The 144,179-nt window shown below is 43.8% G+C and overlaps 2 protein-coding genes across 2 annotated transcripts; both read right to left on the reverse strand.

The window, feature by feature from the left end:
- Positions 1-26,786: 26,786 nt before the first annotated feature.
- Positions 26,787-59,903, reverse strand: LOC126427997 (keratinocyte proline-rich protein-like). Its single transcript, XM_050089881.1, has 2 exons — positions 59,808-59,903; positions 26,787-27,440 (listed from the first exon to the last, which is right to left on the reverse strand). Exons 1-2 carry the CDS (start codon positions 59,901-59,903, stop codon positions 26,787-26,789), a joined length of 750 nt encoding a protein of 249 aa, XP_049945838.1.
- Positions 59,062-114,075, reverse strand: LOC126427998 (basic phospholipase A2 2; the record flags this gene model as incomplete). The annotated part of the gene is given in 4 exon segments (XM_050089882.1): positions 59,062-60,199; positions 103,357-103,463; positions 113,520-113,839; positions 114,025-114,075. Coding segments are annotated over 4 exon segments (633 nt in total), but the record flags the coding sequence as incomplete, so codon positions are not given.
- Between the last annotated feature and the right edge of the window lie 30,104 nt (positions 114,076-144,179).

A 144,179-nucleotide genomic window follows, 5' to 3' on the forward strand; every position in this document is an offset into this window, starting at 1 on the left:
CTTTAACACGTCCATGGTAAATTTTGTGTTGGCATGGAGACTGTTCAGGTATTATAGGAAGTCACCGATCTGTTCCTCACCATGGCTCCACACAACAAAGATACTGTTATATCATCAACATGTTTGTACCACACCTAGGTTTACAAGGTGCTATGTCCATTGGCTGTGGTTCGAAAAGTTCCCTGAAGACGCGAGATGCAACACATGGACAGCTTGCTGAAGAGAAATGGTTACTCCACCAGTTACATAAGAACTGTCGGAGAATGAAACACTCGGCGAAGGATGCATCCGAAAAAGAACATTTCCAGTGTGACGGACAGAATCGGCCAAATATTGCGCAAACATGGCATAAAGACTATTTACAAACGGACAAAGAAGAGCAATGAATGTCTGAGACCGGCTAATGAAAAAAGGGAGCTATTCGCAATGTAGAGAACATACTGCATACCATGTATATGTGAAAAAGTCCATGTTGAAATGACTGGACGATCGATCAACACCAGGATCGCCGAACGTAGATAGTGTTGTAGGTTGGGGTAGGTGGAGAAATCGGCCGTAGCGGGGCATGCGCTGTGTAAGACCTACCACGGAATAAAATTACAATGAAATGAATACCCCTAGCTGCATACAGGCATTGAATTAAGTCAACGGGGACAGGTGAAGATGTGTGCCCCGATCGGGACTCGAACTCGGGATCTCCCTCTTCCTGGCAGACGCTCTATCCATCTGAGCCACCGAGGACACAGAGGATAGTGCGACTGCAGGGTCTTATCTCTGGCACGCCTCCCGTGAGACCCACATTCGCAACTTGTCTCGCACTACATTCGTAGTGCCCCTTCCCATCATACTCATTACTCGCGGCCTTACTGCCGATTCCCGTAAGAGTTCGGGCACTGTTTGTGCATCCGCACAGAAGAAGATCGTCAAGTGGCCAGTGAGCCTTAACTATCTATATATATGAAGATGGTATCTGTTCTTTCAGATACGTCCGAAAGAACAGATACCATCTTCATATTTACACGCAATAATATTCGACGATACGGAAATTGCTGCTGTAGAGAAGAGCTATCACATCGGCTTGTTCAGAAGAGCTGTAGAAACACACAAACATGACAAGAATTTCAACAAGAAAGGAGAAAGCCCCCCCCGTATTTCCGCGCTGCAGTGAACGGCTGTTGCAGGTAGAAAAGGGAGAACCGCAGTGGTAATGACTACGGTAAAGCCCTTGGACATTGGCGCTCCAGGTACGTATAATCTGCGGTCGCGAGCTCGACTCCAGTCCATCACCAATAACGGAGTGTGAAGCTTTGACAATACCAACCACTCGTGCTAGTGAAACGCCAGAAAAATCATCAAACACATGTCGGCCGAAGAAACCGAGACAGAAGCCGACAGGCAGTTTGTCGAAAAGTCGCCATGAAAGCCTTAACAATTATGTAATAATGTAACGAATAGATTATTACATTGACTTGATTAGAGTTTCTCGAATCCAACACTTTTATACACTCCTGGAAATGGAAAAAAGAACACATTGACACCGGTGTGTCAGACCCACCATACTTGCTCCGGACACTGCGAGAGGGCTGTACAAGCAATGATCACACGCACGGCACAGCGGACACACCAGGAACCGCGGTGTTGGCCGTCGAATGGCGCTAGCTGCGCAGCATTTGTGCACCGCCGCCGTCAGTGTCAGCCAGTTTGCCGTGGCATACGGAGCTCCATCGCAGTCTTTAACACTGGTAGCATGCCGCGACAGCGTGGACGTGAACCGTATGTGCAGTTGACGGACTTTGAGCGAGGGCGTATAGTGGGCATGCGGGAGGCCGGGTGGACGTACCGCCGAATTGCTCAACACGTGGGGCGTGAGGTCTCCACAGTACATCGATGTTGTCGCCAGTGGTCGGCGGAAGGTGCACGTGCCCGTCGACCTGGGACCGGACCGCAGCGACGCACGGATGCACGCCAAGACCGTAGGATCCTACGCAGTGCCGTAGCGGACCGCACCTCCACTTCCCAGCAAATTAGGGACACTGTTGCTCCTGGGGTGTCGGCGAGGACCATTCGCAACCGTCTCCATGAAGCTGGGCTACGGTCCCGCACACCGTTAGGCCGTCTTCCGCTCACGCCTCAACATCGTGCAGCCCGCCTCCAGTGGTGTCGCGACAGGCGTGAATGGAGGGACGAATGGAGACGTGTCGTCTTCAGCGATGAAAGTCGCTTCTGCCTTGGTGCCAATGATGGTCGTATGCGTGTTTGGCGCCGTGCAGGTGAGCGCCACCATCAGGACTGCATACGACCGAGGCACACAGGGCCAACACCCGGCATCATGGTGTGGGGAGCGATCTCCTACACTGGCCGTACACCACTGGTGATCGTCGAGGGGACACTGAATAGTGCACGGTACATCCAAACCGTCATCGAACCCATCGTTCTACCATTCCTAGACCGGCAAGGGAACTTGCTGTTCCAACAGGACAATGCACGTCCGCATGTATCCCGTGCCACCCAACGTGCTCTAGAAGGTGTAAGTCAACTACCCTGGCCAGCAAGATCTCCGGATCTGTCCCCCATTGAGCATGTTTGGGTCTGGATGAAGCGTCGTCTCACGCGGTCTGCACGTCCAGCACGAACGCTGGTCCAACTGAGGCGCCAGGTGGAAATGGCATGGCAAGCCGTTCCACAGGACTACATCCAGCATCTCTACGATCGTCTCCATGGGAGAATAGCAGCCTGCATTGCTGCGAAAGGTGGATACACACTGTACTAGTGCCGACATTGTGCATGCTCGGTTGCCTGTGTCTATGTGCCTGTGGTTCTGTCAGTGTGATCATGTGATGTATCTGACCCCAGGAATGTGTCAATAAAGTTTCCCCTTCCTGGGACAATGAATTCACGGTGTTCTTATTTCAATTTCCAGGAGTGTATTTTGTTCGAACATTTGTTCCTAGGCCGGCTTACATGACCACGTTGTTCCTTGGAACAGTTTTTCTGTATCTGGAAAAAAACATTAATTTTCCAGTGTAATTTTAAAAAAAAGGCTGGAGCACTCATGAAGAGAATGCTGTCATTTCAAAATATAATAAGAAAATATTGTAAACTTCTATAAGTGGAAGTCTGAAAGTGTACCAGGTAACAATACTCTCCCTAAAGTACAACAGCTGGCCCCAGTACAGAGAATAATTACATGAATTATCTTTGACAAGGACAGAAGCTGAAGCAATGAATTGAAATTTGTGCTGTGGGCGGGACTTGAACCTGGGTCTCCAGCATGCTGCGGAGATGTGCTACCATTACCACACCAGAGCTGTGTGGAATACCTTAGTCCAATGCTCTGCCTGACACAACCTTCAATTCACACCTTCAGCACATTTTACTCTTCTTAAATCGCCAGCACTAATGGAATGTCACCTCAGCTTTGTACACAATGAGGAAATCCCTGCCTCTTCCTCAGGCGCAGGTGATCTTTCGATCTGATGCACTTACATTTTTCTTGGGACATATGAGACTCAAGTCTAAGTCTGATAAAGTTAGCAGCTGAAGTAAAGAATTAAAATCATTATCGAAGATAAAGTTGAGACTCACGTGTCATGTGTCATCAGATCAATAGAGCATCTACTTCTGATGATCAGGCAGGATTTCTCTCATGTACAAAGCTGGTGAGCTATTCCAGTGGTGGAGAGCCTCGACAATACTGGCGATTTTAAGAGGGGTAAAACAGGATGAAGGAGCGAATTGGAGTTTGGGTCAGGGAGGGCATTGGACGGCAATAGCCCACGCAGCAGTGGTAGTCACAGTGCTACAGTAATTTAGTGATTAGCACATCTTCCTCGTATGCAGGAGACCTGGGTTTAAGTCCTGGCTGTGGCACGAATTTTAATTCATTGCTTCAGCTTCTGTCCTTATCGAAGGTAAAGTTGAGATTCATATGTCTTCAGAAAAATATAATTCCATCAGATCAATCACACGATTGTCAATATGAAACGATTGTATTAAAAGAACTAGTGTGGAGTAAACTTTAAAATTTAATTGATCTTTGTGTAATATATCTACATATCGATGCATGTTTTCAATATTTGAGGATTTTTCAGAACATTTGCACGTGATATTGACACAGAACTGAAGAGATGATGCTGCCGTATAAAGGTGTGCCTGCTACAAGAAAAGTAACGATATCTCTATGGAAATAATTAATGACATTCGGACAGATTTATGGAAATGGACTGAAACTGCATCTGTTGTTTCTCGAAGGCTGCTGTAAATTGTCTCCGCCCGTACCGACGCTCCTTGTGATATTTGTTTCGCTCCTCTGCACCATTTTCCTTACTGCCAGCTGCATCAGGTGCAGAAGACTGTGGGTGGCTCCACTGTGGAAGTCAGAAAAGGACCCGGGGCGCCCAGGTCGCTTCCACACTGCAAAATGATTTCATTACTCACTCCGGTTTTCAGACTACTTACTGTGAGAATAAATACTCTAACATTAACAAAACATTGCTTGACCACAGGGGCTGAACAAAATAATATGAACATCTGTGTAATAGCACTCAAAGAACTGCTTTGGTGTATTTCCAAACTTTTGTGTTGAAGTGTTGCAACTATAGTTCTCCATTCGTGTGCTGGACAAACTGGGAAAGATTCTACATCCCCTCAATTACGTGGAATGTCTTTGTCTCCAGGAAAAGTGAATGTTAAAATCGTCCTGTATTCAACGTCGTTCAGATTCAGGCCTGCTAATGTGCATCTATCACGACATAACAATTCCCTTACATCTCGACACACTCCATGTCTTTTCCATTGGTAATTTCAATAGCCAACCAGGCCATGAAATCATTTCTGAAATCTACCCATCCTATCAATTTTAGCCTACCATAGAAAATTAAAGCTGCCATAACTCCAAAGACTGGAGCAAACACCACAATACTTTACAAGGTAAGCCTCAGATGGAGGTAATATGCCGTTGCGTTCCTCAGACCAAGCCAGAAGTAGGGGGACCTATAATTCAATGGACTCTTAGCCACGCACAACTCGGCATTTTTCTCAATATCAAGCATTAGCAGAGATGGAAGGGGTGATAAGGGACAAATAAAAATCACAGGACTCACCTAGGATTGAACAAAAAACTATTGGGTCAGAATGTGATGATGATGATGATGATGATGATGGTTCGTTTGTGGGGCGCTCAACTGCGCAGTTATCAGCTCCAGTACAAAGTCCCAGTCTTTACACAGTCCAATCTCACTACATCCACGAATGGTGATGAAATGATGAGGACAACACAAACACACAGTCCTTGGGCAGAGAAAATCCCCAACCCGGCTGGGAATCGAACCGAGGACCCTGTGATCTAGGGTCAGTAATGCGAGCCACTAGACCACGACCTGCAGACTATTTGATCAGAAGTCCGGTACCTTGCCACTGAGCCACCACAAAGGGTTTCTCCCAGTGTAAGTCCAAGCCCATTTGCCTTCCACCACCTACAGCTCATCTCTTGACCCTTGCCGATACCTGATGTTCTTTCTTTCACATACACGATCTGATCAATTCATATGGAATGTGTCCATTCACAGCATTTTTGACAGCTTTAAATCTGCTGCGGTCTGTGTCAATGAGATGTCTGAATGTCTGTGGAGGAATAGCAGCACATTCTTCCTCAAAAGTCGACACCAGTGAAGGCGGTGATGCTGGACCTTGGTGTCTGGAGTGAAACCGACGTTCTACCTCATCCCAAAGGTGTTCTATTGGGTGAAGGTCTTGACTCTGGGCAGGCCAGTTCTTTTCCAGAACACTACTGCCCACAAACTATTGCCTCACAGATGCTATTGAATCCTGTAAAATGTGTTCATATCCTTTCACACTTAGCGACTGCAGTAAGGGGACCAAACATTAACCACACAAAACACACCTATACTTCACTTTTGGCAATGCTCATGATGGCATGTGACGTCCCGCAGGCATTCGCCAAACCCAAATCCTTCCATCGGATTGCCACAGGGTACAGCGTAATTCATTACTCCAAATCACTCGTTTCCAGTCATCCACTGTCAAGTAAAAATGAAAACGAGCATTTGGAATCATTGGCCAGGAGGCCCCTTGCGGAGCGGGTCCGGCCGACTTGGTGGAGATCTTATTACATTCGATGCCACATTGGGCGACCTGCGCGGATGATGGGGATGAAATAATGATGAAGACAACACCCAGTCCCTGAGCGGAGAAAATCTCCGACCCAGCCGGGAATCGAACGCGGACTGCAGGACGGCAATCCGTCACACTGACCACTCAGTTATCGGGACGGACTACTGTCCAGTGGACACGCTCTTTATACCATCTCAAGATATGCTTAGCATTCACTACAGAAACGTATGACTTTTGTGGAACTACTCGGCCACTGAAAAACCCCTACGCGCAATCATTGTGCAAGGTGGACTTTTGCAATTCGCGAGTGGTTTCTTTCGCTGATTTCGTGCGATTTTTACAGCCACTCTGCACAATGCTCGATGGTCCCGGTCCGTCTGTGCGTGAGGTTGGCCTAGTGTTGGTTTAGTTGTGATGTTTCACTCGTGTTTCCGTTTCAGTCACATCACCAACTGTCGACTTGACCAGCTTTAGAAGGGCTGATGTGTTCCTGATGGATTTCCAACTCAGGTTATATCCAATCCAATGACTAGCCTGCATTGAAAGTCACTGAGCTCTCCTAACCGATCCGTCCGCAACTTGTGGTCTGGTGGATTGCGTTGTTACCTCTGGATCCCGGGATACTAGGTTCGATTCCAGGCTGGGTTGGGGATTTTCTCTGCCTGGGGACTGGGTGTTTGTGTTGTCTACATCTACATCTACATGGTTACTCTCCAATTCACACCTAAGTGCCTGGCAGAGGATTCATTGAACATTTTTATATTACTTCTCTACCATTCCACTCTCGAATGGCGCGTGGGAAAAAGGAACACCTAAATCTTTCCGATCGAGCTCTGATTTCTGTTATTTTATTATGATGATCATTTCCCCCTACGTAGGTTGGTGTCAACAAAATATTTCCGCATTCGGAAGAGAAAGTTGGTGATTGAAATTTGGTAAATAGACCTCGCCGCAAAGAAAACCCCCTTTGTTTCAGTGACTGCCACCCCAACTCGCGTATCATATCAGTAACACTCTCACCCCTATTGCGCGATAACACGAAACAACCTGCCCTTCTTTGCACTTTTTCGATGTCCTCCGTTAATACTACCTGGTAGGGATCCCACACCTCGCAGCAATATTCGAGCAGAGGGCGGACAAGTGAGGGTTTGTCGCAACTTGTAAGTGTTCTTCCAACAAAACGCAGTCTTTGTTTCACCCCCCACACAATATTATCTATGTGGTCATTCCAATTTAAGTTGGTCGTAATTGTAATTCGTAGGTATTTGGTCGAATTGACAGCCCTTAGAATTGTGCGATTTGTCGCATACCCAAAATTTATCGTATTTCTTTTAGTACCCACTTGGATGAACTCGCACTTTTCTTTGTTTCGTGCCAATTGTCACTTTTCGCACCATACAGAAATACTCTCTAGATCATTTTGTAATTGGAATTGATCGTCTGATGATTTTACTAGACGGTAAATTACAGCACCATCTGCAAACAATCTAAGGGGGCTGCTCAGATTATCGCCTAAATCATTTATGTAAATCAGGAACAAGAGAGGGCCTATGACACTACCTCGCGTAACGTAACGCCAGATATCACTTCTGTTCTACTCGATGATTTACCGTCTATCACTACGAACTGTGACCTCTCTGAGAGGAAATCACGAATCCAGTCACACAACTGAGACGATACTCCATATGCACGCAGTTTGATTAATAGTCGCTTGTGAGGAACGGTATCAAAAGTCTTCTGGAAACCCAGGAATATGGAATCGATCTGAGATCCCTTGTCGACAGCACTCATTACATCATGGGAATAAAGAGCTAGCTGTGATGCACAAGAACGATATTTTCTGAATCCGTGTTGGTTATGTATCAATAAATCATTTTATTCAAGGTGATTCATAATGTTCGAGTACAGTATATGCTCCAAAATCCTACTGCAAATTGAGGTCAGTGATATGGGTCCGTAATTCAATGGGTTACTCCTATTTCCTTTCTTGAATATTGATGTGAGCTGTGCTACTTTCCAGTCTTTAGGAACAGACGTTTCGTCAAGTGAGCAGTTGTATATGATAGCTAAAAAAGACGCTATTGTGTCTGCATACTCTTAAAGGAACCTCATTGGTATACCATCTGGACCGGAAGACTTGCCTTTCTTAAGTGATTTGAGTTGTTTCGTAACACCTAAGATATCTACTTTTATGTCACTCATGCTAACAGCTGTTCTGGTTTCGAATTCTGGAATATTTACTTCATCTTCTTTCGTGAAGGAATTACGGAAAACTGCAATTAGTTACTCATCATCATTATCATCATCTTTTCATCATCATTCATGGAAAGTGGCGAGATTGGTGTTCAGATTGGGGCTTGGTACGGGCGCTGATGAACGTGCAGTTGAGTGTCCCACAAACAGAACATCATCATCATCTGACTGATCCATTCTACTGTTTGTCTAATGACAACACAATCCGACTCGCCTCATTTTATATGGTGGTTCCGAGTTCAACATCACATAGAGACGTCTGGATATTTTTGATCAGACAGTGTAACTTCCATTCCAATCCCAACTGTATCCAAATCCCTTGCTTAAAATGATACAAGGAGCCTATAGCAGCATCGCACTTGTTGTTATTGTTGCGGTCTTCAGTCCTGAGACTGGTTTGATGCAGCTCTCCATGCTACCCTATCCTGTGCAAGCTTCTTCATCTCCCAGTACGTACTGCAGCCTACATCCTTCTGAATCTGCTTAGTGTATTCATCTCTTGGTCTCCCTCTACGATTTTTACCCTCCACGCTGCCCTCAGATACTAAATTGATGATCCCTCGATGCCTTAGAACATGTCCTACCAACCGATCCCTTCTTCTAGTCAAGTTGTGCCACAAACTCCTCTTCTCCCCAATCCTATTCAATACCTCGTCATTAGTTATGTGATCTACCCATCTAAGCTTCAGCATTCTTCTGTAGCACCACATTTCGAAAGCTTCTATTCTCTTCTTGTCCAAACTATTTATCATCCATGTTTCACTTCCATACATGGGCTACACTCCATACAAATACTTTCAGAAACGACTTCCTGACACTTAAATCTATGCTCGATGTTAACAAATTTCTCTTCTTCAGAAACGCTTTCCTTGCCATTGCCAGTCTACATTTTATATCCTCTCTACTTCGACCATCATTAGTTATTTTTCTCCCCAAATAGCAAAACTCCTTTACTACTTTAAGTGTTTCATTTCCTAATCTAATTTCCTCACCATCACCCGATTTAATTCGACTACATTCCATTATCCTCGTTTTGTTTTTGTTGATGTTCATCTTATATTCTCCTTTCAAGACACTGTCCATTCCGTTCAACTGCTCTTCCAAGTCCTTTGCTGTCTCTGGCAGAATTACATTGTCATCGGCGAACCTCAAAGTTTTTACTTCTTCTCCATGGATTTTAATACCTACTCCGAATTTTTCTTTTATTTCCTTTACTGCTTGCTCAATATACAGATTGAACAACATCGGGGAAAGGCTACAACCGTGTCTCACTCCCTTCCCAACCACTGCTTCCCTTTCATACCCCTCGACTCTTATAACTGCCATCTGGTTTCTGTACAAATTGTAAATAGCCTTTCACTCCCTATACTTTACCCTTGCCACCTTCAGAATTTGAAAGAGAGTATTCCAGTCAAAATTATCTTACAGGATTCAAAATCAAACACATCATAAATCTTTCATGAAGCTTCCGGCACTGTTTTTACTGTTATCAACCTTTTTTAAAGGTGTTTTGCCGAATAGACGAGTGGAGGCAAAAGAGTGGCTGAAGGTTGAAGCTGTCTATTAATGACAGAGGGGCACCGATGCGGATGATAATAATGATGTATTCAGGGCGTTCAGTATATCGCTCACCAGCGTCCTTCCTGGATATCAACGAACACATTTCGCGATTTCAACAATGCTTTCCTCACAAGTAAAATTGCTCCGACAATTCCTCGGGAACGCCCAGTTACCAAATTTATGGCTCTGTCGACGCAAATATGTGGTTTTTATGTAGTGAAACTTCCTCCTCTATAGTTGTATGGTCAGTATGGTTGACTACTATTAGGATAACCTGCATTCAGTTCTCGGTACAGCCAGGGAATTGTTTTGCTCTTCTGATGACTTTATTAGTCGATAAACGACAGCGTCATCCGCAAACAACCGAAGACGCCTGCTGGTTCCACCCAGCGTAGAGATGCCAACTGAGGGACTACTTGAGTGAGAAGTAGCGGCTCCAAGGTCTACAAAGCCGATACCGGCCGTGAGGGCCGTGTGCTGGCCCAGTGCATATGGAAGAGGAGAATATGCAAATGATAGTGACAGTGGCTGTTGGGAAAGAACAGAACATGCCTTCACAAAAGAAGACGAAGTAAATATTCCAGAATTCGGACCGAGAACAGCTGCCAACATGAGTAACGTAGAAGTAAATATCCTCGGAGTAGTGAAGCAACTTAAATCACTTAATAAAAGCAAGACTTCTGCTCCAGACAGTATACGAATTAGGTTCCTTTCGGAGTATCCTGATGCATTAGCTCCATACTTAACAATCATATACAACCGTTCGCTCGACGAAAGATCCGTGCCCAAAGTCCGGAAAGTTGCACAGGTCACACCAATATTCAAGAAAGGTAGTAGGAGTAATCCACTAAATTACAGGCCCATATCGTTAACGTCAATATACAGCAGGATTTTACAACATATATTGTGTTCGAACATAATGAATTACCTCCAAGAAAACGGTCTATTGACACCCAGTCAACATGGGTTTAGAAAACATCGTTCTTGTGAAGCACAACTAGCTCTTAATTCATATGAAGTGTTGAGTGCTATTGACAAGGGATTTCAGATCGATTCCGTATTTCTGGATTTCCGGAAGGCTTTTGACACAATACCACACAAGCGGCTGGTAGTGAAATTGCGTGCTTATATAATATCGTCTTAGTTATGTGACTGGATCTGTGATTTCCTGTCAGAGAGGTCACAGTACCTAGTAATTGACGGAAAGTCATCGAGTAAAACAGAAGTGATTTCTGGCGTTCCCCAAATTAGTGTTATAAGCCCTTTGCTGTTCCCTATCTGTATAAACGATTTGGGAGACAATCTGAGCAGCCGTTTTCGGTTGTTTGCAGATGACGCTGTCGTTTATCGACTAATAAAGTCATCAGAAGACCAAAACAAACTGCAAAACGATTTAGAAAAGATATCTGAATGGTGTGAAAATTGGCAGTGACCCTAAATAACGAAAAATGTGAGGTCATCCATATGAGTGCTTAAAGCAACTCGCTAAACTTCGGTTACACGATAAATCAGTCTAGTCTAAAAGTCGTAAATTCGAGTAAATACCTAGGTATTACAATTACGAACAACTTAAATTGGAAGGAACACATAGAAAATGTTATGGGGACGGCTAACCCAAGACTGCGTTTTATTGACAGGACACTTAGAAAATGTAACAGACCTACTAAGGAGACTGCCTACACTACGCTTGTCCGTCTTCTTTTACAATACTGCTGCGCGGTGTGGGATCCTTACCAGATAGGACTGACGGAGTACATCGAAAAAGTTCAAAGAAAGGCAGCACGTTTTGTATTATCGCGAAATGTGGGAGAGAGTGTCACAGAAATGATACAGAATTTGGCATGGACATCATTAAAAGAAAGGCGTTTTTCGATGCGACGGAATCTTCTCACGAAATTCCAATCACCAACTTTCTCCTCCGAATGCGAAAATATTTTATTGACACCGACGATAGGGACAAACGATCACCACGATAAAATAAGGGAAATCGGAGCTCGTACGGAAAGATATAGGTGTTCATTCCTTCCGCGCGCTATACGAGATTGGAATAATATAGAATTGTGAAGGTGGTTCGATGAAGCCTCTGCCAGGCCCTTAAATGCGATTTGCAGAGGATCCACGTAGATGTAGATGCAGAATATAAATAGAGAACTCTGCCGACAAGGGGCAGAGAAAAGTTGTGGAGAAGGGTGACTGACGGGAGGGAACTGCACAAAATGTGGAAGAGATGGCTATTGTTGTAGAAGATGGACCATTAGCTGTCTTTTGTAGTTTGGAAAGAATTTACGTTCTCTAATGTTTTGAGGAAAATTGTTCAAAAGTCAGGTTCCAGATACAGAAAATGATGTAGAAAACATGGCAATGCTATGTGCCACCATAGAATGAATTTTATTTTCTTGAGAACGAGTATTACTCCTACAGATAGTAGAGTAAGAGTTGAAGTCAAATAAGAGGGAGTGCAATGATAGGGAAAACATATAGTATGGTAGTCTCAATGCTTACTGGATGTAGCCATGACAATTGTTCATAAGCTGGTGTGATATGATTCAAGAAGCATACATCACAAAAGTGTTGTACACAAGCATTCATCGCCATCGTGTGAGCTTTCATTCTAAAGTCTCTGGAGATAGGCATCACCACAGTCAAGTACAGGGAATGTTAGTGTCTCTACAAGCTTCTTTTCGTCAGCTAAAAAGGAAATACTTTTTTATATTTCTGTAGTGCGTGAAATGACACTGACACTTTCATACAGACTTCAGTTGTGTGTTCAATCCAATCTAAATCAAGGTCCAGAATTATCCTCCAGTTCTTTACAGAAACATATTAGATATTGGCAACAAACAGACCTGATCTTTTTGAGGAAGTTAATCTAGATAATCTAGAAGAAGGTATTAGCGACCATAATGTCGTTGTGGCTTCTATGTCAGTGGAAGCTGAAAAAAAAAGCAAAGAACCAGCGTAGAGTTTTCTTGTTTGGGGAAGCAAATAAAAGTGTCATTAATGAAATATCTCCATAGTCAGCTCCAAGCATTCACTGCGGGACACAAAGATGTTGAACATGTTTCGTCGGAATTTAAAGCTATTGTCCACCACGTGCTAGAGAGATATGTGCCTAGCAAAACGGAAAGGATCCACCTTGGTTCAACAAACATATTAGGAAGTTGCTGAGAAAGCAGATAATTTTGCACAGTCGTTTTAAACGTAGTCACTGTCCCGCTGACAAATAGAAATTATGCGAAATGAAACCAGCTGTGAAAGTTCAATGAGAGATTCTTTTAACGAATTTGAAAGCAATATTTTATCTGCAGATTCTAAAAATAACCCCCAAAAATTATGGTCGTACGTAAACTCTATGAACGCTACAAATAATTCAATACCTTCTCTTGCTGACAGTACGGGAAGGCCGAAAATCTAAAGCTAGCTTTCAAAAACTCGTTTACAGTAGAGGACTGCAGCACCATTCCCCTTTCAATTATCGAACAAACACAAGGATGGCTGACATAGTGTTTAGTGTATCTGGGTTCGTAAAACAGCTAAGATCCTTAGACACCAGAAAGGCGTTTTTATGTTCACTATGTTACAAATATAGCACCATTCTTATCCATCATCTATCAGAGATCACTGAAACAGCGGAAAGTTCCACGGGACTGGAAGAAGGCCCAGGTCATAGCAATCTATAAAAAGGGTAGAAAATCGGATGCACATAATTACCGGCCAATTTTACTGACATCGATCTGTTGTAGAATCAGGGAACATATTTTGTGTTCAGACATAATGACCTTTTTAGATTCTGAGAAACTCACCTGCAGAAACCAGCACGGTTTTAGGAAACACCGGTCATGTGAGACACAGCTGACCCTCTTTGTGCACGATATGCAACAGGCTCTAGATACCGGTTCCCAAGTTGATGCCATATTCCTCGACTTTCGAAAAGCGTTCGACTCAGTTCCGCACTGTCGCTTGCTCCAAAAAGAGCGCGCCTACGGTCTATCCGATGACATATGCGGTTCGATAGAAAGTTTCCTTATAGACAGAGAGCAGTATGTCGTCCTGAATGGGGAGACTTCAACAGAAACAAGCATAACTTCAGGTGTGCCCCAGGGAAGCGTAATAGGTCCTCTGTTTTTTACTATTTACATAAACGACCTGGTTGATGGTATTGACAGCGGAATTAGACTGTTTGCCGATGATGCTGTAGTCTACAGGAAAGTAGTATCACACGAAAGTTATGAACAAATCAATGAGGATTTGCAGAAAATAAATGCGTGGTGTGATGACTGGCAGTTATCTCTCAATATTAGTAAGTGTAGCCTACTGCGTATAACAAGGCGAAAATCCCCATTAATGTACGAGTACAAAAATAAATGCCCAGTCTTTGGAAGCGATAACATATGTCAAGTATCTGGGTGTGACTATTAGAAATGATCTCAAATGGAACGATGAGATTACACAAGTGACAGGTAAGGCGAACTCTAGATTGCGGTTTATTGGTAGAATCCTGAAGCGATGCAGTCCTTCAACAAAGGAAATTGCTTACAATACTTTAGTTCGTCCAGCCTTAGAGTATTGTTCGTCTGTATGGGATCCTTACCAGTTAGGTCTGATTCAAGAGACTGAGAAGGTCCAAAAAAGAGCGGCAAGATTGGTGACTGGTACATTTAGCCATCGCGAGAGCGTTACAAATCTCATAGAAAGTTTGACGCGGGACACACTTACAGATAGACGAAGCGCTAAACGGGAGGGGCTGCTCACTAAATTCCAAAATCCGATCTTCGCCGAGGATGTAGAGCATATATTTTTACCACCAACTTTCATACCGCGCAATGATCAACATTCAAAGACAAGGAAGATTATAGCTCGAACTGAGGCGTTCAGACAGTCGTTTTTCCCTCGCGCGATCCGCGAGTGGAACAGAGGTGGGGAAATAGTGCCCTCCGCCATACACCACTTGGTGGCTAGCGGAGTATATATGTAGATGTAAATGTATAAATCAGTAATTTTGGACTGTAATTAACGCTATGTTTTTCTTACTTGCATGTTTTTTGTGCAATCTGTGACTTTTGTAGGTACAATTAGTGTTAAATATTTCTCATGTCTGTATTATTTTGATCAACCCTTAAAGTTTCTAGTTACAATTAATGATAAATTATTGTCATCTTCATAATATTCTTTTCAATATCTAATGATTCTAGGTACAGTTAACACTAAATTATTCTCAAGCTACTCCTCATGTTTCTAGCTACAATTAGTGCCAAATTATTTGCAGTTTCATATTATTTTGTTCAACGCCCAAAATTTCTTGCCAAAATTAATGTTAATTAATGTTTTATTTCCTCTAATCCTTCTTGTCTCTAAATACAAGTAATACTTATTTTTTCTCACGTGGTTTAATTTTGTTCAATCTATGATACATTCAATAACAATCAGCTATACATTATTATCACCTTTAAATAATTTTTGGCAGATCTTAAAGTTTCTAGCTATTGTCAATTATTCTCAAATTAATATTCATATTAATTTGTCAGTTGCTATGTTTTCTAGCTAATATTAGAGCTAAATTATTCTCAGAGAGAGTGTTTTTACTCCTCATTCTCAAAAGTGGTTATAGAACAAATTCTTGTAACTGCTCACTTATGAGACGCACACGAGTGTGCCACATTAATCATGTTATGCATTCCATCGTTGCTGATTCATAAATAATTCTTATATTTGGCTTCTAAGCTTTCAGTCTGTCCTACCTTTACTAGTTTACATGTTTGGTTCTCGATACACACCAGCATACGTGCTATCAGTGCAGGTCATATAACAATACGGAGGATGCTGCAGAAATAAAACCTATATGTAATCCAACCTCAGGAAATGTAGCCTCTGGGACAACCGCATTTCACTTCCTATATGGAATTTGTGAAATGGTGCATCATCAAAATGCCAATGTATCTGACTTATGTCCACATGCATTATTCACAGATGAGGCTTAGTTGAAACATGACAGTTATATATTAGTTAGATTTGTGACTATGAGAATTTACTTGTGTTCCCATATGGAATTTGTGAATTGGTACATCATCAAAATGCCAATGTATCTGACTTATGTCCACATGCATTATTCACAACTGAGGCTTAGTTGAAACATGACAGTTATATACACTCCTGGAAATGGAAAAAAGAACACATTGACACCAGTGTGTCAGACCCACCATACTTGCTCCGGACACTGCGAGAGTGCTGTACAAGCAATGATCACACGCACAGCACAGCGGACACACCAGGAACCGCGGTGTTGGCCGTCGAATGGCGCTAGCTGCGCAGCATTTGTGCACCGCCGCCGTCAGTGTCAGCCAGTTTGCCGTGGCATACGGAGCTCCATCGCAGTCTTTAACACTGGTAGCATGCCGCGACAGCGTGGACGTGAACCGTATGTGCAGTTGACGGACTTTGAGCGAGGGCGTATAGTGGGCATGCGGGAGGCCGGGTGGACGTACCGCCGAATTGCTCAACACGTGGGGCGTGAGGTCTCCACAGTACATCGATGTTGTCGCCAGTGGTCGGCGGAAGGTGCACGTGCCCGTCGACCTGGGACCGGACCGCAGCGACGCACGGATGCACGCCAAGACCGTAGGATCCTACGCAGTGCCGTAGGGGACCGCACCGCCACTTCCCAGCAAATTAGGGACACTGTTGCTCCTGGGGTATCGGCGAGGACCATTCGCAACCGTCTCCATGAAGCTGGGCTACGGTCCCGCACACCGTTAGGCCGTCTTCCGCTCACGCCCCAACATCGTGCAGCCCGCCTCCAGTGGTGTCGCGACAGGCGTGAATGGAGGGACGAATGGAGACGTGTCGTCTTCAGCGATGAGAGTCGCTTCTGCCTTGGTGCCAATGATGGTCGTATGCGTGTTTGGCGCCGTGCAGGTGAGCGCCACAATCAGGACTGCATACGACCGAGGCACACAGGGCCAACACCCGGCATCATGGTGTGGGGAGCGATCTCCTACACTGGCCGTACACCACTGGTGATCGTCGAGAGGACAACGAATAGTGCACGGTACATCCAAACCGTCATCGAACCCATCGTTCTACCATTCCTAGACCGGCAAGGGAACTTGCTGTTCCAACAGGACAATGCACGTCCGCATGTATCCCGTCCCACCCAAAGTGCTCTAGAAGGTGTAAGTCAACTACCCTGGCCAGCAAGATCTCCGGATCTGTCCCCCATTGAGCATGTTTGGGACTGGATGAAGCGTCGTCTCACGCGGTCTGCACGTCCAGCACGAACGCTGGTCCAACTGAGGCGCCAGGTGGAAATGGCATGGCAAGCCGTTCCACAGGACTACATCCAGCATCTCTACGATCGTCTCCATGGGAGAATAGCAGCCTGCATTGCTGCGAAAGGTGGATATACACTGTACTAGTGCCGACATTGTGCATGCTCTGTTGCCTGTGTCTATGTGCCTGTGGTTCTGTCAGTGTGATCATGTGATGTATCTGACCCCAGGAATGTGTCAATAAAGTTTCCCCTTCCTGGGACAATGAATTCACGGTGTTCTTAGTTCAATTTCCAGGAGTGTATTAGTTAGATCTGGGACTATGAGAACTTACTTGCGACTGCCGTTAATCTTATGATCAAAGGTTTCCATTTAATGTTAGAGCTACTATGGATGATATTTCTGTTCTAAGATGCTCCTACCACCACACTCAGCTCGAGTAGCTTACCATCGATTTCCACTAACGACACTTACGAAACTATTGGGCATAATATATCTTACTGTGTATAGTAGTCTTTGATTCCAGTGCTATGAATCTGCAGCACCCTTCCATTTTGTGTCTGAATTAGCTATAAATTTCACAACATCGAACATGATCACATGATGCCAACAAAGGTGGGCAGTCATTGCTGTGAAAGCACAAGCTGTGTAACAAGATTCAGGGTAGAGTTGGAACACATCTCTTAAATTTATTTCAGCATGTCATTAATGAACTGTGATAGGTCCAAATTTGTCGTTAGTCATTTTCAGAACCTCAAAATCGACTCGTACACATTCCTCATCCATGATGTGTGGAAAATAATGTTCCATGTACGTTAGCAGCTGTTGCTTAAAATTTGACAGTGACGATGCAAAACATTTTAGGGTTAGCCTCCAAAATATACACCTCCCCTGATACATCAAATATTTATAAACGTTCCAAAATTTTAATTTGAGCTTTGTATATCCAGTATTCTAGCTGTATCTAGGTTAAACACTACAATTTTCCTAACTATTTCCTGATTTAGTTACAGTTATTTATCTCCAATACAAACTGTCAAGCAATCTACACAAGCACCAAAGCCAGTCTTCACTCAAGAGGAAATGGAAGGATGTTCTTTTATCGCTGGTGTATATGAGAACTGATCTTCCTATCTCATGAAATGTTCACCCCTTTGTTCAATCTACAGCATTTCTCTCGTCTTTTCTTCCCCTCCATCCACTCTACTCTTTCATTTATTTCTTGTTCAGCCTCCTGTTTCCATTCCTACTTTCTTATCTTCCTTTCTGCTGACTTGTTCCTTTTCATTCTTTCTTTTCATGCAATTATGTCCTCAGTTAGCTTAAGCCCAACTGTGGATAGTGATAGTGCACTGTAACTGTTAAGTGATGTGAATGTTATCTCATACAAATTGAACCATCACTGTTATATTTTACATTAGCTGTATCCCATGCATCCAATGGAGATGTGCCTCTAGGATGTGGAGAGAAGTCAACGATCAACATTTTATTTAAGTGCAATGTAATAAGTTACACTATGAAACTATATTATATTACTGTGATAATATTGATTGTAAAATAAGCTAAAATACTAATTTTAGAAACGCCTTTGAAGTTCAATGGAGTAGAAGGAATTGCTCAAAGAAAGGTCACAATCCACCACATTAGTCATAAAGCATTTAGTATATTCTGCTAGGATACTGAACAGTTGTGCACACATGTATAAGACTCATTTCTGTACTATTTAGTGTTAAGCCTTAGAAGCGTTTAACATGATCATTGTTACTCATAGCATTGTTACTATTTTCGTTATTAACATTATTGTTATATTAAATAGAAGTAAAATGACAGTTCATTATCAGTTTTCAGCCAAAGTCTATTTATAATAAAACAGTTAGAAGAAGGATGTATTACTAGTTTTAAGATAGTCTCCATAAACTCTAATTTTCGCATGCAAAATGAATCTAATGTTGTACAAGTTTCAGAAGATCTCTTTCAGCCAAATGACGCCCTTTTCACAAATTAGATTGCGTCAGTGGAACGGTATCAGTTACCAACGTTATCTTATCCTAGAAAATAGTTGCTTGAAAATACGAAGATTTCTTGGAAGCTAACAATTTAGCAAAATGTTGCTGTAGTAATCAACAGTTGTTGATGGTTATCAGACAAAGCAGAACAGAGCAACATCTCATCCTACTCAAGATATGCAATACGTTAGTTTTGCAACACTGCTATTTTTTTTAAAAAAATCTGTTAACAGAATCGCAGTGTAATGGGTATCATGGGGAGGAAGCTTGTAATATATATGTAAGTGACACATTTTAGGAACAGAAGAAAAGTTACAGTAGTTTAACTATGGCAATCATATTATACAACTCCAAGGTAGAGACTGATAGTTCAAGATCTGGTTTCACTTTATGGGGTGAGTCAAAAAGTGTTTTACAACTTTGGAATGATATGAAAATTTATTGAGTTAACTTACAGAATCGTTAGAAGAGTCATTTTGTAGCAAACAACCTTAAGTCTCAAATAAAAGTATCAAGTATCGTTTTGATTCAATGTAACTACCATTTGTAATGTGGCAAACGTCTCACCAGTAATCAGTTTCTTCCCACAGTCCTTGCAGCAATCAGGACGCAGCTTGTGCAATGACAGCGTAGATTTTACAGGTCGGCTAAATTGTTCGGTGGGGGAGGAACATACACACAGTCTTTAATGAAACCCCAGAGAAGGAAATCCAGTGGCGTCAAGTCTGGGGATTGAGGTGGCCATGCAATTACCCCTTCACCGCCAATCAGTCGACCTGGAAAGCGATTATCTACCGTCTTGTTAGAAGTAAACCATCCCATTTTGATCATCTTCATCTTCATTGATCTGTGGAATTAAAAAGTTTTCAAGCATATTCAGATACACAATACCAGTGACAGTTTTCTTCATGAACAAGAAAGGGCCGAACACTTTATATTTGCTGAGGGCACAAAACGCATTAAATCTGGGGCTTTCAGAGACTTGTTCCAAAGTTGCATGGGGGATTTTCGCTGCCTCATATTCTGCAGTTGTTGGTGTTCATCGTGCCACTGATACGAAATGTTGACTCATCGCTGAAGATTGTTGTGTTCACGAATGTCTCGTCGTCCTCTAGCTGATGCAACATTTCTGCACAGAATTTTCCACAAGCAACCTGGTCTGCATCATCAGTGTCCCTGTGGCGTCGTGAATCTGTATGGTTTCAAGTGTAAACGACTACGCAGCACTCGTCAAACAGTGTTTTGTGGAATGCCAGTATCGCGAGACACACGTCGCGTTGATTTTTGTTAACTGTGGGCAGAGCTCTCCCTAACCTATTCGACGTAATCATTAGTATGCAGGCAGTCTGGTTTATTTATCATATCGCAGTGAACAACCCGTCTCAACAAAGTTCTTATGCCAGGAGCAAATTGTAGGCCAGCTTGGAGGTTCTTTAGGGAATTCGGTGCGAATTTTACGCCGAACAACCTTTGCAGAGTTCATTTCATCAAACCAAGACACACGCTCCGCACCAGTGAAGTAGCCGTTTTAATTGTTACCTACGCTGACGCTCCTGGTGGCGGAATGGTGTACTGATGCACTATGTCACTCAAATATGAGGTTGTTTGTAAAAAATGACACATCTACCGAGTCTGTAAGTTATCTCAATAAATTTGTGTCTCATTCAAAAGGTGTAAAGTCCTTCTTGACTCATCCTATACAATAACGATGACAGGATAACAACAAACTTGGCTGGTGGCTTCAAAGGCTGAATGCCCATGAAGACTATAGTAAATATCAGTGTTAAAATAACGTGTGGAACTTCGTTAATAATAAAACTGTTGGACAATGGAAGTTGCAGCTGTAATCAGAAAATTATCTTTCCGTGTAAACACAGACAGATGACATCAATTACTAGCTACATTATGAGATACCCTAAGCCCTCTAGATGATTAAGTGCAAGAAAACATTTGTACCCATCTCAATTAGTTCATAGTTGGGAGTTCTATTGATAAGCTGAACGACTTTATCGAAATGATGTGGACCAAGTCGGTTTACAGGATATGTATGCATGAATAGTTTCAGCGGATGGCTACAAGCATGACACTTTCGAGTTCTACATGGCCCACTGGCCAAAGTTTAATATTAATGAGCATATCTTTCAGTCCAAATCATACAAATACACTTAACACAATAGTTCTTTACAGGCTACCAGTTTTTCAATAACAATTTGTCTATGTAGTAGAGGGAGCTCTTCAGAAGAAATGATTCTAGGCAAAATTTAGAAGTTGCTTTACCACCTGTCACACATTTCATTGGGCAAATGATCAAAAATTTTGATGAAGCATATTGAACTCCCTTTTGAACCACTAAAAGCATTAATAATGAGTCAAAAGGAAACTGATTCTTCTAGTTCTGTAGGTATCCTACTATAATAGGAGATATGTTAAGACATCAGAAAATAATTTCCATGGTACTAGAGGAAGCTGAGAAGGTAAAAACTGTAAAAGAAGACAGATATTGGAATACGAGGGTCACTCCAAAAGAAGCGCACACTTTTTTTTAAAAAAAAATCCACCTTTTATTCTACGTGTTTGAAAGTTTTACAGTGTGTAGATACATTCTTTAGCAACAATATTTTCATTTCTCCACGTAATTTCCATCCCTCTCAACTGCTTTACGCCATCTTCGGATCAGCGCCTGTATACCCGCATGGTAAAATTCTGGACCAACCGATTGGAGCCTGTTTCGCAGCGTGCACAAGGGAGTCATCATCTTCAAACCTTGTTAGACGAAGATAATCTTTCAGTTTCTAAAGAGAAGATAGTCACATGGAGCCAGGTCAGGACTGTAAGGTGGATGTTTCAGTGTTGTCTATCCGAGTTTTGTGATCGCTTCCACGGTTTTTTGACTGACATGTGGCCGTGCATTGTCGTGCAACAGCAAAACATCCTGCTTTTGCCGATATGGTCGAACACGACTCAGTCGAGCTTGAAGTTTCTTCAGTGTCGTCACATATGAATCAGAATCTATGATGGTTCCACTTGGCACAATGTCCACTTTTCCAGCAGAAGGTGTGGTTTTGAATTTTTTTTCTTGGGTGAATTTGCGTGATGCCACTGCATTGATTGCCTCTTCGTCTCTGGTGAAAAATGATGGAGCCATGTTTTATCATCTGTCACAATTCTTCCAAGAAATTCATGTCCACCATTCTCGTACTGTTCCAAAGGTTCGGTGCATACCATTTTTCTTGTTTCTTTGTGAGCCACTGTCAACATCCTGGGAACACATCTGGCACAAATCTTTTTTAACGCCAACACTTTCAGTATTTTGCAAACACTTCCTTCCCCTATCCCAACGTAGCGTGACAATTCGTTCACTGTGATGCGTCTGTCAGCAGTCACCAATTCGTTAACTCTCTGCACATTGTCTGGAGTGTGTACAGTACGAGGCCTGCCGCTGCAAGGACAATCCTCAATATTGCCGTGCCCGCTTTCATCACGTAACCTGCTTGCCCACTGACTAACTGTACTGCGATCGACAGCAGCATCTCCATACACCTTTTTCAGCCTCTTGTGGATGTTTCCCACTGTTTCGTTTTCACAGCACAGGAATTCTATGACAGCACGTTGCTTCTGATCAACGTTAAGTATAGCAGCCATCTTGAAGACATGCTGTGACGGCGCCACTCACGGGAACAGGTCGAACTAAGTTTGAAAACAAGCGGGAAGGATGTATCTACACACTGTAAAACTTTCACACATGCAGAATGAAAACTGTATTTTTATAAAAGTAGTGTGCATTTCTTTTGGAGTGACCCTCGTATATCCAGAAAATAATTGAAGATGTAGGTTGCAGTTGCATCTCTAATATGATGATCCAATATATATATATATATATATATATATATATATATATATGTGCATCACTATTCTTCTCAAATTGTGGTGTGCTATTTATGAGGAATTTAATTGGTGAATATATACCAGGTGGTCCATTGATCGTGACCGGGCCAAATATCTCACGAAATAAGCGTCAAACGAAAAAACTGCAAAGAACGAAACTTGTCTAGCTTGAAGGGGGAAACCAGATGGCGCTATGGTATTTACAGGTAATCACGCTGTAACAGCATGCGTTCTCAGAAATGATAATTTCACAAAGGTACATGTATCACACTGGAACAGCCGAAATAAAATGCTCAAACGTACCTACGTTCTGTATTTTAATTTAAAAAACCTACCTGTTACCTACTGTTCGTCTAAAATTGTGAGCCGTATGTTTGTGACTATTACAGCGCCATCTACCACAAAGCGAAAAAAGTGGTCCAACTAAAACATTCATATTTCTTTACGTACTACACGAATATGTGATAAAAAATGGAGGTTCCTATTTAAAAAAAACCGCAGTTGATATCCATTTGACCTATGGCAGCGCCATCTAGTGGGCCAACCATAGCGCCATCTGGTTTCCCCCTTCAAGCTAGAAGAGTTTCGTTGTTTGTATTTTTTTTGTTTGATGCTTATTTCGTGAGATATTTGGCCTGGTCACTATCGATGGACCACCCTGTATACTGTTAAGATTAAGATAAATTGTACAAGTCCTTGAATTGGTACTGGTACCTATAAGATGACAGCAATTGAATATTATGTATTATTCTTACTTGTTGCTTTTATAATTCAGTATTTTATTTCTAACTGGTAAGTTTCTCCAAAACATTATTTTGTAAGAAATTATTGATATAACCAAACAAGTTAGGAGTTAATTATTATATTTCTGAGGCTAGCAATTATATGAAGAACAAGAGTAACTGAACTTAATTGTTTGAGAAGCTCAGTAAGATGTTAAAAGAGATGATCACCTAAAATCGCCTATTGAATCGAATACTGTTACTGGCGTATTGTGGTAAAGTTTTCTTCAAAGTCAATAACGAATTAAACACATTTAAGTAGGGACAGGCCGTGCAGAACTACCACATTCTTTTAAATATGTGAGGTGAATAAGCTGACTTGTTGATAATCGTTGAATGTATGGCACCTGAGGCAGCACAAATGTGGACCAATGATTCCATCCCATTTTGCACTACATATGTTGGCTCTCGAGTTCCATATCAAAAACACGTTTGACAAGATGCAAAAACGATGTGATATGCACCAACAGCCACTGTCAAAAGTCAATAAACTTCTCAAACAGTGAAAATAGACAGGGAAGACAAATGATGATGGACATTAAAAATTTTAAAATAAGAGAAGAACAGAAAAAGAAACAGAATAATGAAGTTTGGGCGAATGTAAAAAAATGTGTAGAGAAAACGGCTAGTTGTCAAACCTCATACATATCATACTACCCTTCATTTGAGTATTTAATATGGTCGCATTTTATGCAAAGTTATATTGTTGCTGCATGTTTCAAATTCCCTCTCTGCTGGCAGAAATTGGAAGCTAAGGAAAAAAAAAAAATCAAGTTTTCATCTGCAAATTATTGATCTGAATCATGTTTTTTGTCATCTTTCTGCAAGGTAACACTGTATGAGACTTTTCTTAGAACCTAAAAAAGAGTAAAGCAACAATCACATACTTGGATGATGGATGGGTGGAGAGGGTTGTATGGGCGCACGACGGCAAGGCCTTCAGCGCCCGCCCGGTAACATACTGAGACGGGTGTCAAGGAAATACTCAGAACAGTAAGATGAAACAGAACGTAAAGCACAAGTAACAAGATTGTTAAGGCTTTCGTGGCCACTTGTTGACAGACTGCCTATTGGCTTCCGTCTCGGTTTCTTCGGCCGACGTTCATCTAAAGATTTTTCTGACGTTTCGCCAGCACGAGTGGCTGGCATTGTCAAAGCTTCACCCTCCATCGCTGGTGGTGAACTGGAGGCGAGCTCGCGGCCGCAGACTATATGTACCTGGCGCGCCAACGTCCGAGGGCTTCTCCGCGGTCATTTCTGGTGCGGTTCTCCTCTTGCGAACGACGGTCGCAGGTGGCAAGAGGAGAACCGCACCGGAAGTGACCGCGGAGAAGCCCTCGGACGTTGGCGCGCCAGGTACATACAGTCTGCGGCCGCGAGCTCGGCTCCAGTTCACCACCGGCGATGGAGGGTGAAGCTTTGACAATGCCAGCCACTCGTGCTGGCGAAACGTCAGAAAAATCTTTAGATGAACGTCGGCCGAAGAACCCGAGACAGAAGCCAATAGGCAGTTTGTCAACAGGTAACAAGGTTGGAAAAATATGTGCCTACCCACACCGAAACTTGGGACGAAGCATGTCGTAGCAGTAAAACATGGACAACACGAGAAGAAAGTGGTAGAGGGAGCTAAAAGAATATAGCAGATGGAAGTGGCCGGCTGACCGCAAGGAAAAAAGGGAGGAGCCAGCCACTTTGCAATACACTAAAACCTCCAGCCTAGGCCAGAGTCCAGACACATCACAAAACTTTAAAACCCTAGACACACACGTCTCATCATTAGCTAAAACGCAAGGCAGATCCCCATCAACTTGTGCTTATGCCCTTGCATCACGGTATAAAATGCAGTCTGTTAAAATGTGGCGGACAGAGATGTGCACACCACAAGCATCACAAAAGGGGGGATCCTCCCGCCGTAGTAGAGAGTGAGGGTCACTTCCTCCCGCCTGAGCAACCGGCAGGAGGAACGCCATGGCCGAGTTGTTGACTTCACCAACCCCAGCTTATTGGTCGTCACCTCCAGTCATTCTCCCTCCCACAACTCCATGCACTTCTTGTGGAGTGCAGAAAAGACACCCTGCAAGGGAATAGGACACTGGACCACATCGTGCTCTCTGCAGGCCTTCTTGGCAGCCCAATCGGCCTGTTCATTGTCCCATATTCCTACATGACCAGGCACCCAGCAGAAGGACACCTCCTTACCCCGCCGTCGGAGCAAGTACAGTTGGCCATATATCAGCTGGACCATCTCCTCAGGTGGGTACAGATTCTGCAATAATTGTAAGGCACTAAGAGAATCGGAGCGGAGGAGAAATCGATTGCCCTGAACACGATTCATCAGCTCCAGTGCCTTCAGGATAGCGTGGAGCTCCGCTACGAAAACGGTATATTCATCAGGGAGGCGAATCCGGTTAACCTGATCAGGGAACACTACAGAACAGCCAAGGAAATTCTCTTGTTTGGAGCCATCAGTGTAAACGACGGTAATGCACATCTAAAATGTTAAAAAACTGAGGTTGGAATGTAAAATCTGGTGTACTATTTTTCTTAAAATTAGTCAAATCTAAAATAAGTCTGGGTCTCTGGAGGAGCCAAGATGGAAATCTGCTCCAATCGCGACGGAAAACATGAAGATCAACCATATCCATCGCAGTAAGTAACCTATAACTCTTACAGCAGAACTAGTAGCTGGTATTTGTAGCTGTATCTGAATGTTAGCAATAATACTTGGAATACCATGTAACGAAGTACATTTGTACATACATAGTTTTAATAATCAGAGCTGAAGAAATCTATGTAAAAATACCAGTAAGAATCACATTTTTTAAAACTTACCTCAATATAGGCTATGTTTTCTCTCTTTGGGACAAAACTATCATTTTGGAGAAGATTGTTTCGTCTAATCACTAACACTTTGGACATGGATTAGGTTTTGGACAGGGATCTGGTTTTGGACAGGGATCTGGTTTTGGGCAGGGATCAGGTTTCTTGCATGGGTCAGGTTTTGGACAAGGATTGCATGGATCAGGTTTTGGACAGGGATCTGGTTTGGGACAAGGATCTGGTTTCTTGCATGGATCAGGTTTTGGGCAGGGATCTGGTTTCTTGCAAGGATCAGGTTTTGGACAGGGATCTGGTTTCTTGCATGGATCAGGTTTTGGACAGGGATCTGGTTTCTTGCATGGATCAGGTTTTGGACAGGGATCTGGTTTTGGACAAGGATCTGGTTTTGGACAGGGATCTGGTTTTGGACATGGAGATGGTTTTGGAGGACAAGGGTCTGGTTTCTTGCAAGGATCAGGTTTTGGACAGGGATCTGGTTTTGCACAGGGATCTGGTTTTGGACATGGATCTGGTTTCTTGCATGGATCAGGTTTTGGACACGGAGGTGGTTTTGGAGGACAAGGCGGTGGTTTCTTGCACGGATCAGGTTTTGGGCAGGGAGCTGGCTTGCACGGCTCAGGTTTCTTGCACGGATCCTTTTTCTTAGCACAGTTACTGTTCTTCTTCTTCGATGAGCAGCCTCCCGAGTATCGAGCTATGGTAGACTCGACAGCAGCCTGAAACAAAAAAAAATTCTGATCGCATTATAAGACACTAAAATGCCATCATATTCTCCTTAGTCTCAAAAAAGATGTCGTTCAGTAGCTTTTCTACCAAAAAAATAATGCACAGGAATCACATTGGTCATTGGTTTATTCAGACACGTTGCAACTGAAATGGGCAACGTTCGGTGACTCACGAGCCCGATTCATTTCCTTAGTTAAGCTCGCCGGCTACCTCGTCACATGACCTGAGCTAAGCGCTCCTATTGCAGAAAGTCAAGACTACAGCGTTCGTGACTTTAGTGTTTATGGGGTAACGCACTAATGACAATGCTGCTCCTTTCTCGACACGACACCTCAGCAAAATATGTCTCAAAACACACCGTTTTGAGAGTAAATTCATTTTATGTTCATCTCATCTTCAGACATTTACATTTATATACGCGTCGTGAACATTCTGTACTTACTATGTTTTGCAATAGGTATCTCAGAAACATCCGTTGCAAAAATCTACAACGCCATTAGTAAAGAAACAACATTCACAACACTTAATAAATGATGGGGTGAGTGTACAAGTGATACAAGTGTTATTCACCAGAAAATGACCTAAATACACGTCTAGAAAGCTAAAGTGTGTATCTCATCCGAGTAAAACAATTAAAAGCGAGTTCCCGCATAGTGCCACACCCTGTGCTAATAAAGCTTAAGCTCTAAGCCAATGACTGGGCAGTATTTAGAATACAACTAGTATAACTGAAAAGGCAGACAGAAGGAGAATTCCTGTTGTCTTTAAAGAAGATTCAGGTATGTATTTTTTGAGAACATAGCAATAGCCTGATGTGTATGCTTTCAAGAGTACATATATAATTCTTTTTCCTCCCCCCATGAACGATGGACCTTGCCGTTGGTGCGTAGGCTTGCGTGCCTCAACAATACAGATGACCAACTAGCTCTGCAGATGACGAAGAAATTGATGAAATGTATGAGATAAAAGAACTTATTCAGGTAGTGAAGGGAGACGAAAATTTAATAGTCATGGGTGACTGGAATTCAAGAGTAGGAAAAGGGAGAGAAGGAAACATAGTAGGTGAATGTGGATTGGGGCTAGGAAATGAATGAGGAAGCCGCCTGATAGAATTTTGCGCAGAGCGTAACTTAATCATAGCTAACACTTGGTTTAAGAATCATGAAAGAAGGTTGTATACATGGAAGAACCCTGGAGATACTAAAAGGTATCAGATAGATTATACAATGCTAAGAGACAGATTTAGGAACCAGGTTTTAAATTTTAAAGCATTACCAGGGGCCAATGTTGACTCTGACCACAATCTATTGGTTCTGAACTGTAGATCAAAACTGAAGAAACTGCAAAAATGTGGGATTTTAAGGAGATGGGACCTGGATAAACCGACTAAACAAGAGGTTGTACAGAGTTTCAGGGAGAGCATAAGGGAACAATTGACAGGAATGGGGGAAAGAAATACAGTAGAAGAAGAATGGGATGCTTTGAGAGATGAAGTAGTGAAGGCAGCAGAGTATCAAGTAAGTAAAACGACGATGGCTAGTAGAAATCCTTGGGTAACAGAAGACGTACTGAATTTAATTAATGAAAGAAGAAAACATAAAAACGCAGTAAATGAAGCACGCAAAAAGGAATACAAATGTCTCAAAAATGAGATCGACAGGAAGTGCAAAATGATTAAGCATCGATGGCTAGAGGACAAATGGAAGGATGTAGAGGCTTATCTCACTAGAGGTAAGATAGGTAGGAAAATTAAAGAGACCTTTGGAGAAAAGAGAATCACTTGTATGAATATCAAGAGCTCAAATGGCAACCCAGTTCTAAGCAAAGAAGGGAAAGGAGAAAGGTGGAAGGATTGTGTAGAGGGTCTATACAAGGGCGATGTACTTGAGGACAATATTATGGAAATGGAAGAGGATTTAGATGAAGATGAAATGGGAGATATGATACTACGTGAAGAGTTTGACAGAGCACTGAAAGACCTGAGTCGAAACAAGGCCCCGGGAGTAGACAACATTCCATTGGAACTACTGACAGCCTTGAGAGAGCCAGTCGTGACAAAGCTCTACCATCTGGTGAGCAAGATGTATCAGACAGGCGAAATACCCTCAGACTTCAAGAAGAATGTCATAATTCCAATCCCAAAGAAATCAGGTGTTAACAGATGTGAAAATTACCGAACTATCAGTTTAATAAGTCACAGCTGCAAAATACTAACGCGAATTCTTTACAGACGATGGAAAAACTGAAAGAAGCCGACCTCGACGAAGATCAGTTTGAATTCCGTAGAAATGTTGGAACACGTGAGGCAATACTGACCCTACGACTTACCTTAGAAGAAAGATTAAAGAAAGGCAAACCTACGTTTCTAGCATTTGTAGACTTAGAGAAATCTTTTGACAATGTTGATTGGAATACTCTCTTTCAAATTCTGAAGGTGGCAGGGGTAAAATCCAGCGAGCGAAAGGCTATTTACAATTTGTACAGGAACCAGATGGCAGTCTTAAGAGTCGAGGGGCATGAAAAGGGAAGCAGTGATTGGTAAGGGAGTAAGACAGGGTTGTAGCCTATCCCCGATGTTATTCAATCTGTGTATTGAGCAAGCAATAAAGGAAACAAAAGAAAAGTTTGGAGTAAATATTAAAATCCATGGAGAAGAAATAAAAACTTTGAGGTTCGCCGATGACATTGTAATTCTGTCAGAGACAGCAAAGGACTTGGAAGAGCAGTTGAACGGAATGGACAGTGTCTTGAAAGGAGGATATAAGATGAACATCAACAAAAGCAAAACGAGGATAATGGAATGTAGTCGAATTAAGTCGGGTGGTGCTGAGGGAATTAGATTAGGAAATTAGACACTTAAAGTAGTAAAGGAGTTTTGCTATTTGGGGAGCAAAATAACTGATAATGGTCGAAGTAGAGAAGATATAAAAAGTAAACTGGCAATGGCAAGGAAAGCGTTTCTGAAGAAGCAAAATTTGTTAACATCGAGTATAGATTTAAATGTCAAGAAGTCGTTTCTGAAAGTATTTGTATGGAGTGTAGCCATGTATGGAAGTGAAACATGGACGATAAATAGTTTAGACAAGAAGAGAATATAAGCTTTCGAAATGTGGTGCTACAGAAGAATGCTGAAGATTAGATGGGTAGATCACATAACTAATGAAGGGGTATTAACTAGAACTGGGGAGAAGAGAAATTTGTGGCACAAATTGACTAGAAGAAGGGATCGGTTGGTAGGACGTGTTCTGAGACATCGAGGGATCACCAATTTAGTATCGGAGGGCAGCGTGGAGGGTAAAAATCGTAGAGGGAGACCAAGAGATGAATACACTAAGCAGATTCAGAAGCATGTAGGTTGCAGTAGGTACTGGGAGATGAAGAAGCTTGCACAGGATAGAGTAGCATGGAGAGCTGCATCAAACCAGTCTCAGGACTGAAGACCACAACAACAACAACATATAATATTTAATGCATGTTTAAATAGGTCATATTTGGAAAGACCGCTAGTACATCTTGACACGAAATCCGCATACTGACACACCAGATCATAAGGTCCTAGGGCCTGCGATATGTAAATGGAATATTATGAAGATTTTGGTCTCTCTGAAAGGGCAAATTAACGTATCAAACACGTATTTTTTACCCAAGACAGGATGGAATAAGGTGAGCAGAGAGTTTTCCGTAGTGGAATTGGAAACAGGAAATTTTCTTTCACTGAAAGCCATGGTTGTCATAGCATAGGATATAGTTGCTAAAGGCACAGAAGGAAACAAAATACAATAGATAAATATCAAGTGGATCTGAATCAGTGAAGAAAGTACTGCAACAGCGTAGTTCAGTTACACACTAAGCCTGATCTCGAGTTCATGGAAGCGGATTTTAGGAGGCCCAATATTGGTCCCCCATTGATACCTCTTCCGTAGCCTTTGCTTCAACATGAATTTGAAACAAAATTTGAGACATGGAAAAATCTGGAGTAGATGATGAATTACATCCCTCCACTTTAGCACAAGTTCTATAACAATATTTCCCATCTCCAGTTACCAAGGGTGTAAGAAGATGGAGTGGAGAAAGAAGAGGATGTGGTCAAAGAAGACGATGAGGAAGACTGAAAAATGCACACAACACAATGGCACAGCATCATGCGTGTTGCCCAGAAAGGGCATTCTTCAAGAAATACCACAGAAGGGCATAGTTACGATTTTACAGACACTGACTGTGAGAAATTTATAGAAAGTGACCATGAATGATCTCTTGTATGGTGTTGGAACCGCACCAATATATTTTCGTTTTGGTATTTCAATATAATTTGCTATTTACGTATTGTTTTCAGCTTGTTACATTAATTTCGCGTTCATTACTCACATATCCTTCTTTTATAATGAATATGTATTGTACTAGTGTGTCATGTGTATTGTACCAAAAAATCTTGAAAATATAGCACAGTAAATAAAAATACGTCTTTACTCTTGTACCAGAATTACTCTAAAACGTTTTAAGAAGCAAGGAGGAAAAGTGTTTTTAATTGTAAAAAAATAATGCAGGAACACCTAAATCTCTAACCATATCTGCAACTATACACAAACTTTAGCCTCGGCAGGCAAGGACAGTGGTCACGTGTGTGTGTGTGTTGTATTCGCAAGAATATGTGTATATATGTTGTCTAATACAGAAGACCTTTTGGCCAAAAGTTTTCTTATTTAGCAGTTTTTGTAGTACCTGTCTGCGACTCAACATCTCCATTATATGGTGAGCAGCAATCTACCCTTTTCATAATGTTGTCGTTCTTCCATCCTGCATTTTCCATTGCATGAATAACGACAATGATGACCATAACAAAATCAATAAATCTCAGCTTATACGTGGAACTGTGGCAGAAATATTCCACCTGAAGTGCAAGATATATGAGAGAGGCGAAATACCCTCAATCTTCAACAAGAGTGAAATAATTCAATTTCCAAGTGAGGCAAGTGCTTGAAGGGTGCGAAAATTATCAGACTATCAAACTGTGTTGGGAAAGTACCAGAGCTCCAAGCGCTAATAGAAAGCACGGATGCTCAAATCGTTAGAGGCACTGAAAGCTGGCTAAAGCGGGATATAAGCTCAGCCGAAATTTTTGCGGAGAACCTAACGGTGTTCCGAAAAGATAGGCTAAACACGGTTGGCGGTGGGGTATTTGTTGCTGTTAGAAGTAGTTTAACTTCTCGCGAAATTGAAGTAGATACTTCCTGTGAGTTAGTGTGGGCAGAGGTCATTTTTGGCAACCGGAATAAAATAATAATAGGATCCTTCTACCGACCTCCCAGTTCAGATGATACAGTTGCTGAAAGGTTCAAAGAAAACTTCTGTTTGATTTCAAACACGTACCCGACTCATACGATAATAGTTGGTGGTGACTTAATTTACCCTCGATATGTTGGCGAAAATACATGTTTAATTCCGGAGGTACGCATAAAATATCCGAAATTGTGCTCAACGCATTCTCTGAAATTATTTCGAGCAGTTAGTTCATGAGCTCGCACGAACAGTAAAAGGTTGTGAAAACACACTTGACCTCTTAGCAACAAATAATCCTGAGTTAATAACTAGCATCAAAACCGATACAGGGGTCAGTGAACACAGGATTGTCGTAGCGAGAATGAATATTGTAATCCCCAAATCCTCCAAAAATAAGCGAAAAATATACCTATTCAAAAAATCAGATAAAAATTCGCTTGACTCCTTCCTGGGAGACAATCTCCACTCATTCCAAATTAATAATATATGTGTAGACCAGATGTGGCTTGAATTCAAAGAAATAGTATCGGCAGCAATTGAGAGATTTATACCAAATAAATTAACAAACGACGGCCTGATCCTCCTTGGTAAACAAAGAGGGTTAGAACACTGTTGCAGAAACAACGAAACAAACATGCCAAATTTAAACCGACGCAAAATCCCCAAGATTGGCGATCTTTTACAGAAATTCGAAATTTGGCTCGGACTTCAATGCAAATGCTTATAGCAGTTTCCACAACGAAACTTTGTCTCGAAACCTGGCAGAAAATCCAAAGAGATTCTGGTCCTATGTGAAGTATGTTAGCGGCAAGAAACAATCAATGCCTTCTCTGCGCGATAGCAATGGAGATACTATCGAAGACAGTCCTGCTAAAGCAGAGTTACTAAACACAGCCTTCAGAAATGCCTTCACAAAAGAAGACAAAGTAAATATTCCAGAAATCGAATAGAGAATGGTTGCTAATATGAGTAACGTAGAAGTAAATATCCACGGACTAGTGAAGCAACTTACATCACTTAATAAAAGCAAGTCTTCTGGTCCAGTCTGTATATCAATCAGGTTCATTTCGGAGTACGCTGATGCATTAGCTCCATACCTAACAATCATATACAACCGTTCGCTCGACGATAGATCCGTACCCAACGACTGGAAAGTTACAGAGGTCACAGCAGTATTCAAGAAAGGTAGTAGCAGTAATCCACTAAATTACAGGCCCATAGAGTTAACGTCGATATGCAGCAGGATTTTAGAACATATATTGTGTTCAAACATTATGAATTACCTCGAAGAAAATTGTCTATTGACACACGTCAACATGGGTTTAGAAAACATCGTTCCTGTGAAACACAACTAGCTCTTAATTCATATGAAGTGTTGAGTGCTATTGACAAGGGATTTCAGATCGATTCCGTATTTCTGGATTTCCGGAAGGCTTTTGACACTGTACCACACAAGCGGCTTGTAGTGAAATTGCCTGCTTATGGAATAGCGTCTCAGTTATGTGACTGCATTTATGATTTCCTGTCAGAGAGGTCACAGTTCGTAATAATTGACGGAAAGTCATCGAGTAAAACAGAAGTGATATCTGGCGTTCCTCAAGGCAGTGTTATAGGCCCTTTGCTGTTCCTTATCAATATAAACGATTTGGGGGACAATCTGAGCAGCCGTCTTAGGTTGTTTGCAGATGACGCTGTCCTTTATCGGCTAATAAAGTCATCAGAAGATCAAAACAGATTCGAAAAAGATTTAGAAAAGATATCTGAATGGTGTGAAAATTGGCAGTGACCCTAAATAACGAAAAGTGTGAGGTCATCCACATGAGTGCTAAAAAGAATTCGTTAAACTTCGGTTACACGATACATCGGTCTAATCTAAAGGCCTTAAATTCAAGTAAATACCTAGGTATTACAATTACGAAGAACTTAAATTGGAAGAAACATACAGAAAATGTTGTGGGGAAGGCTAACCAAAGACTGCGTTTTATTGGCAGAACGCTTAGAAAATGTAACAGATCTACCAAGGAGACTGCCTACACTAGCTTGTCCGTCCTCTTTTAGAGTACTGCTGCGCTGTGTGGTATCCTTTCCGGATATGACTGACGAAGTACATCGAAAAAGTAGAAAGAAGCGCTCCACGTATTGTATTATCGCGAAATATGGGAGTGAGTGTCACAGAAATGATATGGGATTTGGGCTGGACATCATTAAAAGAAAGGAGTTTTTCGATGCGACGGAATCTTCTCACGAAATTTCAATCACCAACTTTCTCCTCCGAATGCGAAAATATTTTGTTGACACCGACGTACATAGGGAGAAACAATTACCACGATAAAATAAGGGAAATCAGAGCTCGTACGGGAAGATATAGGTGTTCTTTCCGTGCGCTATACGAGATTGGAATAATAGATAAGTGTGAAGGTGGTTCGAAGAACCCTCTGCCAGGCACTTAAATGCGATTTCCAGAGCATCCATCTAGATGTAGATGTAGAACTCGTTGTTGCGAAATACTGATACGAACTGTTTACAGAATGGTTTTCTTTCTCATAGACGATATTAACGATGGCAGGGTATTTAAAGCATTGGGATAATTTTTCTCCCATACAATATATTGTTTCTCTGTACACATAAAAAAATTGTATACGCAACTATCTTACTTGCATCTCGGAATTATTTCCCAGTTCTCTAAATTATCGTAATCAAAACTGACTTCGTATTTAGACCTCAAAATATTACACGGGAAGCGACGTTATACGTTACGTCGTATGACACATGGTCAGTAGATCACTGTCCAAAACCCACCTTAGTGTCGTAATTTCCAATTTATTCTGTTTTATCCATCCATAAGTCAGCACAAATAACAATTTTGAAAATAATTGAAGGTGCCATAGTACAGACGATTAGCAAATATCATTATATTCATGTGCGTGAACACCCAATTGAAAGTGATCTGTAATGTTGGAAATTTCACGCGTCGTGCAGAGACAGGAATCGAGACGTAAATTCTGAGGGCCCAAAGAAATCGGCCAATCTCTAGCACAGGTAAAAAAAAAGGCATACTAATTTAGAATAACAACGTAAGTGTAATTGCATTTCATCCCGATCGACGAAAGTTCTGTACTTAATGTTTGGAAGTTGCACAGATCACACCAATACACAAGAAACCAAACAGAAGTAATTATAGAGCCATGTCACAGACATCGATTTGTAGTAGGATTTCCGAACATGTACGTATTCAAACATTTAGAAATACCTGCATTGCATACTGCCCTTTATGCGACTTTGTGCTTGAAACTTTGAGCTGAAGGTGGCGCTAAGCTATGAAAAGCAACAACTACAAATTAAGAAGCCAGACAGGATATCTGGAAGAAAAAGCGTCGAACACATTCGCTTTATTTTTTCTTTGACCCAATACAACACTCATGACTCTCTCCGTTATTTCTAATGAATTTTTTTCTGTTTGTGTGCGTAGATGATAAAGTATTTGTCTGTGGAAACAACAGTTCCCTTTAAAAATTTCTTTGCTCGCTACTAGATTAGGAGCCGTAGCCCGATTCTTAAGTACTCCAGTATGAAATTAAAACATAAAGAATGACTCTTAAAATAAAGATAATTTTAAAAGAATTACACGAGAACAGTGTTATTCTGCTACTAATTTTCGTAATTCGTAATAGGACATTAATTCCTACAAAAGAATAAAATGTCATTTAGGTTTCAGGCAGCTACGCTATCTGCTAAGCAAATAGCTAGACTTCGTCATAGGAATAAAACAGGTATGACGCGCTTGCAGACACCAATTGAGAATAAGAAATAATCATAATAAATCATACAGCCCATATAAAATGTATCATCAACGTATGTTCTTCAAATTAGAACTTATGTCCAAGATAAAACTGCTTGGTGCTACTGTAAAAACGTAGAGTGCATTTCATATCCAAACTTAACGACAAGTAGGCTAAAAGACGGTATAGCACGGAAATAGGTACGGTATGTTCAACACTTTACGTGGTGTACATTACACCAAGAATGGGATATTTATGCGGATCAACACAAACAAACATTGAACTACGTCCAATTGCTGTGTGAGTCATTGGGAAAAGAACTAGTAGAGAACAGAGAACTGTTGAACTGTTAGTTCAAGAGCAAAAACATTTCGCTCACTTGTCAATTGTCGAAACACTCTAGATTGCTACTGCGTACCGTATTTTATATCAAGCGGTAAGCTACGTATGTGTGGCTGCCCATTCGCAACACTAAGCCTAATAATAACGAATACATAATTTTTTACTTCACTGTCTTACCTCTTGAAATGCTGGATACAGTTTTAGTGCAAGATTGAAGAACCGTGACATTTTTTACTGAAATTTTGACAATAAAAATTAGGTCTAAAATAAATATCCTTGATGACTGGGACTAACAGCCTAGCATTTGTTCCAGGCGTCTTCTGTTCCAAAGATTATTTTGCACGTCCACATTGTGCTTTGGTGTCAGTTGTACGTGAAATACAGTTCTTGAAATTTTACCGTCTGATAAATACCTCATTCGTAATTCACTTCCTTTGTTATGCATGAATGGAGAGCGACGACAATGTGTATTCCATAATTAAAATCAAGAACAGCTGCGAACATGAGTAACTTGGAAGTAGCTTAAATCACTTAATGAAGGCAATTCTTCTGGTCCAGATTATACGTCAATTACGTTGTTTTTCGCCTTTGCTGATGAAATAGCTCCATTATCAGCAACCATGTACAACCATCCGCTCGACAAAAGTTCCGTACTTAATGTTTGGAAGCTGCACAGATCACACCAATACACAAGAAACCAAACAGAAGTAATTATAGAGCCATGTCACAGACATCGATTTGTAGCAGGATTTCCGAACACGTACGTATTCAAACATTACGAAATACCTCGAAGAAAACGACATATTGACACATAACCAGTACGCATTCAGAAAATATCGCTCTTGGGAAACCGACTGCCTCTTTATCACACAAACCAATGAGTGCTTTTGACAGGAGATCTAAGATCATGTTTCTAGATTACCGTAAGTATTTTGAGATCGTTCCTCGCAAACAGCTTCTAATTAAAGTGCGTGGTCATCCAATATTGTCCCAAATGTGAGTCAGGGTTCGTGATTTCCTGTCAAAAAGGTCGCAGTTCGTAGTAAAAACTAAACAATATCTGAGAATTTTCAAGAAAGTATTATAGGTCATCCGCTGTTTTGAATCTGAACAAACTGTTTAGAAGGTTTACCGTTCGTTTACCGTTCGGTAAAGTCGTCAAAAGACCAAAACCATATCATAGCTAATAATTTACACAAGATGCCTACGTGGTGCGAAATGTGGCAATTGACCCTAAACAATAAAAAGTGTAAGATCCTCCTGATGAGCAGTAAAAAAATTCCGTTAAATTTAGGTTACACGATAATTTAAAGACTGTGGACTCAATTAAATACCTAGGCTTTACAATTACAAACGGCTGAAACTGAAACCATCAAATATAAAACGTTGAAGGGAAGCCGAACCAAAGATTGCTCTTTATTGGCAGAACATTCAGAGAAGGCAACAAATCTATTAAAGAAACTGCTTACACTATGCTTGTCAGTGCTCTTCTGCAGTACTGCTGTGCGGTATGCTATCTTTACCTGCTGGCATCAACGGAGGACATCGAAAAAGTTTAAATTACGCCAGCTCGTTTAGTATTCTTGCGAACCAGGGAACAGATTGTCACGGATATGATAATTGATTTGAGGTGACAATATTTAAAAGAAAGAGGTTTTTTGCTGTTGCAAGATCAGTTCACGAAATTTCAATCATCAACTTACTCCTCCGAAAGTCAAAATACACAGTAATCCAAAACAAAAGACGCACCACGAAAGAATGGGATGGAAATCGGTAGATGTCACGTACATGTACGGACAAACAAATGATTGAATTTCAGAAAAAACTGGATGATTTATTCAAAAGAAAGAGCTTAGCAAACTGAGCAAGTCAATGACGCGTTGACCCACTCCGGTCAATATGCAGTCAGTTATTCGTTTTGACATTGATTGACAGAGTTGTTGGTTGTCTTCCTGAGGGATGTCGTCCAAATTCTGTCCAACTGACTAGTAAGATCGTCGAAATCCCGAGATGGTTTTAGGACGCTGCTCATAATGCTTTGTAGACTCAGAGAAAGCTTTTGACAATGCCGACTGGAATACTCTCTTTCAAATTCTAAAGGTGGCAGGGGTAAAATACAGGGAGCGATAGGCTATTTACAATTTGTAGAGAAACCAGATGGCAGTAATAAGAGTCGAGGGGCATGAAAGGGAAGCAGTGGTTGGGAAGTGAGTGAGACAGGGTTGTAGCCTATCCCCGATGTTATTCAATCTGTATATTGAATAAGCAGTAAAGGAAACAAAAGAAAAATTCGGAGTAGGTATTAAAATCCATGGAGAAGAAATAAAAACTTTGAGGTTCACCGATGACATTGTAATTCTGACAGTGGCAGCAAAAGACTTGGAAGAACAGTTGAATGGAATGGACAGTGTCTTGAAAGGAGGATATAAGATGAAGGTCAACAACAAAAGCAAAACGAGGATAATGGAATGTAGTCGAATTATGTCGGGTGGTGCTGAGGGAATTAGATTAGGAAATGAGACACTTAAAGTAGTAAAGGAGTTTTGCTGTTTGGGGAGCAAAATAACTGATGATGGTCGAAGTAGAGAGGATATAAAATGTAGACTGGCAATGGCAAGGAAAGCGTTTCTGCAGAAGAGAAATTTGTTAAGATCGAGTATAGATTTAAGTGTAAGGAAGTCGTTTCTGAAAGTATTTGTTTGGAGTGTAGCCATGTATGGAAGTAAAACATGGACGATAAATAGTTTGGACAAGAAGAGAATAGAAGCTTTCGAAATGTGGTGCTACAGAAGAATGCTGAAGATTATATGGGTAGATCACGTAATTAATGAGGAGGTATTGAATAGGATTGGGGAGAAGAGGAGTTTGTGGCACAACTTGACGAGAAGAAGGGACCGGCTGGTAGGACATGTTCGGAGGCATCGAGGGATCACAAATTTAGCATTGGAAGGCAGCGTGGAGGGCAAAAATCGTAGAGGGAGGCCAAGAGATGAATACTCTAAGCAGATTCAGAAGGATGTAGGCTGCAGTAGGTACTGGGAGATGAAGAAGCTTGCACAGGATAGGGTGTCATGGAGAGCTGCATCAAACCAGTCTCAGGACTGAAGACAACAACAACAACAACAACTCATAATGCTCCAAACCTTCTCAGTTGGGAAGAGATCTGTTGACCCTGATGACTTACGTAGAGTTTGGCAAGCACGAAGAAAAACAGTAGAAACTCTCAGCGTGTGTGGGCGGGCATAGTTTGATTAAACTTAAGCTTCGAATCTCATTCTCTGGAGTAGAATTGTCTTGAGATGAGTCCCGCTTTGAATTCTGCCCCGATGACGAGCGAAGGCTCGTCTGGAAACTCCCCAGACAGTGGTGGAATACCAAGGCGACTGTCATCCGCCGTACGCACCGACACCCAGGAGTGATGATCTGAGATTCCATTTCTTTTCATAGCAAGACCCCTTGGTTGTCATCCGCGTTGTCCTTGCACCACAGCGCTACGTTGACGATATTTTTTTTATTTTTTATTTATTTATTTATTGTTCCGTGGGACCAAATTAAGGAGAAGTCTCCATGGTCATGGAACGAGTCAATACATGAAATTATAACACGATAGTGGAAACAGATAAAATGTAAGTCGTAAGTTTCAATAAAGAAAATCAACAATGTAACACTGGAATTTACTTAGTTTTTCAGCTCTTCCAGGAGCTCCTCGACAGAATAGAAGGAGTGAGCCATGAGGAAACTCTTCAGTTTAGACTTAAAAGCGTTTGGGCTACTGCTAAGATTTTTGGTAGCTTATTGAAAATGGATGCTGCAGAATACTGCACTCCTTCCTGCACAAGAGTCAAGGAAGTGCATTCCACATGCAGATTTGATTTCTGCCTAGTATTAACTGAGTGAAAGCTGCTGACTCATGGGAATAAGCTAATATTGCTAACAACAAACGACATTAAAGAAAATATATACTGTGAGGGCAATGTCAGAATTCCCAGACTATTAAATAGGGGTCAACAAGATGTTCTCAAACTTACACCACATATAGCTCGAACAGCCCTTTTTTGAGCCAAAAATACCCTTTTTGAATCAGAAGAATTACAAAAAATAATAGCATATGACATAAGCGTATGAAAATATGCGAAGTAGACTACTTTTCGTGTTGAACTGTCACTTATTTCAGATACTGCTCTAATGGTAAATAAAGCAGCATTTATTTTCTGAAGAAGATCCTGAACATGAGCTTTCCACAACAGCTTACTATCTATCCGAACGCCTAGGAACTTGAACTGTTCCGTCTCGCTTATAATATACCCACTCTGTCTGATCAAAATATCGATTCTTGTTGAATTGTGAGTTAGAAACTGCAAAAACTGAGTCTTACTGTGATTTAGCATCAAATTATTTTCCACAAGCCACGAACTTATTTCATGAACTACATTATTTGATACTGTTTCAATATTACACACAAGATCCTTCACTACCAAGCTGGTGTCATCAGCAAACAGAAATATTTTTGAATCATCTGTAATACTAGAAGGCATATCATTTATATAAATAAGGAACAGCAGTGGCCCCAGCACCGACCCCTGGGGAATGCCCCACTTAACAGTGCCCCATTGGGACTGAACATCACTATCACTTTCAATATTGCGGAGAATTACCTTCTGCTTTCTGTTCTTAAAGTAAGAGGCGAACCAATTGTAAGCTACTCCCCATACTCCATAATGGCACAACTTCTGCAGTAATATTGTGTGATCAACACAGTCAAAAGTCTTCGTTAAATCAAAGAAAATACCTAGCGTTCGCAACCTTTTATTTAATTCGTCCAAAACCTCACAGAGAAAAGAGAATATAGCATTTTCATTTGTTAAACCATTTATAAAACCAAACTGTACATTTGACAGCAAATTATGTGAGTTTAAATGCTCCAGTAACCTTGTATATACAATCTTCTCGATAACTTTAGCAAACACCGATGGCATGGAAATAAGTCTAAAATTGCCAACATTATCCCTGTCTCCCTTGTTATAAAGTGGCTTCACTACCGAGTACTTTAATCGGTCAGGAAACCGACCATTCCTAAAGGAAAAGTTACACATATGGCTAAGTACTGGGCTAAAATACATAGAACTATACTTCAGTATTCTGCTAGATACCCCGTCATATCCATGAGAGTTCTTGGACTTCAGTGGTTTAATTGTTAACTCAATCTCCCTCTTGTCAGTATCATGGAGGAGCATTTTAGGTAAGTCTCGGAACACTTTTTTCTAAGAGCGCTATACGATTCCCTGTTGGGACTAGGTTTCTATTTAGTCCACCTGCTATATTCAGAAAGCAATTATTAAATACTGTACATATATGCGACTTATCAGTTACACGAACATCCCACTATGGACTGATTCTACATCCTCGAACTGTCTCTGCAGACCAGCCACTTCCTTTACGACTGACCATATGGTTTTAATTTTATCCGGAGACTTAGCTACTCTATCTGCATACCACATACTTTTTGCCTTCCTAATAACATTTTTAAGCACCTTACAATACTGTTTGTAGTGGGCTGCTGCATTTAGGTTTTGACTGTTTCTAACGTTTTGATATAATTGCCACTTTGTTCTACAAGATATTCTTATCCCTCTAATCAGCCACCCAGGCTGCCTGTTTGTGCTAGTACACTGTTTTGAATGTTCTAACGGAAAGCAACTTTCAAAGAGCACGAGAAAAGTCTTGAGGAAAGCATTATATTTATCGTCTACGGTATCAGCACTATAAACATCTTGCCACTCTTGTTCCTTGATAAGCCGGCCGGAGTGGCCGAGCGGTTAAAGGCGCTACAGTCTGGAACCGCACGACCACTACGGTCGCAGGTTCGAATCCTGCCTCGGGCATGGATGTGTGTGATGTCCTTAGGTTAGTTAGGTTTAAGTAGTTCTAAGTTCTAGGGGACTTATGACCACAGCAGTTGAGTCCCATAGTGCTCAGAGCCATTTGAACCATTTGTTCCTTGATAAGGTTTACAAAGGTCGCTACAGCAACTGGATCAGCTTTCCTAAAAAGTTGATGACTATATTTTACATGTGTTGCAGCACAAAAATCTTTTAGAGTTAAAATTTGTGCTTCATGATCTGAAAGGCCATTCACCTTTTTGCTAACAGAATGCCCTTCTAGTAATGAGGAATGAACAAAAATGTTGTCTGTAGTTGTTCTGCTGTTTCCTTGCACTCTTGCTGGAAAGAATACGGTTTGCATAAGATTATATGAATTAAGGAGGACTACCAGCATCCTTTTCCTTGCACAATCACTTACACAATTAATATTGAAGTCACCACATGTAACTTACTTTTTGTATTTCCTATAAAGTGAACCAAGAACCTCCTCTAACTTTAGCAAAGATGTTGTGAAATCGGAGTCTCGGGATCTATAAATAACAACAGTTAGAAGTTTAGCTCCACTAAATTTAACCGCACCTGCACAATATTCAAATACCTTTTCAGTGCAGTACTTTGAAACATCAATTGACTCAAATGGGATGCCGTTTTTCACATACATGGCTACTCCCCCACACCGCAAAGAGCTCCTAGAAAAGTTGACAGCCAACCTGTATCCTGGTAAAGGAAGCCTCTGAATTATGTCCTTATTTAAGAAGTGTTCAGATATACCAATAATTTCAGAGTCAACATCTATAAGCAGTTCACTAACTTTATCTCCAATACCTTGTATATTTTGATGAAATAAACTAATTCCCTCATTACTCGGACACCTAATTCCCTCATATTCTACACCCCGTTTTTGTTCTTTGTTGTCCTTCATGGTAAGTGTCTGCCCAGATAGCTGAGTGGTCAGCGCGGCGGTCCGCCACACCCAGGGGCCCAGGTTCGATTCCCAGCTGGGTTGAAGATTTTCTCCGCTCAGGGACTTGGTGTTGTGTTGTCCTCATTATCATTTCATTATCATCAGTGGAAGGCAACGGGAAACCACGACTGGCGTCACTTCCCTAGACGCTCATGCGGTGGACCTCTCTGACGAGGCTTCCCCCATGACCTGCCATAAGGCAGAACACAATGTGGTTTTTTTTATGGTAAGTCACCCTGGACCTACATTTCAGCAAGGTAGTGGCCAATCTTACGACGAGAATGTCTACAGATTGTCTGCGTGCTTGCCAAACCCTACTTGGACCAGCGAGGTCGTCGCGTCTCTCCCCAGGTTGTTCCATTATGGGCAGGGTCCTCCAACTAGCTCGGGATTTTGATGAACTGACGCGTCAATTGGGCAATATTTGGCACGATATCCCTCAGAAGAACAACCAATAACTCTGTCAATCAATGCCAAACGGAGTAACGACTTGCATAAGAGTCAATTCGTTACGCTCTTTTTCTTGAATAAATCGTTCAGTTTTTCTGAAACTGCAATCATTTGTTTGCCTGTAGATGCACATCACACATTTACAGAATTCCCTCCCATTACGATAGTTCCTTCGTGCGGCGTCGGTACACAAACGCTATGTGACCAAAAGTATCCGGACACCCCCAAAAACATACGTTTTTCATATTAGGTGCATTGTGCTGCCACCTACTGCCAGGTACTCCACATCAGCGACCTCAGTAGTCATGAGACATCGTGAGAGAGCAGAATGGGGCGCTCCGCGGAACTCACGGACTTCGAACATGATCAGGTGATTGGCTGTCACTTGTGTCATACGTCTGTACGCACATTTCCACACTCCTAAACATCCCTAGGTCCAGTCTTTTCGATGTGATAGTGAAGTGGAAACGTGAAGGAACACGCACAGCACAAAAGCGTACAGGCCGACCTCGTCTGTCGACTGACAGAGACCATCGACAGTTGAAGAGGGTCGTAATGTGTAAAGGCAGACATCCGTCCAGACCATCACACAGGATTCCAAACTGCAAGTACTATGACAGCTAGGCAGGAGGTGAGAAAACTTGGATTTGGCTGCTCATAAGCCACACATCACGCCGGTAAGTGCCAAACGACACCCCGCTTTGGTGTAAGGAGCGTAAACATTGGACGATTGAACAGTGGAAAAACGTTGTGTGGAGTGACGAATTACGGTACACAATGTGGCGATCTGAATGCAGGTTGTGGGTATGGTGAATGCCCGGTGAACGTCATCTGCCAGCGCATGTAGTTGCCAACAGTAAAATCCGGAGGCGGTGGTGTTATGGTGGGGCCTGTTTTCCATGTTGTTTTACGTGGCACTATCTCTGCACAGCCCTACATTGATGTTTCAAGCACCTTCTTGCTTCCCACTGTTGAAGAGCAATTCGGGGATGGCAACTGCACTTTCAACACCATCGAGCACCTGTTCATAATGCACGGCCTGTGCCGGAGTGGTTACACGACAGTAACATCTCTGTAATGGACTGGCCTGCACTGAGTCCTGACCTGAATCCTATAGAACACATTTGAGGAACGCCGACTTCGTGCCAGGCCTCACCGACCGACATCGATACCTCTCCTCAGTGCAGCACTCCGTGAAGAATGGGCTGCCATTCCCCAAGAAACCTTCCAGCACCTGATTGAACATATGCCTGCGAGAGTGGAGTCTGTCCTCAAGGCTATCGGTGGGCCAACACCATGCTGAATTCCAGCACTACCAATGGAGGGCGCCACGAAATTGTAAGTCATTTTCAGCCAGGTGTCCGGATACTTTTACCACCCTTTTAGGATAGATGGTTATAGGTGCTGCATATCAAATGTAATAAAATAGAAAACAAAACACACTCAATTTCTGTCCTACCGTGATCCTCCTCCCTGACATGGAAAAAATATGAGAAAAGACAGGCAGAGACTACACACTCTACAGAACTTGATAAAATCACGAAATTATAAGAAAGGTGTATTGACTGCCGCCTTCACTGCCATTGAACCTAACTCTGCCGGCTGCCTTCCCTGTGACTGAGCCTATGTTGTCACCCCATTTTACAAGCGGTATACATAGATGGTGGTCACGGAATAAGTCCCTACGTCAACCGAGTATCGTAATATGGCGTAGGAAAAAAGAAACCACACAAATAGCAAAAACTGGCGCCAAAACAATGGCCGAAGACGTTTGCAGGGTATATTCTGGTAAATTGTTTGAACATTTTGTACGCCAGAGAATCTCAACTTTCACAATGATTGATTACAGTTGCGACTCACCAATATTTTATTTATGGGATATGAAGCTTTATCATTTTGCGAAGTGCAAAATTTTACATCTCAGAACATTAAAATCTAGATCTCAATCATTGAACACTTTTAAATCTTCTTTGGCCTTGGATGGATATTGATGCAGATGTTTTTCACGTAGTACTTATTCATAGACAAGTTTATCATATGAAAAAAATTGAGTTTTCTATCAATACTGTTTCGCCTTTTTGCATCCAGAAGGGCTTAGAAGAAATTGCCGTGATTTAAAAATCTGTTAAGTGGTTGCGAAATGGGACGCTGTTGGTTGAAACATCCAGTTCCAACAAGCTGTTAACCAACAGAACGCTAAGTGTCTGGGCGAATATACCATCGATACAGAGCTCCACAGTACTTTGAACTTCAGCAAAGGTGTTATATCATATGGGGACCTAGCTGATCTACCACTCGAAGAACTGAACAGTGAATGGGCTCCAGAGGGAATTGTGTATGTTCAGAACGTTATGAAAAGGGTGGATGGACATCTGGTGAAATCTGACTCCTTCATACTCACCTTCAACACCCCCAAAATCTCAGAGCACGTCAAGGCAGCCTTTCTTCACCTAAACGTACTGCCGCATGTCCCAAACCCAATGCGCTGTTTTAAATTCCAGCGTTTTGGGCATACAACACTCGAGTGTAAAGGAGAAGTTGGCAACTGCGGTAAGGGCGTTCATGAAGGAGTTGGTTTCTCGTCTCCAGTTAAATGTATCAATTGCTCTGGACAACTCTCAGTCTGGAGTAGGGACTGCAGCATATTTCTAGAGGAACGCAAAGCACAGGAAATAAAAACAACTAAGCGTATTCAAAAGCCATAAAGATTTACGGGTCCATGCAACCTCCCACATTTGCTACGTCTTTTGCGTCCATTCTTTAGAAGCCTACTCTGAAATCTGATGCCTCTATGCAACGGAAGTGGCGAGTGTTGGCACAGACACCTGCTCATGTCAGTGCACTTGCAATGCAACAAGTGCTCCAACGCCTGTAGCCCCCCCCCCCTCCCCACCCTACAACAGCAGAAAAAGGTACAGAAGCCAGCGTGAGCGAGCACGACCATTACCACTCCTCCTCCGGCTCAAGCAAAGCCCACAAAACCGCGAAACGCTACCGTAAAACAGCAAAAGCAGGTAGAGTCAAGGGGTAAACTACCCGATCGTGTCAGTCTGATTCTGCCTGATGCTTCAGCTGACTTCCCCCAGACCTGATGGAGTATGAGGTAAGTGTGGGGCAATCATCTCGACTCACGACTGCCCCTCGACCTGCTCCAGTCTCCTCAACCCAGCAGAGGAACAGAATGAAGGTGCTACCCCTGTGATAGATGTTCCCACACTTCAGTGGAATTTGCAGGGGTTCAGAATGCATGTGGAGGAACTTCGTCTACTATCTCAGGGTGGACCACTGTGTCTGTTCCTCTTGGAGACTCTTTCAACTGTACACCCCTGAGCTTCAGGGCTATGTACTCCACAAGAAGGATGACCTGCGTGGAGAGAGAGCTAGAGGAGGGATCGGTATTTTCGTCAGCACCGACTACCATTCCTCGACTATCTCCCTTACAACGAATTTACAAGCAGCTGCCATATCAGTACACCTGCATCATCCATTTACAGTATGTTGCCTTTACTTACTGCCACATGATGTGCTCGACGAAGAGGCTCTCACCCACCTTCTTACACAGCTCCCCCACCCCTTCATCCTCTGTGGTGATTTTAATGCACACAATGTACTCTGGGGCTCTGCAGCTACCTGTCCCCAGGGGAGAGCAGTTGAGAGGCTTCTGATGTCATCGTGTGCGTATTTGATAAACACGGGACAGAGTACGCACTTTTGCACTGCAACTGGGTCGTTCTCTGCCATCGATCTCTCGCTTAGCTCTCCAGCCCTTGCTCACATGATTCAATGGGTGATGGCTGCCGACTTGTATGGCAGTGCTCACTTCCCAATCTCGATCCACTTGCCAGATGGGGTGGAACCCGAGCCGCCATGATGGGTGCTCCATAGAGTAGATTGGACACTTTAGGGGCAGCTAGCACAGTTTGAATGCCGTGCCGATGCTGAGGAATGGGTGGATCCAATTACTAAAATGATCCACCATGCTGCTGCAGCATCCATTCCATAGTCCACGGGACAACAGAAGAGGCATCTTGTCCCTTGGTGGAGTGACGAATGCCTCTCTGCAATCAGGACTATGCGTGCAGCTCTGTGTAGGTTCAAATGTCGGCCAACTGCAGAGAATCTTGCAGCCTTTCGGGTGTCGAGGGCAAAGTGTCGCTGGATTATTCGAGAGAGCAAGAAGAGGTGGTGGCAACAGTTCCTGAACACCATTACTCGTTCCACGAAGAGTTCTGTTGTGTGGGAGACCATCAGGCGAATTTCTGGGCTCTGTAATGGCCCTGTAATGGGGAACAGCACTCTACAAACCAATCCGCAAGACATTGCCCAGACGACGGCGGTCTATTTTGACACAATTACTGCAACCATGTCCGCCTTGATAGCTGAATGGTCAGCGTGACGGACTGCCGTCCTAACGGGCCCGGGTTCGATTCCCGGATGGGTCAGGGATTTTCTCCGCTGAGGGACTGGGTGTTGTGTTGTCTTCATCATCATTTCATCCCCATTCGGCGCGGAGGTCGCCCAATGTGGCGTCGAATGTAATAAGGCCTGTACCAAGGCGGCTGGAACTGCCCCGTAAGGGGCCTCTCGACCAATGATGCCAAACGCTCATTTCCATTTCCATTACTGCAACCGTCAGGATCCCGCTTTCCAACACCGCAGAGCGGTTCCTGAGAGGGACAGTTTGGATTTCCGTTCCGCCTACAACCAACCATACTCCATGTGGGAGCTGGATTCTGCATTGTCTGCGGTCCGTGACACATCCCCTGGACATGACAGAATCGATTACAGTATGCTGCGGCACCTCACCAACCGAAACAAAGGTACCCTCCTCGCACTTTTTAATGCCATTTGGGCGTCAGGTCACCATCCCGACTCGTGGTTTGTGACCATTTTGATTCCTTTTTTAAAACCTGGGAAGGACCGTACGCGCCCGAGTAGTTATCGCAGTGTTGCCCTCACTAGCTGTCTGGGAAAGACCTTGGAGCGCATGGTCAACCGCCGCCTGGTCTGGATGTTAGAATACAGGCAACTCCTTAGTCGCTTTCAGTATGGGTTCAGGAGGTATCGCTCCACCTTTGATAACCTGGCCCTCCCGGAGGCGGCTATTCAACAGGCTTTCCCGCGCTGGCATCACCTTCTAGGTATATTTTTTGACATCGAGAAGGCCTACTATACTACTTGGAGGCATCATATCCTCGAGCAGCTTCACAACGGGAGTTTTCGTGGTTGTCTTCCCATTTTTATTCGGTCCTTTCTCTCGTCACAGTATTTTCGATACCGAATCGGTGACGTCCTGTCTGATCGCTTTGAGCAGGAGAGCTGTGTCCCTCAAGGTGGTGTTTTAAGTGTGAGTGTCTTTGCCATAGCGATTAATAGTAATACGTCAGCAGTGCAAAGTCCTGTCCAGTGTTCTTTGTTTGTGGATGACTTCTCTGTGTTTTGCTCGTCCTCAAGCCTTGCAACAACAACGCGTCAGTTGCAACTCACTCTTAGACGTTTGGATGAATGGGCACAGAAGAGTGGTTTTAAGTTTTCCACCGAGAAGTCTGTGTGTATTCTTTTTAACCGTTCTCGTTCCATTTTAAACTTTCCCAAGTTGCAGATGAGGGACACTGTTCTTAATTTTACATACACAGTGAGATTTCTGAGCCTTATATTTGACAGGAAACTTACATGGTTGCCACATGTTAAGGACCTGAAGAAACAGTCACTTAAGGCTCTCAGTATTTTAAAACGTCTTAGTCACACTACATGGGGAGCGGCCAGGACTTGTCTGCTCCGGTTTTATAGGGCATTTGTGCGATCTCAGCTTGATTATAGGTGCGCGGTGTATGGGTCTGCGAAACCTTCTTATTTGAAAATGTTGGACAACATGAAGGCATTCGATTGGCCACTGGGGCATTCAGAACAAGCCCCATACGCAGCCTCTGTGCAGAGGCTGGTGAACTGCCACTTCACATCAGGCGACGGCTGCTTATGGTGGGCCAGATATATGAAACACTGCCCACACCATACCCACATGCATACTATACCGTTGCTCGGCGTCCAGTGGCACGGCTTTTTCACATCCGGCAACGTGTGAGGAGCCGGTCACTGTGGACGAGGTGCTTCAGTCCGAAACCACGCTGCTGCTACGGTCGCAGGTTCGAATCCTGCTTCGGTCATGGATGTGTGTCATGTCCTTAGGTTAGTTAGGTTTAAGTAGTTCTAAGTCTAGGGGACCGACGACCTCAGATGTTAAGTCCCATAGTGGTCAGAGCCATTCGAACCATTTTGAACGTATAACGAGGCCGTTGGAATTCGCGCATAGGATTGCCTCTTAGAGATGGACGTGGCTGGTCTTAATGTTTTACGTCGAGGTTGGAGCAGATTTCCACCTGGCTCCTCCAGTACCCAGAATTATTTTAGATTTCATAGTATGAAGGCTTTCACGACCGGGTGACATATCTTCTGGTAAACCTTCCGGGATGTAAGGTCGTGGTCCATGAAACTCTTCAGCTCCTAACGTTTCGTCCAGAGCTGCGCTGGACATCTTCAGAGGGGTGTTTCTCCTCCGGTGAGTCGGTAAGACCGGAGGAGAAACACCCCTCTGAAGATGTCCAGCGCAGCTCTGGACGAAACGTTAGGAGCTGAAGAGTTTCATGGACCACGACCTTACATCCCGGAAGGTTTACCAGAAGATATTTTAGATTTGATTAATTTTAAGAAGGATAGTACACCAGATTTTACACACCAATCTCTGTTTTTTAACATTTAAATATGCATCACGGTTTCGCGGTCGTTTACACTGATGGCTCCAAACAAGGGAATTCCCTTGGCTGCTTTGTAGTGTTCCCAGACCATGTCACCAGGATTCGCCTTCCTGCCGAGTATACCGTTTTTGCAGCGGAGCTGCACGCGATCCTGAAGGCACTGGAGCAGATGCATCGTCTTCCGGGGAAACGTTTTCTCATCCGCTCCGATTCCCGTAGTGCCTTACAATCGTTGCAGAACCTGTACCCAGCTGAGGAGTTGGTCCGGCTCATATCTGGCCCACTGTCCTTGCTCCAATGGCAGACTGAGCAAGTGTCATTCTGCTGGGTGCCAGGTCATGTAGGGATGTGGGCCAATGAACAGGCCGATCGGGCTGCCAAGGAGGCCTGCATAGGACAGGACGTGGCACAGTGTCCTATTCCCTGGCTGTCTGTCGTTTCGGTCCTACACAGGATGTGCATGCAGTTGTGGCAGGAGGAATAGTTGGCAGTGACGGCCAATAAGCTGCGGTTGGTGAAGTCAACAAGCCGGCCGTGGCGTTCCTCCTGCCGGTTGCTCAGGCGAGACGAAGCCACACTCACTCGTCTTAGATTTGGGCACCGTCCTCTCACACATAGTTTCGTATTACGGCTGGAGGATCCCTCGTTTTGTCATGTTTGTGATGTGCACATCTCGTGTTTTGCAGAGTATCCATGTAGATGTAGATGTAGATGAGATGCGTGGAAAACTCCGCGCTCCGCATCGTGTATGACATTTAAATTTATTACTTCGTTGGTACTATCGCTGTTCGCAACACGTTTAGCAGAAAGTATACATATTTACTGCTGAATGTATCTACAAAATTGTATCATTGTACGATACGTAATTCAGCACATGACACGTCATAAACATTAAGTTCAAGGGCAGATGCTGCAAGGTATGGGTTTGGACGCGTAGCTTTAAGTAAATACTAGACAACGCGGGGTTTATCCGCTATATATTCCCATATGTGCTTGGGTTGTAACAAAAGATATTCAGGTACTGTGATCTTCTGGAACGTGTCATTGAGACGTAGAATTCTTAAAACGTTATTTTAACGTTTTTCTGGCAGAAGAGGAGCCCGTGCAATGTGGTGGATCAGGAAGGGAGAGAGAAGAAAGTCAGATGGCCTTTACTAATTTCAATTTTAAAATATTTCATTCAAAAACGCCGAGTACGTCCAACTGTAGACTTAAAGAGCATATAGGTCAATGAGCGGAACATAGGCAGTATGAAACTTAAACAGCAAATTTGGAAATGTTCCGCGCCGTGGGAGAAACGAATGCAAACGAAACGATAGTCGACGGAACTGAGGCCTAAGGTGTAGAAGACTTCTAGCATTCCTACTGAATATGCGACATGCAGAAAGAACATAAGATACGAAATTTGATTATTTTTTATTTAATACTACCCTGTGGTATTATATTTTGAGGTAAATCAGTTTCAATAAACTTCTAATTCCATACAAGAGTATGCTATATGCACCCAAGATTATTTTGCAGAATTTTGTTTAAAGACTTAGCAGTTCTAACTGCAACTTCACAAGTATTTTCTCCAGGAATTTGCTGGAAATAATTCATTACAATGCAAAAGAAACGATGACGCCAGGAAAAACAATATCAGAGAAAATGTGGCTTTCATTACTTTGCATAAAACTGAATGCAGGTAAGAAAGGATACAGCCAAATTCTTTGATAACTTTCCTTACTTACCTGTCCTGTTTATCTGATCCCGTTAATCGATTTTTCCTTTTCAATCTTTTTCTGCCAAAACGTTGCACATGGTTCTTACTAATTTACACTTTTCCTTCTGCGTTAGTTAAAAATTGTAGCTGATGTAACTTGTTATACTTTATTGTTACACAATAAAGAGCCAAACGAACTGGTACACCTGCCTAATATCGTGTAGGACCCCGCGAGCACGCGGAAGTGCCGCGACACAACGTGACATGGACTCGACTAATGTCTGATGTAGAGCTGGAGGGAACTGACACCATGAATCCTGCAGGACTGTCCATAAATCCGTAACAGTACAGATCTCTTTGACCAGCACGTTGCAGGGCATCCCAGACATGCTCAATAATTTCATGTCTGGGGAGTTTGGTGTCCAGCGGAAGTGTTTGAACTCGGAAGACTCTTCCTGGAACAATTCTGGACGTGTGGGGTGTCCCATTGTTCTGCTGGAATTGCCCAAGTCCATCGGAACGCACAATGGACATGAATAGACGCAGGTGGTGAGACAGGATGTGTCACTTGTCATACTCGTACCTAGACTTATCAGTGGTCCCATATCACTCCAACTGCAGACGCCCCACATCATTACAGAGCCTTCACCAGCTTGAACACTCCCCAGCTGACATGCAGGGTCCATGGATTCATAAAGTCTCCATACCCGTACACGTCTATCCACTTGATACAATCTGAAACGAGACTCGTCCGACCAGCCAACATGTTTCCAGTCATCGACAGTCCAATGTCGATGTTGACGGGCCTAGGCGAGGCGTAAAGCTTTGTTTCGTGCAGTCATCAAGGGTTCACAAGTGGGTCTTCGGCTCTGAAAGCCCATATCGATGGCGTTTCGTTGAATGGTTCGCACGATGACACTTGTTGTTGGCCCAGCACTGAAATCTGCAGCAATTTGTGGAAGGGTTGCACTTCTGCCACGTTGGACGATTCTCCTCAGTCGTTGTTGGTGCCGTTCTTGCAGGATCTTTTTCCGCCCGCAGCGATGTCGGAGATTTGATGTTTTACCGCATTCCTGATATTCACTATACACTCGTGAAATGGTCTGATGGGAAAATTTCCACTTCACAGCTATCTCGGAGATGTTGTGTCCCATCGCTCGTGCGACGACTATAACACGACGTTCAAACTCACTTAAGGGGGGATGTAATAGATTTTTTGTCCAAAAAATCGATTTTTCAAAAATGTTATGTTCTTGATCTACCCAGTTTAATCTATATTGTGTCTGTATTTTATCGTGATAGCAGCTTTATAAATGCTTTTAATTTGTTAAACTGATTAACTCTGCACTGGCGGCCACTCCCGCCTTTTCTGAGATTTGGGAAACTGCTTGCTTCAGCGGAATTTTTGTCAGTGTGAAGGCTATTTTCTTTCGATATCTTTGGCTGACATCTATATCTCTGGCTGACATCTATGTTTTTGCCTGAAAACTTTCTTGCATGTGGTTTATTTACGTTTTGACAATACTAACACATATTAATAAGTGGAAGGTTGAATTCGCAAACCGTGGAAGTCAAGATTTACGCGTAACGGGTGGTGGAAAATAGTTTAGGAAACGGAGCTTTCAAGGAAATCGCTTTACCAACAAAAAAGAGGAAGCAGCTCGAAAGGGGGAGCATAAGTCCTCAGCTTCAGCATCGAAACTTGTGACAGGAGAATTGTACAGCTGAGTGAATGATGTTAATGTAGGTTCACTGGATTCAGACTTATTGATTTAGAGCTTCTCTGCCAAGCTATAAAGTTTTCATGTTCATGTGTTAGCTGTAAAAATACGGAATGCATGATTGTTGAAGAAAGAAAAGTGGGAATAGCTTGTGATTTTAAATTAAATTGTAATTCGTGTTGCTATTAATTTTCATTTTCCTCTTCCATAAAAACTTTCACTGGTATCTAGGAAAGGAATTGTAGGTTAGCATATGCTCTAAGATGCCTTGGACAAGGCGGGGAAGGAGGTAATTTATTGTGTGATTTTCTGAACATGCCTCCACCTTGTGCAAGGCTTGAAGAAATAAAGAAAGAAACGTCTGATGCTGTATGCGATACTGCCAAAGTGTCTATGAAGGAAACAGTAGAGGAACTGGTGGAAATAAACCAAAAAGACATAGCTCCTGGGGTAGATATCCATGGCAGTGAATCTCCTAAAACTGTTACTGACCTGTGTGTGTCTGTAGATGGGACCTGGATGAAAAGGGGTCACACATCTCTGTATGAAGTTGCATCTGTTATTGGTACTGACTTACGTAAAGTTTTAGATGTAGAAATTATATCTAAATACTGCCACCAGTGTGCAACAAAGAAAATGTCCAACAGTGAAGACAGTGAGAAACTGTGGCTAGAAATGCATGCTCTAAAAATTATAGTGATTCAAGTGGGGGCATGGAGGCTGCTGATGTTGTGAGGATGTTCCGCAGATCTGAGGACCAGTATGGTGTTGGAGAAACTAAATACCTTGGGGACTCTTCTCCGTTCAAAGCTGTAACAGATAATAATCCGTACCATACAACAATTGAAAATTTGGAATATGTTGGCCACACCCAAAAGAGGGTTGGTGGCAGGTTTCATCGCTTGCTGAATGAGAAGAAAGATTAAGTACTTGAGGATGGAAAACCACACTAGGAGGTCAATGCAGGCTTACTGTGAAAAAAATTGATTCTCTTCATTAATTTTATGGGAGAGCTATCAGGAAAAACACACATAATGTGTAGGCAATAAGGCATGCTGTGTGGGAAATTTTTTTCCACAAACAATCCACTGACCAAACACCAATGCATAGTCTATGTTCGAAAGACGATTAGTGTGATTTCAACATCAGAAATGAGATGTATTCACAGAAACACTCATTACCCAACCCTGTTATGAATGCATTAAGCCCACTTTCAGGTTTCTTGCAAACCCTGATTTATTGAGGAAGTGTCTTCACAGAAAAACACAAAATGCAAATTAAAGCCTCAGTAATTTAATTTGGATTAGATGCTCAAAGAGGACATTCTGTGGACTTGAAATAGGTGTTTATGATGCAGTTTTATGTTACAACAAGGAAATAATGGCAGAATTGAAGTGCTGAAGCGAGTTGGTATAGATCCTGGTGTGTTTACAGCAAAAGAATTTTACACCATCGACGAGAGCAGGGTGAAGAAAGCTAACAGATCAGTGTCTCACCTGCAAATACAAGCCAGGCGCATTCGAAGAGGAGAGAAGAGAAACCTGGAGGATGAGGAGTATCAGTATGGATGATTTTAAGAGTAAGGTAAGCTTATTACATGCAGAAGTATCAGAAGAAAATCTTTGAACCTCATTTTCCCTGTTTTACATTTTTTACGTTATTAGAAGCCCTTTCTCAAAAAGTAGATGCGCTAATGCTATTAAAGTTTCAGGAGCTGTTCGCAACATGTTTCTGTCTCCCTGGAACTAAAAAATACGACATCGTGGAATTACATTCTGATTTTTAGATGATTGTATGTAGGAAAGAAGTTAATTTTGGATGTGCAAAATTAAAAACTCTGTTAATGATACAATTTGTACTATAAATTAAATAACTATAGTTCAGTAGTCTTATAGCCTTCTCAGAACACTCCAATAAAATATCCACATTAATTGCGTGATTAAAATTTGAGTTATGCCTTTTTATAAAAAAGACAGTAAAAAATTCAAATTTCTCCTTTGCTTTACACACGCAAAATTTTTTATTTGTACATTAATAATTATGGCTGTAATGATTTTTTAAATAAATGTTTACATTTTCCGTTACATCCCTCCTTAAATCTTGATAACCTTCCATTGTAGCTGTAGTAACCCACCTAACAACTGCGCCAATCACTCGTTGTCTTATATAGCGCAATATTCTGCCTGTTTACATATCTCTGTATTTGAATGCACATGCAACACCAGTTTCTTTGGCACTTCAGTGTACAATGATTATTGTTTCTATTTCCAGTTATTACTTATGAATAATGTATTTCAGTCTGCTTCTTTTTTTGTGCCTCAGATGTTCTGCATAGTCTATGAAATTGAGCAAACAATAAATTTCAAATGTCTCACAAACAATAAAATTGGAATTTAAATCAGGTTAAAATATTTTTAATTTCTAGATATTCTCTTTATATAGTGCAGATATACAGTGTGGATATTTTGTACTGTTCAGGAGATATAGAATTGATATGTATTACCACAGTAAGTTTATCATACCTGAAGGCAGAATAATTTTTCAGCTAGACATGCTAGAACACTATGCACAATCAAATTAGTGACTGTTATTTATTTTTGTCAGCTGCCAGAAAAACACATCTGGAAATATTTAATGAAGAATGACTTTTTGGTAGCTACAATAAGACTTTATTTTATGCAACAATACCAGCATCTTTCTAACAGAATTGACTCACATTGGCTAATTATGGCAAGTCATCATCCAGCATATACCAAGAATCATTAAACATGATAAGCATTATAATTGCCATAGGCTATGAAATTGGTGAACTTTACAGTAGATAAATTCATCTGTAAAAAAATCAAAATACATTAGTAGACAGCAATGTACATATGTTGCATATGCCTTTTGGAACAACACAAAAACACAAACTTCTGGAAATATCAACTTTGTCATAATGAACATCCTTTATACATACTAACTTATGAACAATTTTGACTGACAGATGGTCGCAGCATGCCACTGAGGGAGTGTATGATGTGATGTTTCCACTTTTCATAAAATACTGTTGCCCACTAGTTGGGTACCTCTAATTATGAATATCAACCAGCAGGTAATGAGGATGAAACTCAATTATTGTGTTCCATACATCCCACCATGGATATGAATTAAAATCAGAGAGAAGAAGCTCCAGTAACTGCCACGTTAAGATACATCAACAATTAAATGTCTCCAAGAGCTGTCACACAATAAATAGTTTGGAGACAAGTTGCATTAATGGATAAGAAAATTCTGCAAGACAAGAATTTCATGAAATTCGCAGACTTTTTATTGAGTAAAGAAACAATTTTTTTTTAACTGAAGCTTTAAGAAACACATTAAAATTTGGAAAAGATATTTGTAACACATCTGCTTTCAACAGCTCATTTGTCAATTCAGACTTATGTCAGTAGTTAAAAAGTATTATGTTTGTCATAACAGTTACTGAAAGTAATAATTAATGATTAGTATGTTTCATACAGAAATTTGCCTGGGATATAGTGTTTATTTTTCTGTTCATCACTTACATTTATTTCAAATTTTAAATGATATATTCATTGGAAAATTTGAAACTCTGTATAAAAAGTAATGAAAAGAATGCAAAATGTATAATATAGTATATGAAAGACTTAGAAAAATAATTTTTATTTCATTAAGAAAACTAATGAAAGATGATGTTCAAAGTGACATTTCTATTGCTGCTGCTGGAATGCACAGGAAAATGGTCAGTCAATGTAAAATGCCGATTTCTTTACCAATTTCTGGGCAGATAACAAGAAAAATAGATTTTTGGTTCATGATCTGGTTGCACACACAAGAAGTATTTCCTCATTTATAAATCATCTAACATTCAGCACAAATTGCAACAGCAGAGTATAAAGTCTCTGCCACATGATATTACTCATACTGTTACCAACATTCAACATTTTTGTACTATAGATGAACATACTGTATACTACATCAAATCTTTGGTAAGTTGTTTACACTGTCCATTTATTGAACATATTTAGTCCACAATAATAATAATTGGAAATATCAATCATAAGTATTTCCACCAAAGAGTTACCAATAAATTCTAGGTAACATCAGCTATTTAAGTGTGAGAAAGTCTTAAGGGTAACATATCTTGAATGCAATACTATTTTCTGCATGACGTGTATATTGACAATATCTTCCCTTCCTCAGGTGATATCCTCTACTTGACATACGCATTGAAGTCCACAGCTCTATACCATGCTTAAGTTTCACATTGTGAAGTCGTATGTTTCTAATCCATTCATTGTAGTATGAAGACATTCCATATTCCAACACACATACTAATGTTTACACCACACCACGAACTGTGTTCTTTCATCATATACTTGTCAGTATGATGATGTGTCAGGTGATATAAATATTCTTCACATGGTTTACACATGGATGACATTTTGAGATATGACTAATGTTCCACACATACAGATGTCCTCAGCACATGCACTATTCCAGAAATATTTTGTCTCAAGCACATTTGCTGCATTAGTCTGTGATTCATAGTATTCAAATGCGCACTGCACTAGTACTAGTGTTCTATGTCATGACTCATATATCTTTAGCATAGAACATGCACCAGTTTTATTTGGTGGACAATATAACATGCTTTTGTTTCTTGCACACAAAGATGTTTAGTATGGTGCATGGCTATTCAGTTCTTGTGCTAATGCAATAAGATATTGAGAACACACACACACACACACACACACACACACACACACACACACACACACACACTTCATACTTGCACAGTATGCCTATAGAAGGATGATATTTGGAGATAGCAGCAGGAGGAAGACATACAGACTGCCTTGTCCTGCGTACATGAATAGTTTCTCGCACACTCCACTATATGGCAGTCACAATCACACAATTATTCAACATGTGTACCCAGCAGCTGCGCTCCATGGCTGGCACCTATCATTCTGCAGGTAGCAGAAGGCGCAAGACATGGAAATGGCAATTCTCGTTTTGGCTTTCTTGAGGCACTCCTTCCTGGTGGCGACCACACTCACAGAATCGTTTGGTGAAGGACATGCAGACAGCCCTGCCCCATGGGCACAGAAGGTTTCTGGTGCACTCCACCAAGTGGTGGTCACAGAACACAATCTGAAGCCTGTCCCTGTAGCCTCACTTCAAGGCTGCCAACACGGAAGGATGATGTCTGCAGGTTGTATACAATATAAGAGGTGCCAATGGTTGTTTGGTTTAAAGAGGGGGGAAGGGACCAAACTACACGGTCATCAGTCCCATGCTGATGGATATCGTTCTTTGTGTATGGGAAGTCTCTGAAGCAGTTCACCAGGCAGTGATCACGGTCACACTGTCGTCTCGAACACTTGCTCCAGTGGCTGTGCTCCTGGGCTGTCACTACATCAGGATGATGTTCTGCAGGTACTGGATGATGAAATACGTGAACCAGGACTTGAGTCATTACCGCAGGAAATTCCCGAGACACTTCACCAGGCGACGGTAGCTTCACACGGTCGTTTGGCAGCCCGCCCCAGTAGCTGTGGTTCAAGGCTGCCAACATGGAAGAATGATGTCTGCCGCTGGTGCCAGACAAGAAGATGCTAATTCTCCTGTGAGCACAGGAAGTTTCCGAGGCACGCTGCCAGGCGGCGACAGCAGTCACATTGCCATCTGCTCCAGTGGCTGTGCTCCAGGCGTGCCACTACCCCAGGATGACGTTCTGCAGGTAGCGGAACGTGGAGGAGGTGCAGACGGCCTTGCCCCGTGGACACGGGAAGTTCCTGAGGCACTCCGCTAGCCGGCGGTCGCAGTCACACAGCCGCTGGGCGCACCTGCCCCAGTAGCCGTGCTCCAGGGCTGCAGGCACAACAAGATACCAGTTTGTTAGCCAAACACGACATTATTTTTTTGAAAGAGGAGAGAACGAAACAGCTTAGTCAGTGCTGCCAGTGAGTGCTCTGCAGATGTGTGGTCTCCAGCCAGCTGATACACTACTGGACATTATAACTGCTACACCAAGAAGAAATGCAGATGATAAACGGGTATGCATTGGGCAAATATATTACACTAGAACTGGCATGTGATTACATTTTCACGCAATTTGGGTGCATACATCCTGAGAAATCAGTACGCAGAACAACCACCTCTGGCCGTAGTAACGGCCTTGATACGCCTGGGCATTGAGTCAAACAGACCTTGGATGGCGTGTACAGGTACAGCTGCCCATGCAGCTTCAACACAATACCACAGTTCATCAATGGTAGTGACTGGTTTATTATGACGAGCCAGTTGCTCGGCCACCATTGACCAGGCGTTTGCGATTGGTCAGAGATCTAGAGAATGCCTGGCCAGGGCAGCAGTCGAACATTTTCTGTATCCAGAAAGGCCCGTATAGGACCTGCAACATGCGGTCGTGCATTATCCTGCTGAAATGTAGGGTTTTCCAGGGATCGAACGAAGGGTGGAGTCACGGGTCGTAACACATCTGAAATGTAACGTCCACTGTTCAAAGTGCCGTCAATGCGAACAAGAGGTGACCGAGACGTGTAACCAAAGGCACCCCATACCATCACACCGGGTGATACGCCAGTATGGCGATGACGAATACACGCTTCCAATGTGCGTTCACCGCGATGTCGCCAAACACGGATGCGACCATCATGATGCTGTAAACAGAACCTGGATTCATCCGAAAAAATGACGTTTTGCCATTCGTGCACCCAGGTTCATCGTCGAGTACACCATCGCAGGCGCTCCTGTCTGTGACGCAGCGTCAAGGGTAACCGCAGCCACGGTCTCCGAGCTGATAGTCCATGCTGCTGCAAACGTCGTCGAACTGTTCGCGCAGATGGCTTTTGTCTTGCAAATGTCCCCATCTGTTGACTCAGGGATCGAGACGTGGCTGCACGGTTCGTTACAGCCATCCGGATAAGATGCCTGTCATCTCGACTGCTAGTGATACGAGGCCGTTGGGATCCAGCACGGCGTTCCGTATTACCCTCCTGAACCCACCGATTCCATATTCTGGTAACAGTCATTGGATCTCGACCAACGTGAGCAGCAATGTGGCGATACCATAAACCGCAATCGCGATAGGCTAGAATCCTACCTTTATCAAAGTCGGAAACGTGATGGTACGCATTTCTCCTCCTTACACGAGGCATCACAACAACGTTTCACCAGGCATCCCCGGTCAACTGCTGTTTGTGTATGAGAAATCGGTTGGAATCTTTCCTCATGTCAGCATATTGTAGGTGTCGCCACCAGCGCGAACCTTGTGTGAATGCTCTGAAAAGCTAATCATTTGCATATCACAGCATCTTCTTCCTGCCGTTTAAATTTCGCGTCTGTAGCACGTCATCTTCGTGGTGTAGCAATTTTAATGGCCAGTAGTTTATTTCGAGACTGAATATAATATCAGGTTAACATAAATACTTAAGATAATTTCGATACCTTCAGGTCAAAATTATAAATACCGATAATATCACAGGGAAATGATAGCTTATTTATGAGGGGTATTCAATAAGTAATGCAGCATACCTCTTTTCTGAAAGCAGGTTGGTTTTATTGAGGATTCCAATACACTATATTATTCCCCACTGTTTTGGTTACTAAACTGTATTGTCCACATAATTTCCGTTCAGAGCGACGGTCTGACGCAACCCTAATGGGAGCGCCTGCGTGCCCACACGGTAACACCCTACTGGTCGCCGTCAGAGCTAATGCCTTGCTCCATCAATAACCTCCCCATCGAAACTTCCTGGCAGATTTACTTCTGCCAGTATCTCGTCTCCTATCTGTGAGGACAGGGCGTGAGTCGTGCTTGGATAGCTCAGTTGGTAGAGCACTTGCCCGCGAAAGGCAAAGGTCCCGAGTTCGAGTCTCGGTACGGCGCACAGTTTAATCTGCCAGGAAGTTTCATATCAGCGCACACTCCGCTGCAGAGCAAAATCTCATTCCGGAAACTTCCCATAATCTACGTACCGCTACCCACAGAGTGCATCTTTCACTGGGACAGACAGATGGAAGTCGGGAGGTGCGAGATCTGTGTTGTATGGTGGATGAGGAAAAAGAGCGCAATGAAATTTTTATGCCGACCAAAAGTACTGCCTTAAAGTTGTCAAGCTATTGGAAGCTGCTGACAATGCACGCATTGTGAGGGTACTGGAGACATGTAATACACACTCCTAAGGGACGAAAGTACTACTCAGTCTTTGTTGGTTGGTTGTTTTGGGGAAGAAGACCAGAGAGCGTGGTCATTGGTCTCATCGGGTAAGGGAAGGATGGGGAAGGAAGTCGGCCGTGCCCTTTCAGAGGAACCATCCCGGCATTTGCCCGGAGTGATTTGCGGAAATCACGGCAAACCTAAATCAGGATGGCCGGACGCGGGATTGAACCGTCGTCCTCCCGAATGCGAGATCAGTGTCGAACCACTGCGCCACCTCGCTCGGTTTACTCAATCTTGTGAATATTGTCTCCTCTCCAGAAAATTAAGGACCTACCACCACTCAATAAGAACACTGTGAAAGGTGAGCCGGTGGCAGGTGTTGGGGTTCTCTTACAGAGGAGGCAGGGTCCAGGGAAACTCGAGGAGCTGCACGTAGCCCTCAGCAATAGGTTTGAGATGGTGTCTCCAACTGAAACTGAATCAGCGTGATATATTTCAAGAATCTGAATCTACTCTCACCCAAGAAGAGCACGCGACCCCAACTCTCGTTGGTTCAGTCCCTACGCTCTTGGCACCGTCGCAAATATTGTCTGGCCGAGCGGTTCTAGGCGCTTCAGTCCGGAACCGCGCTGCTGCTACAGTCGCAGGATTAGATTAGTACTTGTTCCATAACGCGAATTCTTTACAGACGAATGGAAAAACTGGTAGAAGCCGACCTCGGGGAAGATCAGTTCGGATTCCGTAGAAATACGGGAACACGTAAGGCAATACTGACCCTACGACTTATTTTAGAAGCTAGATTAAGAAAAGGCAAACCTACGTTTTTAGCATTTGTAGACTTAGAGAAAGCTTTTGGCAATGTTAACTGGAATACTCTCTTTCAAATTCTGGAGCTGGCAGTGAGCGAAAGGCTATTTACAATTTGTACAGAAACCAGATGGCAGTTATAAGAGTCAAGGGACACGAAAGGGAAGCAGTGGTTGGGAAAGGAGTGAGACACGGTTGTAGCCTCTCCTCGATGCTATTCAATCTCTATATTGAGCAAGCAGTAAAGGAAACAAAAGAAAAATTCGGAGTAGGTATTAAAACCCATGGAAAAGAAATAAAAACTTTGAGGTTCGCCGATGACATTGTTAATTCTGTCAGAGGCAGCAAAGGACTTGGAAGAGCAGCTGAACGGAATGGATAGTGTCTTGAAAGGAGGATATAACATGAACATCAACAACAGCAAAACGAGGATAAGGGAAGGTAGTCGAATTAAATCGGGTGATGCTGAGGGAATTAGATTAGGAAATGAGACACTTAAAATAGTAAAAGTGTATTGCTATTTGGGGAACAAAATAACTGATGATGGTCGAAGTAGGCAGGATATAAAATGTAGACTGGCAATGGCAAGGAAAGCGTTTCTAAAGAAGAGAAATTTGTTAACATCGAGTATTGACTTAAGTGTCAGGAAGTCGTTTCTGAAAGTATATGTATGGAGTATAGCCATGTATGGAAGTGAAACATGGACGATAACTAGTTTGGACAAGAAGAGAATACAAGCTTTCGAAAAGTGGTGCTACAGAAGAATGCTGAAGATTAGATGGGTAGATCACATAACTAATGAGGAGGTAATGAATAGGATTGCGGAGAAGAGGAGTTTGTGGCACAACTTGACTAGAAGAAGGGATCGGTTGGTAGGACATGTTCTGAGGCATCAAGGGATCACCAATTTAGTATTGGAGGGCAGCGTGGAGGGTAAAAATCGTAGAGGGAGACCAAGAGATGAATACACTAAGCAGATTCAGAGGGATGTAGGCTGCAGTAGGTACTGAGAGATGAAGAAGCTCGCGCAGGACAGAGTAGCATGGAGAGCTGCATCAAACCAGTCTCAGGACTGAAGACCACAGTATTCATAGATCATGAATACGACACTTCGAAATGATGTGGAACGTGTCAGGTTAATAAAAGGTGTCTACACGAGATATTACATTACACAAAATATTACATGACACTTAATATTTTTAATTTTTTTGTGGGGGTTGGGGAAATTACCCACTTACTACATCCAAAAATTCATCTAATGAGTAGAAGGAGTTGCCATTAAGAAATTATTTTAATTTTCTTTTAAATGCTATATGGCTATCTGTCAGACTTTTGATGCTATTAGGTAAGTGACCAAAGACTTTTGTGGCAGCATAATTTACCCCCTTCTGAGCCAAAGCTAGATTTAGCCTTGAGTAGTGAAGATCATCCTTTCTCCTAGTGTTGTAGCCATGTACACCGCTATTACTTTTGAATTCGTTCGGATTGTTAATAACAAATTTCATATGTGAATATATATGTCGTGAGGCTACAGTGAAGATCTGTAGCTCTTTAAATAAGTGTCTGCAGGATGATCTTGGATGAGCTCCAGCAATTATTGTGATTACACGCTTTCTGCAATGAACACTCTTTTGCTCAATGATGAGTTACCCCAAAATATGACGCCATACGAAAGGAGAGAATGAAAATAGGGGTGGTAAGTTAATTTACTGAGATGTATATCGGCAAAATTTGCAATGACCCCATAGCATAAGTAGCTGAACTCAAACGTTTCAACAGATCCTCAGTGTGTTTTTTCCAGTTCAACCCGTCATCAATGTATACACCTACAAATTTTGACTATTCTACCTTAGTTACCGATTTCTTATCGAAGTCTATATTTATTAATGGTGTCATTCCATTTACTGTGTGGAACTGTATATACTGTGTTTTGTCAAAGTTTAATGAGAGCCCATTTGCAGAGAACCACTTAACGATTTTCTGAAAAACATCGTTTACAATTTCACCAGTTAATTCTTGTCTGTTGGGTGTGATAGCTGTAATTGCATCATCGGCAAAAAGTACCAGCTTTGCAATCCTGGCTCGGGCATGGGTGTGTGTGATGCCCTTAGTTAAGTAGTTCTAAGTTCTAGGGGACTGATGACCTCAGATGTTAAGTCCCATAGTGCTCAGAGTCATTTGAACTATTTGAACGAATGTTGCAGCCGACATGCGAGTGTCAATGGAACACAACGTACTGGTTGTCGGGCAACAAGACCACCCCTATGCTCTCGCAATGCCACTGTGGAGCATGAGATAGCGCCACTGCAGTATTGTTAAACGTGGTTGCAATTGCACCCACTGTCTGAAGTGGATCCCTTCTCTGTCTTCCGCAGTGTAGCGGTCATTCGCTGCAGTAGTCGACCATGATGAAACTCCTCATTTCCTTTGGGCATCGTTCATTGTGGTTCAGACTGCTCCCTATGCACGTGAAACAATGTTGTGGCCCAGGGGTAACGTATATGATTACTACTCGAAACATCTTCAGTCGCATTTTCCAACCCCATTACCGTTTAAATTTTGAATGAAAATCGTCAACTATGGCAGCCGAGGACTTCCGGCGCAAGAAGTCACCATCATTCTGCCAACGGCGTCGAGGAGGAGCATACAGAAGTCCAGGGAACTCTATTGTACTTGGGGTGGGAAACTGCCCGTAAATACGAAAGAATCAGCAATGATCAATGGCATGAGATGCACAAGGTAATGGAAACCACTTTAATGTGTATCCACAGGACATGTCAACTGTAATTAAAAAACTGTCATACAGATCTCTTCATTGGCGAAACATTCCGCACTAGTCCTCCATTTAGATCTCTAGAAAGGGACTGCCAAAGGGAGAGGTGACTGTGAAAAAAGGACGGAATAACCAACGAAAGGATAACGATGTACGTGTGGGGGCATGCAATGTCAGAAATTTGAACACCGTAAGCTAGAAAATCTGAAAAGGGAAATGCTAAGTCTCCATCCAGATATAGTGGGAGTCAGCGAAGTGAAATGGAAAGAAGATAAGGATTTCTGGTCAGAAGATGAGTATAGGATGGTATCTTCATCAGCAGTAGATAGTCTAACAGGAGTAGGATTCGTTATGATTGAAAGGTAGGACAGAGAGTGAGTTACTCTGAACAGCTTAATGGTAGGGTTGTTCTCATCATAATCGACAGCAGACCAACACCGACAACGATAGTTCAGGTATACATGCCGACGTTGTAAGCCGATGATGAGGAGATAGAAAAAGTATGTGAGGATATTGAACAGGTAATACAGTACGTAAAGGGAGATGTAAATCAAATTCTCGCGGCTGATTGGAGTGCGGTTGTAGGGGAAGGAGTAGAAGAGACTGTAACAGGAGAATATGGGCTTGGTACTACGAATGAGAGGGGAGAAAGACTAATTGAATTCAGCAAAAAATTTCGGTTAGTAATAGCGAATACTCTATTCAAGATCACAAAAGGAGAAGGAATACTTGGAAAAGGTTGAGAGATACAGGAATATTTCAGTTAGATTACGTCATGGTCAGGCAGAGATTCCGAAATCAGATACTGGATTGTTACGTGTACCCAGAGGCAGATATAGACTCGGATCACAATTTAGTAGTGATGATAAGGAGGCTGAAGTTTGAGAGACTTGTCAAGAAGAATCAATGCGCAAAGGAGTGGGATACAGATATACCGAGGTACGAGGAGATACACTTTAAGTTATATGAGGCTATAGATAGTAGGATAAGAAATAGCTCTCTGAATAGGTCAATCACGGAAATTGGAAAGAAAAACATAGGTACAAGACCTGCGTAGAAACCCTGGGTAACAGAAGAAATGCTTTAGTTGAGCGATAAAAGAAGGAAGTACAAAATATTCAGGGAAATTCAGAAATATAGAAAAACAAGTCACTTAGGAATGAAATAAATAGAAAGTTCAGGGAAGCTGAGGCGAAATGGCTGCACGAAAAATGTGAAGAAAACAAAAAGGAAATGATAGTCGGAAGGGCTGATTCAGCATATACAAAGGTCAAAACAACCTTCGGTGAAATTAAAAGCAAGGGCGGTAACATTAAGAGTGTGATGTTTCGACGTACATTCAGCGACATATGTGGATACCGTCTGCGAAATGTATTGCGAACAGAGTTAGCAGTAAAGGACCACCCGCCTATCAATGGGGTGGGGGTGCGGCTGGAACAGCAGCGTAGACCACGACGCGGCTTCAAAATGGTTCAATTGGCTCTGAGCACTATGGGAGTTAACTTCTGAGGTCATCAGTCCCCTAGAACTTAGAACTACACTCCTGGAAATTGAAATAAGAACACCGTGAATTCATTGTCCCAGGAAGGGGAAACTTTATTGACACATTCCTGGGGTCAGATACATCACATGATCACACTGACAGAACCACACGCACATAGACACAGGCAACAGAGCATGCATAATGCCGGCACTAGTACAGTGTATATCCACCTTTCGCAGCAATGCAGGCTGCTATTCTCCCATGGAGACGATCGTAGAGATGCTGGATGTAGTCCTGTGGAACGGCTTGCCATGCCATTTCCACCTGGCGCCTCAGTTGGACCAGCGTTCGTGCTGGACGTGCAGACCGCGTGAGACGACGCTTCATCCAGTCCCAAACATGCTCAATGGGGGACAGATCCGGAGATCTTGCTGGCCAGGGTAGTTGACTTACACCTTCTAGAGCACGTTGGGTGGCACGGGATACATGCGGACGTGCATTGTCCTGTTGGAACAGCAAGTTCCCTTGCCGGTCTAGGAATGGTAGAACGATGGGTTCGATGACGGTTTGGATGTACCGTGCACTATTCAGTGTCCCCTCGACGATCACCAGTGGTGTACGGCCAGTGTAGGAGATCGCTCCCCACACCATGATGCCGGGTGTTGGCCCTGTGTGCCTCGGTCGTATGGAGCCCTGATTGTGGCGCTCACCTGCACGGCGTCAAACACGCATACGACCATCATTGGCACCAAGGCAGAAGCGACTCTCATCGCTGAAGACGACACGTCTCCATTCGTCCCTCCATTCACGCCTGTCGCGACACCACTGGAGGCGGGCTGCACGATGTTGGGGCGTGAGCGGAAGACGGCCTAACGGTGTGCGGGACCGTAGCCCAGCTACATGGAGACGGTTGCGAATGGTCCTCGCCGATACCCCAGGAGCAACAGTGTCCCTAATTTGCTGGCAAGTGGCGGTGCGGTCCCCTACGGCACTGCGTAGGATCCTACGGTCTTGGCGTGCATCCGTGCGTCGCTGCGGTCCGGTCCCAGGTCGACGGGCACGTGCACCTTCCGCCGACCACTGGCGACAACATCGATGTACTGTGGAGACCTCACGCCCCACGTGTTGAGCAATTCGGCGGTACGTCCACCCGGCCTCCCGCATGCCCACTATACGCCCTCGCTCAAAGTCCGTCAACTGCACATACGGTTCACGTCCACGCTGTCGCGGCATGCTACCAGTGTTAAAGACTGCGATGGAGCTCCGTATGCCACGGCAAACTGGCTGACACTGACGGCGGCGGTGCACAAATGCTGCGCAGCTAGCGCCATTCGACGGCCAACACCGCGGTTCCTGGTGTGTCCGCTGTGCCGTGCGTGTGATCATTGCTTGTACAGCCCTCTCGCAGTGTCCGGAGCAAGTATGGTGGGTCTGACACACCGGTGTCAATGTGTTCTTTTTTCCATTTCCAGGAGTGTAGTTAAACCTAACTAACCTAAGGACATCACACACATCCATGCCCGAGGCAGAATTCGAACCTGCGACCGTAGCGGTCGCGCGGTTCCGGACTGTAGCGCCTAGAACCTCTCGGCCACCCCAGCCGGCAGTTGGTAGGAGTGTTTCTGCATCTGAAAGACGATGTCAGTTCAAATTTCGCCCCGGTCGCATGACGATGCAAATCAGGTTTGCTTTAAATACACGCTGTAACAGTCGTGAGCGTTAGACACCTTTGAGAATGGACTTGTTGTGTCGATGTTAGTCAAGAATGCCTTCAAGCCGACAAAGGCGACATTATAAATACCTCAGCGAGTTTGAACGAGCTCATGTAACAGAGCTACGAGAAGCTGGATGTACCTTCTGCAATGTTACGGAAAGACTTGGTATCAATGAGCCACTGTACGTGATTTCTGGCAGCGCTAGTCTCGAAAATATACGGCCGCAAGAAGACCGGGCTCCGGATGGCGACGTGGCTCTACCGGGAGGGTTCATCGTCTCGGCCTGGTGGCTCTTCCCCCATGTACTGCATCTGCAGCAGCGATTTCAACAGTAGTTGGCACCACAATGACACAACGAGCTGTTGCTAATCGGTTACATAGAGGACTTTGATGTCGGACGAGGGCAAGGGGGAGAGCTGTTGTGTTTTCTGATGAAAGCTGATACTGCCTCGTGGCCAGTGATGGCAGTGTGATGGTTACGTGGAGACCAGTTGGGGGCTTGTAGACAGCCTGTCTGCGTGCTAGACACGCTGGAGCTACACCTGGAGTCATGCTCTGGGGTGCGATTGGGTATGACAGCAGGAGCACTCTCGTGGGTATGCCACGCAGCCTGACAGCAGATGTGACCGTCAATCTGGCGATTCGACCTGTTGTGTTGCGACTCGTGAACAGCGTTCCAGGGTGTGTTTTCCAACAGGATAACGCTCGCCTACGTACCGTGTAAGGTGCCTCTCACGTGAGGAAGACAATTTCACCAGTTTTAATAAATTATTGTCTCTTATTGATGTATTCACGATAGTTAGGAGGTGCTGTAGTCCGTAGCCGGTCGTGAGTCGGAGAGCATTTCCCACGCTGGCTGGCTGGCTGGCTGGCTGGCTGGGTGACGAAGCGACCATATGACGCGCGTAGTGGGGTGGGGCTCGGTGCTGGACCGTAGCAACAAGCGACAGCCTGGGAAATACACGTGACGGGAAGTACCGCCATCTTGGCGCCAAAGTCACCGATTTTGTTTATTTATATTTAATAATGGAAGTCATTTATGACAACACGAATACTAGGAGGAGCCTCTGGATGTTTAACACTATTTATCATAATTTTGTCTCGTTAAAATTCACACCCGTTCATTAACAAATGCATATCTTAGGAAGTACGAACTTGATCGGAAATCCACAAACTGTGACGAAACTAGCAAGAGATACGGACTGCGCCCCAAAGTCGGCAGTCGGCGTTAAGAGCTCTTCCTGTCTTCTTTGATGGTAGCCGTGCTCTCGGTTACGAGTAGTTTGTGACACGAGTGTTTCATTATTGATCTAATAGGAATAAAAGTGATATTACGGCATTCTGAATGTTAATTTCGAGTAAATAGATACCCCAAAGTCGATCGACAGCAATTTCAGGTAATTAGCTTCCACCCACAGAGACATCCAATGCGCCAGTGAAGAATCTGCACGGGACGACATTTACGAGAGCTGCACCGCGCACAGGTCGGAGGAAACCCGACGACACGACCCACCGAGGCGGATCGAGGAAGGTCCGACTTACACTCGCAAATTCCGGGTGGAAATGCTGACCAGTTATACTGTACGTCACATATACCTCCCTCTACCGACTCGCGGCTGAGTAATAACAGTATCAGTTTAGAAGCGAGGGGATCTTGCAACCGCTGCTTAACCCAACACACGCTACGCTGTGTCGACACGTTGCCTCAGCCTGCTCGATCACCACATCTGTCTCCAACAATCGAGCAGATACGGGACGTCATTGGACGACAACTCCAGCGTCATGCACGATCAGTCGTGACTATCCCTGTATTCACCGACCAAGTGCAACCGTCGTGGACGCATAACTTAAGACGAGCCACACAGGGTAATATAACGTGTTAACAACCCGGCAGAAATGCATGAAAATGAGGGAGCATGTTGCCAGTGGTCTCGCAGTCCTGCACAGAACTTTGGACGTCACATGAAGTGAAGAAAGCATGACCATAGCCCCAGACGGGGCTGGCCTCGCAACGCGAGGCAGTTGAAGGTGCGGGAAGAGACAGCGTGGGTCAATCAGGGAGCAGTTACGGTGCATTGTGATGGTGTTCTTTACTACAACGTGGCCTGCTGGCAGACAACATCTGAATTTCACACGGGGAAGAATCATCGGAAAACTGAAACAACGGCTAAGTGCGACGAGTGTAGCTGAGGAGTTCTTTTTTTCCTTGGATCATCAGTCTTCTGACTGGTTCGATGGGGCGCGCCATGAATTCCCCACCTGCGCCGACCTTTACATCTCGTAGTAGCATTTGGAACCTGGTTCCTTAGTTATCTGCAGGATGTATTGCAATCTCTGTCTTCCTCTACAGTTTTTACCCTCTCCAGCTCCCTCTAGTACCATGGAAATCATTCCCTCAACGGATGTCCTATCATCCTGTACCTTCTTCCAATCAGAGTTTTCATATATTCCTTTCCTCGCCGATTCTCCGGAGAACATCCTCATTCCTTATCAGTGAACCTAATTTTCAACTTTCTGCTGTAATACCACATCTCAAATGATTCGATTCTCTTCTGTTCCAGTTTTCCCACAGTCCACGTTTCACTGCCATACAGTGCTGTACTCCAGACGTAGACTGTCAGAAATTTCTTCCCCAAATTAAGGTCTATGTTTGATACCAGTAGACTCCATTTCGCCAGGAACGCCCTTTTTGCCATTGCTAGTCTGCTTCTCATATCCTCCTTGCTCCGACAGTCATGGATTATTTTGCTGCCTAGGTATCAGAATTCTTTAAAAAATGGCTCTGAGCACTAAGCGACTTAACTTCTGAGGTCATCAGTCCCCTAGAACTTAGAAGTACTTAAACCTAACTAACCTATGGACATCACACACATCCATGCCCGAGGCAGGATTCGAACCTGTGACCGTAGCGGTCGCCCGGCTCCAGACTGTAGCGCCTAGAACCGCACCGCCACTCCGGCCGGCTCAGAATTCTTTAACTTCGTCTACTTCGTAATCACCAATCTTGATGTTAAGATTCTCGCTATTCTCATTTCTGCTACTTCTCGTCTGTCTTCGATTTACTGTCAGTCCATGTTTCTGTACTCATTAGACCGTTCATTCCATTCAGCAGATCGTTTAGTTCGTCATCACTTTCACCGAGGATAGCAATGTCACAAGCGTGTCTTATCATTAATATCTTTTCGACTCTTGAATTTTAATTCCAGTCTTGGACATTTCTTTTATTTCTGTCATTGCTTCTTCGATATATACATTGAACAGTAAAGGCGAAAGAGTACATCCCTGTCTTACACCCTTTTTTTGGTCCTCCATTCCTATTGTTCCCTCATGATTCTTGTACATATTGTACATTACCCCTCTTTCCCTATAGCTTAGCCCTATTTTTCTCAGGATTTCGAACATATTGCACCATTTTACATTGTCGAATGCTTTTTCCAGGTCGACAAATCCTGTGAACGTGTCTTCATTTTTCTTCAGTATTTCTTCCATTATGAACGAGAACGTCAGATATGCCTCTCTGATGCCTCTGCCTTTCCTAAAGCCAAACTGATCGTCATCTAACACATCCCAATCTTTCTTTTAAATTCTTCTGTACATTATTCTTGTCAGCAACTTGGATGCATGACCCTTTAAGCTGACTGTGCAGTAATTCTCGCACTTGTTAGCTCTTGCAGCCTTCGTAATTGTGTGGATGATATCTTTCCGAAAGTCACATGGTATGCCGCCAGAACTACACATTCTACATACCAACGTCAATAGTCGTGTTGTTGCCACTTCCCCCAATCCTTTTAGAAATTCTGATGTAATGTAATCTATCCCTTCTGCCTTATTTGCTCGCAAGTCTTCCAAAGCTCTTTTAAATTCCGCTTCTAATACGGGATCCCCTATCTCTTCTATATTAAATGGTTTAAATGGCTCTGAGCACTATGGGACTTAAAATTTGAGGTCATCAGTCCCCTAGACCTTAGAACTACTTAAACCTAACTAACCTAAGGACATCACACACATCCATACCCGAGGCAGGATTCGAACCTGCGACCGTAGCGGTCGCGGTTCCAGACTGAAGCGCCTATAACCGCTCGGCCACCCCTGCCTGCTCTTGTATATCCACTCCTGCTTTTTGTCCTATCACGTTACCAGACAAGTCTTCGCATCATAGAGGCCTTCAATGTACTCTTTCCACCTATCCGATATCATCCCTGGATCACCTTACACAGTTCAGGAGATATGACGTCATAAACACTATGATGCGAGAGAAATTTGCAGCATCATCGACGACGTTTTAATTTATTACATCTTTACTACTTACTCTATTCACAATACATTTCGCAGACAATAGATACATATACCACTCGATGTACCTGCAAAATTATGTCACTGTACAGCACTAAATTCAGGAGATAAGACGTCATAAAAAATTGAGTGGCGTCAAAATGAAACTGAAGGGCGATATTCGCTACGGACACAGGTGAAATACGCGTGAAAATACGTATGAAATATGTTATATACACGTGACATATGTTTCACATATGCGTACGCGAGCAAAGCCACAGTAAAAAACTCGTCCTAAGCCCCCAGAACGATTTCAATCGAATTTGGTAATCATATTAGTCATAGTCTTGAAACAAATGCCGTGGGGATAACAACACCAGACTCCTGTTGGAGTGAGTGCGATAACCTGCAGAGAGAAGGGAGGTCGATGGGATGCAACATTTCGTATATTATTTTCAATATTTTAACTCAGAATAATGTGAACGCAATTTCAGAATCCAAGATGTAAATAAAGAACACGGCAAACGCTCAAAAACATATGGGGAGAATTTCACATAACCACAACAAACAAAAACACGAGGGTAATCCCAAAAGTAAGGTCTCCTATTTTTTTATAAGTACATAGACCTGTTTATTCCTACAATGGTTTACATCAGTTTACAGCTTGAACATTTAGCTATTTTTCGGCATAATCACCATTTCTGTCGATGCATTTTTGTACACGCTGTGGCAGTTGTTGTATGCCCATGTCATACCAGCTCGCCGCCATGCTCTACAGAAAGTTATGAACCTCTTCTTTCACCTCGTCGACGGAGTTTTTCTCTTTCTGGGCAAATGTTCTTTTAACCTAGGGAACAAGTGATAGTCACTGGGCGCCAAGTCAGGACTACAGGGTGGGTGGGTGATTATGTTCCACTGAAACTGTTGCAGGAGAGCAACGGTTTGCCGAGCGATGTGTGGGCGAGCGTTGTCGTGGAGAATGTGTACGACTTTGCTCAACATTCCTCTTTTTCCGGTTCTGAATTGCCCGTTTGAGTTTTTCCGGAATCTCACAGTACCTGTCGGCGTTAATTGTGGTCCCAGCGGTTCAGCTCCGACGACGAGGAGAAAGAAGAGGTCCATAATTTTCTAAACAGCACGGCGGCGAGCTGGTATGACATGGGCATATAAAAACTGCCACAGCCTCTACAAAAATGCAGCGACAGAAATGGTGATTATGTCGAAAAATAGCGAAATGTTCAAGCCGTAAACTGACGTAAACCACTGCAGAAATAAACAGGTCTATGTACTTACAGAAAAATAGGAGACCTTACTTTTGGAGTTACCCTCGTACAAGAGAAATTTTGATTGTGAGAACACGCAAAGAATACTTCGAGGCCGGCCTTCACCTGCTACAAATAAATATAAGGCAAATCCCAGGAAACAGAAAGACAGCACAGAATACCTGAAGATAAACAAAGCCAAAATTATTCAAAAAAATTACTCAAAAAACAACTGGAAATAGGGTAGATCTAGCGAAAACAGTTCAGAAGGCAATGCTTTGGAATCGGCCTCCCGAGAAACCGAAACACAACTTGCCGTCAGGCCAGTGAACGTAGAACCCGTGCTTGGATGAAGTTTGGCAATAACGGAACAACAGAAACATGGTAAGATATCCGTGAAGTCTAGAAGTATTCCTAGTGAAAAGAGCACAGGAGAAAAGAAGGTTAACTGAAATAGAGGAAGACTTAATGAGAAATAATTGAGGCACTTCTACAGAATATTCTGGGAAAATGTAATGGGTTGTCAGCCTGTAAATATATGCTTCAAAAGAACAAATGGATCTGTAGAAATCAAGAAAAACTGCAAAATTCTTTTCAAAAACTTTGTTTAATTCCTTAAGTGCGAGAAGCCTAAAGAAAAATTAAACTTCACGAAAACGATACCGAATGCTGATTCGAATCCGCCAACTATCACAGAGGAAGTGGAGAACGTAAAAGAAGTAAGAAACAGCAATTCCCAGGAGAAGATGGCCTTATTGCCTAGATCTGGGAATTGAAAAACCAAAACATCACAACATCAATAAAATTCTCACAGGAATATGGAGTACACAGAAAATCCTACATAAATGGAAATTCACGTTGATCCACCCGCTGCACAAAAAAGCGTGACGGTGCTGTGGGGATTATAATTACAGAGTTAGACGTATCTTATTATTACCGGTCACAAAAGTCTCTTCAAGACATTAATAATCAGGACATTCTATGGGCACATGTATAAAACGAGAAGCAGGAGCTGCACAAAGACGATATTTAATGTAGTAAACACTTCAAATCAAAAAATCAACCGGCTTCAAGAAATAGAAGGAGATATAAAACAAACAGGTATCAATAAGGAAGCGATAATTAATTAAAGAGACAAATTCAGAAACAAAATTGTGAACAAGAAAATTGATGTAAGAGAACAGAAGAAAACTGGATAATATGGGCAGAACAATGGAAACAGGTGCACAACCTATGAACAAAGATTACATTAGATTAGATTAGTTCAGAGACAAAGAGATTTTGGGAACAGAAAAAGAGGGAAACAAAAAACATTTGACATTCAAGCTCAAACTATATCTTAAAAGCAAAAAAGTGTAATAATAATAATGTATGACGTAATGTAAACTGAAGCGCCAAAGAAACTGTTATAGGCACGCATATTCAAATATAGAGATATGTAAACAGGCAGAATACGACGCTGAAATCGGCAACGGCTTGTCTTATAAGACAAGATTCTGGCGCAATTTATAGGTCAGTTACTGCTACTACAACGACAGGTTATCAAGATTTAAGCGAGTTTGAATGTGGTGTTACAGTCGGCGAATCGTCGGCCGGCGTGGCCGTGCGGTTCTAGGCGCTTCAGTCTGGAACCGCGTGACCGCTACGGTCGCAGGTTCGAATCCTGCCTCGGGCATGGATGTGTGTGATGTCCTTAGGTTAGTTAGGTTTAAGTAGTTGTAAGTTCTAGGGGACTGATGACCACAGATGTCCCATAGTGCTCAGAGCCATTTTGAACAGTCGGTGCACGAGCGATGGGACACAGCATCTCCGAGGTAGCGATGAAGTTGGGAATTTCCCGTACGACCATTTCACGAGTATACTGTGAAAAACATCAGATCTCCGATATCGCTGCAGCAGGAAAAAGATCCTGCAAGAACGGGGCCAACGACGACTGAAGAGAACCGTTCAACGCCACAGAAGCCAAGCCTTCCGTAAATTGCTGCAGATTTCAGTGCTGTACCATTAACAAGTGCCAGCGTGCGAACCATTCAACGAAATATTATCGATATGGGCTTTCGGAGCCGAAGGCCCACTCGTGTACCCTTGATGACGGCACGACACAAAGCTTTACGCCTCGCCTGGGCCCGTCAACACCGACACTGGACTGTCGATGACTGGAAACATGTTGCCTTGTAAGAGGAGTCTCGTTTCAAATTGTATCGAGCGGATGGACTTGTACGAGTATGGAGACAATTTCATGGATCCATGGCCCCTGGACGTCAGCAGGGGACTGTTCAAGCTGGTGTAGGCCCTGTAATGGTGTGGGGCGTGTGCAGTTGGAGTGATATGGGACCCCTGATACGTGTAGATACGACTCTGACAGGTGACACATACGTAAGCATCCCGTCCGATGACTTGCATCCATTCATGTCCATTGTGCATTCCGACGGACTTGGGCAATTTCAGCAGGACAAAGCGACACCCCTCATGTCCATAATTGCAACAGAGTGGCTCCAGAAACACTCTGCTGAGTTTAAACACAAGAACATTAATGAGTATATCCGGTATGCCTTGCAACGTGCTGTTCAGAAGAGATCTCCACCACCTCGTACTCTTGTGAATTTATGGACAGCCCTGCAGGATTCATGGCGTCATTTCACTCGAGTATTATTTGAGACATTAGGTCATGCCACGTCGTGTTGTGGCACTTCTGCGTGCTCGTGGGGGCCCTGCGCGATATTAGGCAGGTGTACCAGTTTCTTTGGCTCGTCAGAAAACACTGGAAGTTCCACGAAGCTTTTTTGGAATGATGCTACTGTGTAAGAGAAGTCACAACCTTAGAAAATTGTAGGGAAAGTGGGAAAGCCTGTACACGATAGATTCTTGCTGCAGGGAGTGACAGTTGAGCCTCAACGTAAACAAATGCGCTTAAAGAGGCAGAAAGACACATTATTGTATGATGACTGCAGAACAATCATTGGAAGTACATCCGTAATATATCTAGGAGTGTTTTTTTAAGTAAGGTCTGTTTTGTTGTAGACACTAGTAGTTCGCGCGCATACCGCAACGAGCGCGTGCGTCGTGTACCGGCATGCCTCGGGAACAACTGTGCTTAGTTTCAGCTGTGTAGCTGACCTGTACGGTTCTGTTCTGTGCTTTCAAAATGTTTAAGACTATCAATTTGCCCGCCGCTTGTGGGGTTCGCTCAGTGATACGGTTTTTGTCAGCAAGGAACCTGTCTGCTGCAGAAATTCATCGACAGACTCGCGAAGTGTACGATGATACTGTTAAGAGTGAAAGTGCGTAAGTGGGTACGAGAATTCAAAGATGGCCGTGACAACATCCATGATGAGGACTGCTCCGGTCACCCTTCTTTGATTACAGACGATTTGGTAGCTTCAGTCGAAACGATGATTCGTGAGAACAGGAGCTTCACAATAACAGGTCTCTCAAACGAATTTCCTGACGTGTCGATATCAGTGCTTTACAATACTGATTCTGAACACCTAAAGTTTAGGAAACTGTGCTCCCGTTGGGTCCCGAAACTCCTAACAGAGGACCACAAAAACCAAATGTGGTGTCACCGCTAGACACCACACTTGCTAGGTGGTAGCCTTTAAATCGGCCGCGGTCCGTTAGTATACGTCGGACCCGCGTGTCGCCACTGTCAGTGATTGCAGACCGAGCGCCGCCACACGGCATGTCTAGAGAGACTTCCTAGCACTCGCCCCAGTTGTACAGCCGGCTTTGCTAGCGATGGTTCACTGACAAATTACGCTCTCATTTGCCGAGACGATAGTTAGCATAGCCTTCAGCTACGTCATTTGCTACGACCTAGCAAGGCGCCATTATCATTTGCTATTTATCTTGTGATGCATGTACCGTCAGACCGATGTTCACCAATTATGGATTAAAGTTAAGTATTCCAGAAGCTACGTACCTTTTTTGCTAGTCTCTATTCCTTTAACTGTTCCAGACCTCACGCCAGCCTGCGTGAGCTTAAACGCGTGCCTTTCGGCTTCCTCTCATAGTGGCTTGGCTGTCTTGCCAAGCCACAACACCAAAGATTTGAGTGTGCGATGAAGTTCTTGACTCGTTATCACGAAGAAGGTGACGGCTTCTCGAGTGAGATCGTAACTGGAGACGAAAGATGGGTTTCACATATCACGCCCGAATCGAAGCAACAGGTCATGGAATCAAGACACACACACTCGCCTGTAAAGGTGAAGGCCAAACAGACTCTGTCCCAGCGCAAAATCATGGCGTCGGGATAGGCATGGTGTTTTGTTGGTCGACTTTATGCAACGAGGAACCACTATCAATGCAGAGGCGTACTCCCAAACCCTGAGAAAGCTACACAGAGGGATTCAAAACAAAATACGTGGCATGCTGACAATTGTCCTTCTCCATGACAATGCAAGACCTCACAATGCGATTTATTGGACAGTTTTGGCTGGGAAGTTTTAGATCACCCACCCTACAGTCCTGATCTTGCGCCGAGCGATTACCATCTGTTCTTCCACCTCAAACAACACATCAGTGGCAACCATTACAATGATGACGACAACATGAAAACGACAATTTTTATGAAGAGGGTATTTTAAAATTGGTTGAGAGGTATGATACGTGTTTCAAAAAACTTGGCAACTATGTCGAAAAATAGAGTAAAGTATGCACTTTCTGAAAATAAATTTACTTTTTTGAAATAACCTGTCGTTGTGTGTTTATGTTCAAGACGACCTTACTTAAAAAACCACACCTTGTGTCTAGGAGTGTGAGTACAGGGCGAGTTAAAGTGGAACGACTACATATAACTAATCTCAGACAAGGCAGGGGATAACATTCAGGAAATGCAATCCACCCACAAAAGAGATAACTTAAACTCTCGTTCGACCTACACATGAATACTGTTCGTCAGTCTGGCCCCCGTACCAGATATGATTGACTTAAAAAATAGAGACGATGCAAAAAAAGAAGCAGGCTGAGTACACTCCAGTGGCAGTCGCTGGAGGAGAGGCGTTGCTGTTGAAGTTCCGGGAGTGTACGTTCCTAGACGACAAGACGAGTCAGCCAATACATTACTTCGTTCTATGTATAACTCGCGAAAAGATCGTGAAGGTAATATTAGAGAACTGTAGCTCACACAGTCTTACCAGCAATCGCTCTCCCCGCGAACTATTTGTGATTGGAGTAGGGAAGCGGAGAAGTAATAGTATTGCACAAAGTACGCTCCTTCACACACTGTGAGGTGGATTGCAGAGTGTAGATGTAGACGTAGATGTTGAGTGTAACTTTCTTTTTTTCCTATTTGTCCTGCCACAGAGCGTAAATAAAGTTGACGTCTTCTGAACAGGCATCCATTATAACTAGAGTTGTAAAACTACCCTAGGCTACCGCAAACTATCATAAGTAAACGTAGACTACAATAGGTTTCGCAATAGGTTTGATCAGTTAAGGTCATACCCACGTTACCTATACGTTACATGTGTTGCATAACTATTGGGCGTTACCTCATACCGAGGGCTTTCCTTACATATGCGATCAGTGTCTTGCTAGAGTCCCCCAGGAACCGGAAGCAGTGAACCGTCTAGGAAATGAGTGAGGATATACGAGGGGCGTTTGAAAAGTCCGCGCAAAAATGAAAACTACTTACGTGTTTGGGGTAAACCTTTTTTTATTTTTCGACGTAGTCTCCTTTTAGACTTATACACTTCGTCCAATGCTGTTCTAATTTGTTGATCCCTTCCGAATAATAGGAATTGTCCAAGTCTGCAAAATAGCGATTAGTTGCTGCAATCACCTCCTCGTTTGAATAAAATGTTTGTCACGCCAGCCATTTCTTCAAATTGGGGAACGAATAGTAGTCCGAGGGAGCCAAGTCTGGAGAGTAGGGGGGATGTGAAACGAGTTGGAATCCTATTTCCATTAATTTTGTGACAACCACTGCTGAGGTATGTGCTTGTACATTGTCGTGATGGAAAAGGACGTTTTTGCGGTCCAATTGCCGGCGTTTTTTCTTGCAGCTCCGTTTTCAAACGGTCCAATAACGATGAATAATATGCACCTGTAATAGTTTTACCTTTTTCCAGATAGTCTATGAGGTTTATCCCTTGCGAATCCCAAAAGACAGTCGCCATAACCTTTCCGGCCTTTTTTGGTGCAGATTCTCCCTTGGTAACCGATTGTTTAGATTGTTGTTTGGTCTCAAGAGTACAGTAATGTATCCATGTTTCATACACAGTGTCGAAACGACGCTTATAGTCCTGCAGATTTTTCCTGAACGGCTGGAAACCATCCTTGCAACACTTCACACGATTCCGTTTTCGGTCAAGGTGAGCAATCGCGGAACCCATCTTGCGAATAGCTTTCTCATGTCCAAATGTTTACGCAAAATATTATCTATAAATGACCATGTAACCTAAGGAACATTTTTGTTCTACACGGTTATCGTCCTGCCCGTTACTTAAAAATAAAAGATATTTATGGCAAAATTGAAACTATCAATGCTTAATTCACGTTTTACTAGAAAATTGTTGATTTGTTACATGAAACTGAGGGATGTTGTAGTAAAAGTAAAAGGCACATTACAGATGATGATGTAGTGAAAATAAAGGAAACAATACAGATTTATCATATAGCCCTAGAAAACATAATTTCTAAAACTGTAAAATAAAAAAAAGTAAAACAAAAATGTATCAAACATCGCTTCATGAAACATGATGCAGTTCTTCATAAATAACTTTCGCATTTATCAATAATAGCAGGAAAATCTTGCCATCGATCATATAGAAGAACGTTCTATTGAGTACAAAATAACAACAATCTTTATATATACTATTTATGTTTGTACATGTAAACTGTATTTGCATTAAAAGTAATTGCTTTGGTTATATAAAAACGCAGAAGTAACACAAACTAATTTTCATTATGAAATGCAATTTATATTATGTAAGGACATAAAGTACACACTTTTATAACGCTGAATGATGTGCAGTTCTAATTATGTGCAAACCAAACAATCACCCCAACAAACAAAGAAACAAAGAGAACTCGTCTGCTGCCATTTTACACTTCTTTCCCTCCAACGCTACCGGTACTACCCGTAGTTTCGGTAAGGCGCAACTATAATTATGACAGACACTGAACCACAGTGTCTGATCTTCTTAGCTGTTGTGAGTCAGTGACGTCTGCTATACTTTCTCTGGTACAAGTAGATTTCTTTCTCTCGTCATTAAGGAGACTTTCGTCTTATAATAGCGGCACAGCCTCGTGCACGCGGATATGTAAAATAGTCTGAATACAATAAGGCCTCGCAAAACGCAAAGCTGTCGGAAGGAAAGCGCTATCAAAGGAAGCGTGCAGGTTATCTGCAAAAGGGATCGCTTACCTGACGCAACAACAGTGCGTTGCGAAAACGCTGGGAAATGGCAGCTTACAGTGAGAAACGCAGAAATATTCCAGTACGTTTGCTAGCTGCGCAGCGGGTTTCCTTTAGAGCTGCTACAACCATCAACATGATTGGTAGTTGTTCAAAGCAGTGCAAGTAAAATTATTCCTTCGGTCAAGCACCATATTGTCAGGGGGGATTAAAAAAAGTTTCACTCGGGACTTAAAAAATTAAATATTGTCTGCAATGTAGCACATTGTAGCAACATGTTCGACAACATTGCCAGCTACAGTTTCCTAGCAACTATATTTACGCTTCAGACCGGATATTACGTCTATATTTTACGTAGTTAAGGACGGTAACTTTAATCTTCGCGATTTCGGTAACGGATGGTGATACCGAAAACAAGTATCGAATTTCCCCGAGAATGTCATCTTAGAAACATATGGTAAAAATCTCGACGCTCTACCGTGAATACAGATTATAGAAGTGGCCATCCCCACGATTGACGCTTTTCGTACCAAAAACTATGGTTTTTGAGGGTTTTCTCAAGAACCGTCCCTGAACAAATAGCTCTATTATAAGCAGCGTAAGGTCCAACCGAGACCACACTTCTTGCTACAGAATCAACCGATTTGCGCAATTTACCTGGTCTGGAAGAAGCGCGCAATGTCTGACATTTGATCCCGTACTGTAGTATAGCTACAGCATGTCCGTTCTGCCGATAGGTATAAAAGTGGTCGCTAGGCCAAGGGGTCCAGCGGCGGCTGCTGTGTCAGAGCCCGAGAGCATGTGAACACCCTAAACCTCTGACACCTTGCAGATTTATTACTTACTTTCCTTTGAATGTTGTTAAACATAATATAGACGAGGTAATATGAAATATACGGCCCTTAAATCACCGCGCTACTGCTGCTCTACACTCAGTGAAACTTGGCATCAGAGTCGCGAGCACATCTTCAGTTGATTTAACAATGTGCATGGTTCGAAGCCTGCCTCGGGCATGGATGTGTGTGACGTCCTTAGGTTAGTTAGGTTTAAGTAGTTCTAAGTTCTAGGCGACTGATGACCTCAGAAGATAAGTCCCATAGTGCTCAGAGCCATTTGAACCATTTTTGAACTCAACTACAGGTTTAAGTCTGTACCACTAGATGGTAGCACACTGCGCCGCACAGTGATCTTCGTTCGTTTGGCAGTTGGCATAAAGTCCTTTAGATAGTAGCACCATCCTCAGATAGGTCTATTCACTCACTGTAAAGTAAAATTCGATCGAACGTCATTGTTACGTTATTACTACTATTATTAATTTTATTAGCAGTAGTTGCAATTGCATAAATTTGTTCATAATCATAATGGTTATACAGCAGTTGCTCTTTCATACTTTCAAATTTACCTGAATCAAAATATTTGTGACCATCCAAAATATTGCTGGTGCTAAAATTAGCCCCCTTAGGGCGCGGCGCGAGGCAACTTTAAAATTTCAAATGGGAACCCCCATTTTTTATTGCAGAGTCAGATTCTACATAAAAAACTACGTACATTTTGTCTTAAACATATGTTTTGATTCTTGGTAGTTGGCGCTGCAATTCAAGAAAATCAATGTTCTCATTTTTGCGTGGAAAATGGTTACGGATAAATAAAAAATACTCATTTACTTCGTAAACTTTGATTCGCTAAAACTAAAACTCTCCCTCTCTCCCCATAGAATTTTACAAATGTTGACGCAAATATTTGGGAGAGTTTTAGTTTTAGCGAAACAAAATTTCCGAAGTAAATAAGTAAATTTTATTTATCCGAGACCATTTTCCACACAAAAATGAGAACATGGATTTTCTTGAATTACAGCGCCAACTACCAAGAATCAAAACAAATGTTTAAGACAAAATGTACGTAGTTCTTTATGTGTAATCTGATTCTGCAATAAAAAATGGGGATCCCATTTGAAATTTTTAAGTTGCCTCCCGCCCCACCTCCAGGGGGCTGGCGTGGCGGGCTAATTTTAGCACCAGCAGATGTGCCCCTCGAAAATAATCAACTTTGGATTCTACACATTTTTTCGTGTGAAGCTTCTTTTTCGAGTTATTCAGGTTTGTCAACTTAAAATTTACAACCTGTATACTCACGATTCGTTGGCCCATTACCTCTGTGATCGACAGAACTCGAGGTATAACCGCCTGAAAAACCACATTTTCGTGCGCGGCTTTTTGGAACATATCGGTACAGTGCGCTGTCGTGCGTGGGCCGATTGCTTCGAAGCTAAGAGTCTATTGACACATTGTCACCGCGGATTCAGAAAATATCGTTCTTGTGTAGCGCAGCTAGCTCTTTATTTGCAAGAAGTAATGAGTGCTAGCGCCAGAGGATCTCAAATCAAATTGCGTGCGTACTGAGTATCGTCTCAGTTGCCACTGGCGATTCTAGAAGTCGGTTAAGGGGGTGAGGGAGGCTAATGGAGGGAGCGGGTTTCGGGGAATGGAATATTGCTCAACAAAAGAAGAGTCCTCCACCGACAAACTGGTAAAATTTGGTGTCGCTTAAAGTAGTTTTTGGTAATTGTTTTGGAGTTCAAGGTAAAAAAAAGTTACTTCCACATGGGAGATTTTATAAATTATATAAACCATAAAAAAAGGTCAACTTACAACAAATAAGTTTTCATTCATTTTCTGGATACAGAAGATGATATGGATGTAAAAAATTTGAACTTGACATTAATATAAAAGAAGTCCTATAACAAAATTCACTGGTTATTTCCGTCTTCAGCCCAATTTGTCATGCTCATTCATCTCTGTTTCTTTCTACTGATTATGTCCCATCTTCCAAACTTCACAGAAGCTCTCTCTCGCAGGAGAGCTTCTGTGAAGTTTGGAAGGTAGGAGACGAGGTACTGGCGGAAGTAAAGCTGTGAGGACGGGGCGTGAGTCGTGCCCGGGTAGCTCAGTTGGTAGAGCACTTGCCCGCGAAAGGCAAAGGCCCCGAGTTCGAGTCTCGGTCAGGCACACAGTTTAAATCTGCCAGGAAGTTTCGACTTAAGCGTGTTCGTCGCCACAAAAACTGCGAAGGAACTTCTCTTTCCGCACAACAACGCAAGGCCTCACACAAGTCTGTGCACCAAAAGGAACTCAGAAAACCATTGGACTGTTCTTCCTCACCCACCCTACAGCACAGATGTCGCATCTTCCGACTTCTGTTTGGACCAATGAAGGATGCACTCCGCGGGAAGGAATACGTGGATGAGGGGTAGTTTATTGATGCAGCAAGACGATGGCTGTGACGTCGACCAGTAGGGTGGTACTATGCGAGCATAGAGGCCCTACCAGTAAGGTGGCGTAAGGCTGTCGTATTGAAAATGGATTGTGTTGTAAAATAATGTTTTGTAGGCAAAATAATGTGGAATAACGTGGAATCCTGAATAAAACCAACCCGTCTTCAGAAAATAATGTGTTTCATGACTAACTCAACGCCCATCACAGAGTGGATAGTTGAAGGTCTAACGTTCGTGATGAAGGAGAGATTTCGTGGATCCAGCGTGCTTCAGTCTGTCGAGTACATATCCAGCGCATCACTCTGAGTGTGAGCCTGGCTTCCACACTGTCTTAGCTCGCTGTCGTTTCTACCTTTCCATATATCATACACCGCAGGCACCAGAAACTTACAGCTGGTACAGCTACCCTCACCCAGGTATACTGCAGATCAACTGGTTTTTCTTGTTGTGGCCACCAGCGCGCGCTCGCTTGTATTAAATTTTAGGTCATACTCCTGCACGACTTCTTTCCAAGCAACTAACTGCTTCTGAAGTTCCTTCTGTTAGACTGCCCTCGTCATCAAATACGCAGCAAACAACATTGCCTCCAGCCTCTCGACATCACTTGTGCTACTGTATCATTCAGCTGCGTTAACGGCCTGTTCCGTAGATTCTTGGATGTACATTTTTTGCACTCCGCTGTCGCCGAGCGGTTGTAGGCGCTTCAGTCCGGAACCGCGCGACCGCTACGGTTGCAGGTTCCAGTCCTGCCTCGAGCATGGATGTGTGTGATGTCCTTAGGTTAGTTGGGTTTAAGTAGTTCTAAGTCTAGGGGACTGATGACCTCAGATGTTAAGTCCCATAGTGCTCAGAGCCATTTGAATCATTTATACACTATGAATGAAGAAACACACGACACTGCTGTAGTATTCTACAATATTATTTTCTTATTTTACAAATCGGTCTTCACCTGTTACTCCATCGTTCCGTACAAAGATAAATAAGTGTCACAATGTAATTTTTGTGGGGTCAAAGATTTTAATATAGTGTAACTGAAAGTGCCTTAGATGGTTTGGGTTCAAATGGCTCTGAGCACTATGGGACTCAACTGCTGAGGTCATTAGTCCCCTAGAACTTAGAACTAGTTAAACCTAACTAACCTAAGGACATCACAAACATCCATGCCCGAGGCAGGATTCGAACCTGCGACCGGAGCGGTCTTGCGGTTCCAGACTGCAGCGCCTTTAACCGCACGGCCACTTCGGCCGGCCTTAGATGGTTTCTGAAGATTTTACAGTCGCTGATGTTTGACTAAAATGAGACGGATTTTTTCAGTAAATATGCAATGTAAAAATATTTAGGTTAAATAAAATGTAAGATGCATTAAATAATTAACTACATGACAAATTATAACAATTCTTCTCAAAGGAAAAATAAATTGTTCCATACGTTGTAAGAAAAATGGTTCAAATGACTCTGAGCACTATGGACTTAACATCTGAGGTCATCAGTCCCCTAGAACTTAGAACTACTTAAACCTAACTAACCTAAGGACATCACACACATCCATGCCCGAGGCAGGATTCGAACCTGCGACCGTAGCAGCAGCGCGGTTCCGGACTGAAGCGCCTAGAACCGCTCGGCCACAGCGGCCGGCTATGTCGTAAGGTGTTTGACATGTTTCAAGGGCGTGAATGAACGAGATAGTCGTGACCCTAAAAGTAAAATCCGCCCGAACAGGCCCTCTAGGCTCAACGTGACCGACTGGCCGCCGTGTCATCCTCAGCCCTCAGGCGCCACTGGATGCGGATACGGAGGGGCGCGGTAGTCAGCACCCCGCTCTCCCGGCCGTATGTTAGCTTACGGGACCGGAGCCGCTACTTCTCAGTCAAGTAGCTCCTCAGTTTGCCTCACAAGGGCTGAGTGCACCCCGCTTGCCAACAGCACTCGGCAGAGCGGATGGTCATCCATCCAAGCACTAGCCCAGCCCAGCAAAGTCGTGACTCTAAAAGGTAGAATGTTACAAACGTGTACAAGACATTGTCCAGTTACATTCGTGTGAGCATAAATCGAAAGGTCTTGCAGCGTGTGCCGCTGCGAAACGTGCACGAAGAGTCAGTGAGGTTCTAGGAGATACCAGCACGCAAGTGGGGCCACGTCGACTCCACGTTTCTCGACTGAACATCCATGGCGCGAACAGCACAATCGAGGTAGTCCCAAAGATTCTCGATTGGGTTTAAATCCGGGCCAGAGGAGCACAGTAAACTCATTCTGTTGCTCTTCAAACCACACACGTGCGAGCAGTGTGACACGTTGTGCTGTCTTGCTGGTAGATGCCATCGTGCCCAGTAGAACGAGATCAGCCAGAGAATGCCAGGAAGAGATGCCCCAGACCATATCTGTTGCACAAGTAATGAGTGTGATGGGCAAACATCTACGAGGGTCACTCCAAAAGAAATGCACACTATTTTTGTAAAAATAGAGTTTTCATTCTGCATGTGTGAAAGTTTTACAGTGTGTAGATACATCCTTCCCGCTTGTTTTCAAACTTAGTTCAACCTGTTCGCGTGAGTGGCGCCGTCACAGCATGTCTTCAAGATGGCTGCTACACTTGACGTTCGTCAGAAACAACGTGCTGTCATAGAATTCCTGTGCTGTGAAAACGAGACAGTGGGAAACATCCACAAGAGCTTGAAAAAGCTGTATGGAGATGCTGCTGTCGATCGCAGTACAGTTAGTCGGTGGGCAAGCAGGTTACGTGATGAAAACGGGCACGGCAATATTGAGGAATGTCCTCACAGCGGCAGGCCTCGTGCTGCACACACTCCAGACAATGTGCAGAGAGTTAACGAATTGGTGACTGCTGACAGACGCATCACAGTGAACGAATTGTCACGCTACGTTGGGATAGCGGAAGGAAGTGTTTGCAGATTACCGAAAGTGTTGGCGTTAAAAAATGTTTGTGCCAGGTGGGTTCCCAGGATGTTGACAGTGGCTCACAAAGAAACAAGAAAAACGGTATGCAGCGAACTTTTGGAACAGTACGAGAATGGTGGACATGAATTTCTTAGAAGAATTGTGATGGGTGATAAAACATGGCTCCATCATTTTTCAACAGAGACGAAGAGGCAATTCACCCAAGAAAAAAAAAATTCAAAACCACACCTTCTGGTGTTTTTCGATTTCAGTGGACTCTTGCTTGTGGACATCGTGCCAAGTGGAACCACCATAACTTCTGATACATATATGTTCGACCACATCGGCAAAAGCAGGATGTTTTGCTGTTGCGCGACAAGGCACGGCCACATGTCAGTCAAAAAACCATGGAAGCGATCACAAAACTCGGATGGACAACACTGAAACACCCGCGTTGCAGTCCTGACCTGGCTCCATGTGACTATCATCTGTTCGGGAAACTGAAAGACTCTCTTCGTGGATCAAGGTTTAAAGATGATGTTGTAAGTAGGCTGTTTAGGTTTTTTATTGGTAACGCCACCTCTGTATGAAAATCACTGGCTGTGCTGTGTGCAGTCTGTGGCTGCTTTGCATTGTTGTAATACTCGCCATTGTAGTGTTAGGCAGCTGGCTGTGAACAACGCGTAGCGTTGCGCAGTTGGAGGTGAGCCGCCAGCAGTGGTGGATGTGGGGAGAGAGATGGCGGAGTTTTGAAATTTGTCATGAACTGCTATATTTATATATGATGATATCAAGGTAAATACATTGTTTGTTCTCTATTAATATCTTTCATTTGCTAACTATCCCTATCAGTAGTTAGTGCCTTCCATAGTTTGAATCTTTTATTTAGCTGGCAGTAGTGGCGCTCGCTGTATTGCAGTAGCTTAAGCAGCGAAGATTTTTGTGAGGTAAGTGATTTGTGAAAGGTATAGTTTAATGTTAGTCAGGGCCATTCTTTTGTAGGGAATTTTGAAAGTCAGATTGCGTTGCGCTAACAAAATATTGTGTGTCAGTTTAAGCACAGTCGTGTACAATTGTTCAAAGGGGACGTTTCAATGTCTCCCTTGTGCACGCTGCCAAACAGTGACTCCAACAGGTTGGTCCAGAATTTTGCCGTGTGGGTATAGAGGCGCTGGTTCCAAGATGGCGTAAGGCAGTTCAGACGGATGGAAATTGTGTGGAGAAATGAAAATATTGTTCCTAAAGGATGTATCTACACACTGTAAAACTTTTAAATATGTAGAATGAAAGACGGATTTAAAAAAAAAAAGTGTGCATTTCTTATGGAGTGACAGTCGTATTAGGCGCACTACGAATGTAGTGGTGTGGACATGTTGGGAATGTGGGTCTCATGGGGAGCGGGCAAGGGATAAATTCCTGCAGTCGCACTATGCTCTGCGCCCTCGGTGGCTCAGATGGATAGAGCGTCTGCCATGTAAGCAGGAGATCCCGGGTTGGAGTCCCGATCAGGGCACACATTTTCAACTGTTCTCGTTGATGTACAGGGTGATTCTAAAAGAATACCACAACTTTAAAAATGTGTATTTAATGAAAGAAACATAATATAACCTTCTGTTATACATCATTACAAAGAGTATGTTCAATATGGCCCCCTCCAGACACACGAGCAATATCAACCCGATACTCCAACTCGTTCCACACTCTCTGTAGCATATCAGGCGTAACAGTTTGGATAGCTGCTGTTATTTCTCGTTTCAAATCATCAATGGTGGCTGGGAGAGGTGGCCGAAACACCATATCCTTAACATACCCCCATAAGAAAAAATCGCAGGGGGTAAGATCAGGGCTTCTTGGAGGCCAGTGATGAAGTGCTCTGTCACGGGCTGCCTGGCGGCCGATCCATCGCCTTGGGTAGTTGACGTTCAGGTAGTTACGGACAGATAAGTGCCAATGTGGTGGCGCTCCATCCTGCTGAAATATGAATTGTTGTGCTTCTTGTTCGAGCTGAGGGAACAGCCAATTCTCTAACATCTCCAGATACTGTAGTCCAGTTACAGTAGCACCTTCGAAGAAAAAGGGGCCAAAAACTTTATTGGCTGAAATGGCACAGAAAACGTTCACCTTAGGCGAGTCACGTTCATACTGAGTTGTTTCCCGCGGATTCTCAGTGCCCCATATACAGACATTGTGACGGTTGACTTTCCCGTTAGTGTGGAAAGTTGCTTCATCACTAAACACAATCTTGGAAACGAAAGATTCATCTGTTTCCATTTGAGCAAGTATAAAATCACAGAAATCGATTCTTTTAATCTTATCAGCTGCAGACAGTGCTTGAACCAATTTCAGACAATAAGGTTTCATAACTAACCTTTTTCGTAGGACTCTCCATACAGTTGACAGTGGAATTAGCAGCTCTCTGCTAGCTCTGCGAGTCGATTTTCCTGGGCTGCGAACAAATGCTTGCTGGATGCGTGCTACATTTTCATCACTCGTTCTCGGCCGTCCAGAACTTTTCCCTTTGCACAAACACCTATTCTCTGTAAACTGTTTATACCAACGTTTAATACACCACCTATCAGGAGGTTTAACACCATACTTCGTTCGAAATGCACGCTGAACAACTGTCGTCGATTCACTTCTGCCGTACTCAATAACACAAAAAACCTTTCTGTTGAGCGGTCGCCATCTTAGCATCAACTGACGCTGACGCCTAGTCAACAGCGCCTCAAGCGAACAAATTTACAACTAAATGAAACTTTATAGCTCCCTTAATTCGCCGACAGATAGTGCTTAGCTCTGCCTTTTGTCGTTGCAGAGTTTTAAATTCCTAAAGTTGTGGTATTCTTTTTGAATCACCCTGTATATCAACGCCTGTTTGCAGCTAGGGTGTCGACTTAATTATCATTCCATTCTGTTGCAGGGCGTTTGGTTTCAGAAGTTTCAGGCCGCGCACGCCAACGGTCATCAGTCCGATGGCACATAAAACGTGACTCATCCGAAAAGGGAACTCGTCGCCACTCGATGGATGTCTAGTTACGGTAGTGATGTGCAGATCCCAGCCTTCGTCACCGATGAACAAGTCAGCACGGGTGCATGAGCCAGGCGCCAGCTGCGGTGACCCAGGGTGCAGCACGGTTGCCTCGGCGCCGGTTTTGGATAACGCTATTTTGACGTGCTCGGTATGCGAGTACTTTCACCGCGGAGACAAGCGAACACACTACAAACTTAACCGTTTCGGAAATGTTAAACGATCGTGCCCTTTTTACCGTCAACACACTCATACTCATAAATTAGGGATAATGCTGATACATGGTGAAACAACGCTCTGGTCGGTGGTTTCCGGGTTTAAATCACCTCGTGGTATCACCATGCGGTGCATTTGACCTGCAGTTGTCGCACGGCGTCGCTGGCAGCAGTCCACATACGCAGAGGTGTGTTGGTGCATGTCATAGCACGGTGCAGCGAGTAAGTGTGCAGACGTTTTCAGGCGTGCTAATGGTGTGTTGAAAATGGCTCAAAAAACACATATTGATGATGTTATGAGGGGTAGAATAGTAGGGCAACTGGAGGCTGGTCAAACACAGCAGGGCGTAGTGCGGGCCCTCTGTGTGCCACAAAGTGTGATCTCAAGATTATGGCAACGATTCCAGCAGACAGGAAACTGTCCAGGCGCTACAGTACGGGACGTCCACAGAGTACAACACCACAAGAAGACCGATATCTCACCATCAGAGCCCGCAGACGGCCACTGAGTACTGCAGGTAGCCTTGTTCGGGACCTTACCGCAGCCACTGGAACAGTTGTCTCCAGACACACAGTCTACAGACGACTAAACAGACACGGCTTATTCGCCCAGAGACCTGCAAGGTGCATTCCACTGACCCCTGGTCACAGGAGAAGCCGGTCGGAGTGGCGGAGCGGTTCTAGGCGCTACAGTCTGGAACCGCGCGACCGCTACAGTCGCAGGTTCGAATCCTGCCTCGGGCATGGATGTGTGTGATGCCCTTAGGTTTAAGTAGTTCAAAGGTCTAGGGGACTGATGACCTCAGAAGTTAGGTCCCTTAGTGCTCAGAGCCATTTGAACAGGAGACCCCGCAAAGCCTGGTGTCAAGAACACAGCTCATGGTCATTCGAACAGTGGTCTCAGGTTATGTTCACGGAGAAGTCCACGTGTACTGTGAACAGTGATTCTCGCCGGGTTTACGTCTGGCGTGAACCAGGAACCAGATACGACACCCATAATGTTCTTGAAAGGGACCTGTATGGAGGTCTTGGTTTGATGGTGTGGGGTGGGATTATGATTGGTGCATTTACACCCCGGCATGTCTTTGACAGAGGAACTGTAACAGGTCAGGTGTATCAGGATGGCATTTTGCACCAGTATGCCCGCCCGCCTTTTCAGGGTGCAGGGATCCCATCTTCGTCCTGACGGATGATAACGCACGGCGCCACCGAGCTGTCATAATGGAAGAGTGCCATGAAACAGAAGATATCAGGCGAATGGAGTGGCCTGCCTGTTCTCCAGACCTAAACCCCATCGAGCACATCTGAGATGCTCTAAGTCGGCGTTTCGCTGCACGTAATCAAACCCTTAGGACACTTCAGGAGCTCCGACAGGCACTGGTGCTAGGATGGGAGGCTATACCCCAGCAGGTGCTCGACCACCTGATCCAGAGTATGCCAATCCGTTGTGCGGCCTGTGTACGTGTGATGTCGGGGTACGTGCGCAGGAAACAGTAGCGTTTTGTAGCACGTGTCTTTCTGGACGGGTTTCTCAACTTATCAGCAATACCGTGGACTTACAGATCTGCGTCTTGTGTGTTCCCTATGTGCCTATGCTGTTGGCGCCAGCTCTGTGTTGGGCCACGTTGTGTGGCACCACATTCTGCAATTATCCTTCATTTATGAGCATCAGTGTACATCGGCGCGTTTCCGCATTACGGCTACTAGTGCACTGTTTTCTGTGTTCCCCCAACACACTTTATATACCCCCCACTGTGCTGCTTCCTGCGTACTGTGAGTGGTTATTGCACGTTCACGTCGAACATTGGGGTTGGTCTCATTAATGTGACTGGGCCCTGTATATGAAGTGAATCTAAACAGGTAAATGAAACAGCTGTAATTGTACACTGAAACGCCAAAGAAAGTGGTATCGGCATGAGTAGTCAGTTACAGAGATATGTAAACAGGCAGAATACGACGCTGAAGTCGGCAACGCCTATATAAGACAACAAGTGTCTGGTGCAGTTGATAGATCGGCTACTGCTGCTACAATGGCAGGTTACCAAGATTTAAGTGAGTTTAAACGTGGTGTCATAGTCGCCGCACGAGCAATGGGACACAGCATCTCCGAGGAATCGATGAAGTGGGGAATTTCCCGTACGACCATTTCGCGAGTGTGCCGTGAATATGAGGAATCCGGAAAAACATCAAATCTCCGTCGTCGCTGCGGCGGGAAAAAGATCCTGCGAGAACAGGACCAACGACGACTGAAGATAATCGTTCAACGTCACAGAAATTCAACCCTTTCGCAAATTGCTGCCCATTTCAATGCTGGACCATCAACGAGTGTCAGCGTGCGAATCTCACGAATCCATGGACCCTGCATGTAAGTAGGGGACTGTTCAAGGTGGTGGAGGCTTTGTAATGGTGTGGGGCATGTGCAGTTGGAGTGATGTGAGACCCCTGACACGCCTACATACGAGGAGGAGGAGGAGATCGGTGTTTAACGTCCCATCGACAACGAGGTCATTAGAGACGGAGCGCAAGCTCGAGTTAGGGAAGGATGGGGAAGGAAATCGGCCGTGCCCTTTCAAAGGAACCATCCCGGCATTTGCCTGAAGTGATATAGGGAAATCACGGAAAACCTAAATCAGGATGGCCGGACGCGGGATTGAACCGTCGTCCTTCCGAATGCGAGTCCAGTGTGCTAACCACTGCGCCACCTCGCTCGGTTGCCTACATACGACTCTGACATGTGACGCGTATGTAAGCATCCTGTCTGATCACCTGCATCCATTCATGTCCATTGTGCAATGCGACAGCCCGCACGTCCACAATTGCTTCAGAGTGGGTCGAGGAAAACTCTTCTGAATTTAAACACTTCCACTGGCCACAAGACCAGCCCAGACATAAACATTATTGAGTATATCTGGGATGCATTGCAACGTGTTGTTCAGAAGATACCTCCACCCTGTCGTACTCTTACGCATTTATGGACAGCCCTGCAGGATTCGTGGCGTCAGTTCCCTGCAGCTCTACTTCAGGCATTAGTCGATTCGATGCTACGTCGCGCTGCGGCACCTTTGCGTGCTAGCGGGGGCACTAAACGATATTATGCAGTTGTACCAGTTTCTTTGGCTCTTCAGTGTACAAACTAATTTTTTTAACTCAGCACATGAAACTACAGTAGATGAAACAGAGGAAAAATGGGGCATGTGAGTGTGAGGGGTAATTTACAAAGTGATTTGGTTCAAATGGTTCAAATGGCTCTGAGCACTATCGGACTTAACATCTGAGGTCATCAGTCCCCAAGACTTAGAACTACTTAAACCTAAGGACATCACACACATCCACGCCCGAGGCAGGATTCGAACCTGCGACCGTAGCGGTCGCCCGGTTCCAGACTGTAGCGCCTAGAACCGCTCGGCCACTCCGGCCGGCGTCAGTTAATAACTTTTTATTTTATCATTATAAGATTGTGTGTGGTCTTTCTGCATCTGCTGGAAGCCATTTACAAACACTGGAAAGTGATAGGGACAGCGTACTTATGATGAACAAAGAGGCCTTCCTTCTGAATCAGTCAGTAAGATACAGATATAATGGTCTCTGATTTTTGGAAAAGTAGATAATAAAATGGAATTACAGACCGATGAGCCAAAATATTATGACGACCAAGTTAACTGCATGTTGGTCCGCTCTTCGAACGTGATACAACAGCGATTTTGCATATCATTGATTCACACGTCTGTACTAGGATTCCGGAGGTATGTGGCACCAGGTGACTACGCACAGATACACAAGTCCCATAAATTACGGTCTGGACTGGTAGTTCGTGGGTGGGGCACTGGCGACTTTTAGCATTCCTGACAAGTTCCATCGGATTCCGATCACGTGACTTTGGTGGCCAAGAAATCAATATGAGTGCACTGTCACTATCCTCAGATTTTATCAGGACTCTGGCCATCTAATACAGAAAGTTATCCTGCTAGAAGATGCCATCTACGTTGGAGAAGACATCAAGCATAAAGGGATGCAGGTGGTTGGCTGGAATGCTCACGTAGCCCACAGCTGTCACGATGCCTTCGATTTTTTTTCCTTATGGGACCTAACTGCTATGGTCATCAGTCCCTAAGCTTACACACTACTTAACCTAAATTATCCTAAGGAGAAACACACACACCCATGCCCGAGGGAGGACTCGAACCTCCGCCGGGACCAGCCGCACAGTCCATGAGTGCAGCGCCTTCGATTATTACCACAGGTCCTATGCAAGCGCAGATGAATGTCCCCCATACCATATGTGTGTCAAATCTTTTGGGACCTGACTGCTAAGGTCATCAGTCCCTAAGCTTACACAGTACTTAACGTAAATTATCCTAAGGTCAAACACACACACCCATGCCCGAAGGAGGACTCGAACCTCCCATAGTATATATCTTACACTTTGCACCCGTGGCAGGGCGTGTGTTTCGAGCAGCTGTTCGTTTGCGTGATGGTGTACCCGGACACGACACGGTGGATCAAGGAACTTCGACTCATCCAACCAGGAGACCCGTTTCCACTGATTCACGGTCCAGTCTCAGTGATTCCGTGACACATGGAACTGTGACTGACGATGAAGTTGGGTCAACACGGAACACGTGAGGGTATCTACTGACACGTGTGGGTCGTCTACTGCAGAGCCCTATGCTCAGCAATGTTCGCTGACAGAATGCAAAGTAACACTTGTGCCTTTAGCAGCATTGTACTATGTCGCGATATCTGCCACAGGCGGCCGCCTATCCTGTTTTACAAAGCGGGCAAGCCTCCGACCTCCACTTTCTGTGACGAGGCGTGGATGTCCAACATCTGCTCGTGGTTTGGCCGTCGTTCAACCACTTTCCATAGACCCTCACGACAGGTGGTCGCAAACAGCCGACGAGATTCGCCGTTCTCAAGAGACGCGTTCCGAGGCGCTGGGCCACTATAATCTGCCCTTTGTCAAAGTCGCTTATGTCTGTGATTTTTGCCATTAAAATAAATGTAAATGACGTGTGACTAGGGCCTCCTGTCGTGTAGACCGCTCGCCTGGTGCAAATCTTTCGATCTGACACCACTTCGGCGACTTGCGCGTCGATGGGGGTGAAATGATGATGATTAGGACAACACAACGCCCAGTCCCCGAGCGGAGAAAATCTCCGACCCAGCCGGGTTATCGAATCCGGGCCTTTTTTTTCGATATTGTTCGTTGCATTTGTTGGGTGCGGATGTCCCATGACACCCGTTAAAGTTCAGTGTTGAGCCGTTCACGCAGTTTTTTATTGCAGAGGGCACCTAACCCTCTGACCGAACACGCTGAGCTATCGTGCCGGTGGCCATTAGGATTGACATTCTGTCACACTGACCACTCAGCTACTGGGGGCGGACAGTTTTCCGATTTATCCTCGCTAGAATGGCTCGCCGTTCGCGCTACTGCGCTTACTCTAAGGAACAAAACAAAAGAAGGCGCACACCAAACAGTTAAGTAAATTGGTCACAAACTGATATTTATACAGGTATCGACGGACGCTGTAAAATTGTAAACTCTGGCGTATGGTGGATGAACGTGTGACGCTGTAGCACAATTTCACTGCACAGGTGGCAAGGATAGTAAAGAGGGAACATATAGATACAACCGAGCGAGGTGGCGCATTCGGGGGGACGACGGTTCAATCCCGTCTCCAGCCGTCCTGATTTAGGTTTTCCGTCATTTCCCTAAATCGTTTCAGGCAAATGCAGGGATGGTTCCTTTTAAAGGGCAGGGCCGATTTCCTTCCCCATCCATCCCTAACCCGAGCTTGCGCTCCAATGACCTCGTTGTCGACGGGACGTTAAACAACACTAACCTAACCTAACCTATAGATACCGGCGCATAAAGTCTTTGCGAATTTCATCCCGTGTACTCAGTTGGACAGTAACTATGCCCATCAGACAGGTGCGTGACCAATATACGCAGATGTCAGCATTTGAGAGAGGACGTGTAGTTAGGCTCAAAGAAGCTGGTTGCAGTGATCGGTGAATCACTCAACATTTTAATAGCAGCGATGCCGTTATTCGACGATGTTCACAGGAATGGGTTGACGATGACCGAACAGTTAACAGGGAAGAAGTGTGCGTAGAGAGACAACAGAACGTGATGTACGAGCAGTCGCCAGACACGTCTCAGAGGCCCGGATTCGTCATTAGCATCGGTCCTACGTGCTTGTGCTTCAGTGACCACAGAGACCATTAATAGGCGGCTCTTAGAAAGGGGGTAGGCAACGGCCTTGCCGCAATAGATACACCGGTTCCCGTGAGATCACCGAAGTTAAGCGCTGTCGGGCGTGGCCGGCACTTGGATAGGTGACCATCCGGGCCGCTATGCGCTGTTGCCATTTTTCGGTGTGCACTCAGCCTCGTGATGCCAATTGAGGAGCTATTCGACCGAACAGTAGCGGCTCCGGTCACAGAAAACCATCATAACGGCCGGGAGAGCGGTGTGCTGACCACACGACCCTCCTACCCGCATCCTCAGCGGAGGATGACACGGCGGTCGGATGGTCCCGATGGGCCACCTGTGGCCTGAAGACGGAGCACATAGAAAGGGGGCTGAACTCATGGCACTGCTTGTGTCGACTAATATTGACCTCTGTACCCCAACAAGACAGTTTCCTGTGGTGTGGGCAGTTTCGGCCCGTAATCTCATTGAATGGAGTAAAGTTGTCTTCAGTGATGAACGCGCTTCGGAATGAATCCTGATGCCCAGCGAAGGCGAGTCTAAAGACGTCCCGGACGGGCGTGGGATACCAGCCTGCTTATCGCCCGCCATACGGCAGGACGACGAAGAGTAATGGTCTGGGTTGCCATGGCTTTCCATAGCAAGACCCTATGGTTGTCATCCACGGCACACTTGCAACACAGAGGCACGTCGACCATGTTCTACTCGCCGTTTTGTTGCCGTTCGTGGCAAGCCACCTTGGGTTCTCATTTCAGCAAGGTAATACCCACTCGTATATGGCGCGAGTTTCTGCTGATTGTCACCGAGCGAGGTGGCGCAGTGGTTAGCACACTGGACTCGCATTCGGGAGGACGACGGTTCAATCCCGTCTCCGGCCATCCTGATTTAGGTTTTCCGTGATTTTCCTAAATCGTTTCAGGCAAATGCCGGGATGGTTCCTTTGAAAGGGCACGGCCGATTTCCTTCCCAATCCTTCCCTAACCCGAGCTTGCGCTCCGTCTCTAATGACCTCGTTGTCGACGGGACGTTAAAACAACACTAACCACCACCACCACCACCTACTGATTGTCTTCGTGTTTGCCAATCCCTACCTTGGCCAGCGAGATATCCAGATCTGTTCCCAATTGCGAACGTCTGGAGCATTATGGGTAGTGACCACCAACCAGCTCGGGATTTGGACGATCTGCAGTAAAGGAAACAAAAGAAAAATTCGGAGTAGGTATTAAAATCCATGGGGAAGAAATAAAAACTTTGAGGTTCGCCGATGACATTGTAATTCTGTCAGAGACAGCAAAGGACTTTGAAGAGCAGTTGAACGGAATGGACAGTGTCTTGAAAGGAGGATATAAGATGAACGTCAACAAAAGCAAAACGAAGATAATGGAATGTAGTCAAATTAAATCGGGTGATGCTGAGGGGATTAGATTAGGAAATGAGACAAAGTAGTAAAGGAGTTTTGCTATTTAGGGAGTAAAATAACTGATGATGGTCGAAGTAGAGAGGATATAAAATGCAGACTGGCAATGGCAAGGAAATCGTTTCTGAAGAAGAGAAATTTGTTAACATCGAGTATAGATTTAAGTGTCAGGAAGTCGTTTCTGAAAGTATGTGTATGGAGTGTAGCCATGTATGGAAGTGAAACATGGACGGTAACCAGTTCGGACAAGAAGAGAATAGAAGCTTTCGAAATGTGGTGCTACAGAAGAATGCTGAAGATAAGGTGGGTAGATCACATAACTAATGAGGAGGTATTGAATAGAATTGGGGAGAAGAGTAGTTTGTGGCACAACTTGACTAGAAGAAGGGATCGGTTGGTAGGACATGTTTTGAGGCATCAAGGGATCACAAATTTAGCATTGGAGGGCAGCGTGGAGGGTAAAAATCGTGGAGGGAGATTCAGAAGGATGTAGGTTGCAGTATGTACTGGGAGATGAAGAAGCTTGCACAGGATAGAGTAGCATGGAGAGCTGCATCAAACCAGTCTCAGGACTGAAGACCACAACAACAACAACCCGCCAGTTGGACAGGATATTCTTCACGACATCCAACAACTCAATGAGTCAGTGCCAAACCCAATAACTGCTTTGATAAGGGCCAGAGGTGGATCAACGCGTTACTGACTTGCTGTTTCTCTTCAATAAATGATGGAAGTTTTCTGAAATTGTAATCATTTGTTTGTCTGAACATGTACATCATATCTACCGATTTCCGTGGCATTCGGATAACTTCTCCGTGGTGGGTCGTGTTTTTTTTTTGTTTTTTTTTTTCTTACAGTGTACTTTGAGCCGTGCATGGCTCGCGTTTATCCCATTTATTGTTTGTCATATTCTATTACGGTACCGCCGTCTCGTTTTCTTATTCCATTTACTGGCGTCACCAACCTCCTGCCTTACTAGCCCGTGAGCGGCAGCAGCAGCGCGTATCGATAAGTGCACTGTCGTACCATCTCTGGAGCGATCGATAGTATTTCCGGGTCGTGGTGTGTCTGGCAGTCAGTTGGGGACGGACCAGCAGTGCAGTCGGGACGCAGCAGCAGTGAAGTCGGGGACGGAGCGCCGGTGAGGCGCCGACAGCCAGTGATCGCCGACCGCTGGCGACACACATCAACTGGCCGACCGAGGGAGATTATAGCGGGACGACCGTTGGATGGTGGTTCGGTTGGTCGTCTCATCTGCCGACGTATATTTGGTCCTTCCACCATTTCTGGGCTTGGGCAGTTGATCGGTTGGAGTGGAGCAGCGAGGAAGTCTCCGCGGGACGCATTTTGACCGGCGCTCCTGGCGGGGTCGGAGTGTGTGGTGCTGTTACAACTCCTACGAGGTTCGTGGCTCACCGATCCCGGATACGAAAGTTGAGTTTTGACTTACAAGGGGTGGCCGCCAATTGTGAAATTCAGATTCGATTCATACTGCGCATAATGAAAACCCATGGCCAGAGGTGTAATGTGGCAAAGCACCAAGATGCACTTCTCAGCCGTTGTCGTGAAATCGACAGTTAAAAGAAACCGTTGCAGTGAAATACTCTCTACGATTAATCATTTTCTACACCGTCGTGGCTCAGCGTTAAGCGCTCGGGTACGTACGCCGACACGGTAGCTCAGCGTGTTCGGTCAGAGGGTTAGCAGCCCTCTGTAATAAAAAAACTGAGCTAATCGATCAACAACGAGCTTAAACGGGTGTCTTGCGACGTCCGCCCCGAGCAGATACAACGAACAAACACGAGCAAAATGAGATTTAAAAAAAAGCGGTAAGCGCTCGGGTTCGTAATCCGAAGGTCGCCGGATCAAATCTCGCGCCATGCAATTTTTTATTAGTTTTTTGTAATTTAAATTATATATATATATATATATATATATATATATATATATATATATATATATATATATATATATATGCATGAATGCTTATGCATGTTGGTGAAGGCGGATCGCTCTCCAATTGTTCCGCCTCCATTTTTCCGTTTGTTTAACAGGGTGTACCAAAGCTCTCCCGTCCGCACTGATTTTCGACGATGTTATAAGTTGCGCTAGGGACCGCATCTACCTTCTTTCGAAGTTAGCAGGCAACTACGCTGTTATGCGGCTGCTTGTCTCGGCCCATTCAACATCTGTCATTCAAGTGTAACGAGCGAGTAACGGAGTTTATATTTCATACCTGCCACAGCAAATTTGTGTTCGTGGGGTCTCTATTCTATTTCGAACGTTTGACTTGCGCTACACGTATTCGTTTCGGAATATCGTTTCTACGTCTTCCGTTAACTATACGTGGTTAACATCATGAAGACAATTAATAACATTTGTGAAATACAACTTTGTTTGCGGAAAACATAATGATGTTCGAAGTCGCAAGTTTTTCCACGACAAACGACTTTCAACAACTTATTATATGCATAATTGTTGCAACTGATTGCCGGGAATTATTGTGTGTATATAGACATTAAAATTACAAAAAAGAAATACTAAAAAAAAAGGTTGCATGGCGCGAGATTCGATCCGGCGACATTAAAATTACAAAAAACAAATACTACAAAAAAAAAAAAGGTTGCATGGCGCGAGATTCGATCTGGCGACCTTCGGATTATGAACCCGAGCGCTTACCACTGCGCCACGACGATGTATAAAAATTATTAATCGTAGAGAGCACATCACCACAACGGTTTCTTTTAACTGTCGATTTTCTCGACAACGGCGGAGAAGTGCATCTTGGTGCTTTGCCACATTACACCTCTGGCCATGAGCTTTTATTATGCGCAGCATGAGTCGAATCTGAATTTCACAATTGGCGGCCTCCCCTTTTTAGTCTACCAGCAAGTCACGACTGTTCACATGGGTGGAGCGGAAGTTATCTTGTCGGTGGGTCCAAATGGCTCTGAGCACTATGCGACTTAGCTTCTGAGGTCATCAGTCGCCTAGAACTTAGAACTATTTAAACCTAACTAACCTAAGAACATCACACATATCCATGCCCGAGGCAGGATTCGAACCTGCGACCGTAGCGGTCACTCGGTTCCAGACTGTAGCGCCTAGAACCGCACGGCCGCCCCAAACGGCTTGTCGGTGGGTCTGTTGACTGTCTGTCGGTTGGGTTGTCGTCGGATCGACAATGGTTGGGCCGACTGCCTGTCTCACCTAAGCGAGGGTTAGTGTTTGAATTCCAGGCCGACCCTCGGAACTTCTGAGCGCCCTTGGATGCACTGCCTTTTCTTGTTTGTTCTTGTTGTTTGTACTTGTATTGCTTCTACCCGGTTTTTAGATTAAGGTTGTTCTGCCCTTAAAGCGTCAGATGGTTTGAGCCCTCAGCCTAATTTGTTTTATGTAAAGCCCTTCGCATTTTTAAAAAATGGTTCAAATGGCTCTGAGCACTATGCGACTTTTCTTCTAAGGTCATCAGTCGCCTAGAACTTAGAACTAATTAAACCTAACTAACCTAAGGGCATCACACACATCCATGCCCGAGGCCGGATTCGAACCTGCGACCGTAGCGGTCACGCGGTTCCAGACTGAAGCGCCTAGAACCGCTCGGTCACCCAGGCCGGCCGCATTTTTAAAATTAATGTTATTGAGCCTTAAGTATTGGGCCTTCAGCCGATTTTGAATTTAAGTTGTGCTGCTCTTAAAGTGTCAGATTCTTTGGGCCTTCAGCCTAATTAAGGAACTGTTTTAAGTTAAGGCTTTGCCTTTTTATTTCTGATTTTGGTTGAGCTTTACGTTATTGGCTTTCAGCCTTTTTAAATTAAAGTGGTCTAGCCCTTAAGGCATGAGATTGTACGGCGCATTCAGCAGCTGATTAAGTTCCAAAACTAAAGATTTTTTTAATTTTCTTGCCTATTTGATCAAATAAAAGGTTGTATGCTTGAGTGTAACTGACAGCCGCTTATTTTGGCCCCTTTCCACAACTTAAACTAGCTGTCCTGTCCTGCGGGTTTAGCAGGGCGTCTCATACTTTCCTCAGGGAGTCACATGCTGACAGCGCCACATTGTCTCGAGGTGGCAGCGGTCACAGTGTTTTGGCTCACGCAGTGTACAGTAGAGGAACAGAGAGCCGGTACTCACCGCAGACGGGCGTCGTGTAGAAGCACTGCCAGTAGTAGGGCACGAAGTACTCGAGGAAGACGGGGCAGTCGGCCACGTTGTAGCACCAGTCGTGCATCTTGCAGCACCTGCGAACCACCAAACGGCGGAGGGTGCAAAGTGTTGTCGTAACAATCAAGCAAACCACCACCAACAACAAAAAATCCTGAGTTAGGTTTTGTTAACATTATTAACTGGAATACAGTGGAACAGAATACCCTACAATATTGCTCAAGTCTATGGCAACTGTACCAAATTATGTGAAATGAAAGCAGCTGTCAAAAGGTCAATGAGAGATTCTTTTAACGAATTTGAAAACAATATTTTTATCTGCAGATTCTAAAAATAACCCCAAAAAATTATTTGCTCGTATGTAAAATCCATGAACGCTACAAATAATTCAATACCTTCTCTTGCTCAAAGTACGGATAACGTAAAGGATGATGATAAAACAGAAGGCCGAAAATCTAAAACTAGCTTTCAAAAACTCGTTTACGGTAGAGGACTGCAGCACCATTCCCCCTTTCAACTGTCGAACAAACGCAAGGATGGCTGACATAGTGTTTAGTGTATCTGGGATTGTGAAACAGCTGAGATCCTTAGACGCCAGAAAGGCATCTGGCACAGACGGTATCCCCGTAAGATTTTATGTTGACTATGTCACAAATATAGCACCATTCTTATCCATCATCTATCAGAGATCATTGCAACGGCGGAAAGTTCCACGGGACTGGAAAAAGACCCAGGTCATAGCAATCTAGAAAAAGGGTAGAAAATCGTATGCACATAATTACCGGCCAATTTCACTGACATCGATTTGTTGTAGAATCATGGCACTTATTTTGTGTTCAGACATAATGACCTTTCTAGACTCTGAGAAGCTCATCTGCAGAAATCAGCACAGTTTTAGGAAACAAAGGTCATGCGAGACACAGCTGGCCCTCTTTGTGCATGATGTACAACAGGCTCTAGATACCGGCTCCCAGGTTGATACCATATTTCTCAACTTTCGAAAGGCATTCGACTCAGTTCCGCACTGTCGCTTGCTCCAAAAAGTACGCGCTTACGGTCTATCCGATGACATATGCGGTTCGATAGAAAGTTTTCTAACAGACAGACTGCAGTATGTCGTCCTGATTGGGGTGACTTCAACAGAAACCAGAGTAACTTCAGGTGTGCCCCAGGGCAGTGTCATAGGTCCTCTGCTTTCTACGATTTACATAAACGATCTGGTCGATGGTATTGACAGCGGCATTAGACTGTTTGCCGATGATGCTGTAGTCTACAGGAAACTAGTATCACACGAAATTTGTAAACAAATGAATGAGAATTTGCAGAAAATGAATGCGTGGTGTGATGACTGGCAGTTATCTCTCAATATTAGTAAGTGTAACCTACTGCGTATAACATGGCGAAAATCCCCATTAATGTACGAGTACAAAAATAAATGCCCAGTCTTTGGAAGCGGTATCTGGGTGTGACTATCCGAAATGATTTGAAATGGAATGATCAGATTACACAAGTAACGGGCAAGCCGAACTCTAGATTGCTGTTTATTGGTAGAATTCTGAAGCGATGCAGTCCTTCGACAAAGGAAATTGCTTACAATGCGTTAGTTCGACCAGTCTTGGAGTATTGTTCATATGTATGGGACCCTTTCCAGTTGGGTCACATTCCAGAGATTGAGAAGGTCTAAAGAAGAGCGGCAAGATTCGTGACTGGTACATTTAGCCATCGCGAGAGCGTTACAAGACTCATAGAAAGTTTTAAGTGGGACACACTTGCAGATAGACGACGCGCTAACGGAAGGGGCTGCTCACTAAATTCCGAAATACGGTCTTTGGTGAGAATATAGAGCATATGTTATTACCACCAACTTTCAAATCGCGCAGTGATCACCATTCAAAGATAAGGGAAATCAGAGCTCGAACTGAGTCGTTCAGACAGTCGTTTTTCCCTCGCGCGATCCGCGAGTGGAAAGGAGGGGGGGGGGGGGGGGGGGGGGGGAAATATGACTTTGGCGCGAATTGTGCTCTCCGCCACACACCGATTGGTGGCTAGCGGAGTAGATATGTAGATGTAGACATAAAACTAACAGGAGATAACGAGCGTATAAAAAGAAGGGCAGGTAACAGGTTTGTTCGACACATCGGAGAGCACCAAGAGGGTGGTGAGAAACCTGATCTGGTAGACGCTTTAAGGTAGGCGTCAACTACCCCGTTAAAATAATCTGCTTGCAAAGTTTGAAGAAGAATCACAAAGTACAGGAAAGAAAATTGGCGAAGTGCGAGTAAGACTGACGCACTGAGCATTTCGTACAAACTTAATTATGTATACTGGGTCTAACAATACGACCACCAGAAAAGTAGGTTAGAAATCAGATTAAGAATGTTGCTCACGCAGTATATGTTCGCTTTATCGGGCAACAACAAAGTTACTGACTGTGGTGGGTATCGTCAGAATGGAAATAATGAAGTCACTGTAAAAAAAAAAAAAACATTAATTTTGGCACTTATCTTGAATGGATTTCCACGTAGATTTCGTCGAAGTTGTTATGGCTCATCTTGTTGATTCTAGGGTGATTCCACTTTGACTGCTAGAAGGTCCAGATATGTATTTTAGCAACATTTGAAGACCTAACAAATGCGTTTTTCAGGAAATTCTTAATGATCACACAATCCCAGATCAGAATAATGGTATGGCAGAAATATTTTTTGACTCGGTATTTGCGATCCACATTTTTATTAAACTTCTTGTAAATTCACACATACTTCTTTTTAATTGTCACATCATCAAGAAAACAGTTTTGTATCAATCTTCGTACATTTAATTTCCACTTTAACCAAACACAGGACTTGACTGTTCTTTTACAAAGCGAAATAGCAACTTAACTTCTGCAAAGTGAAACAAAGACTGCTCTGTGCGCATTCGCGCCAAAACGGCTACAAGTAAGTCAAAGATTATGACAGTCTCACAGAAATGAATACACACAAGAACCAGATCACTGTAATATATCGATACATCGGAGTACCTATACATTAATAAAAGCAAATGTGAATATTGTCACAAAAATACGTCTGTTACTTTGCAGAAAAGTAGTACGATATTACTGGTATCGAGAACTGGGGTTGGAGGGCCGTAATGGTCACGTAAATAAAGAACCATTACAGGGTGAGTCGCTAACTATTACCACCTAGAATAACTCCGAAAGTACAGGGTGTCCATAAAGTCCCTTTACAACTTCCAAATTTTATTACAACGGCAGTTGTTGAAATATTTTAACAAAATTTCTTTTACTGTAATCACTGTTTACTAAAGTTTTTGTATATACTAAAATTTTGTGTTCCAGAAACTCCGTTGATGGAAGGAACTGAAATTACATAAAATGGCAACTCCTCAAGAGAAGGCACAATGTGTGTCCTAGTTTATTGAGACAAAATCGGACGTTCAGACTCAATGAAACTTCAGAACGAAGCATGGAAGAGATCCACCATCGCGCCCTTCAATCCGTGCATGGCACAAAAAATTTATGGAGACAGGGGCAGTGTTGGATAAAAGGAGGAGCGGGTGACCAAGAATATCCGAGGAAAACATCGATCGCGTTTTAAACGTCTTCACTCGTTCGCCTACGAAGTCCATCCGCACTGCTGCCAGTCAGTTTCCCACGTTCAACTGTGCATAAGGTCCTCCACAAGAACTTACGGTTGTACGCTTAAAAAGTGCAACAATTACAGACACTTGAACCACATACAAACCAAAACGGACAGAGTTTGAACTCAACATGCTAGAACGCTTTTCGGATGATGAAGCATTTCTCAGACGAATTTGGTTGGTTGGTTTGTGGGGGTTGAAGGGACGAGACTACAAAGGCCATCAGTCCCTTCGAGTTTGTTTAAGTGATCAAGCAACTTTTCATGTGTCTGGGACATTAAACAGACACAGTGTGAGAATCTGGGGATCTGAACAGCCCCATGTGACTAGGGAGCTTCACCGGGATAGTCCAAAAGTGAATGTGTGGAATAATTGGCCCATTTTTCTTCAACGAGTCAACAATTATCGCAGATGTTTACCTCGACCTTCTAACCGAATATGTAGCACCACAACTGATTGACTTACAACCAACTATCATTTTCCAGCAAGATGGTGCACCGCCACATTGGGGACTGCATGCTCGACGGTTCCTCAATGAAACATTTCCAGGCAGATGGGTTGCGAGGGATGGGCCAATTCCTTGGCCACCGCGTTCGCCAGATATCACGTCCTTGGACTTTTTTTATGGGGGTATGTAAAAGATATCGTGTATAAAACACAGATACGGGACATTTCTGACTTGAAGCAAAGGATTCGTAATGCCATTGCCACCATTGATGACGCTATGCTACAGCGAACATAGCAAGAAATCGAGTACCGTCTTGATGTGCTTCGTGCAACTAAATGCGCCCATATAGAGGTTTGTTAAACTCTGTCAAGCAACTTTTACAAACACTGATTACTATAAAAGAAATGTTGTTAAAATATTTCAACAGCTGCCGTTGTTATAAAACTTTCAAGTTGTACAGGGACTTTATGAACACCCTGTATGATAGTAGCTGGAGAGTTTGTGGGAAAAAGTTGCATGGGACAATGGGGGCATAATATGACGTTAGTCAACGAAGGTCAACTTCGTTTTTTTAAATGGGATGCCATAGTTTGGTACTTATTTTCTGATAGCAGCTATCGAGACGAATCCAATGATGTGTAACAGCATGGTCTTTGAAGGTCAACGAAGGTCACAAAGGTGGCATGAACGTCCAATGACAGAAGGTGTTCGAAGTGATGACTGAGTGGTATTCCTTATCTAGTTTTTCCTTTACTTCGACTGTGAAATCTTGCATCTTGCCGAATTTCATGATACTTTGTCAACGGGAGGTACCCTACAGATTTTGATGAGAGTTTGTTAGTTACAAAATATGTGACATAACTGGCCGGGTATTTTGATCATAAACTTAAAATTTTTACACCGCAGACGGACCATACATCCTACTATATAATATAATTTTGAACCTGATAGGCCAACTTGGCATTGAGAGAAAGGGTCTTAACAGACCGACAGAAAAACGAACAGATAAAGAAATGGCAAAACATTTTTTTCCTCTTATATCATTACAAATCAACAATTTCAGGTCTTGCATCGGGCATTTACGAAATCACCTGTAGCCAATGCAATAAATATTATATACGCCAAACAGGCATAAATTTCAGAACTCGATCCAAAGAGCATTTAGACTGCTACAGACTTGATAAATGTAACAAATCAGCAGTGGCAACTCACATTAAAGACACAGGCCACCCTTTGAAAATCGAAGATAACCTCGAAATTTTACACAAAATAGGAAAAATTAAAAGAATGGATATCATGGAAGAAATGAAAATTTTCATCCATAATACAAAACAGAGATAACATTCTTAATGAGATAATCGAATTCAAAAACTCAAAATTCTTAAATAGTCTTAAGCCAGTTCTAACTCAATAGATTCAAGAAGTATAAATGTAAATAAACGGCTACAAATCTGTCAGTACCAAGAATATCGACACAAAATCTCGTTAATCGAAATAGACTCAAATTCTACAAGTGCAAATTATTAAGTGCATAATGTTAACATGTATGTCGAAACAATTTTTTCACTGAATTACGTCGGAAAACAGTGACAAAATACAAAGCGCGATAGTGTAATGTTACTTAACAGCTGCGCCTTTACACCAACGACGCAAGTGAAGCTACAAGGCGATGAAATCGTAAGTGATCAACTGTCATATAACAGCCTTTCATGTGATTTTCGCAACATACCACAGATGTAAAACTGTCTGCATCCTGTACAGGCTGTGATGTCATACATAACCAACAATAAGAAAAACCAGCAGGAGACATCACTGACATCGATTTCCGGCCATCCAGTGACTCCGACCCCCCCCCTCCCCCCCCCCCCCAAAAAAATGCCACAGCAGCCACTACATTAACGACCAATGCTTAACAAGTTCTAAGTTAATTTAGTTTAAGATAATTTATTTTTAAGTAACAAAAAAATGGTTCAAATGGCTCTGAACACTATGGGACTTAACGTCTGAGGTCATCAGTCCCCTAGAACTTAGACTGAAGCGCCTAGAACCGCTCGGCCACACCGGCCGGCGCGCGATAACAATGGAGATAATATCGAAGACAGTGCTGCCAAAGCAGAGTTACTAAACACAGCCTTCCGAAATGCCTTAACAAAAGAAGACGAAGTAATTATTCCAGAATTCGAATCGAGAACAGCTGCCAACATAACACAGAAGTAAATATCCTCGGAGTAGTGAAGCAGCTCAAATCACTTAATAAAAGCAATTCTTCTGGTCCAGACTGTAAACCAATTAGGTTCCTTTCGAGTATGCTGATGCATTAGGTCCATACTTAACAACCTTATGCAACCGTTCGCTCAACGGAAGATCCATACCCAAAGACTGGAAAGTTGCACAGGTCACACCAATATTCAAGAAAGGTAGTAGGAGTAATCCACTAAATTACAGGTCCATATCATTAACGTCGATACGAAGCCGGATTTTAGAACATATATTGTGTTCGAACATTATGAATTACCTCGAAGGAAACGGTCTATTGACACACAGTCAACATGGGTTTAGAAAACTTCGTTCCTGTGAAACGCAACTAGCTCTTTATTCACATGAAGTGCTGAGTGCTATTGACAAGGTATTTCAGATCTATTCCGTATTTCTGGATTTTCGGAAGGCTTTTGACACTATACCACACAAGCGGCTCGTAGTAAAATTACGTGCTTGTGGAATATCGTCTCAGTTATGTGACTGGGTTTGCGATTTCCCGTCAGAGAGGTCACACTTCGTAGTAATTGACGGAAAGTCATCGAGTAAAACAGAAGTGCTTTCAGGCGTTCCCCAGTGTAGTGTTATAGGACCTTTGCTGTTCCTTATCAATACAAACGATTTGGGAGACAATCTGAGCAGCCGTCTTCGGTTGTTTGCAGGTGACGCTGTCGTTTACCGACTAATAAAGTTATCAGAAGATCCAAACAAACTTCATAACGATTTAGAAAAAATAACTGAATGGTGCGAAAAGTGGCAGTTGACCCCAAATAACGAAAAGTGTGAGGTTATCCGCATGAGTGCTAAAAGGAACTCGTTAAACTTCGGTTACACGATAAATCAGTCTGATGTAAAAGTCGTAAATTCAACTAAATACCTAGGTATTAGAATTACGTACAACTTAAACTGGAAGGAACACTTGAACACATAGAAAATGTTGTGGAGAAGGCTAACTGCGTTTTATCGGCAGGACACTTAGAAAATGTAAAAGACCTACTAAGGAGACTGCCTACACTACGCCTGTGCGTCCTCTTTTAGAATACTGCTGCGCGGTGTGGGATCCTTACCAGGTAGAATTGACGAAGTACATCGAAAAAGTTCAATGAAGGGCAGCACGTTTTGTATTATCACGAAATATCGGAGAGAGTGTCACAGAAATGATACAGGATTTGGGCTGGAAATCATTAAAAGAAAGGCGTTTTTCGTTGCAGCGGAATCTTCTCACGAAATTCCAATCACCGACTTTCTCTTCCGAATACGAAAATATTTTGTTGACACCGACCTACATAAGGAGGAACGATCACCACGACAAATAAGGGAAATCAGAGCTCGTACGGAAAGATATATGATTTCTGATGCGTCTGCCACAGACGTCCGCTGCCAGTCAGACTACACTCAAGACACCCCTGTGTACCATATTACATACACAAGTACTTGCAGGCGCAACCAAGAGGAAAACAATTCTTCAAAATAAACAGAACTTGCTAGAGACTAACGCGAACCTTTTTCTGCAGAGGTCGCCTCACACACACAGGGAAGTTACTGACCCGGCCTCCGTCGGCTTTATAAGGCCTGCGCAACAGCAGTACAGCCCGTTCCTCGTCGAGCTAGGACCAGATCAGACGGACCTCACCGACGCTCTTAAGGAATAGTCGTCTACATGTTATTTGTCTTCTTTGTGTGTATATAGTGATATTTCGAGAAGTGTAGTTCAGTTTCAATAAACGACATTATACTGAGTGTTCTACAATACTGAGTATTCTACATTTTCATTCTCTCCGCACGCTATACGAGATTGAAATAATAGAGAATTGTGAAGGTGGTTCGATGAACCCTCTGCCACGCACTTAAATGTGTTTTGCAGAGTATCCATGTAGATGTTGGTCATCGGTCCCTAATGTTACACACTACTTAATCTAAGGCCGGTATTACACTATCAAATTTCTTTGTCCAATATCTTTGTCAAAGATATTTGATAGTGTAATAGGGACTTTGTCAAATGTCGTCCAATATTTGATCAAATCTAGGGCCTCGCTGTATATTTGATCAAAGAAACCGCTTGTCTTCTGTTCACTGCAATGTGACATGTTACCACATGGAGCGCCAGAATCGCTGCAGAGTTCTGTCGTCTGTAGTGTTTTTATAACCATTGCCAGTAAATACAATTGGTGTGTGCCGACAACTACAAAATCAATAGAGATGTCTGAAGCTGATGAGGCGCTTTACAATGTGAGGCACCCTGAATACAAAAATAGATTAAGAAGATTGGAGACCTAACCTGACCTGACCTAACCTAACCTAACATAACCCTCTCCTATAGCAAGGAATCGGAGTGTCACAGTGAGCCCGTCTTCTGAAGATGTAGCAGTTCTTAAGTGAATATTGTGCTTTGTGATATGAGGATACACTTCACTGAGCACATACAGAAATTTATGATCATCCATTCTTAAGTAATTGATGTACGACTTGACGTCTTCCACTGCAAGCTCACGTAACAAGTTTTGTTGAATGCTTTTATCGTGTCGTCGTAAAACCCACGGCTTCACCCAGATTAGATTAGTTTTTCGTTCCATACATCCGTGCTGAGGAGATCCTCGTGGATGTGGAACATGTCGATTTTTTTAAGCTGAAATAACAATACTAATAGTATGAATAAATACGATACATCATTTGTTTCTATTAAAAATTTCGCCAATGGAGTAGAAGGAGTTGGCCAGTAGTAAGTCTTTCAGGCTCCTTTTAAACTGATCTTTATTTCTAACTAAATTTTTTATGTTTGCTGGCAAATTATTGAAGATGAGCGTTCCTGAGTAGTGGACCCCTTTTTGAACTAAAGTAAGTGCTTTTAAGTCCTTGTGCAGATCATTTTTGTTCCTGGTATTGTATGTATGAACTGAGTTGTTTGTTGGAAAAAGAGATATATTATTTACTACAAATTTCATTAAGAAGTAAATATACTGAGAGGCAGTAGTTAGTATACCCAGTTCTTTGAAGAGGTTTCTGTAGGACGTCCGTGAATTTACTCCACAAATAATACGTATTACACGCTTTTGGACTCTGAAAACTTTTGTTTGACTTCAAGATTTACACCAAAATATTATCCCATATGACATTATGGAATGAAAGTATGCAAGCTTATGTTGCCTATGTCTGCTAACACTCGAATTGCAAATACAGATTTGTTAAGGCGTTTCTGCAGTTCTGTGGTGTGCTCCTCCCAACTGAATTTATTATCAAGTTGTAATCCCAGGATTTTTAAGACTGTCAACCTCGTGTGTATGGTTCCATTTTTTCCCCCCACTTCTTTGCCGCATGTGCACACAATGCAATTGGAGTACGTAGAACTGCTGCGGTTAAATAACAAGTTGTTGTCAGCCATCTTGAACTTTGACGAAAAATCTGATGACAGTGTAATACCCCTTCTAGCGCTACGTCAAAGATCTTTGTCAAATATATTGGACGGAATATTGGATCACATCTTTGATCAAATGTTTGACAAAGAAATTTGATAGTGTAATACCGGCCTAACTAAACTAAGGGACGCTAAGGACAACACAGACACACACACACACACACACACACACACACACACACACACACACTCATGCCCGAGGGAAGACTCGAACCTCCGACAGGGGCAGCAGCGCGAACCGTGGCAAGGCGCCCCGGACCGCGCGGCTACACCGCGGCAGGCCTGGTCGAGGCTGTGTTCTCACCCTGTGCACGTAACGTAGTCTAATGTAATGTGAAGCGTCCCCGGCACGACGGAGCTGACGCCCGGTGTACTCACTTGTCGATGGGGTCTACGGGGTAGCCGGAGCCGAGGAAGCCGCAGTAGCAGCCGTAGCCCTTGTAGCGCAGCGGGTCGCAGCCGGTGGCGCACTGCACCATGGAGTACAGGTTGAAGACGCCGCGCCGCGGCCGCCGGTACGAGCCGTGCTGCTGCTGCTGCTGCTGGCCCTCCAGGGTCAGCGCCACGGAGGGCAGCCAGGGCCGGCCGCCGCGCGCCAGGTACACCGGGCCGGTCGCGTTGCCGCCAGCACCGCCACCGGAAGAGCCTGCAAGCGTGTAAAGATGCGTCACCAGGGACAGGGACACCGCCAGGAATACCTAGCAAAGACTGATAGCACTGCTCTTCTTCTGTGTATACGAGGGGACCTCAAAAAGTAAATTACGCACTGCACTGAGGTGACATCGTAAGACGTCGTGGTCTCCTGACCTTCATTGCTTACATATTCCGCCCTCACAATCATATTCCGCACATCAAGACGCTTCATTCGAACCCAAACTCGATAAGATAAAGTCAATGTTGTATGAATTCATGTAAACGATATGCAAATAACTAATAATGACTAACTGAAACCCTCAGCTGCCAACAGGTGTTGTTGATATGGCTACCCAGCCATTGACCTTCGTCTGTGTGAATGCGCACAGGTTGCCCAAACTCTTACGGGAATCGCCAAAGCGTTCGCGAGTAATGAGTGAATAGGTAAATGGGTAAATGTCTATAAGGTACATTACATAGGTAGAATTGTGGACAGTTGGGAATGTGAGTCTCACAGGAAGCGTGCAAGGGATAAGTCGCGCTATTCATCTGTGTCCTCGGTGGCTCAGATGGATAGAGCGTCTGCCATGTAAGCAGGATATTCCGGGTTCGGGTCCCGGTCGGGGCACACATTTTCAGCTGTCCACATCGAGGTATATCAACAACACCTATCGGCAGCTGAGGTTTTCAGTTAGTCATCATTTATTCCAGGGAAAAGCTGCACGGTCATTACCAGTATCTGTTCTTTTGAGAACAGTTACCGTCCTCATATAAATAGCTAATAAATCGCAAGTGTGCACCGTGGTTGAAATAATCGAGGCTGGCGTACACACATACATTCCACACACGACAGTCACAGGAGCTTTTAGCTCGAGAGAGAGAGACCGCACACCAGGAGGCTGCTGCCTTCAGAGGACGAGTCAATCCATCTATGTCGGTCAGTGGCCACCCGTGGAGCAGACAGCATTCGCCCGAGGGAAAGGAAAAACGACCCCATGTTCGGCTTAATAGCAAATTCCGCTACATTGTGTGGGAGCGGCCAGCCTACGCATTCTTTACACACAGTACGCAGTTTCAGAGATTTTCAAAGGGAGACAGCAAACGCCAAACGCCGATACTACAGATTTCCGGATTGGTCGCCTTAAACGAAACATGATTCTCCCGTTTTAGAAGAGCAATGCTGATTGACAGACGATATTTCTGACGCCTTGAGCTGAAGGAGTAACGGAAGAGACGTCTGGCATGGAGAGGCCCCATACCGTTGTCGTTCTTGGAGCGAGGAACAAGTCTCTCCTCAGTACTTCACTGGGAGACCACCTCTGTCGAGAGCGAATTGGAGTGCAACTCTATATTGAGTCCTTGCGATTAAGTGTTGTTCACTGTGTTGGCCGACACACTTACTGTGCGGTGTGAACAGACAGAGTTATAGTTAAACGCCTGCGAGCGAATTTTGAATTTCATTGCGGTGGACTGGTTATCTGACCGGTGTACCACGCCAATAGACTAGGAGCGAATAGGAGTCCTTGACTTCATCAAGGCATAGGGAGAGTTTGATTGGCGAAGGTCGATCCAGATAGAACGAGAGTTACCTTATTTGTCAGCAGCGAGCTGCACAGACAGCAACAGCAGTCATCGCAGCTTACGGTATTGTGTGCTACATGTCTTGTGAGCCCCATGTTTCCTCCACAACAGTACACTTCACTGCATTTCACACGCGACAGCCTCGACTGTACCTAGCATCATTCTAATTATTCAAGTTGAGTAGGCGCCCCTCTCAGCCACTCTGCGAAGTGAACAACAATCTTAAACTTTGTATAGAAATTTCATTAGCGAATCCTATCATTGAGAGGTAACTTCACATTCCGAAAAGAACCAGGATATAATTGTTCAATTCATAACTAAAAGTACCATTGTGATTTCTCAGAATTTTTCCAAAATAAATAATAATTTTCGTTAGTTTCATGTTTTTGTTACACTAACTATCTACTCCAGTACCCGAGTATCCCACTAGTTTCGTAAGAAATTTTGTGAATTTTTGTGCCATTTCCTTACAGCGGACGACTCCAGAAGATGTTTATTGCTGAAAGTTTTTCAGGCATTTCTCTTTAGAACGTTAGGAGCTTCTGTCTGACTTCTGTAGTAGTGTGGGGGTGGAAATTGCATCTTGCAGCAGCCACGGGGTAAAGGGTACATCTCCGATTAAAACGTTGCGCAGAATAACAGAATAGCAGATCAACCCCACGCTCACAACATAAGTGATGGGACAGCCATACGCACATATACTGAAGGTGGTAGTGGCGTGTACACAACGTATAAAAGGGCACTGCATGGTGCAGCTGTCATTTGTACTCAGGTGAGTCATGTAATGCCGGCCGCAGTGGCCGAGCCGTTCTAGGCCCTTCAGTCTGGAACCGCGCGACCGCTACGGTCGCAGGTTCGAATCCTGCCTCGGGCATGGATGTGTGTGATGTCCTTAGGTTAGTTAGGTTTAAGTAGTTCTAAGTTCTAGGGGACTGATGCCCACAGCAGTTAAGTTCCATAGTGCTCAGAGCCATCTGAACCATTTTAATAGTTGCAGAAATGCTATGTTAGTTGTATCACTCTGTAGCCATTAATTACTCGTATAAAAGGGGCGAGCAAAAAGTTTCTCTTTGAAGGCCACACTAGCCCCATGCCTACGTGTTGCGCTTGCATACCCGTATGGGAGTCGCGCTGGCTTTCATATATGCTGCAGCAACGGCCTCAAACCGAAACTTTTTGATCGCCCATTACACACACACACACACACACACACACACACACACACACACACACACACACACACACACCGCACTGAATGAAGTAGCGTACTAGGAGACTTTAGAAATAAGCATTTCATTATAGCATTTGTAATGACTTTCACACACTTTCACCAATTTACCTTAGCTGAGTTGCCTCTCAGCAGGAGACATAGCAAGTCGAAAATTTGCGTCCCACTTTGTCAGAGTAGCTGATTCTGGTTCCTCCAAAAAGTGGGAACCGTCTAGATTCATTCTGTGCACTTGGTGGAACTTGTGTTCGTACTGAGAGATCTCATGAGAAACCACAACCGAACTAGGTTTGATATTTACAGAATTTGAAGATACATCCACTAATTGTTTTCTTGTTCAGTCTTATTCAGCTTTAAATAATTACAAGCCACAATAATGTGTTCTTCAGAAAAGCTCATGCTTGTAACTGAAACTGAAACAGGAATGTGATTCGCGGTGTCTTGGTAGTTGTATGGCGAATCGCATAGCGTAACGCACTGTATATAGGGATGGGAAAAGCCGACCAGTTAAAACCCATAGCGGTATTTTAGTTGTAAATAACCAGTACTTTCGGTTATTTGCTTGATCTCGGTTATAACAGATCTTTTTGTTTTTGGTAACAGCTGACTTAAAAAACAAAATATCAATTATCCATAGCAGCAGTGGTAAAATTTTTCGTTTTTAAATAACTCTTTTTTAAAAAAGGAATAATTTTTATTCATAAAATTTGCTTTGTTTTGAAATATTGCGTTGTTATAAAAAATTAGGAAAAGCGATCAGCGCTGTTTTAATAACAATGCCGACAGAAATGAGCAATAAACACATGGAGTAAGAATTTGTACAGCATTGCGGAGAGAGTAATGTTCCTGTCGCCGTGTGTTGCGGTTTAAGGTACGCGTGTACATGCGGTGTCCCCACATGCTCTATTACGGTAGTTTTCCCGTCGTCGCTTACATCCGTTGTATTACAGAATGGTATCAACCCTTGCCTGGAAATATCTTTACGAAGTGTCATAGCAAATGAAGTACAATGCTTCATTTTCTTTGAAATGATTAAAGTTACGTCTGCCATTTCTACGAAATAATAAAAGAGAAAGGACATTATGGTATCAGTAATAAATTAAAAACTTAACAACAATACAATTACAAAAAAATGGCTCTGAGCACTATGGGACTCAACTGCTGAGGTCATTAGTCCCCTAGGACTTAGAACTAGTTAAACCTAACTAACCTAAGGACATCACAAACATCCATGCCCGAGGCACGATTCGAACCTGCGACCGTAGCGGTCTTGCGGTTCCAGACTGCAGCGCCTTTAACCGCACGGCCACTTCGGCCGGCAATACAATTACAGTATGTCATAAAAATAGAAAGTAGTCTGTCTGCTGCCTGTGCCTACATAATATATCCGCTTGTAGCCCTTGAAAACGGACAAATTAACACGAAAAACGGAGTTCTTCAGTCTTAGTTTTCTCCTTCTAGCACTGACTATTCTTAAGGCGAGATAGTGGTAAGAATCTCTGATTACAACATGATACTTGAGCAGAGCTTCAATAATCTGGAATCTATAGAAGAATACTGGCGATTTTTAAAGCATTCAACCACGTATCACTTTTCGAGAAACACAGCGAATATGGTGGACGGACTGGCTATATGAGGTAATACTTTGATTGTATGTATCTTGAAACTGACAGAGTCAAAATTTTTCATTCTTTGTTAGATTGCTGCAGGTAATAACAGTAATAAAAAACCGATAACCGTTTATTTCACAAACCGGTTATTTTGAGCGGTTTTAACGGTCGGGTTTAATGGGCACGGAAAAAAACAGATGTAACTGAAAACCAATTGTTTCAGCTATAACCGCCATCCCTAACCGCACATCGTATCGCTTCAGTGAGAGCCATGCGTAAAGCCCCTTTTACACGAGAGACTTTGTGGTCGAAATCGACTGCTCAAAGTGCGTGCGCCTTTTGTTGCCTGCATGTAAATCAGCAACCAACCATGCCGCGAGTGTATCCATAAAGTCAATGATCTACAGCCTGCGCCGAGTAGGGAATTCTAAATTTCCGAGTACGCTGCACACCGCGGATGCGCAGAAACGAGGAACTCTGGTGGTGTCTGCTAAAATCTAAAGATAATCTATTCTGCTCACGCCTATTATAGAAACGGATTTTGACTTTCGAGTGTCATTAATCTTTATTGCAATGTTTACTTTGTTTTCGTGACACACTGAAACGTTACACAAGGACCTGGTATTTTTTCCTACTAGTGTTCTCTTACTAGATATATGAAATAACTGAAACCAAAAAGCTATTTACTTATTGCAGAGAAAAATCCTATACTATTCAGAAACAACGTAAATAGGTACAGTGTTTTAATGAAACATATTTAAACCGTGAAAATGTCACAGTGATTTGACGAGAAAAATAATTTTCGATGTTCTTTGGCAGTTGGTAAGAACACAAGACATAAAGAATAAAGCAAAAAGATGCTGTTTACTGCGTTCTGAATATCGTATAATGTTTTTACATTTTCGACAATTATGTATTTTCTCGAGTAAATAAATGCATGACGCTTTTCCTATTCTTCAGCAGCATAAACAATTTTTTACCTGGGACAAGAACTCCGGCTATGAATTGTGCTGTGGACATTGATCAACTCTGTTATCATTCCTTGTTCCAATATTTTACTACGACGAAGGCCGTTCAGTAAGTAATGCCCCACTTTTTTTTTCGCAGAACATATTTATTGTTATGAACCAGAATTTGGTGACAATATAATTACATCAACGTATCTTGTCCATAATGCCCTATTTTTTTAGTCTCCAACACGTTCTATAGCCGTACGCAAGCGTTGTGGAAGAGCATGTATTCCCTGCTGGTAAAAGCTCTTGTTCTGTAGACGTAAGCATGTTTACACTACATGACTGACACTCTCGTCATCTTCAAACTGTGTTCCCCTACAGAATCTTTAAGCGGCCCAAAGAGATGGAAGTCCGAGGGCGGCAGGTCCGGACGGTAGGGTGGATGAGACGATGTACAACCGAATTTGGCGATGTGTTCCCGGGTTCTCAGACTCGTGTGTGAGCGTGCATTATCGTGTTGGAACAAGATTTCTGCTGGATTTTTGTCCGATCAACATGTCGGAAACGGTGCTTGCGTTTATTCATTCTTCACGTGTGCCTCCGCATTGATGGTTGACCCTCTTGGCATCACATCCACGAGAATGACGCCATCAGAAGTGGAGAATGAGGATGATGCCACTCCATGGACTGTCATTTTGGTTCCGGCGCAAAGTGGTGCAGCCAGCTTTCGTCCTCCGTAACGATCCGTGACAAATAGGCGTCTCCGTCGGTCTCAAAACGCTCCAACAATTCAGATGAAATGGCCTTTATTTGAATCTCGTGGTCCGCTGCGAGCATTCGTGGAATCCATCGTGAGCACCTCTTTGAATATCCGAGAGTCTCCATCATTTCAGACGAACTTACAATGCTGACCGGCAACGACCGTAAAGCCAATTGTTCTGATGCGCCGGTCGGCACGAATAACGGCATCCGCACGATTCAGCACGTCTGGAGCAGTGGCTGTGACAGGACGTACCGAATGTGGCTGATAATGGAGCTCTGTTTCTGCATTTCCTGAGGCTGTGACTTTCTTTACCCATCGTCCAACTGTGCTCCTATCAACTGCAGCATCACCATACACTTCACACAAACGTTTCTGGATGCACACTACAGTTTCTTCTTCTGCACACAATAGTTCAATAACAGCTCGCTGCTTGTAACGTGAGTCGTATGTAGACGCCATTTTGACGCTGTACTACGGCTCTGCCATCTGCCAGAACGGTTCGAAACTTCACTGGCGCACAGAACAAATATCGGATGTCAAGCACCAACAAGGACATTTGCCTATGTATATTAATGGCTTTTTAAAGTAATGTGGGTCTTTACTTATAGTACCACCCTCGTATATTTCTGTTTTTTTCGTAAAAAGGATAGGCCCTAGTCCCTCATAACCTCACTTTCACGGTCAAGATACTGAAGTGGACAGCAGACAGTTCTCACAACCCCAGCAATCCTTCAGGAGGCTGCAATTTCACAGTGCGACCATAAGAGACAAACAACACTAATGCCATATATGACAAGTGTCATACGGCGGAGAGAGAGCGCGTATAGCGGTATATATGGGTACTTCTAACTTATATCTAACTACTGTGACTTCAGGATGTACCTTTATCATATATGGCTGAATTTGCTTTTAAATATATTAGTGCATTTACTACACGTAAACTTTTTATCGTTTCAAAAATTGTAAAGCGAGGGGAGTATTTTGAAATATATCAAAACGTTTGAAGATGTGATTGTACAACTGTAAAGTACACTGGCAACAATGGAAATTATGTTTCAACGTTTTTGTTACATCGCGTACTGTTTCTACGATTTGCGCTCAGAGAGACAACAACCGCGCTTTCTTCGGGACGGTTTTCACTTCAATGTATGGGCACGTATAAATAAAATACGTGTCCCATATTTTGAGCTAGACTACTACATATGCCGCGCGGTCTTAGGCGCCTTGTCACGGTCCATGCGGCTCCCCCGTCGGAGGTTCGAGTCCTCCCTCGGGCATGGGTGTGTGTGTTGCCCATGGCGTAAGTTAGTTTAAGGGGGGTAGGACATCAAACGGGCCGACTTGGAGCAGAAGAGGCGCCACAGGATATTTTAATTTCCACTGTCTATACTTTTACAAGTAAATTCATAAAACTTTGTCAGCATGACGAGGAAGGATTCAGGATTCAAACTCATAGCAGTGGAAGCTCAAAAACATAACATAATAATGTTTATACATGTGAAATTTCATCATTTTTTCACTTACTGTTGGCTGCATTTGTTGCTATAGGTACATTTTTCTTCACAAGTAAGAGAGATTCTTTGATGAATTTTGCACAGCATACAAACCATACTTAAGGTGTATGAAACTCTAGAATTTTCCAAATCTATTAAAAACTATGGTAAAAATTGAGATAATTAACTACAAAATTTTATTTTTTTCTAAACATAAAGCTTAAAACGTAAGAGTTGATTCATTTTTTCATAAATTAAATAGATTCTAGAGTTTCAGACACCTGTAAGTATGGTTTGTATGCTGTGCAAAATTCATGGAACAGTCTCTCTTACTTATGAAGAAAAGTGTACCTATAGCAACAAATGCAGCCAACAGTAAGTGAAAAAATGATGAAATTTCACACGTAAACATTATTTTTTATGTTTTTGAACTTCTGCTGTTATGAGTGTGAATCGTGAATCCTTCCTGGTCATGCTGACAAAGTTTTATGAATTTACTTGTAAAAGTATAGACAGTGGAAATTAAAATGTCCTGTGGTGCCTCTCCTGCTCCAAGTCGGACCGTTTGACGTCCTACTCAAATGGTTCAAATGGCTCTGATCACTATGGGACTTAACTTCTAAGGTCATCAGTCCCCTAGAACTTAGAACTACTTAAACCTAACTAACCTAACGACATCACACATATCCATGCCCGAGGCAGGATTCGAACCTGCGACCGTAGCGGTCACGCGGTTCCAGACTGTAGCGCGTTTAACCGCTTGGCCACACCGGCCGGCTGACGTCCTACTCCCCCTTAAGTTGCATTAAGTAGTGTGTAGGCTTAGGGACCGATGACCTAAGTTCAAATGGTTCAAATGGCTCTGAGCACTATATGACTTAACTGCTGAGGCCATCAGTCCCCTAGAACTGAGAACTACTTAAACCTAACTAACCTAAGGACATGGCACACATCCATGCCCAAGGCAGGATTCGAACCTGCGACCGTAGCGGTCGCGCGGTTCCAGACTGTAGATGACCTAAGTAGTTTGGTCCCATAAGACCTTACCAGAAATAAAAAAAAAAAAAAGAAACGAAAAGAAAGAAAAAAAAGCTGCTACATATTGGAACTGTATGGGAATCGGCGAGTGGCACTTGGGAAGTGTCACTTGTCAGTTCGGGAATAATATGTCAGGGGCGAAGCAGTAGACTCACTTCTCTCGAATGGTCCACCGAGACAAGAAAACCCATTGCGTAAAAGAGGCTTAAGGGAGCGAGGGCAGGGACCGTCCTTTCCTGCTCGCCACTTCTTCCCTCACAGGAGGTCTTCATGGCCCCTGCCGCAGCCGCTGACGGAGGTGCAGAAAGCTACGAGAAAGCCCGCCTCAGGGCCGTCCTTAATCAATGAGCACGCGCAGGCAGCAGTGTGTAGTCGCATCGGCGCCGTACAAAGCGGCAGCCCGGAGCGCCAACTTAACCTTCAGGGGTAAACACGAGGGCGGGACCGCGTGGCGCAGCTTTCGTAACCCCGAGGCTCTCAACTGGTCGCCCGCGAAGTGGTACAAGGCGAGATTCCCCGTACACCACTGTGCAGAACCACTCGGCCAACTTTCGGCCAGTGAGTGGATGAGGGGAGACACCGCCACTTACGACTCAATCTACACACACATCTACAGGGTGGCGCGCCAACTGTGTTACCATTTTGGTTTTGAATATAAACTTTATTGCCAATACAATCTAAAAGGAACATATACTACAGTGAAGAGCCGTCCATGGAGATTTGTTCTAACTCAGCACATGCTCAATATGTCCACCATTTCGTTTCCTAACTTCCTTCAAACGAACACTGAAGTTAGTTATTACCCTATTTAATATTTTTCTTTTGTGGGATCTAAAATTTAAAAACCTCTCTCACACCGGCCTGATTTAGCTTCACCGATCAGCATAGTAAAAAACTTGCGTATATTAAGGGAATTTTCATTCACAAAGCAGGCTTATCACACTCACACTGTTCAATACTGTTATATCCTGATTAAATTGAGCTTAACTTAAATTCCATAAGGCAGTGAAGCAATTTCGAAGTCTCGGTGCGACGAAAATTGTCAGTCGATCTCCTGAAAACATTCGTAATAATTATTAACTTTCGGTGATCACATGTGGAAGACCGGAGATCTGCTGGTAAGATCGTGTTAGCCCATTTATTGACAGTAATAAACTGGATATCTTGAGCGTACAAAACGGCAGGTTCGTCCAGTGTAAATCAGACGTTCCCCACTGATCCCGTGCAACACAGCGTAGTAAGCATACGCTGTCAATAATAATCAGTTAAATAATACGCGAACACACTTACTTTAGTTTGGTTCATGTATTAAATTCCTTCTCATACAGAATCTCATCAAGATGGCGACTAGCTCAACAATGCATACATATACATCTTCGTTCTTTTATGGCTAGACCGCAAGATCTCAATCCCTCTTTTCATAAGAGAAAATATAGATAGCAGAGAAGCTATTCCATGGAGTAAATCGATACTCCAAGGAATAATAGGGCTTGAAACTACTTTGCATTGATAATCATCGTATATTAAAGTTTAGGAATCGGTAAGATAAGAAGAGATAATTCGAGATACGTACTGAGTTATATAATTTATAAAATTTCTGAAAATATCGCGGAGAGACCGCTGCCAGAGACATTACACCTACGGCACATGTCTTCCGTAATTTCACTGCAAGCTTGAAGAATAAGTATTCTGAGCTCCATTAAATCACGTGGACATTTCGGGAAATTTTTTTCCTTTAGGTACCCTCGAAGAAAAAAGTCACACGGATTGAGGTCTGGACTATTGGGGGCCCATTTTGTCCGTCATTGAAGCGACCTGGAAACCTGAGTGAATTGATCCGCATGTCGAAATGCTCGTGTGTAAATTCCAACACAGTGTTTGCAGTATGTGGCCTTGCTCCATCTTGCATGAACCACTGCGTGTTGAAGGGCAAGGCAGTAGCAAGAAGCTGTGGAATGAAGCTAGTGCGAAGCATGGTCAAATAACGCTCGCTGTTTACAGTTTCTTCAAAGAGAAAGGCTCCAATAAGTCCGAGGCATTTTGCTCTGATTGTTGCCAGCATCACATTTATAGTACGAGGGAAGCAGGTTGCTAGCCTTACTTGCCCCGGGTCCCATTGAGTTTTACCCCTAACGGTTGAGGGACTAACCGGTGGATTTGGTAGTCTTTGCCGTTTGAGCACAAAGGTGACCACGACTCGGAATATGTCCGAGATGCCCAGCCTTATTCCAAAGTAACTGGTATCCCGACTGTCAGGACCACTTACTTGGCCACTCATACGTTGCCCGTGGTTCATGAACTAGGACATGACAGCAGGAACTCACACCATGAACCACTCCAATAAGTCCGTGACTGGAAATTGCTGCCCACGCTGTAATCCTCACTTGTGAGTTTTAAGTGGCCAAAAAGCGTACATTTTGTTTGTTAACTACACCGTCTGAATGTAAATGAGCCTCGTCTAAAAACCAAACGTTGTTGAGAGTTTCTTCCCTATGCTCCGCCCACTGAGCAAACAGTAGTCTCTGCTGCTTGTGTTCTTCAGTGAGCACAAGTCATCTTGTACGGGTACATATGGAGGTCACTTTTAAGAATGCGTTGAACGGAGCGTCTGGATATTCCCAGTTGCACTGCTGCCTTTCTACACGATTTCCCGGGACTTCTCTGTACAGCAACTCGTACCGCTTCAACATTCTCCGGCGAAGAAACAGGCTTAGGCCGAGGTCGCTTCGCTTCCAATACTGTTCCTTCCTGTACAAATTTATCGTACAACCTGTGGATGGTCTTCTTGCAAGAGACCCATCGTGTGTTAAGCTGTTGTCGAAAACGCCAACAAGGCTTTTCGTTTCACGGAAAAGTAAAACAATTGCCGATCGTTGTTGTGTCGTCAGTCTTCCATCGTCAGCCACTGCTGCTTACTAGTCTCCTAGCGGCAGTATCGTGAATTACACGTCATTTCGTAACTCATTTGCTTTTCCAAGCTCTGCTGGTACTGCTGTAGAGATCCCAGCGGGATATCTAATGTGCGTCGTAAATTATGAAAGAAACAATTCGTAACACATTTCGTGCCCCACCCTGTATGTGAGCCGCTGCAAAGTGCTTGGAAGAGGGTATTCCCCATGGCACCGTATACAAAAGGGCTTCGTTCCGTTCTCGTATGGCGCGCGGGAAGTGTGTTTGGTACTGCATCAGCACCTACACTGACGTGACAAACGTCATGGAAGAGCGAAATTCATGTATACAGATGGCGATAGTATCGCGTACGTATGGTATAATAGGGCAGTGCATTGCTGGAGCTGTCATATTCGTGTGGAAATGTTTCCGACGTGATTACGGCCGCATCGTTACGGAATTCAATATTACGAGATCCACAGTGTCAAGAGTGTGCCGAGAACAGCAAATTTCAGGCTTCACATGCCACCACGGAAAACGCAGTGGTCGATAGTCTTCACTTAACCCGCGTCCTTCCATCCTAATTTTGTTTCACAAGCTGCGACATGGTCGCGAATTGGACAGAGACCCGAAATTAGAATAAATTTCCTTTACTTCATGCCTATGGTCACAAATTTTTATGTCATCAGACTACCGCTTTCGGTCTATAAAGACCATCTTAAGACCTATTGTTTTGTACTGCATTGCCGCTGACAAGATGACCCTTGTGTATACCATTATTTATACACTACTGGCCATTAAAATTGTTACACCAAAAAGAAATGCAGATGATAAATGGGCATTCAACGGGACAGATATATTATACTAGAACTGACATGTGATTACATTTTCACGTAATTTGGGCGCATATATCCGTAATAACGGCCTTGATACGCCTGGGAATTGAGTGAAACAGAGCTTGGATGGCGTGTACGGGTACAGCTGCCCATGCAGCTTCAACACGATACCACAGTTCATCAAGAGTAGTGACTGGCGTATTGTGACGAGCCAGTTGCTCGGCCACCATTGACCATACGTTTTCAATTAGTGAGACATCTAGAGAATGTGCTGCGCAGGGCAGCAGTCGAACATTTTCTGTATCCAGAAAGGCCCGTACGGGACCTGCAACATGCGGTCGTGGATTAACCTGCTGAAATGTAGGTTTTTTCACGGATCGAATGAAAGGTAGAGTCACGGGTCGTAACACATCTGAAATGCAACGTCCAATGTTCAAAGTGCCGTCAATGCGAACAAGAGGTGACCGAGACGTGTAATCAATGGCACCCCATACCATCACGCCGGGTGATACGCCAATATGGCGATGACGAACACACGTTTCCAATGTGCGTTCACCGCGATGTCGCCAAACACGGATGCGACCATCATGATGCTGTAAACAGAACATGGATTCATACGAAAAATTAGGTTTTGCCATTCGTGCACCCAGGTTCGTCGTTGAGTACACCATCGGTGGCGCTCCTGTGTGTGATGCAGCGTCAAGGGTAACCGCAGCCACGGTCTCCGAGCTGATAGTCCGTGCTGCTGCAGACGTCGCCGAACTGTTCGTGCAGATGGTGGTTGTCTTGCAAACATCCCCATCTATTGACTCAGGTATCGAGACGTGGCTGCACGATCCGTTACAGCCATTCGGATAACATGCCTGTCATCTCGACGGCCAGTGATACGAGGCCGTTGGGATCCAGCACGGTGTTCCGTATTACCCTCCTGAACCCACCGATTACATATTCTGCTAAAAGTCATGGGATCTCGACCGACGCGAGCAGCAATGTCGCGATACGATAAACCACAATCGCGATAGGCTACAATCCGACCTTTATCAAAGTCGGAAACGTGATGGTACGCTTTTCTCCTCCTTACATGAGGCATCACAACAACGTTTCACCAGGCAACGCCGGTCAACTGCTGTTTGTGTATGAGAAATCGGTTGGAAACTTTCCTCGTGTCAGCACGTTGTAGGTGTCGCCACCGGCGCCAACCTAGTGTGAATGCTCTGAAAAGCTAATCATTTGCATATCACAGCATGTTCTTCCGGTCGGATAATTTTTGTTTCTGTAGCACGTCATCTTCGTAGTGTAGCGATTTTAATGGCCAGTAGTGTACATGTTTGAAAACATTGGAGCTGATCCTCCTTGGTACACAAAACGAGTCAGAACACTGGTACAGAAACAACGAAGAAAGCATCAGAAATTCAAACAAACGCAAAATCTCCAAGATAGGTGACCTTTTACTGAAGCTTAAAATTTAGCGCGGACTTCAATGCGAGATGCTTATAACAGTTTCTACAACGAAACTTTGTCTCGAAACGTGGCAGAAAATCCAAAGAGATTCTGGTCCTATGTGAAGTATGTTAGCGGCAAGACAAAAATCAATGACTTCTCTGCGCAATAGCAATCCAGATACTATCGAACACAGTGCTCCCAAAGCAGAGTTACTAAACACAGCCTTCCGAAATGTCTTCACAAAAGAAGATGAAGTATTTTCCACAATTTGAATCAAGAACAGCTGCCAACATCAGTAACGTAGAAGTACATATCCTCGAAATAGTGAAGCAACTTAAATCACTCAACAAAAGCAAGTCTTCTGGTCCAAACTATCTACCAGTTAGGTTCCTTTCAGAGTATGCCGATGCAATAGCTCCATACTTAACAATCATATACAACCGTCCGCTCGACGAAAGATCCGTACCCAAAGACTGGAAGGTTGCACATATCACACCAATATTCAAGAAAGGTAGTAGGAGTAATTCACTAAATTACAGGCCCGTATCGTTAACGTCGATATGCAGCAGGATTTTAGAACATATATTGTGTTCGAACATTATGACTTCCCTCGAAGAAAACGGTCTATTGACACACAGTCAACATGGGTTTAGAAAACATCGTTCCTGTGAAACACAACTAGTTCTTTATTGACATGAAGTGTTGAATGCTATTGACAAGGGATTTCAGATCGATTCCGTATTTCTGGATTTCCGAAAGGCTTTTGACACTGTACCACACAAGCGGCTTGTAGTGAAATTGCGTGCTTATACAATATCGTCTCAGTTATGTGACTGGATTCGTGATTTCCTGTCAGAGAGGTCACAGTTCGTAGTAGTTGACGGAAAGTCGCCGAGTAAAACAAAAGTAATTTCTGGCGTTCCGCAAGGTAGTGTTATAGGCCCTTTGCTGTTTCTTACGTATATAAACGATTTGGGATACAATCTGAGCAACCGTGTTAGGTTGTTTGCAGATGACGCTGCCTTTATCTTCTAAAGTCATCAGAAGATCAAAACAAATTGCAAAACGATTTAGAAAGGAAATATGTATGGTTCGAAAATTGGCAATTGACCCTAAACAAGGAAAAGCGTGAGGTCATCCACAGGAGCGTTAAAAGGAAACCGTTTAAGTTCGGTTACACGATAAATCAGTCAAATCTAGGAGCCGTAAATTCACCTAAAGAAGAACTTAAATGGGAGGGAACACATAGAAAATGTTGTGGCGAAGGCCAACCAAAGACTGCGTTTTATTGGCAGGACGCTTAGAAAATGTAACAGATCTACTAAAGAGACCACCTCGACTACGCTTGTCCGTTCTCTTGTAGAATACTGCTGCGGGGTGTGGGATACTTACCATAGGATCGACGGAGTACATCGAAAAACATCAGAGAAGGGTAAATGCCGAGATTGTTCCTCGGAAAAGGCACGGTCGATTTCCTTCCCCAGCCTTCCCTAATACGGTGGGACCGATGAGCTCGCTGTTTGCTCTCCTCCCCCATATCAACTGCAGAAATGAATGTGGGACGGGCGACGAACGTATCCTTTAGGACAGTGCGGCGAAATTTGGCGTTAATGGTCTATGGCAGCAGACGATTGACGCGAGTGCCTTTGCTGACACCACGACATCGCCTGCAGAGCCTCTCCTGGGCTCGTGGCCACATCGGTTGGACCCCACACGAGCGAGGTGGTGCAATGGTTAGCACACTGGACTCGCAGTCCGGAGGACGACGGTTCAATCCCGCGTCCGGTCATCCTGATGCAGGTTTTCCGTGATTTCCCTGAATCGCTTCAGGCAAATGCCGGGATAGCTCCTTTGAAAATGCACGGCCGAATACCTTCCCCATCCATTCCTAATGATGACCTTGCTGTTTGGTCTCTTCCCCAAACAACCCAATCCAACCCAACACGACTGGAGGGCTGACCGATGTGGCGGAACGGTTCTAGGCGCTTCAATCTGGAACCGCGCGACCGCTATAGTCGCAGGTTCGAATCCTGCCTCGGGCATGGATGTGTGTGATGTCCTTTAGGTTAGTTAGGTTGAAGTAGTTCTATGTTCCAGGGGACTGATGACCTCAGATGTTAGGTCCCATAGTGCTCAGAGCCATTTGAACCATTTTACACGACTGGATAAGCTTGGCCTGGAACCTTAGCCTGGTCAGGTAAGTTCCGATTTCCGTTGGTAAGACCTAATGAAAGGTTTCGAGCGTGGCGCAGACCTCATGAAGCCATGGACCGAAGTTGTCAACAAGGCAGTGTGGCTCTATAATGGTGTGGACCCTGTTTGCGTAGAATGGACTGGATCCTCTGGTCAAAGTGAATCGGTAATGGACTGAAAATGGTTATGTTCGGCTACTTACAGAGCATTTGCAGCCATTTACGAAATTCACACTCTTAAACAACGATGGGACTTTTATGGATGACAATGCGACATGTCACTGGGCCATAATTCTTGGCAACTGGTTTGAAGAACATTCTGGACAATTGGAGCAAATTATTTAGCCAGCCATCGAATACTTACGGTTCATAATCGAGAGGTCAGATCGTGCACAAAATCCCGTACGGCAGCTGTTTCGAAATTATGGACGCCTATATGGTTCAATATTCCTGCAGGGAACTTACGTCGGGTTGCTGCACTACGCCGGGAAGAAGAGGTCCGACACCGTGTTAGGAGGTATCCCATGACTTTTGTCACCTCAGTCAAGTACTGATCCAAGGAGACAGTTCCCAATAGTCCCTGATGACTGAGCATGTCTAAGATGTGCCCGGATTTCCTCGCTGGGTGAAGTTCGGTCGGCCACCGCTGCTCGCCCAGTGCGTGCCTCTGCATTACGAGGGCCTCCACAAACTGGTCTGCAGGTGCGGGACTGTCTCATAGACCAGTTTTGAAGGCAGTGATACGTCACCTATACACTGTGCCCAACACGTGCAACAATCCATCGTAACATCCATCCATATTCCCGCAGCCCCACAATGCGACCCTGTTCAAATGCCTGAAGGCGTTCAACACGAGTACATACTCGTTGATGAGGCATGGCTGTACCCTAGCGTTAACGTTCCAGACACTTTTCACCTCAAAACTCAGCTACAGTTACTGCCTGCAGAGTCAAAACAAGAGGGCGCACAGAGGAGCCTACTAAGGGCCATCCGGTCGCCAATGACCGCGACACATGAATCACTTACACTACAACCCCTCAGTATGGACATGTTATGCCCTCGTGCCATTGAATAGAGACCTTGAGGGTCATGCATTTTTTCCTCCAGTTAGCGTATTAGCGTACTAGCTTTCGCCAAAAACAGTCTTGGTTGCAATTTTAGTTTTTTATTTTGCAACGACGCGTTTCGCCTTATTTAGGCATCTTCAGGTTATCTACATAGAAAACGGAGAACAAATACATCTATTTAAGAATCACGATCGCGTTGCGCTTACTACCTGAGCCCGCATCTTACTCTGTTACTCGCTCCTGTGAACGGGAACGCGTTATGCAGATCTTGATGCCTCTCGCGTCCATCTAGAAAAGGTAATTATTTTATATTTCTAGTTTTTACTGAATTTAACGAAGGCGAAGTTGGCCTGATATATTCGACGATGCCCTTTGGCGACACTGACTATTCTTCTAAGAAAAACCAAATTAAGGTCCAGAATGAGATTTTCACTCTGCAGCGGTGTGTGCGCCGATATGAAACTTCCTGGCAGATTAAAACTGTGTGCACGACCGAGACTCGAACTCGGGACCTTTGCCTTTTGCGGGCAAGTGCTCTACCAACTGAGCTACCGAGGCACGACTCACACCCCGTCCTCACAGCTTTACTTCTGCCAGTGAGTCGTGCTTGGGTAGCTCAGTTGGTAGAGCACTTGCCCGCGAAAGGCAAAGGGTCCCGAGTTCGAGTCTCGATCCGGCACTCAGTTTTAATCTGCCAGGAAGTTTCATATTGGCGCATACTCCGCTGCAGAGTGAAAATCTCATTCTGGAAACATCCCCAGGCTGTGGCTAAGCCATGTCTCCGCAATATCCTTTCTTTCAAGAGTGCTAGTTCTGCAGGTCGCAGGAGAGCTTCTGTTAAGTTTGGAAGGTAGGAGACGAGGTACTGGCAGGAGTAAAGCTGTGAGTACCGGGCGTGAGTCGTGCTTGGGTAGCTCAGTTGGTAAAGCACTTGCCTGCGAAAGGCAAAGGTCCCGAGTTCGAGTCTCGGTCCCGCACACAGTTTTAATCTGCCAGGAAGCTTCACCAAATTAAGGTATTTGCTCTTTCAATAGTTGATCTGTTTATACAAGCTTACAGGTTATCCACGTCTGCACAACGCGATCGCGATTCTTAAATAGATGTACTTGTTCTCTGTTTTCTATGTAAATAACCTAAAAATGACTAAATAAGGCGAAACGCGTTGTTGAAAAACAAAAAAATAAAATTGCAACCAAGATTGTTTTTAACCAAACCGTTAAGGACTGGTTTGCTGTATGCCACATATGGATTGGAAGAATATCTAGCGTATTAGTTTATTATCAGCAGTGTGTAGTACCAAAGTATTGGCCGTTTCTGTCAACTCATCTACCGTCGGAACGCCGGCCAGAGAGTGGTCAAAGGGTGGGAGACTTCAGTAGTGCCGGCTGGTGTCGAAACAGCTGCGTGATGAGAGGTTTCCCAACAGTCGCGTCACTCAGTCCGTGCTTGTTCGTGAAATGCCAGTCACCGCGTTTGGAAGGATAATAGCCGCGCCAGGTGAAGGACAGATCGGCAATCCGTCATCATCAGCTCTGACCAGCTGCGCTGCGCCCACTGACCTTTCGCGTAGAGCGAAGCTCGCCGAATGCCTGGACACTGGGACACGGGCGTTTCGAGGAACCACTCCAACCAGCCACTTGTAGTAGCAGTAGTAAGGTATTCTGCCTTACGGCAGGTCTTTTCATGGGTTAAGCCTCTTCCACTTTTCTCTGTCCATAGCCAGTCTTTTCATTTCTGAATATTTGCCTCCTTTGATATTGTCCAGCATTTGATATCTTCTTTTTCCTCTTCCCCTTTTTCCCTCCACCATTCCTTCTATTCCTTCCTTCAATAAACAGTCCCTCCTCAAACAATGTCCAGTGCAGTTCCGTTTTCTCTTTCTGATGACTTTCAGCATGTTTCTTTCTTCTCCAACTCTTCTTAATACTTCTTCATTCCTTACTCGGTCTTCCCATTTCACTTTTTCCGTTCTTCTCCATATCTACATCTGTATGCCTCCAATCTTCTTTCATCTTCCTTCCACAATGTCCAGGTGTCCGCACCATACAGGGTGTTACAAAAAGGTACGGCCAAACTTTCAGGAAACATTCCTCACACACAAGGAAAGAAAATATGTGAACATGTGTCCGGAAACGCTTACTTTCTGTGTTAGAGCTCATTTTATTACTTCTCTTCAAATCACATTAATCATGGAATGGAAACACACAGCAACAGAACGTACCAGCGTGACTTCAAACACTTTGTTACAGCTAATGTTCAAAATGTCCTCCGTTAGCGAGGATACGTGCATCCACCCTCCGTCGCATGGAATCCCTGATACGCTGATGCAGCCCTGCAGAATGGCGTATTGTATCACAGCCGTCCACAATAAGAGCACGAAGAGTCTCTACATTTGGAACCGGGGTTGCGAAGACAAGAGCTTTCAAATGCCCCCATAAATGAAAGTCAAGAGGGTTGAGGTCAGTAGAGCGTGGAGGCCATGGAATTGGTCCGCCTCTACCAATCCATCGGTCACCGAATCTGTTGTTGAGAAGCGTACGAACACTTCGACTGAAATGTGCAGGAGCTCCATCGTGCATGAACCACATGTTGTGTCGTACTTGTAAAGGCACATGTTCTAGCAGCACAGGTAGAGTATCCCGTTTGAAATCATGATAACGTGCTCCATTGAGCGTAGGTGGAAGAACATACTGACGAAACTAAAATGAGCTCTAACATGGAAATTAAGCGTTTCCGGACACATGTTCACATTAACATCTTTTCTTTATTTGTGTGTGAGGAATGTTTCCTGAAAGTTTGGCCGTACCTTGTTGTAACACCCTGTATAGTGCAACGGTCCAGATGTAACATTTGGCAAGTCTTTTCCTCAGATCTTTGTTTAGTGGTCCGCAAAGTCATTCCTGTTTCCTCTTGAAGCCTTCTTTTGCCATTGCAATTCTTTTCCTAATTTCTGTTGAGCAATACATATCATCCATTATTACACTTCCCAAGTAATTGAAGTTATTCACTTGCTCTGTTTCCTCTCCCCCTATATTCGTACGGCATTTTCTCCCCTTTCCTCCAGTTACCATGCTTTCCGTTTTCTTATTGTTAATCTTCATTCCATATTCTTCTAATTTTGTGTTTAGGTCATCTAACATTTGTTCCATGTCTGTTGCACTCTCTGCCATCACAACCACGTCGTCTGCAAATCTTATACACTCCACTCTCCGACCCCCTATACAAACTCCTCTCCTTCCATCAAAACTTTCACTAATTCCGATTGTGCTGAATCTTCCGCTTATCATTCCAACGAGCAGACCTTATTGAGTGGCCCCTTCTGCTTTCCTAGCACGAGGAAAATTTCATAAATAATGCACAGGTTGGTATTGCTGGCAATTTTTTGATGCAGCAACAATAAATACTCCGAATTCCTCTTGTGCCAACCGCTTCATCTCAGAGAATCAATTGCAGCCTACTTCCTCAATTATCTGCCGGATGCATTGCAATCTCTGACTTCCGCTACAGATTTTACCGTCTACAGTTCCCTGTTGTCGTCGTTGTCGGGTGATACTCGCATCCGAGTTTTCATTTCTTTCCTGAGATTTCCTTTGTCACGGTTCAGGCGTGGAAGTGTCGTTGATGGCTTAGCAATCCAATCCCAGCGTGGAACAGGCGGCCACAGACATTACAGCGGATGGAAGGTGGAGTACGTGACTGAGCCTGGGGGAGTTTACGTCTCCGGCGTTTGTCATTCTCCACTCTTCGACGTTCCAGCTCAAAGTTTTGAAGAGCATTTGAGGTAACTGAGGGCCAGCGACTTCGATCTTCTGCTATTGTGGACCAGTTACTCGCATCGATGTTCAAGTTTTTCAGATTTTTCTTGTACTGATCCTTATAACGTTTGAGAGGGGCACCTCGTGGCCTTTTACCTGTGCTCACTTCGCTGTACAGCATTTGGCGTGGAAGTCTGTCATTTTTCATACGCTGGACGTGTCCGACCCGTCTGAGTTGATGCCCAATGATAAGAGCTTCCATGCTATACATTTTTGCTTCCTCAAAAACAGCTGTGTTGGATATGAAGTCATCCCATTTCAGGTTCATGATATTTCTTAGCTTCTGTTGGTTGAAGCGTTCTAGTTTCTTCAGATCACAGCAATATAACGTCCAGGTTTCGGAACCATATAGCAGAGTGGAAATGACTACAGCTTTGTACACCATCAGTTTGGTGTACAGTGTTAGGTCTTTATTCAGGAAGACACGCTTTTTAAGACGTCCAAATGCTACATGGGCAGCACGTAATCTATTCTCCACATCTCTTCCAGATGAGCAGTTAGTATGCATCCTAGGTAGAGGAAAAGGTCCACTTGCTCCAAGGGTGTATCATAAATGAATATGCGGAAATCAGGAACGGAGGAACCAGGAGTTGGCTGCGCCATGACCTCCTTCTTGGGAATATTGATGGAGAGACCAAATCGTTCGTACGCCCTGCTGAAGGAATCAACTGACAGCTGCAACTCTGCAGGTGAATGAGCTGGAGAAGCATTGTCATCAGCATACTGCAGCTCTGTCACACGAGTGGTACTGGTGAAACTTTTTGAATGGAGTCCGGACTGGTAGAATAATCCTCCATCGAACCTGTACTTTAGTTCTATTCCTGCATTGTTTACGGATGTCTCGTAAAGCATAGGTGCCAGATACAATGCAAATAATGTTGGTGCGAGAACGCATCCTTGTTTAAGCCCACTTGTTATTGGGAATTCACCAGTTGTTTCATTCTGGCAGAGGACCTGTCCAGTCATATCACCGTGGAGAGCTTCAATCGAGTCAACAAAATGTTCAGGGCAGCCGAAGCGTTTTAAGACCATCCACATGGCTTCCCTGGGAACTGTATCAAAGGCCTTTCCTTACTTACTTTACTTTACTTTACACGTGGCTAAGGCCTTATCGACCATACACCTGCTCTACGAGCCTCTTCCAATTATTTCTATCCAGGGAAATTGTTGTCCAATCAGAGTTGATGCCCATCCTAGCTGCATCTTCCCGGATATTCTCCATCCACCTAATTCGAGGTCTTCCTCTTCTTCTCTTTCCTTCTAATTTCTTAGTGGATGCTATTTTGGGTAGTCTGTTCTCCGGCATCCTTGCTACATGACCAGCCCAGTTCAGTCTTCTCTTCTTTAACATTTCCACAATGGTACTATGTTTGTACAGCTCCCGTAGTTCTTCATTTTTCCTTATCCTCCACTCCATGACATTTTCATCGAAGATTGGTCCAAATATTTTTCTTAGTATTTTTCTTTCAAATATCAACAGTTTTTCTTCATCTTTTTTCCTTAATGTAATAGCTTCACATCCATATAATGCTACTGGTACAATAGTTGACTGATAAAAACGGATTTTGAATTCAGTACTAAGTGATCTCATCCTTAAAATTTTGATACAGCTGTAAAAAGTTCTATTAGCTGCTGCTACACGGGCGTCTATTTCTATTTCTGCTCTATTGTCTCTGCTAAAAAGACTCCCTAAGTACTTGAAGTGGTCAACTGCCTTGAAAGTGAGACCATTTGCGGTCAGTGGTGTATTCTTTTGGAGTTTTTTACTTATGACTAGATATTCTGTCTTTTCTTCATTCACATGAAGTCCAGCTTTCTCAGCTATTTTGTAATAATTTTGCATCATCCTGATTAATTCAGCTTTTGAAGTGCTTATTAAGGCTACATCATCTGCATAAGCAAGTCTAGTAATGTTCTGTCCCTGCAGTTGGATCCCTTGTGGATTAGTTTTGGTGAATTCTCTATCAATCTTCTCTAAGATAATATTAAATAGAATAGGTGAGATGGCATCCCCTTGTCTCAGTCCAGTGTACACCTTAAAATTTTCAGTCTCTCCTGCAGGTGTCTTAACTTTGCATATGGTTTCTTCCAAACACATTTTAACTAATTTGATTAATTTTAATGGTATTTCAAATTCTTTCATGGTGTTTAAGAGTGTCTGTCGGTGTATGCTATCATAGGCCTTCTTGAAGTCTATAAATAAATAAAAGTCTATAAATAAATAAAAAGGCCTTTCCTAGATCGTAGAAAACAAGTAGTAGTACTGTGGAAGTTAATCCCTCATGTCTTACCAAATGTTCTACATCCCTGACCTTGCCGATGAAGCAGATGTAGTTGGGAGCTTGAGAAGTAGAGATGGGTCGTTCGCGAACTGACAGGTCCAAAGGAACGGTTCATCAAGATGAACGGAAGAGTGATGCACGAATTCTAAGGAACGGTCTTCCACACTTCAGTCGTGGCTTTCTACTTGTAGTTCCCGGGAACGGGAAACGGTCGGTCCCGTTCCCGAACGGCGCGTCGGCCGGTCTCGTTCCAGCCTCGGTCCCGTTCCCGCCTGTCTCGGTCTCGGTCTCGCTCGGCCGGACTCGTCCTTCTTCGCGTGGCCGCTCGTCGCAGTTCCACTGCCGACAGCTCGTAGTTAGTTCAGTATCGAGTTGTTCGTTTCGTTCGATGCGCATGCCCATTCTACATCTGTTTCAAACCTTTCTGAACGCTGAACTTATGGTTCTTTTCGTATTCTATTCAGTGTCCATGACCGGTAATTGAAATGTATTTCATAATCACATAAAAATTACGTGGTATGTAATACATCTTTTCAGGTAACAAAACGGCATATCAGCTTACTTCGCTATTTCGATAAACAGCAGAAGAAATTCGTGTCAAAAGCAAGACATTTTTTAGAATGAGATATTCACTCTCCAGCGGAGTGTGCGCTGATATGACACTTCCTGGCAGATTAAAACTGTGTGCCCGACCGAGACTCGAACTCGGGACCTTTGCCTTTCGCGGGCAAGTGCTCTACCAACTGAGTCCCGAGTTCGAGTCTCGGTCGGGCACACAGTTGTAATCTGCCAGGAAGTTTCAAGACATTTTTTGTTATTACACACACGGCACACACGAGTGGCCTTTTTCCGTCTTTTTCAAATGGTTCAAATGGCTCTGAGCGCTATGGGACTTAACTTCTAAGGTCATCAGTCCCCCTAGAACAGCAGCGGTCGCGCGGTTCCAGACTGTAGCGCCTAGAACCGCTCGGCAACTCTGGCCGGCCCCGTCTTTTTGATACAGGATAAAAGAGCATGTTCATTGTTATGTAAGGCATACCGACTTACAACCAAATGAAGCCCGCGCTCTATAATCGAGTGTTTGGTGTCGCATTTTGTAAAGATAATATGATAACTTCTACAATATCATTTCAGTGGTACAGTGTGGCGCACGAAAAACTAGCCCCGAGTACTAGACTGCTCATTGTCGCCTACCAGTCGTCATCTACTGTTTCGTAATTGTTGTCTGCATTAGCTTATTTGTTATTTCTTCACTGCCCAATTATTATATGCTTATCTATTCTGCTCGTAGCGGTCAACAAATCGCGCGTAACTGGCGAGCAGTCTGTACGCGGGACCGGTTTTTCGTGCGCCACCTTATATTATATCACTGCGATCAGCCACATAAAGCTCTGTTCTCGGGGCCGGTTTTTCGTGCGCCACCTTATATCACTGCGATCTGCCACATAAAGCTCTGTTCTCGGGGCCGGTTTTTCGTGCGCCACCTTATATCACTGCGATGTGCCACATAAAGCTACAGTTTGCTAATCGAGAGGTTTTGCAGAATCACGAAAATTACAAGCGTGTGAGAATTCTGTTATGAATAAAAACTCTGTACTCCAGGGGGGAGGCAAGTTCCCCCTCTTGGCGCCTTCCATCTTCAGTCACCTATGCTACTAATTTTCAATTTTTCCTAAGACCCGAATATCAAGCACAAATGAACGAGTAAAAATCAACGGTTCCCTAAAAAGAGCAATCGCCAGTGAACTAGTTCCCAAAGATGAACGAGTTTGCCCAACTCTATTGAGAAGAAGTATGCGTTTTCATTTTGTACCCTAACATAAAACTGGCGAGATACAAAAACGGACTCTGCAGGGGTCTCGGGCATTGTGACTGTTGAACACCAGAGGTCGTACTTCAAGATGGAAACTTCACGCGGCAAAAACCCGACAGAAATCCACACTGCGTTAACTGAAGTTAGTGCTGGGCGTACAGTCGATCGTAGTACAGCTTCACGTAGGGTTAATCCTTTTCGTGGTAGTCGTATGAGCGTAGACAATAAACGAAGACGCGGAAGGCCAAAAACGTCAACAGATGAACGAAGTGTGAAACTTGTGGCAGATGCTCTTCGAGAAGATCCCATTGCACTTGTGAGGAACACTCTAAAGCCGCGGGAATTCCCCCAACATCAGTACTCCGCACTATGACAGACGATTTGCGGAAGAGAAAAATTTCTGCGGGATGGGTCCCACAGTGTTTGAATGCTGAATAGAAGCAACAACACCTGGACATTGCAACCCTGCTCAAACAACGATTCCATCGTGAAGGCCAAAGATTCTTGTGGCGAATTGTCGCTATTGGTGAAACGTAGACTAGAGACTTCGAACTGGATTTGAAATCACAGTCCAGTTGATAGAGAGATTCAGATTCTCCACATCCAAAAAGTATTTCAACGCGCTTAATCAAATTATGATTTTTGCTTATGGTCAAGGAATCATCACGACAGATAGAGCCCCATGGGGAACAACTGTCACAGCAGTGTATTATCGTAACGTCATGCAAAACCACTACAGAAAAACGCACAAACCCCGACCTCAGTTGTTCCAAGTGGGCCCACATCCTCCACGACAATGTTCGCTCGCATACCGGTAGTGTTGTGGCCCGAAAACTGCGCGAATACGGATTGTTAAGTGTTGCCGCATCCTACCTACAGCCCGGACGTGAGTCCGTCAGACTTCGACCTGGTATCGAAGTTGAAAAAACCTATGCGTGGTTGTCGTTATCTTTCTCTGGAAGAGCTTCCTACCACCGTTATCCGAGCCATTCGACATATGAGCAGTAGTCGTGTTCTGGATGTAACAACGGAGCTTCCGTGACGCTGGGATTGTCGTACACAAACAGGGAGACTATACTGAACGACTGTAAAAAAATATTGAAAGAAGAAAAATGTGTAAGAAGTAAAAATTAGTGCGCATGATTTACAAAATCACCCTCGTATTTTTATAGCATTTGAAGTTCGCCTCAATAGCTGGTAGGTCATTGCGACTTCTGTCTGTATGCTGTTCACTTTTGGAACACAACGTACGACCATCTTAGAAGTGATTCTTGAGTTTCTCCAGGCGTATTTGATAATCAAAATATCCACGGGTGTGCTGCCGGTCTATAGTGTCCAACGGGCACAATATTTCGGCGATCATACATGTCGCCATCATCAGGTGAACTGACGGACTGAGCTCCTGTGAACGTGCCGGCACGGAGATCCGTACGCTATGGCTGCTCAGAGGGAACTGGGTTCGGTCGCGGCGGCGGCCGATTTAAATACCCTCCGCCCGCGGCGCGCTCCCTCCGCCGTCCGCGCCCCACGCCACGGCGCGCGGTAGAACAGATTGCGACGGCGTCTGAGATGACGTCGGTGTGCCGGCTCTGTCCGCCGTGGTCCTCACAACTACACGTTTGCTCGATTTACTCTTGATTAACCCAATCGCTGGTTCCCAAGCCTTGCTAAGATTATGAGGTCGTCATTGGTGCGAATTTCGATGGCCTCTCTAACAACGCTGTCCCAGTATCTCGACGTCTGTACCAGAATCCTCGTGCGGTCATACTCCATGGCGTGATTTTCCGACAAACAATGTTCAGCGACCGCCGACTTGCTCGGATACATCAGTCGAGTGTGCCTCTGGTGTTCACGGCATCGATCCTCGACGGTACGCATCGTCTGACCAATATACGACTTGCCACATTGACACGGAATCTGGTACACGCCGGCCTTCCTCAAACCGAGGTCATCTTTGGCGCTCCCCACCAGTGCACGAGTTTTACTTGGAGGACAAAACACAGTTCCGACCCGGTGTTTCTTCAGAATGCGGGCGATTTTCCCCGAGAGTGCGCCTGTGTATGGAATAAATGCAGTGCCTACCTCCTCCCTCGTGACTTCATCCATCTCAACAGGTTGTGCTGCAGTGGTTGGGCGGAGAACACGTTGAATCTGCCACTCTGAGTACCCTTTTTTTCGAAATACAGTTCTCAGATGTTCCAATTCCTGGGGTAGACTCTCTGCGTCAGAGATAGTGCACGCCCTATGTACTAGAGTTTTAAGTACCCCACTCCTCTGTGAAGGGTGGTGGCAGCTGTCTGCGTGCAAATACAGATCAGTGTGCGTAGTCTTCCGATACACCCCATGACCTAGGGTGCCGTCAGCCCTTCTCTTGACCAAGACGTCAAGGAAAGGTAATTTACCCTCCGATTCAGTCTCCATAGTGAATTTGATGTTGGGGTGTATGGAGTTTAGATGTGTAAGGAAGTCAAGGAGTTTATCCATACCATGTGGCCAGATGACGAACGTGTCGTCCACGTAACGGAAAAAGCAAGTAGGTTTCCATACGGATGACGACAGGGCTTCCTCCTCGAAGTTCTCCATGTACAAATTCGCTACCACCGGTGAGAGTGGGCTACCCATGGCGACTCCCTCCGTTTGTTCGTAGTATTCTCCATTAAAAAGAAAATACGTGGAAGTCAAGACATGCCTAAAAAGTTCAGTGGTCTTCTCGTCAAACTTCTGACTAATCAATTCTAGTGACTCTCGCAGGGGTACCCTCGTAAACAAGGAAACGACGTCAAAACTCACCATGATATCTGATTCATCCAACCTGAAGCTATCAAGGCTTTTAACAAAATCCACGGAATTACGGATGTGATGAGGGCATTTAACCACATAAGGACTTAATATTCCCGTCAGGTATTTGGCCAACAAATATGTAGGTGCCCTGATGTTGCTGACGATGGGGCGTAATGGTACCCCCTCTTTGTGAACCTTCGGGAGTCCATATAGTCTAGGCGGTACCGGACCTTGGGGTAACAATTTCTTAGCGTTACAAATTCGTCGGGCAATAGACCGTGCCGCTCGAACTGTCAACACAACAGGCACTGCTAAGAGCATCCTACGACTTCCACATCGCTGGCAACGAGTTATACACAATGGTGGCGACTGCTTTGAACGTCAGTAAAACTCTGAAACACGTATCTATTTTGTACGAGCTGTAAATAAATTGCTGCCACTATTTAAGCTCCAACCCTCGTATATCGATTTGAGCAAACCTGATTTGCTGGAGCGTTGTTTGGGAGGCTTCCCTAAAAATGTGAACGAAAGTTTCAACAGTCTCATTTGGAGATACGCTCCAAAAATAACATGCACCGAAACTGCGAACATTGCTTCAAATTTGGCCGTGTGTCCATTCATTGTAGGCACGTGACAGATGCCATTCAAATCAAAATTGGCGACGCAATATCCGATTCTGTGAAAATAGAGACGCCACCAGCGATGCGTTCAGCGACGAAAAGTCCTTTGAGGACGAAAATGAGGGCTTATGAGCTCAAAGTAGCAGAAAGCGGCCATCCACTAGTCGGAGCGATAGTTATTACCGGCATGCATCTATGATGCCTCGTAAGTTTCTAGCTTTGTCCCTATCTTTCATATGATAAATACTTGTCAAACTTTAAACGCGTTTTTCTCAAAACCATGTTTTTCCGCCATAGTAGTTGTCGTCCACGCTACAACTTTCATCTGATTTTAATTATTTTGGGGCTTCCTTGAAGCAAATTGAATTCTCATCAGTCCGTCGTAGCCGATTTTTTTATGTCGATATTTAGCATTTTTTCGACCAAAAAGGAGGGGTCCAAAAATGGTCATTTTTTTCAAATATCTATTAATTCGCCAAAAAATTGGGTTTGCAAATCCCTACGACGAACTAAAATTACGTCTGTAAGGATAAGAGTGACACGTTAATTTCATGTTTCAGATAACTGCAACCGGAGTAAAAGCGACAACTGTCGATCTACCTCATTTCAGAGCTGTCTCTGGAAAATCCCAATTACACAGCGGAGATATTAATAGGGTTAGGTTGGGGTTGTTTGGGGGAAGAGACCAGACAGCGAGGTCATCGGTCTCATCGGATTAGGGAAGGACGGAGAAGGAAGTCAGCCGTGCTCTTTCAACCGGCATTTGTCTGGAGCGATTTAGGGAAATCACGGAAAACCTAAATGAGGATGGCCGGTCGCGGGATTGAACCGTCGTCCTCCCGAATGCGGGTCCACTTTGCTAGCCACTGCGCCACCTCGCTCGGTAGATATTAATATTTTTTAATCCAATAATACCAATAAAAACATCAATATATGCTTTATTAATTGCAGCAAACCCCACTTCTCTACTACATTCCAGTACGGAGAAAAGAATCCTGAATTCGAGCATTGTTTTCGTCCGTCACCCTGTCGTTCTCCCTTCAGTTTGCACTTGTAACTCTTTACGTGTGTGTTCAATGAGTTTTTTAAATGTATCTCGTGGCGGACTATAGATCCCTGAAAACAAAAAAAAAGGCGTTTATATGTTTCCATAGCTTTATTCACTTTTGTGGGCCTCCATCGATAATCTTAAAGAAGAATAGTTATCTGTGCATGTAGGATCAGAAACACTTTTCACTAAGAGTGGCATGCCATGACTACTAACATGGATTTTGAATATCACACTGATTTAGAAAACATGATTTATTGGATATGTGCTAATGTGGCAGCTACTATTAATTTAGTTTTTATTTACTGTGTAGACCTATACAAAATTTCTTCTCTTTCTTCAACAGGCAGCTTAGAGAAAAATTTTTCATCAGGAAACAGAACTGTATACTACAGCCTGTCCATGTTGTGCTCGCTTACATTCTGTGTATAACATATGTCTTAAGAAACAGATTTGTATTATTAGCGACAAATACGAAAGATAAAATCTTGTGCCACACGAATGATAGGAACTTAATGTTCTTGAAGAATCCCCTGCATCACATTCAGTTATTAGATGTAAAAATATTTCCATGGTTTGCTCCTGCGGAATAATGAATTTACGTAACGTGAGCAGGGTAATATGTGGCATAAGGCGGGGCGGGGAGGAGGCGGGGCAAGGGGGGAGGGGGGGGGCAGGCGCGAGGTGAAGTAAAAGAATCACTAAAAACTGCACATTTTCGCCATTAAAATTAAACTCTTTCGAGAACTTAAACAAATCAGAAACTCGCCCTTGAACTTGACTAAAGAGTAAGGGTACTCAAGCCAATTCTTGATAACAATTTCTTCCTCATTGCTGCATCCTCCAGAAATTTAAATGAGTAATTTTTGGGTCTTCGTCCTAATTTCTTCTACAATTCGGTACACAACAACGAAACGGCGTTTTTGCAATAAAAGGATCGTAGGTTAAACGAA

Source organism: Schistocerca serialis, chromosome 12 (assembly GCF_023864345.2).
Source record: "Schistocerca serialis cubense isolate TAMUIC-IGC-003099 chromosome 12, iqSchSeri2.2, whole genome shotgun sequence".
Lineage (NCBI taxonomy): Eukaryota > Metazoa > Arthropoda > Insecta > Orthoptera > Acrididae > Schistocerca > Schistocerca serialis.

Bases quoted from the DNA above. Each gene is read 5' to 3' on its own strand.
- LOC126427997 (XM_050089881.1), bottom strand. From the start codon at position 59,903: ATGTTGGCAGCCTTGAACCACAGCTACTGGGGCGGGCTGCCAAACGAC. The intron at 27,441-59,807 runs GTAATGACTCAA...TTTTTGTTTCAG, and splicing joins TGTCTCGGGAATTTCCTGCG to GCTGCTGTCGAGTCTACCAT.